Source organism: Dendrobates tinctorius, unplaced genomic scaffold (genome assembly GCF_039654945.1).
Source record: "Dendrobates tinctorius isolate UK_male_01 unplaced genomic scaffold, ASM3965494v1 ptg000120l, whole genome shotgun sequence".
Classification (NCBI taxonomy): Eukaryota; Metazoa; Chordata; class Amphibia; order Anura; family Dendrobatidae; genus Dendrobates; species Dendrobates tinctorius.
This window is the reverse complement of record NW_027361788.1, coordinates 35546703-35690881: the sequence shown is the minus strand read 5'-3', so window position 1 is coordinate 35690881 and position 144179 is coordinate 35546703. Positions and strand designations below refer to the sequence as shown.

Genomic DNA, 144179 nt, shown 5'->3' with positions numbered 1-144179 from the left:
TCTCCATTTTTGCAGCGTGCTATGGGTGAAAACACAGAAATGCAGTGTGTGAACATAGCCTTAGAGTAGGGGTCCTCAAACGTTTTAAACAGGGGGCCGGATCACCGTCCCTCAGACCATTGGAGGGCCGGAATATAGTTAAAAACAAAACTATGAACAAATTCCTATGCACATGGGTCGCCCTCCCAGGGCTGTGGGATACTCGGTACCGGGCCGGTGTCAGGGGAATGTGTCACAGCAGCGATGACCCGATCCGTTGCCCTGGGCGCCCAAGTAATGGGGGAATGTAGTTAATGGAATGGAATAGTTCGTGACGGCACCTGTGGTGCTCGGCAAGGAAGGTGTTAAGCCGATGCTGCATGCAGATCCGCTGGGACTGATGGTAGGGTGCAGCAAGGATGTAAAAGCTCCCCACAGGTGAAGCTATAGTCCCAGGGCAATGTAGAGGTGGTTGGCACGGGGATGTAGCAGGGCCGTAGGGGTAGGAAGCAGACTAGACACAGCGGGGTGCAATTTCTGTACCTTTACTTGATAACTGCAGTCCAGGGTCCTGATTACAGATGGTAACAGAGCAGGCTAGCCTGGAAGCAACTCAGGGATTCTCTCTCAGCAGACGGGCTGTGCAGTCTCCTTCCAAGCGCTTGTTTAAATGAAGTACTCCTAGTACCAAGTTACACTGAAGTTCCTCCTGTCAGATGTTCTCAAGAACCTCACTTGCACGGCAGACAGCTGTAGCCTCTCTCGGGGACTCCTCTCTCTTGAGTCCTGGCTCACTATTCAAGCTGCTGTTGTGCCCTCAAGTCTTAGATGGGAGCAGGGCATTTACAGCCTCCTACTCCTCTGGTATCTGTTGCAGGACCGTTAGTATCCATACAACCGTGGAGACCAGGCTCCAGATCATGCGCTCTCACAGCGAGGGAGCTCTCCTTTTCCAGCTCAACCTCCAGCTTCTCTCTCCACGTCTGCACACTTCACCCTCTGCAGACTAACTGACCACTCCTTCCTCTTGGCCCTCAGGGAGCACTCCTCCCCTTAATCCCGGTTCAGAGTTCCCCCTGCTGGCCTGGAGTGGAACTGTGTTGCATGTATGGATTGACTGCGAGAGAGACCCATCATTGCCTCCAAGTCTGGCATTACCCTCCCCTGGAGGAAGGCAAAGCCACTGTGGCGACCATACCCCTGGGGGCGCCACATTCCCCACTAGTGCAAGTCAGCACTCCTGGGCTGAACAAAAACATGAACATAAAAACAATAGACAATAACAATTGTACAAGATTTAAAAATGAAAAATTTACAAAAACCAAGTGCTTCAAAAATGGTCCTATGATGGCAAGTCCAAGCATCAATGTCCATGGTCCATTTCTGGGCAAATGGTGAAATATCTACAAAGAAAGTTTTTGACCACACACACAAGTCCTGTGGTTCAGTGTCCATAAAACAACCAGGAAAAATCAAAGGAAACTCTTACAGGTTACCTGTAGGCACAAAGCTTAAGAACTGTTACATATTTACACATACACAATTTCAACATTTACATTTATTTTGCAATATACGATATCTAAGGGGTGGTATACCTTGTGTGGTGCGGGTAGACCTGCGTAAAACTGGTGTAGTGGGTAATGTACTGGATACACTACTGGGGGTTCTATGTAACACAGGGATACTGGATTGACTGTGAACTCCTAGACTCACCAGGGGCATAGCAGGTTCACCACTGGCAGGGCGAGGGTTCTCTGGCTCCACTGCTGGTGTGGCTTCTGCTGCCTGATTTTCTTGATCCTCAGGATTTCCTTGAGTCACATCTTCCTGTGCTACCAATTGGGGAAACAGCAACACTGGCACCACTATAGCATCGTTCTCCTAAGTCCAATTCACAGGGAATTCTCCAAGCACGGTGCTGACCTTCTCCTCTTCCACTATGGGCTGGATGTAATCTGGTTCTTCTTTTCTTTCTTTTAACTGGTCAGGGCATAACTTCAAATGATCTCTCGATACCGCTGCTGAGGTCTCTCCTCCATCTTTACTAACAAGGCATACCTTAGTATTATCAAAGTTCGAGGGCAGAATGGTATAAGGTTCAGCTTCCCATTCATCATCCAATTTGTGCAATCTTCTCTTCCTTTTCAAGACTTGCTCTCCCGGCGACAAAGGAACGGCAGGTGCATTTTGATTGTAAAGCTTCTCCTGCTTTTGCCTTGCCTGAGCCAGACTCCTTTCCACGTATTCTTGAACTTTCCGGCACTGTTGCTGCCTCTCCGTGTCCCAATCAGCCTCTGGTGACGCTACTTCAGGTGTCAGGACTCCCATGTCTAAGTCGATAGGCAGCTTACCAGGTTTGGTTCTCATTAAATAGGCTGGGGTACAGTTGGTGGAGTTCACTGAGATATGGTTGTAGAGGTCCACCAGATCGGGCAACTTCTCTGGCCACAGATTCCTCTCCTCCAAGGGCAAAGTCTTCAGGAGGTCCATCACTACCTGGTTCATCTTCTCGCACATGCCATTGGTCTGTGGGTGGTACGGTGTTGTCCGGATCTTCTTACAACCATATAGGTTACAGAATTCGTGGAACACTTTGGCCTCGAAAGCTGGACCTTGATCCGTAAGCACTCTTTCAGGATATCCATGTGGTCTACAGAAGTGCTGTTGGAATGCTCTGGCTGCTGTCCTGGCCGTCTGATCTTTGACAGGCACAACTACCAGTAATCTTGAGTAGTGGTCCACAATGGTAAGGGCATAGATGTAGCCTGACCGGCTTGGAACCAGCTTCACATTGTCCAGTGCTACCAACTCAAGGGGCTGTTTGGTGATAATTGGCTGTAGGGGAGCTCTCTGGCTGTCCTGATTCTTTCTGCGCAGGTTACATTGTCCACACTCCCGACACCACCTCTCAATGGCTTTCCTCATACCAGCCAAGTAGAACCTCTCTCGGAGCAATACTTCCAACTTCTTCCATCCGAAGTATCCAGCTCCATTGTGGTATGCTTCCAGGACCATTGATGCCTCTCTCTTTGGGACTATCACCTGCCAAACCAGCTCATGAGTGCGGGCATTGACACTCCTCCGACACAGCTTCGCTTCATAAATGTACAGCCGGCCTCTCTCCTTCCACAACTGCTGAGTTTCTTCAGGAGCATTCGACTCTGGACATGAGTCAGCTCGTGTCAGCAGCTCCTTCACCAGGTGGACTGCAGGGTCACTATCTTGCGTTTCTGCCCAATCATGATGGTGCAATGTGTTCAGAGTGACCTCCTTCAAGCCAGACCGTCTGTTTCTCACTCCTTGAGCATGTTTGGCCGCAAGTGGCCGGTGTTAGGGGGGTAGCTCTATCTCTTCAAGAGCATCAGGGTCTTCTCTGGCATCTGGTAGATTAGGCATTCTGTACAGCGCATCAGCATTGGCATTCTTGTGCCCTGCCCGGTACTTGATGGTAAACTCATAGTTCGATAGCCGAGCCATCCATCGCTGTTCCAGTGCACCTAGTTTTGCAGTGTCCAAATCCATCAACGGGTTGTTGTCCGTGAAGATAGTGAACTTGGCAGAGGCTAAGTAATGTTTGAACCTTTCGGTGACAGCCCAGACTATGGCAAGGAACTCCAGCTTGAAAGAACTGTAATTATCAGGGTTTCTTTCAGTGGGGCGCAGCTTCCTGCTGGCATAGGAGATCACTCTTTCTTTCCCATTCTGTACCTGCGACAGTACTGCTCCTAGTCCCACGTTGCTGGCATCTGTGTACAGCACAAAGGGTTTGTCATAATCTGGGTAGGCCAGAACTTCATCTCGTGTGAGAGCCATCTTCAACCTGGTGAAGAACCTTTCCAACTCTTCAGTCCATTCAAAGGTGGAATTTTTCTGTTTGGTCTTCTTGGACTGCCCCACCAGGAGATTTTGCAGAGGGGTGGCTATTCCAGTAAAGCCCTTGATGAATCTTCGGTAGTAGCCTACCAGTCCAAGGAATTGGCATACTTCATGAAGGTTGCTGGGCTTCGGCCAGTCCCGGATGACTGTGACCTAATCAGGATCTGGTGCCACACCTTCTGCACTGACCACATGACCGAGGTACTGCACCTTGGGCTTCAGGAGGTGACACTTGGAGGGCTTCACCTTCAGGCCAAAATTGGACAAAGCTTCAAACACTTCAGCCAGGTGCTCCAGATGATCTTCATAGGTTTTGGAGAAAACAATGACATCATCCAGGTACAACAGGACCTTCTCAAAGTTCATGTGTCCCAGGCAGCACTCCATCAGCCGTTGAAATGTTCCTGGAGCAGTGCAGAGCCCAAATGGCATATAATTGAACTCACAGAGACCCATTGGAGTGGTAAATGCTGTTTTCTCCTTGTCTGCCTCTACCACGGGAACCTGCCAATACCCACTAGTGAGATCTAAGGTGGAAAAGTAATTAGCAGTTTTAAGTGCAGCCGATGATTCCTCAATTCTAGGTAATGGGTAGGCATCTTTATGTGTAATGCTGTTAATTTTCCTGTAATCAACACACATTCTCATGGTACCATCCTTTTTCTTTACAAACACTATTGGAGCTGCCCAGGGGCTACAACTATCTCTGATGACCCCTGCCTCCTTCATCTCTCTCAACATACTCTTAGCACATTGGTATTGTGTTGGGGGTATAGGTCTGTACCTCTCTTTTATGGGTGGATTGTCTCCAGTGGGGATATGATGTTGAACTCCTTTTGCCTGCCCAAAATCTAGTAGGTGTTTGCTGAATACCCGCTCATACTCTTGTGTCACTCTGTAAACCCCATTTTTCAGGTAGGAGGGCGTAGAGTCAATTCCCACCTGCAGTTGCTGGCACCATTTCTCTGGCTGCTTCACAGAGCCATTGTCCTCCACCTGATTGGATGAGTCCAAGGGCTCTGCTGCCTGCAAAGAGTTGTTATTGACAGTGAGCAGCTTAGTAACTGTGGCGTACCAAGGTATCGTGGCCTCCACTTCCCCACAATTCAAAAGGCGTACAGGTACTCTCCCCTTTCGTACGTCAACCACCCCAATGGCTGTCAGGACAGTGGGCCTGCTCTCGGAGTATACTGGTTCTAAAAACGCCTGGTAATCTCTCCCTCTAAGACCTATAGCTGCCCGACACGAAACCAACATTTCACATCTGGGGGGTATTGCAATGGGGAAGGGGTCACTCACTCTGACACTGACAATTTCTCCGCCAGAGAGTTCTACCTGTTGTCTTTGCATCAGGGCTCTGATCTCCTTCTGCAGGACTCATTGTTCACTGGAACCAGCAGTCTCAGCCACCAGTTGCAACAAGACAATAACCTCGGACAGACAGTTTTCAATTGCATTTGTACCAAGAGTCATCATGGGATTACATTCACTTCGATCAATATCAACAACTATCAGACTTGAGACTTTTGCTCTACCCGCCCCACCTTGACAGTAATTTCTTTACATCCTATCTGTGGTAAAGACTGACCATTACTAGCAACTACTGTCAGTTCATCAGTTGGGCCACGGGTAAGTTCTGAATCAGCCCAATACCTCTTGTACAAAATGAATGGCATCGTAGTCACCTGGGAGCCAGTGTCCAGCAAAGCATTCATGGGGATACCATCAATCACCACAGGAAGGATTGGTCTCCCTCCCACATACTTAGCTCTCCAGTTCTTTGGGCCTGGGGATCCGATTCCTGGGGGTTGGCCCTCTGCCACAGGGGTTGCTCGTTTAAAGGTCAATATCTTGCAAGATGACCGGCCTTGTAGCAGCGACGACAGAAGGGACGTCCGTCCTGGTCATAGTGATCGTTGTTCCTCCCTCGAAGAGGCGGGGCCCTCCTCCTCCTCCTCCGGAGCCACGGGACATCCTCTGGACTGGAAGCAAGCTGGATCTTTTCCTTGGAGGAAACCTGCAGGGAATGCACGGTTTTGGTAAGTGCAGCCATCCCTTTGGTCAACTCCTGGACCTGAAGACGCAGATCTTTATCCAGAGTCTGTGCATCAGCCTCTACAGGGATGGAAGTAAAAGATGTTGCTTCCTGATGGTAGGTGATCGCTGGGCGCCTAGGGGGCACTGGACGGCTGTCAGTTGATTCCTGCAGTACCTGAATAGCCCTTAAAATCAGCAAAGTCCAGATCAGGGTTTTGCAGGGTTATAATACGCAACTGTCCTCTGTGGGTACTGGATAGGAGTTCTTCAATGAACTGCTCCTTTAACAGCTTATCCTTGTCCTTCACACTATCAGGATCAACTTGCTTATTTGCTCGCAGCGCCTCCTGCAGGTTGAGAGCATAGTCCCTTATACTGTCCTGTGCCCTCTGTTTACAGCCAAAGAACCTCATATTGATTTCAGCTGCAGTGCGAGTGTCAAAGGTGCTTCTCAGCTTGGCCAGGATAGCTGTCCAATCAGGATATTCACTTTATGGTTCTCAGACCGAGGGTAGACTTTAAACAAACTGCACAGTCTCTCTTTAAATTCACTCAGGGTATGTGACTCACCCGAGTACTGCGGTAGCCAGGCCTCTCCCGGTATGTAGGGCATGTACAGCGGCATTATGGGGACCACTGCGGCGGGCGCTCCTCCTTGCGGCGCGGCCGGGTTGGTGGCAGCATCCGCCGCTGCATCGCCTTGTGGCGCGGACATTCTCTTCCCCCCTAGTTAACGTTAGCCAGGGCCGGGGGTTGTGTGAGCTCAGGCCTGATGCTCCGGGCTGTAGGCCTGAGCTCCTCCTCTTCTCGCGCGCTGTCCTCTCTTCCCGCGCGGCACTTCACTTCTTCGCGCTCTGTGGCAGGCTCCGCCCACGAAGGCCTGAACCTTCTTCCCACGCGCGCCAAGCAGCGCGGCAATTGGCGCCAATTTTCACACACAGTCTATGGCACACAGGACCCGGGGGTACCGGGTTCCGTAATCCTGCTCGTGACGCCAAATTGGGTCGCCCTCCCAGGGCTGTGGGATACTCGGTACCGGGCCGGTGTCAGGGGAATGTGTCACAGCAGCGATGACCCGGTCCGTGGCCCTGGGCGCCCAAGTAATGGGGAAATGTAGTTAATGGAATGGAATAGTTCGTGACGCCACCTGTGGTGCTCGGCAAGGAAGGTGTTAAGCCGATGCTGCATGCAGATCCGCTGGGACTGATGGTAGGGTGCAGCAAGGATGTAAAAGCTCCCCACAGGTGAAGCTATAGTCCCAGGGCAGTGTAGAGGTGGTTGGCACGGGGATGTAGCAGTGCCGTAGGGGTAGGAAGCAGACAAGACACAGCAGGGTGCAATTTCTGTACCTTTACTTGATAACTGCAGTCCAGGGTCCTGATTACAGATGGTAACGGAGCAGGCTAGCCTGGAAGCAACTCAGGGATTCTCTCTCAGCAGACGGGCTGTGCAGTATCCTTCCTAGCGCTTGTTTGAATGAAGTACTCCTAGTACCGAGTTACACTGAAGTTCCTCCTGTCAGATGTTCTCAAGAACCTTACTTGCACGGCAGACAGCTGTAGCCTCTCTCGGGGACTCCTCTCTCTTGAGTCCTGGCTCACTATCCAAGCTGCTGTTGTGCCCTCAAGTCTTAGATGGGAGCAGGGCATTTACAGCCTCCTACTCCTCTGGTATCTGTTGCAGGACCGTTAGTATCCGTACAGCCGTGGAGACCAGGCTCCAGATCATGCGCTCTCACAGCGAGGGAGCTCTCCTTTTCCAGCTCAATCTCCAGCTTCTTTCTCCACGCAGTCCATATCATTTCAGCCTCACCAGTGCCCATATTGGTGGAACTCTGCTTTTACCTCAGGCTCAGACTGGTATGGTGCGAGAGTCCCCAATAGACAGGTAAATGTCCCCAATAGGCAGCATAGTCCCCAATAGACACGTAAATGTCCCCAATGGGTAGGTAAATGTCCCCAATAGGCAGCATAGGTCCCCAATAGGAAGGTGAATGTCCACAATAGACAGGTAAATGTCCCCAATAGGCAGGTAAATGTCCCCAACAGGCAGCATAGGTCCCTAATAGGCAGTGTGGCACCCCCAGGAGTATGGCCGCCACAGTGACTTTGCCTTCCTCCAGGGAGGTTGATGTCCTGATTGGAAGCAGTGAAGGGTCTCTCTCGCAGTTAACCTATACATGCAACACAGTTCCACTCCGGGCCAGCAGAGGGGACTCTGAACCGGAATTGAGGGGAGGAGTGCCCTCTGAGGGCCAAGGGGAAGGAGTGGTCAGTTAGTGTGAGGAGGTCCACATGTGCAGAGAAGCTGGAGGTTGAGCTGAGGAAAGAGAGCTCCCTCCCAGTGAGAGCACATGAACTGGAGCATGGTCTCCATGGGTGTATGGATACTGACGGTCCTGCACCAGAAACCAGAGGAGTAGCAGGCTGTAAATGCCCTACCCCCTTCTAAGACTCGGAGGCACAACAGCACGGAGAGAGCCAAGAGAGGAATAGCGGCTACAGCTGTCTGCCATACGAGGAGTGCTAGTAGAAGAGAATTAGGAGGAACTTCAGTGTAACTCAGTACTAGGAGTACTTCATTCAAATAAGTGCTAGGAAGGAGACTGCACAGCCATTCTGCTGAGAGAGAATCCTGAGCTGCTTCCAGGCTAGCCTGCTCCGATACTGTCATGGTCACGTGTGTCAGGACGCAGATGTTTACGCAAGGCGAACCCATGTGACACACGTGACCCTGGATACACCGCCACCAGTGGGGCGCATTTAAATAATAAAACGTGCAGGTGGATACGCCGCCTCCACCTGGCGAATTTGGGTATTACACGTTATATACATAAAAATCAAATAATAAAGGGGGAACCTGGGAAACTATAACAATGGTGGGCCCTGCGATAGGGAGTGGGGAAATGGAGACCTCCTAAGCTCCCCTGAGCCAGTGTCCCTGCACTCCTTACATTCCCTAAACAGGCTCCGCACCTGTCGCCGCATGCGTACCTTAACGCCCTTGCTCACCCTGACCCTAAACCCTCACTAGGGAATGGGTCGGTGCGGAGACTAATCCCACCACTGCACTAATAACACACATGAGGAAAGAGACAATACAGGGGAAACACCACTTAGCTTTGCTCTGATGCGTGCGCTCCCAGCAACAGAGCCCACCACCTGCGAGCGTCTTCTCCTCCACCCGGATCCATCACCATAACAGGATCCTTCACCTTAGTGCAGCCTTGGAGCAGAGTCCAACACCAGTTGCAGCTGCTTAGTACCAGAGTCCCAAGGATGAGTTCAGCTGCTGACACGAAGTCGAGCATGCTTGAGTCCAGCTCAGCGGCCAAGTCCCACATGGTGAGTGCCACTCTCCATAGTCGCCACTCCACCAGCCCATGCAGACACTTCCCGCTGACACCATCACTGCGACTCCACCACGCCATGCCAGCCCTTCGTCCAGACACAATAGCTGAAACACATCCCCCCTGGCTAAGCTGCGCAGGACTCCTCACCAGCTCCATCCTTCATCCATGCTCTCCAAAAACAGAGTGAACACAAACTCACAATATCACAGGCAGTGATTGCACACCTCTAGCACACCTTTATAGGGTGTCACACCTAATACCTAATTAAGTGCACAAAAACCCAAAGTGCAATACCACAACCACCACCGGGGACAGTCAAAACACCTTTGAACTTAACCAAAGTAAAAAAAGTTCACTTTGTGCTTTTAATACCGCCAGATCAACACTGGATCATGACAGATACCATCTGTAATCAGGACCCTGGACTGCATTTATCAAGTAAAGGTACAGAAACTGCACCCTGCTGTGTCCTTGTCTGCTTCCTACCCTTCCGGCACTGTTACATCCCCGTGCCAACCACAGCTGCACTGCCCTGGGACTACAGCTTCACCTGTGGGGAGCTTCTACATCTTTGCTGCACCATACCATCAGTCCCAGTGGATCTGCATGCAACGTCGGCTTAACATCTCACTTGCCGAACAGCACAGGTGTCGTCACAAACTATTCCATTCACTACATTCTACCATTCAATTTCCCCCATTAATTGGGCGCCCAGGGCCATGGACAGGGTCACTGCTGCTGTGACACATCCCGCCGACACCGGCCCGGTACCAAGTACCCCACAGCCCTGGGAGGGCGACCCAGCAGCATAGTCCCCAATATGCAGCATAGTCCCCAATAGGCAGGTAAATGTCCCCAATAGGAAGCATAGGCCCCAGTAGGCACGTAAATGTTCCCAATAGGCAGTATAGGTCCCAAATAGGCAGCATAGTCCCCAATAGGCAGGTATATGTCCCGAATAGGCAGGTAAATGTCCCCAATAGGCAGCATAGGTCCCCAATAGGCAGGTAAATGTTCCCAATAGGCAGGTAAATGTCCCCAATAGGCAGGTAAATGTTCCCAATAGGCAGCATAGGTCTCCAATAGGCAGCATAGTCCCCAAAAGGCAGTATAGGTCCCCAATAGGCAGCATAGTCCCCAATAGGCAGCATAGGTCTCCAATAGGCATGATAGGTCCCCAATAGGCAGGTAAATGCCCCCAATAGGCAGGTAAATGTCCCCAATAGGCAGCATAGGCTTCCAATAGGCGGTATAGGTCCCCAATAAGCAGGTAAATGTCCCCAATAGGCAGGTAAATGTCCCTAATAGGCAGCATAGTCCCCAATAGGCAGTATAGGTCCCCAATAGGCAGCATAGGCCTCCAATAGGCAGGTAAATGTCCCCAATAGGCAGCATAGGCCTCCAATAGGCAGTATAGGTCCCCAACAGGCAGGTAAATGTCCCCAATAAGTAGCACAGGTCCCCAATAGAAATACATGCAGCTGAATGCTCCGATCCAAGTGCCGGCGGCAGTGCTGGGTAGTGACGTGCGAGACTCGTCCGAGTTTCTCGTATTACCCCAGCCTAATAGTTTAGTCAAGCAAAAAAAGAGACTTTGGCTACCCACACAGAACTGACAGGATTCTCAGTCAGAGAGGAACCTGAACCCAGACTCATCACTACATCTATATACACTGATAACCGTGGTCACCACTGCCCGGACTGTTGGGTCCATTGCTAGAATGACCAGAACAATATGTGACTGCAGAGCTCTGGAATCATGTTACACAGAGCAGCCATTATAGCTGAGGTGTGATATTGTGAGGCTCAGAGGGGCGAGAGCTGCAGAACATCCAGGTGTTGGGTGCTTGGTACCAGAGATATGGCCGCTCTGCGCAGATAGCATCACATACACCAGCACCGCACTGCCTGCACCCCAGCACATTACTGGAACGGACTCTGGATACTCCGGGGGGTTCAAAGGTTACACTGTACTGGATATATGCAAGGGATTTGTCATGCCCGCTATGTTTGTTATGCCGCATGACCCCTGGAGCAGTGTGCACATGCACCAAACTATCATACCCGCCATGTCTGGTATGCCGCATGACTCCTTGACGTTGGTATTGTCAAGTATTTACCTCGTAAGGGGATAACAAGCGTCTTGACTTACCCCCAAAAACCCCACCGTGACCATAAAATAACCACCCCCACCTCGGCGCCAACTAATACACAGACACCATTTGCTCCCAGCCGTTACCCCACAGGCTCGGGAGCACCAGCACCAATAGATGTCCACAAACTCCTTGGAGATCCGCCCTCTTCTGACGGAAAACTCCCCATCCACCTTTCACCAGATCACGACCAGCATACCTTTAAACCAATTTCCACCGACTTCAAGGACTCCCCCCTCCCCCAAAACTGCCATGACCCAAAATAGAATCACGTACTACTAACCCAAAAGAAAAAGGGAGGGAGGGTGGGACTGTTCTGGAGCTGGGAAAACAGGAACAGAGGGCAGGCACCCCCCAGACCCTGTCTTAAATACCCCTTAGCTCCCCCTCCCCTTTAACCCTTCCCCTTCCCTCACTAACTTCCAACCCCCCGTCATGATGGCCTCCGCCCACGCCTCCTCCAGGGGGTTGGGAGGCTCACTCCGGCCATTTCTTGACGTTGGTATTGTCAAGTATTTACCTCGTAAGGGGATAACAAGCGTCTTGACTTACCCCCAAAAACCCCACCGTGACCATAAAATAACCACCCCCACCTTGGCGCCAACTAATACACAGACACCGGTATTTCTTTTGGAATTTTATGGCCACAGCAGCCTTTTATTATAACAATAAACAAACAATAAACACTGTATCATAAATAACATGAGTACAATGAATTTAACCCTGGAAGGAGAAGTCCTTGAAGCCACAAGATCATGGTGAAAAAGTCCAAATATTGTGAACAACGCCCGACCATTTGCTCCCAGCCGTTACCCCACAGGCTCGGGAGCACCAGCACCAATAGATGTTGTCCACAAACTCCTTGGAGATCCGCCCTCTTCCGACGGAAAACTCCCCATCCACCTTTCACCAGATCGCGACCAGCATACCTTTAAACGAAGGAGACCCTACCCACAGAGTCTCCAAAACCAATTTCCACCGACTTCAAGGACTCCCCCCTCCCCCAAAACCGCCACAACGAGGGGCCTTTGAACGCGTCAATGACCCGAGACCCCCACAACCCGCCAAGCGACAGCCTTCTCTATACCCTCCTGAAGGGCAAGAGCCCAAATATCGGAACCCACTGCATTCAAGTGAATCCCGTCCGCCAACCAGTAATCGCCCTCACCCTTCTCCAAATTAAAATGTCGCACGGCAACTCCCCCGTTTTTAAGTATAAAAGCGGACACCGCTCTGTTGACCTTGATCCTGGCCCGGTTGACCTTTTCCAACGATCTCATGGACCGCCAACGCCTGCGTGGCACGATCTCCGACCACACAATCGTGACTTCCCGATAAGTCACCCACAACCGCAAACAATCTTACTTAATGTCCTTGATCAATTCCCTGAAGGGACGGACAGCCAGATCATTACCCCCAGCATGAATAACGAGAACATCTGGTGCCCGGTCCAACCGAACACACTCGTGAATTTCCGGCAACACCCGACGCCACACCAGGCCCCTAAAACCGATCCACTGCCGCCGTTCTGGAAATTCCCAACTGTCTGCCGTCGTTCCTGACATCGGCTCTCATCGCTCCCCAGTAAACAAAGGAGTGACCAAATATCCAGACCAGCAGTAGTTCCGTACCTGAAACACAAAACGACACTCACAGAAACATATCGCAAAAGATAACGCTCCAACCCTTGTAACATTTAATCTACCCCATGGACCACACCAACCGGGTTCACCTCCTGCACACTTGAAGGCCGAAAATAACTACGATAACGATTAGACCTCCACCCGCCAATGCGCTGTATGAAAGAGGGACCCAAACCACGCTCAGCTGCCTCAGTCGCCACACCAATCCGAAAAGAATGAGAGGCAAACCTAGAATCATCCAACCCCAAACACCGAATTGACTTCTTAAACACTGCGCCAAACTGATATCGAGACAGACTTCCGCCGTCTGCGTGATACAACAAAGATCCGCCCAGACTGGGACGAAGGTCCCAAAATCTACGCAAACACTGCACCGGGCACATTCCGGAACCAGACACAACACCCAACACAACTCGACGGCCTTTTCCAGACTGGTCCGTTTTTGACCTTCGTAGCCAAAACTCGACACCCTGAGAAGTCAAAGCCACATCCCTGGCTAACAACCCACCCACAGACTCTTTATTGTGAGACACGAGTTCCCCAATCCGCAGTGCCCCAAAAAATGCAAAGGAAAAGGCCAGACAAAACAACGCAACCTCATAACCATCTGCGCATACCGATCCCAGAACCAGTCCCAATTGCTCAAGCATATTAAACGACACGGGCCGCCTTAAATCACCCCCTCCCCCCGAAAACGCTGAAAACCTTTAACCGCCTGTCTAACCAAAAACGTTTTCGTCAAATCCCTGTACCCGCGCAACCGAAAACCGAAAGACAATCCAGCCAACAAACGTGTCACCTTTGCCCGAGACCAACCTTCGTTCACGCCCTGCCCCAACCATGACAACAACAGACCCTCTTGCTCAAGCCTGACCCCACTGGTGGGGCCAGCCGTAAGGATTCTTCCCACATACACCACACATTCCGGTAGGCCTCCCAGGTTTTTGGTGCCAAAGACGATACGATCAGTGACTCCGCGGCTCGTAAGCCACCCTCCACAATTCCTCCGGACAAATCAGACCCTCGAACTCTGCCTCCGGGGCCAAGGAACGACAACGATCCCACTGCAAGCGAGAAAGAGAGTCAGCTATCTCGTTCTTCACTCCAAGCACATGCGTCGCCGTCACATGCGCATTCAAAGACAAACATGATAGCACCAACTTCTGCAAAACTCTGACCACTGGAGGGGACGATGCAGTAAGACCATTAATCGCGCTCACAACCCCCATGTTGTCGCAATTGAAACAAACGCGCCGATTCCGAAAATCCTGACCCCACAAATGTACAGCCACCAGAATCGGAAAAATCTCCAACAACGTGATGTTACGCACCAACCCCGCCGAAACCCAAGCAGCGGGCCATTGAGCAGCGCACCATTGCCCTCCAAAATAGGCACCAAAACCGAATCCACCTGCCGCATCCGTAAACAAATCCAAAGCATCGTTACAAACCACATCAGCCATTACCAACGAACGACCGTTGTACTCCTCCAAAAAGGACTCCCAGACCACCAAATCGGCCCTGAGCTCCGCCGACAATCTCACAAAATGATGAGGAGCCCGAACCCCCGAAGTAGCGCTAGCCAGTCTACGTGAAAAAACTCGACCCATCGGCATCACCCGACAAGCGAAGTTAAGCTTTCCCAACAGCGACTGAAGGTCCCGCAACGATATTTTACGCAACCGACGTGCACGAACCACCTCAGACCTCAAGTCTTCTAGCTTGTCCTCCGGCAACCGAAATTCCCATTCAACAGTATCGATGACGATCCCCAGAAAACGCAAACACGTACTGGGGCCCTCAGTTTTTTCAGGCGCCAGCGGAACCCCGAACCGATCCGCCACCCACTCAATCGCTTTCAAAATCCTGAGACAACGTGAAGAATCCGCCGGGCCAATGCACAAGAAATCGTCCAAATAATGAACTACCGAATCACAACCAGAGACGTCGCACACGACCCACTCAAGAAAAGAACTAAAAGCCTCGAAATACGCACAAGACAATGAACAACCCATAGGTAAACACCTATCTACAAAAAACCTGCCTTCCCAAAAACAGCCCAACAACCTCACACTTTCTGGGTGGACCGGAAGCAAACGAAAAGCGGATTCAACATCAGTCTTAGCCATAAGGGCCCCGCGACCACATTTTCGGACCCAACTTGCCGCTTCGTCAAATGAAGAGTATACCACTGAACAAATCTCCGGATCAATACCGTCGTTAACCGACCTCCCAAGTGGGTAAGACAAATGCTGAATGAGCCGAAACTTATTGGGCTCCTTCTTCAGAACCACCCCCAACAGGGAAACGACCAAATTCGGAAAAGGCGGGGACGCGAAAGGGCCCGCCATGCGCCCCAACGAAACTTCTTTCCGGATCTTCTCCGAAACAACTGACGGATGCTCCAAAGCAGAGCGCAAATTTTTTAAAACAAACGGGATTTCAAACGGAGGACCCGGAATGCGAAAACCCTCCTGAAAACCTGAATACAACAGCCCCGCTCTTACCCTATCAGGGTATCTATTTAGATAGGGGACCATCCTTTCCAGATTCACTGGAGTCTCCAACTTGCGAATTACCCCCACCCGATTTGGACTTCCCTTTCTTGAAACACTTTGCTGCCCCGTGTGAAGTACCATTGCAGTTTGAGCAGAGGTGTTTAAATTTACAGTTGGCCCCAAACTTGCACTGGCCGTCATTAAACTGCCAGCACACCCCCGCCTTGTGCGTTCCCGACTGCCCTTGACCCCCGCCACTCATAGAGCCGGAAGTGCCGCTATTCTGGCTGGTGCTTCCAGCCCCCCCAAGAAAGGAACTCCCAGACTTATTTTGCGCTATCACACGCATCCACAAACCAATGTCTTTTTGGTCCCAGCGGATAGCCGGACGCACAGCTTTCCTCTGACGAAACTGCTCATCATACCGCAGCCACGCCATATACTCGATAAGCCTCCCCGATAGCATCCAAATAACAAAATAACATGGAGCAATTGTCAGGGGCCTGTTCCCCGATAACACTCGCCAAAATGGCAAACGCCTGCTGCCAATTTACAAATGTCTGAGGAATCAAGCGCCACCTCCGCTTTTCCTCCTCTTCCTTTTTGCTATCCTCTTTCTTATTTTTATCCAAATTAAACTTCTCAAGAGGCAATAGTGAAAATATTTCCTCATATTCATCCTTCCAAATCCGCTCTTTCACCTCCTTTTTCAGATGGGCCCCCAACGAACCTTCAAAACACACATACACCTCGCCATGCGCCCGATCATCCAGATGCACACGACACTCCTTTTCCCTCTCGGTTTGCACCGACACTGACACCGGCGCGCCAACACAAGGGCCCGACGCAGCCGCGCAATGACTCGCCAACCCGCCACCCTGTGGCCCAACCCACGCTGCTACCGGTGACGACCCCACAAAGCCCTGCTCCAAACGTAAAAGCAAGCTACGCACATCCGCCAACATATCACATACTCCCCCGGCCGACCCTGAACTGCTCAACCCAGCCTCAACCCCACCGCCCCTGGACTCTGCTAAGGGGCCCCCTACCACCACTGACGAAGACAAAAGCGGGTGACAAACAGGGGACATAGACGCATACTCACCGGGCTGCGAGGGGGCTGTGTGCCCTCCAGCCGGAAATCCTGGATCCCCTGACGCCTCATGGACCTCGCGCCTCCCGGCGGCGAACTCAGCGCCTCGTTGTTGCGGCCCGAACACCCCTGCTGCCTGAGCCGGGGTAAGAGGCCTGAACCCCCCGACGGAACTGGGCCGCGGCACCCCCACATATGAAGGTTCCTCCCCCCCGCCGAGAGTCATTTCAGCCAAGCCATCGCGAGGCACCCGGTCGCTCAGGGCCCCCCACGGCAACTGGGAGCCCGACAGTGTCCTCCGCTCCAATCTTCTGGCAGCCGGCCCCGACTCCGCCGGGCTGCCCTCCGGTCCCGCTGCAGCCATAGGGCTGTGGCACATCCTCGGGGGGTCAGAAGCAAGCGCCGCTGCAGGGGCACCGCAGCAGCGCCCCCCCGCTCCAACTAGTTCCCCCCCACCGCTGGGGGACGCGACCTGGCCCTGCCGCCTGGCAAGCCGCCACTCTGCCGGCGGCCGAAGCGCTCGCTGAGGCAGGCCGCGCGGCACGTCCACCACCGCCGCGGCCCCCCCGAAGGACCTGGTGCTGCCGGTTGTCGGGCGCATGCCGGCCCCGCCCCCTTCCTGCCCCGGGGCGAAGGTCCGGATGCCGCTGCAGGGCCTCGCCGCGTGTGAGGATTCCTCCCAGGCCGCGCACCCCCAGATGGGGAAGGCAGCATCGCGCGGCCTGGAGGGTCCCGGGAGGGGCTCCGATGGCGACGCGAGGCCCGGGGAGCGGTGTCGGGGGATAGCCGCTCTGGAGGCTGCGCCCGCCTGGACCTCCGTTCCCTCACCTCGGCCTGCCCCGGCGCTCGTTGAAGCAGGCCAGCCACTTGCGCCTCCAGCCAGCCAGGAGGCTGCCCTGCCGCTGCCGCCCGCAGACTGTCCAGGGCCTGATCCACTCCCGACATCCCGGTGAGTTGTGGGACTGTTCTGGAGCTGGGAAAACAGGAACAGAGGGCGGGCACCCCCCCAGACTCTGTCTTAAATACCCCTTAGCTCCCCCTCCCCTTTAACCCTTCCCCTTCCCTCACTAACTTACAACCCCCCGTCATGATGGCCTCCGCCCACGCCTCCTCCAGGGGGTTGGGAGGCTCACTCCGGCCATTTCTGGAGCAGTGTGCACGTGCACCGAACTATCATGCCCGTTATGTCTTATGCTGCAAGATCCCTGGAGCAGTGTGCACACGCACCTCGTGACTGTTGTGCTGCAAGATGCCTGGAGCAGTGTGCACGCGCGCCTCATCTCATGGCTGCCCGTCATTGCCAGTGTGCATGGGTGCTTTACCTCATGGCTGCACGCTGTTGCTGGGTGAACTCTCGTCTCTGCTCTACCTGCTGTGATCGATACTATGGTCCAGCAGAATCTGATCCAGCAATCCTCCCTATGGTACTGGAGTCCCTGATCATGTGACCCTCTCTATGTCCAGCAGTATCTGATCCGGCAATCCTCCCTATGCTCCTGGAGTCCCTGATCATGTGACCCTCTTTATGCAGTATATGATCAGCAATCCTCTCTATGGTCCTGGAGGCCCTGATCATGTGACCCTCCCTATGGTCCAGCAGAATCTGATCTAACTAGCCTCTCTATGATCCTGGAGGACTGAACCGGAAGTCCTCTCCTGGTCCTGACCCGGAAGTGCAGGTGCTAATGCCCTATATCAGACCGCCCCTTCCTATGGTCGGGGTCTGAGTATCGTGTTGCTTCGCTGCATGGCTGCTTGGTCGCTCTCTGTATTCTGTGCCCCTGCACTCTGCTCTGTTGTGCCTCTCTGCACACGCTCTGTGCTTGTATTTTGCCTCTTGTCTCGTGCCTTGTCTTGTCTTTTGTGCCATGTGTTGTCTTGCTATTCTTTGACTTGCAGTACTTCCTATGTTCTCTGCCTTTGCCTGTTTTCACCATGTCGTTGTGACGAGCGTCAGCTTACGTTGAGTCGTTTTTCTTTGAATGAGTGGACCCTCTGGGCCATGGCGCCCACCCACCTAGGGCGAGCTGACCTAGTGAGGAACCACCCCCTATACAGGGAGTGTCAGAGGCAAGACCAAAGGGGTGAGCCACCACAGCAGCTGGACCAGATGGCCGGCTCAGGAAGCAAGACGAGACAAGGCATTAATTCAAGTAAACTTCATTCAGGAACAATTCAGGGTACAACAGGTGCGAAGGTGAGCACACAAAGAACACAAAGCAAGATGCATGCAAGGGCACGCCGAGGTCCAAAGCATGAGGAACTCTTCAAGGTAAAACAGGTGCAAAACGTGAACACACAGAATCCATATAACAAGGTGCGTGCCAGGGCATGCCAAAGTCCAAGGCAGGGTGCGAGGAATCGGACTCCAGAAGGCTGGCAAGGGCTGACAGGGTCCAGGCATCAGAGTGTAGACATCTGGCTCCAGACCTCCGGCAGTAGTCAGCTGGCTTCAGGAATCCAGCAGACAAACTAGGAGACAAAACAGGGTGCGTGCCAGGAGACACGCCAGGATTAGATTCACAGAACGGAGACCTGCACATGCCAAGGGGCATGCCAGGGACGGGTACAAGGACGGAGGCCTGCGCGTGCGAGGGCACGCCAGGGAGGAGCACAAGCACGGTGGCCTGCGCGTGCGAGGGCACGCCAGGGACGGGTTCAATGGCATCGGAATCCGGGGTGCTGGCATCGACCGACAGGGTCCAGGAATCAGGCTACGGACATCAGCTCCGGACATCAGGCTGCAGTCATCTAGGTCCGGACCTCTGGCAGCGGTCGGCAGGTTAAGGAATCCGGCAGGCAAACTAGGGTTCAGAGCAGAGCAAAAGAGGCAAAAGGCTTTGTGCAAGAGTAGCACGAAAAGGCACAGTGCAAGAACCAGCGTGCGTACAAGGGAGCACGGAGAACACAGCTGGGGGCACCGGCAGGTGGTACCGATGAGGGCATAAGCAGGCGGGCACAACTAGAGGCGGCACCGCTGCGGCCACGCAGCCGGAAACCACTATAGCACTGGATGGGGGCACGGCTGAGGCACACAGGCGAGCACAGCTAGAGGCGGCATGGCTGAGGCACACCAGGCACAGGCGACCAGGCACATGCACGGAGGCACGGAGCCACAAGGCAGGGCTAGGCAAAGATAAAGGACCGAGACGCGTGCAGACAGCACAGCAAAGCCTAGTACGAAAAGTGCAAGAACGCACGAAGTATCAGAGACAAAGCATAGAGTAGTAGACAGGACCCTGTGCATGCAAAGGACATGCCAGGGGCAAAGTACAAGGTGAGGCCTGCGCGTACCGAGGGGCACACCAGGGACAGAGCGCAGAACGGAGGCCTGCACGTGTAGACAGACACGTCAGGGACAGGGACAGAGTCTAGCAGCGGAGCGTAGGCTGAAGCCCAGAGCCGGGCCAAGGGAGAACCTTGGGACTAGACAGGGTACAGAGTGGAGGGCTGCACGTGTAAGAAGACACGCCAGGGACAAGGTACAGAACCGACATAACAAGAACACGTAGCGAGGACAAACAGAGCACGGAGGACAACACGAAACAAAGCACAAGACAAGAGACGGAATACGAGCACGGAGTGTGTGCAGAGACGCACGACAGAGCAGAGTGCAAGGGCACAGAATAGAGGGAGCAACCCCACAGACCAAGCAGCCATGCAGAGAAGCAACACAATACTCAGGCCCTGAGCATAGGAAGGGGCGGTCTGATATAGGGCATAGCACCACCACTTCCGGGTCAGGACCAGGAAAGAGCTTCCAGTTCAGATCCTTTAGGATCACAGAGTGCAGTCACATGATCAGGATTCCAGACATGCAGGGATGATTGCAGAACCTGACAGTACAGGATCCTAGGAAAGGTCACATGATCAGGGTTTCAGACATGCAGAAACGATTGCAGAACCGGACAGTGCAGGATCCTAGGAAAGGTCACATGTTCAGGGTTTCAGGCATGCAGAGACGAATGCAGAACCAGCCTATGCTAGAACATAGGAAGGACACATGATCAGGGATTCTAGACATGACGAGATGATCACAGAAGGCAGAGCAGAAAAGCAGGCATCTTGCAGCTCAACAGACATGAGGTGAGTGTGCACACTGCTCTAGGGAACATGCAGGATGGCAGACACGAGATGCGTGTGCACACTGCTCCAGGGGTTCTTGAGGCAAAACAGACAAGGCAGACATGGCGGACATGACAGTCATGTTCTTGCTATGCTCTGCTTTGTAGCACTTCCTATGTTCTCTGCCTTGCCTGTTTCGCCATGTTTGGCCTTTGCTATTCTGAGCCTTGTAGTACTTCCACGTTCTCTGTCTCTGCCTGGTTTTCCTTACTCTGCCCTATGGTGCTCTCTTGCATATTCCATGTCTAGTCTCAAGGTTCTGCCTTGACCCGGCTCTGGGCGTCGGCCTACGTTCCGTTGCTAGACTCTGTCTTCTGCTGCTCGCTAGCACATTCCATGTCTAGTCTCATTTTTTTAGGGACCACATCACATTTGAAGTCACTTTGAGGGGTCTATATGATAGAAAATACCCAGAAGTGAGACTATTCTAAAAACTGCATTCCACAAGGTGCTTAAAACCACATTCAAGAAGTTTATTAACCCTTCAAGTGCTTCACGGAATGTTTTAAAAAATGAACATTTAACTTTTTTTCCCCAAAAAATTACGTTAGGTCCAATTTTTTTTATTTTACCAAGGGTAACAGGAGAAATTGGACTGCAAAAGTTATTGTGCAATTTGTCCTGAGTATGCTGATACCCCATATGTGGGGGTAAACCACTATTTGTGGGCATGGAAGCTCGGAAGGGAAGCAGCGCCATTTGACTTTCTTGGCTGGAATTGAGATCGGATGCCATGTCGGGTTTGGAGAGCCCCTGATGTGCCTAAACAGTGAAAACCCCTACAAATGACACCATTTTGTAAACTAGACCCCCCATGGAACTTATCTAGATGTGTGGTGAGTACTTTGAACCCTCATGGGCTTCATATAAGTTTATAACGTACAGCTGTAAAATTTAAAAAATCATATTTTTTTACACAAAAATAATCTTTTCACCCCCAATTTTTATTTCCCCAAGGGAAACAGGACCCCAAAAGTTATTGTGCAATTTGTCCTGAGTATGGTGATACCCCATATGTGGGGGTAAACCACTGTTTGGGCGTATTGCAGAGCTCAGAAGGGAAGGAGCGCCGTTTGACGCAAAATTGGCTGGAATTAAGATCGTACACCATGTCACGTTTGGAGAGCCCCTGATGTGCCTAAACAGTGGAAACCCCCACAAGTGACCCCATTTTGGAAACTAGACCCCCCCAAGGAACTTATTTAAATGTGTGGTGAGCACTTTGAACCCCCAAGTGCTTCACAGAAGTTTATAACACCTGGGCGTGAAAATAAAAAAATCATACTTTTTCTACAAACATTATCTTTTAGTCCCCAATTATTTTATTTTCCCAAGGGTAACATGAGAAATTGGGCCCCAAATGTTGTTGTCCAATTTGTCCTGAGTACGCTGATACTCCATATGTGGGAGAAAACTACTGTATGAGCACACGTTGGGGCTCGGAAGGGAAGTAGTGACATTTTGGAATGCAGACTTTGATGGAATGATCTGCAGGTGACATGTCACGTTTGGAGAGCCCCTGATGTGCCTAAACAGTGGAAACCCCCAAAAGTGACCCCGTTTTGGAAATTAGACCCCCCAAGGAACTTAACTAGATGTGTGGTGAGCACTTTGAACCCCCAAGTGCTTTGCAGAAGTTTATAACATAGAGCCATAAAAATAAAAAAATCATATTTTTTTCCACAAAAATGATATTTTTGCCCCCAATTTTTTATTTTCCCAAGGGAAAAGCAGGCGCTGCAGAGGCTTTCTCAGTGCCTGCTCTAGTGCAAGCACATTGTGCTGCTCCGAGGGTTTAGGGAAGCACACAGGGAGTGCCCCTCCCTGCTCGATTCTTCCCTATGCCCCCGATACACTGCGATCATGTTTGATCACAGTGTGCCTGGGGTCAATATGCCGGGGGCGGTCCGTGACCGCCCCTGACACATAGTGCCAGGTGTCAGCTGTGATAATCAGCTGACACCCAGCCGCGAACAGTGGCGTTCCCCCCGTGAGTGCCGCTGATCACGTGTGACATACTATTCCATCCATGGGACTTAAGTCCCAAGTCACATGAACGGAATAGTACGTCCAATGTAAGGAAGAGGTTAAATTATGACAACCCAAAACATCCAAATGACCCTGATCAAAAGTTCACATACCCCATTTCTTAATACTGCATATTGCCCCATCTAACATCAATGACAGCTTGAAGTCTTTTGTGGTAGTTGTGGATGAGGTTCTTTATTTTCTCAGATGGTAAAGCTGCCTACTCTTCTTGACAAAAAGCCTCCAGTTCCTGTAAATTCCTGAGCTGTCTAGCATGAACTGCGCGCTTGAGATCTCCCCAAAGTGGCTCAATGATGTTGAGGTCAGGAGACTGAGATGGCGACTCCAGAACCTTCACTTTGTTCTGCTGTAGCCAATGACAGGTCGACTTAGCCTTGTGTTTTGAATCGTTGTCATGCTGAAATGACCAAGTACGTCCCATATGCATCTTCCATGCCGATGATGGCAAATTTGTCCTCAGTGTTTTCTGGTAATGTGCTGCATTTATAGTTCAAGTTTCCTGTGCCTTTGTAGCTCACATATCCCAAAACATCAGCGATCCACCTCCGTGCATTACAGTAGGAATGGTGTTCCTTTCATCATAGGCCTTGTTGACCACTCTCCAAATGTAACTTTTATGGTTGTGGCCAAAAAGTTCAATTTTGGTATCATCACTCCAAATTATCTTGTTCCAGAAGTTTTGAGGCTTGTCTCTGTGCTATTTTGCATATTTTAGGCAAGATATTTCATGGCATTTGCGCAGTAATGGCTTCCTTCTGGCGACTCGACCATGCGGCTCATTTTACTTCAAGTGCCTCCTTATTGTGCATTTTGAAACAGCCATACCGCAAGTTTTCAGAGTCCAGTATTTCACCTGATGTTATTTGTGGGTTTTTCTTTGCATCCTGAACAATTTTCCTGGCAGTTGTGGACAAAATTTTTGTTGGTCTACCTGACCGTGGATTTGTTTTCACAGAGCCCCTGATTTTCCATTTATTAATCACAGTTTAAATGCTGCTGACTGACATTGTCAATTGCTTGGATATCTTTTTGTATCCCTTTCCTGTTTTATACAGTTCAATTACCTTTTCCAGTAGATCCGTTGACAATTCTTTTGCTTTCTCCATGACTCACAATACAGAAATGTCAGTGGCTAGACGAAAGATGCAAGAGTCTGTCTGGATCACAGAAGCTCACTCAGCTTTTATGCACACACACTGATTACAAGCAAACAGATCACAGGTGAGGATGTTACCTTTAGGAGCCATTCAAACCCATTTGTGTCAACTTCTGTGCATGTTATCAGGCCAAAATGACTATCACTAGGGTATGTGAACTTTTGATCAGGGTCATTTGGATGTTTTGGGTTGTGATTATGATTTAAAAAGAGAAAGCACAGTAGTTTGACAATAAATGGTTTCACCCAACCAATAACCATGAGTGCAGAAAATGTTTTGGTGTTATCTTTCATATTTTCTGAAAAAAGGCCAAGAAATAAAAAATTCTGCCAGGGTATGTAAACTTTTGATCACAACTGTAAGAGTATGATCCTATTATTTGGACACTGTATGGTGCTGGTATATAAGAATATGAACCTATTATTTGGGGACTGTATAATGCTGATATTTAGGCACTATAACATAGCAGTTGTATATTATAGTTTTGACAACGACAGTGATATGTAACCGATTCACATCTTTTATGATACATTATTTTTACTATATTTTTCGGTGTGTACAGTATACGTTAATGATCATTTTTACATTTAATTTTCTATTCTTACTGTAAAAAAGTGAAGGGCTCGTCAGACTATGTTTTTTCCCTGGGGTTCTTCACAGGCCAAATGTGTCATGCATAAGCATCCTGAAATCTTTCTGTTTGGTTATTGCCATATTACTCTTCAATGTGTTTTCCTCCATTAGAAAATTCCATACATAGATCTCAGTGACTAACAAGCCACAAGGCGAGGTATTTACAAAGCACCCAGTATTGAAATTCTGTGAGTGGAAAATGTAAAAAAAATGGACAGAAAAATGCTAAAATTGAGTAAAGTGGGACACAAATGTGGAGTCATCGATTACACATCACACAGACATAAATGATCCCAATCTAAAAGTCTCCGTTCTGGCTCAGTGAGCATTCAGCATGAGAAGAATACACCTCCGCAGGGTGACACGTCCTTCCTATGAGTCAGGTACTCTCATGTATATGGCTGACATGTGGTAAGATTCTTTGCTAATCTTCATAAACCCTATGTAATTGAATCCGAAGCTCCACATGGTTGTCACTGATGTAGCAGAGCTGAGTCTGTCATTCAACTGTGGGCATCGTGATAACTCTGAGCAATTATGCCTTCATGGTGTGACCATGAAATGTGTCTAACGACAAACTCTAGGGTTATGAAAGCTAATTTCTCCCTCTGGTAATGCCAAATATTTACTTTGAGGTTGGTACTGAATTCCCTCATGTCACAAGTAATACAACTACTATGCCAAGATTGTAGGCAGAGAGCAGCTGTACCAACTTCTGTGGCTAGGTCAACCTGATGGGAGGGTGACACGTATGTGCTTAATGCCCATGCCATGGAGAAAGTGATTTATTTCCTTATAAAGCTTCTCATAGGGCACATGATGGAACAAAACTTCTCCCCCAGAAATATTATCTCACAAAAGGCTGATGCCCCATATTAGCCACCTTCTATTGTATGGCATGCATCCTCTCCAACTTCCACAGATGGTGGAGGATAGGTGTAGGTGACCTGTGTCACTTTTTTAATGCATTGCAAACCACAATGCCCTATAACAATTAAAAACACATGTGACATGCACACATATGAACAAGTCGGTAGGACACTGTTCATACCACCCACTGACTCAAACACAAACAGAGAGCACAGAATGACAATCGTGCAGAAATATCCTGCAGTAAAACATATACCAGTAGTCAGCAAGTGCTGATAAAAAGATGATAACAAATACAGGGTATTTAGTCGATACGTTTTTTTGCAAAATAATGTATACCAAGCTGCTCCACCGCGTCAAAGTAACCCCTATTGAAGCAGTCCCTATCTAATGTATTTAAAACCTGAACATGTGAACAGTGTCTAAATGAACTGGATGAAGGCAGGCGCTTCCTGGTATTGGCACGTGGTGTAAGCCAGCTCTTTATGTGCATGTCACACAAGAGAGGGGTGGGGTCTCTCAAATCATGCGTAGGCACGGAAAAAACTGGACTAAAAGCACATGTCACATGCACACATATGAACAAGTCGGTAGGACACTGTTCATACCACCCACTGACTCAAACACAAACAGAGAGCACAGAATGACAATTGTGCAGAAATATCCTACAGTAAAACATATACCAGTAGTCAGCAAGTGCAATAAAGTATACCAAGCTGCTCCACCGCGTCAAGGTAACCACTATCTGCTTCAATAGGGGTTACCTTGACGCGGTGGAGCAGCTTGGTATACATTTTTTTTGCAAAAAAAGTATTGACTAAATACCCTGTATTTGTTATCATCTTTTTATCAGCACTTGCTGACTACTTGTATATGTTTTACTGCAGGATATTTCTGCACAATTGTCATTCTGTGCTCTCTGTTTGTGTTTGAGTCAGTGGGTGGTATGAACAGTGTCCTACCAACTTGTTCATATGTGTGCATGTCACATGTGTTTTTAATCCAGTTTTTTTCGTGCCTATGCATGATTTGAGAGACCCCACCCCTCTCTTGTGTGACATACACATAAAGAGCTGGCTTACACCACGTGCCCATACCAGGAAGCGCCTGTCTTCATCCTGTTCATTTAGACACTGTTCACATGTTCAGGTTTTAAATACATTAGATAGAGACTGCTTCAATAGGGGTTACCTTGACGCGGTGGAGCAGTTTGGTATACATTTTTTTGCAAAAAATCGTATAGACTAAATACCCTGTATTTGTTATCATCTTTTTATCAGCACTTGCTGACTACTGGTATATGTTTTACTGCAGGATATTTCTGCACAATTGTCATTCTGTGCTCTCTGTTTGTGTTTAATGCCTTATAACAATGTAGGCCACGCTGGTGCCAGAGGGCCAATGTTGAAAGCCTGCGCCCAGCCAACTTTCCTTGGTCCCAGACGTGAAGTTGTTTATGAAAGCTCCAGTGAGTGGCACAGAAGAAAGGCCTCACCTTGGCATACCCATCTAAATGTCTGCCATATGATATTACACTTTACCTAGAGCCAATGGCCCCCCAAAAAATTACTCCACTCACGTTCTCACCAATTTTGGTGTCAATAATAGCCCTCATTATGAATGCCTATTGTAATCAACGACAAACATACTGTGTTCATTGAGTAACCCTGCAGTCCTGCAATGGGTGGACTCTCTTCTTCATTTATCTAGTACACAGTGGGTATGGAAAGTATTCACACCTCTTTAAATTTTTCACTCTTTGTTTCATTTCAACCATTTGGTAAATTCAAAAAAGTTCATTTTTTTTCTCATTAATGTACACTCTGCACCCCATCTTGACTGAAAAAAAAACAGAAATGTAAAATTTTTTTTGCACATTTTTTTTAAAAAAACCCTGAAATTTCACATGGTCATAAGTATTCAGACCCTTTGCTGAGACACTCATATTTAAGTCACATGCTGTCCATTTCCTTGTGATCCTCCTTGAGATGGTTCTACTCCTTCATTGGAGTCCAGCTATGTTTAATTAAACTGATAGGAAAGGCACACACCTGTCTATATAAGACCTTACAGCTCACAGTGCATGTCAGACCAAATGAGAATCATGGGGTCAAAGGAACTGGCCAAGGAGCTCAGAGACAGAATTGTGGGAAGGCACACATCTGGCCAAGGTTGCAAAAGAATTTCTGCAGTTCTCAGGGTTCCTAAGAGCACAGTGGCCTCCATAATCCTTAAATTGAAGAAGTTTGGGACAACCAGAAGTTTTCCTAGACCTGGCCGTCCAGTCAAACTGAGCAATCGTGGGAGAAGAGCCTTGTTGAGAGAGGTAAAGAAGAACCCCAAGATCACTGTGGCTGAGCTCCACAGATGCAGTAGGGCAATGGGAGAAAGTTCCACTAAGTCAGCTTTACTGCAGCCCTCCACCAGTCAGGCCTTTATGGCAGAGTGGCCGGCCGGACGCCTCTCCTCAGTGCAAGACATATGAAAGCCTGCATAAAGTTTGCTAAAAAACACATGACGGACTCCCAGACTATGAGAAATGAGATTCTTTGGTCTGATGATACAAAGAGAACTTTATGGTGATAATTCTAAGCAATATGTGTGGAGAAAACCAAGCACTGCTCATCACCTGCCTAATACAATCCCAACAGTGAAACATGGTGGTGGCAGTGTAGGTACATGTGCCGACAGGGGGGTGGTCCCTTTTTTGCCGCCGCGAACAGACTTGAGACAGAGACTGATGTGCGTTCAACAGGTCCTCTTTACTGGCCGTCCTCTCGACGACTGCAGCATCACACAGCAGCTGCACGACAACTTCCACGCATGGGCCCGGGTACCTTTCACCTCCGTCTCTTTCCTCTTTCAGTGACGTCTTTCGCGGTTCTTTCACTGCGGCTGCCATTAGGCCCACGGCCACAGCGCTTCCCCTGTACGAGTCCGTCCGTCTGGTACCCCTGGACTTTCTCTGTCCTGTGGCTCTCCTGTCAGGGCCACCCCCCTGACCGTCTTTCTCCTCAATCCCTTCCGGAGCTTCCTCTTCTGTCCGTCTCTCCCTTCTGTCTCCTCTTCTCCTGAGCTCGTCCTCCTGGACTGGCTTCCTTCTGGAACTCTCCCTAGCTATTTATTCCTCTACCTGGGAATTACCCTCTAGAGCTCTTGTAACTCCGCCCCCCATGACTCTGCGGTTTAGTAGCCTTAAGCTGTTGTTAAGCCCTTTCCTCACTGCTCCCATCTTGTGGCCAAACTTCATTACTGCACTGTCGCCCAGTATTTTACCATCTTCTACTGTCTCTAGCTGTCTCCCCACACACATATACAGCAGTCCAAGTCAAGCACATTTACAGCACATTTTACATTAACCTTCCTGCTGCAGACAAGTCCATAGGTCAGTCCATCCACTTCCCTATAGCAGCATCATGCTATGGGTTGTTTTTCAGCTGTAGGGGGACAGGACGACTGGTTGCAATTGAAAGAAACATGAATGCGGCCAAGTACAGAGATATCCTGGATGAAAACCTCTTCCACAGTGCTCTGGACCTCAGACGTGGCCGGAGGTTCAACTTCCAACAAGACAATGACCCTAAGGCTAAGTTCACACGTAGCGGAACTCAGCGCGGGAATTACCGCGAGAGTTCTGGAATTCCATTCCGCGGGAAAATCGCATTTTAAATTCCCGCGATTTTCCCACGGAAAAACTAGCATTTTCCAAGTGTAATTAGCTTGCAAAATGCTAGCGTATTCCCAGCGATCTGTAGCATCGCTTGGAGAACTGATTGACAGGTTGGTCACACTCGTCAAACATAGTGTTTGACGAGTGTGACCAACTTTTTACTACTGAGGCTGCCTATGCAGCTTCAGTAGTAAAAGATAGGATGTAAAAAAATAATAAAAAAATAAAAAATATTGTTATTCTTACCTTCCGACGTCCCGTGCAGCCTTCCCGCCTCTCTCCACGCTCTCGTTCCCAGTAAGCCTTTGCAAAAATGCCCGTGATGACGTCCGTTCTCGCGGGATCGCGACGTCTCGCGGTTATTCGCGATGACGTCGCGCGAATGACCGCGAGACTTCGCGATCCCGCGAGAACGGACGTCATCGCGAGCATTTTCGCAAAGGCTTACTGGGAATGAGAGAGTGGAGAGAGGCGGGAAGGCTGCGTGGGACGTCGGAAGGTGAGAATAACACCATTTTTTATTTTAAATTCTATTTTTTTATAGGGATATGGTACCAAAAGCCCGGAGGACAGTCTTCTCTCCTCCGAAACATGGGTACCATCCGCAAATGTTCTGCTTACTTTTCGCATGGTGTGCACAGCCACATGCGGGAAGTAAGCGGAACAATGCATTCCTATGGGTGCGGGATCGCCGCGATTCTGCAAAATTAATGAGTATGCTGCGTTTTTTACCACAAAGCGATTCCGCCTCGGTAAAAACCGCAGCATTAGCACAGCATTGCGGAATCCCATAGGAATGCATGGCATGCTTATTTTTCGCGTTTTCGCTGCAAAATCGCGCGGTTAAAACCGCCGCGGAAACGCGAAAAAAAGCCACATGTGAACTCAGCCTAAGCACACAGCTAAAATAACAAAGGAGTGGTTTCAGAACAACTTTGAGACCATGTTTACTGGTCCAGCCAGAGCCCTGACCTAAACCCAATTGAGCATCTCTGGAGAAACTTGAAAATGGCTGTCTACTAACGTTCACCATCCAACCTGATGGAACAGGAGAGGATCTGCAAATAAGAATGGCAGAGGATCCCCAAATCCTGGTGTTAAAAACTTTTTGCATCATTCCTAAGAAGACTCATGGCTGTACTAGCTCAAAAGGGCGCTTCTACTCAATTCTGAGCAAAGGGTCTGAATACTTATGACCATGTGATATTTCAGTTTTTCTTTTTTAATAAATTTGCAAAAATGTATACATTTCTGTTTTTTTTCAGTCAAGATGGGGTGCAGAGTGTACATTAATGAGAAAAAAATGAACTTTTTTTGAATTTACCAAATGGCTGCAATGAAACAAAGAGTGAAAAATTTAAAGGGGTCTGAATACTTTCCATACCCGCTGTACAAGGGTCTAGCAATCTATGTCCCCTTCCTTAGAATAGAAGTCCCCATTAAAACCAATAGAGGTCATGGACCAATGCCTCATTACTAATCATCGGGACAAGTTACAGCTCTGGCAAAAATTAAGAGACCACTGCAAAATTTTCAGTTTGTCTGATTTTTCTCTTTACAGGTATATTTTTTAGAAAAGCTGATTTTTGTAAAACTGTGCAGTGGTCTCTTAATTTTTTCCAGAGCTATATAAAGCCTAGTGTGGCAAATGAAATACACACAACCCCAAAATGTATCTATAATAATAATCCAATCATCTAGATATCTGTTGTCATAATTGTTGGAATGGTTAACACTCCCCTTGTGTGAAAGGGGCTTCTAAATAGCACAGATCAGCTGTCATGGCACACAGCACACTCCATGGCACCTGTTCCTGCCGCATGTGCTGGCCATTTAACTTTTTAAATCGCCTCATAATCAGCTGTGCCTCAGTCGTATCCCACAGTCCTCAAAGCAGTGGTCATCTGGAAACCCACCAGCAGTCTTCTAGTAACCTTCTAAGAGACTCCCAGGAGTCCACCAGAAGTCCTCCTGCAGTCTATTAGCAGTCCAACAGAAATCCAGCAGTTCTCCTACAATCCACGGACAATCTTCTAGCAGTCATCCAGAAGTCCTTCAAAGGTCCTCCAGCAATCTTTTAGCAGTCTAACAGAAGTTCTACTGCAGTCCATCGTGCAATGGGCTCCATAGTGGCAAAACTCTTGTTACCCACTGTTAGCAGCCTTGCATTCGTACCAACCATCAGCATAGCAGCCAAAAGGAAGTTCCACATGGAAGCCATGGTTTACTTCTTCACTATGTTTTTCATTGCGGTAAGTCAGGTTTTTTGTACCTTTTTTAGCTTTGTACATATCATCCAATCAGTTTTTCATCGTTTTTAGGGTTGAAGGTAGATATAAATCCTTGTTCAACCTATAACCTAACATGTCTCATATATTCTTAAAGGGTATGTCAGTGTACATTAGACTAAAGTTTGATAGACCCACCAATATCGGGTATGGGAGACTCCTGTTTGTCCCACAATGTGTAAGGAGAGAAGGATCCTGCTTGTTAGGTTTCCAGTAGCCAATTGTTTTGTTCTCTGGGAGATTAGCCAGAGAAGACTGAAGCAGGAGGACAGAGAAGCAAGCAGGAGGAGGACAGAGAAGTGTGGAGGAGGACAGAGTAAATTGGAGTAGGACAGAGGAGTCTGGTGGAGGACAGAGGGTCTGGTAGTGGCTCTCCTATAGAGCACACAGGAGCGATTGCTGAAGGTGAGCATTCCTGTGTATGGGTGAGTCAGTGAAGATAGCTGTAGACCAAATGATCTTCAGAGATCCTGTAACTTTACAGCCTATCAACATATGGATGTGTCCTTCATGCCAACTGACACACTTAGGGCGATTTTTTTCCTTGAAACATCTCACGTGGCCAAAGATCATTCAATGTCATGATTACATCGCAACACAGTGCAAATGATTGGGCTCATACTGTGACCTGCAAGGAAGAACGATAGGCAACTTGCTCCTCGTGGTCATAGTAACTTGTGTGTATCCATTCACTAATGTAACAGTGGTATACACAACTATCTTACAGCCACAGGATCTGTTTCGTGGCCAAAGTCCATGTGTAGCCCAAGACTTTTTGTGATATCATAGTGTATATGTATCCCCCCATATAAATGCTAGAATACTTGTGTTATGTTCACCTATTTTGCAGTGGTCTACCCTCTGCAGGTTATTTTTTTAAACAGTAAGATGCCCTAAATGTGATGCCGGTTTTGCCATCGAAGTCTATAGGGAAAAATCTAAAAATGTTTTGTGCAGTTCCACTAGTGATAATTGCAAATGAAAGCTCTGCTAACCTTGTGTGAGGGATTATAGGGCACCGCAGAACAGTTGTCACAGGTCCCATAGTAAAAAATCTATCAGTCCCTTTAAACATGTGCTGTTCTTGTCAGCTGTGCTCCATGTAGCATGCCTCCTGTCTTTTTAAGCAAACACCAGCTGTTACCATTGTACCCTTTCATTGCCAAAATAGTTCCTAAAATCTGCTCCCTGACCGCCTGTGCCTCTTGTCATTGCAGATGTTTCATGCCTGTGAAGGTCCCGGCCTGTCCTTTATATGTTTCATGGGATATGATCTCCTGGAATACTTCAGTATCTATGGGACAGCAGTGTCTATGTGGGTGTCACTGATAGGTAAACTCACCTATTATAATTTTGGGGTTCCTTTGATCTTGCCAATGCTTGCGAAATGAAATTCTAAAAAGTTGTTTGATGCCTTGCACCTTGTAAAGATTTTCCTATATGTCCTGGCTATTTATACAGAACACACCCTAACCTACAGCACCCCAAAATAGCATGAACCCCAGATCTTCTAAACAAAAACAAACTCCAGACCAGATCCTTTAAATATAGACCCCAAAACCCAAATATAGACCACCAAAATAAATACAGATACCAAAAAACTCCCTAAAAAATACAAGACTGAAACCTCCTCATAAGCGAGCCAAGACCACCTAATGAAATACAGATGTCAAACCAGACCCTTACATTAAGACCGCAGGCAAGACCCCCAATAAAAAAGAGACCCCCCCAAAAAGTTCAGACCCTTGAATCTTATAAACTAATACATATCTCAGACCATACATACTAAATTAATACAGACCCTATATACAGACCCAAGACCTTATAAATAAAACATATTCCAGACCAAACCCCCTAAATACAGACTCTAAGACATCCAAAGAAATACACCAAACCCCTAACAAAGATTAGACTCCAAACCCTCAAGCTAAACACAGTCAAGACCCCCTATAGGAAAACAGACTGACCCTCAGACACACTTTATACAGACCCCACACAAAAATCTGATATTATATAAACACAGACCTTAGCCCCTCTAAAGAAATACACATCCATTACCAAACCCCCCTAAGGAAAATACAGCCCCCAAACCACACCCGCTAAATACAGAAACCCCAAGACCAATCTTAATACAGACCCCATAGGCATGGAGAAATCATACAGTATAGGATCTATACGGCCAAAATAAAGGTGATTGGTCCGCCCACTTTCCAAAACTTCAACAGTCTGCTATTCCTACAGTTCTAGATCCACCTAGGTGGTTCTCCTGAGGAAGAAGTCAGATAGACTTTGAAATGTATTGAGAATAAACTACATGTTCTTCAAACTTCACGGATTTTAGAACTCCCTTCTTACCAGTAGCTCAGCATTGCCCATTCTTACACTGTAAATTCTGAAAGATGTATTATAGCATATTGTCTGAAGGTGATTGTACACAATGGTAGCCCTCCAAGCTTCCTGTCCGTAGTAAGTGAAATATTTGGTCCTTGTCTCCTTAGAAAAACCTTTATCTCCTCCCTGATTTCTTAACATAACCTTGTCTATTATTTCTCCAGCACTGGGTGACTTTGATGAACCCAAGAGGTCTACGGTTGTGATGTTTGGTGTCCTCACCATTGCAGTGCGGATATATCAGGATCGCTTGGGATATGGTGTCTACTCTGGGCCTATTGGAACAGCGGTGTTGATGATTTCTGTTAAATGGGTAAGTCAATGTTGGTTCTTATAGCTGCTGAGTCCTTTATTGTTTATTTTTGAGTTTACTTACAATTTTTTATTGTCTTCTAGTTGACGAAAATGAAGGAGACGAAAGGGCTGTATCCAGATAAAAGCATCTACACGCAGCAGATAGGACCAGGTTTCTGCTTCGGAGCATTGGCTTTGATGCTACGATTCTTCTTCGAGGTATGTTCCTCAACATATGCTTTGAGTTATGATTTACAGCATATAAATCTTAGGTTCTCAGCCTGTGGTATGGGTATTCTTCATTGAACAGTATGTTCAAGATTTGGACCAATGGTCCTTTATGTAATAGTCTTCCTTTTACAGAAGAACGCCAAATTTGCCATTGCTCAAGAGCTCCAAGTATCATGGTGATATGTCTCTGGATCCCGTTCAGTTCTTTGCATTATTGTCCACTTGTTAGAAGTGGATTTGTTCTGGAACCTAAGTAATCATCATGCAATTCCTCTGGGTTTTTTTTTTCTGAAATCATATTTTCAGTATTTCATTGGTGTGACCTACAAAAAGCACAAACCCAAAATGTTTACATTTACAAAACAGATTTTCACTACATTTTTTGTACAATGTAGTCTTATTCTTACATTATCTCACCTCTCCAGGAATGGGACTACACCTATGTTCACAGCTTTTACCACTGCTCTTTGGCCATGTCCTTCGTCCTGTTGCTTCCTAAAGTAAACAAAAAAGCTGGAAATGGGGGAGATCCAGCCAAAATGAACTGGTCCACATTTTGCTGCTGTTCGTGTTAGAACCTTCAACATTTCCTAACTGCTGTTCGTCCACTACACCAGTGGATAGAACCAAAGGAATCTCAAGGCTTTAGGTGTATCCAGTTCAAAGAAGACATCAAAGTGTGTTGAAAATTTAGACAAAAATTTGGACATTTTGCTAAAAAGGAAACATGGTTTAGTAATTTTATCTATTTTGTAAGATTTTTTGTACATTTTAATTTTATATATATATAATGTTATGATGTGAAGAATATAGAGATGAGTGATAATTTATGGAATGTTTTTTGTTATTAAAAATAATTGTATCTTATTCCATTTTTCATTATGTTCAATCATGACGAGTCTTGTTTAAAAATCAGATTCACTTTGGACCTCATGTCAACTGCTGCCTGCTGACAAGAGGAGAGGAGAATGAGTAAGTCCATTGCCAAGGCTTTGGTGATGGAAGAAGCTCTATACACTGCAGAAAAGCTCATCTTCACTTTCAAGAGTGCCATACATGGAGACTCCAACTTCAACATAATTGAATGGTTAGGGTAGGCCTACAATGAATTGCAGCTTGATTGTCAATTGTCCACCTTGGTGTATCTGTCATCACTGATGATGTAAACAAAACTTTGCATAGGTTTTTGGTAACTATGTGAAATCCAAGGTCCAAGTAGATTAAGGTATTTACAGTCAATTATGTATGTTGTGTTGGAAGGCAATTGTCACCGTTTGAAGTAGTGGAACCACATTTTCCAAGTTCTTTCCTAAAGTCATTATGTATTCTACCAAGAATCCAACATGGTTCTGATATTTTATACACTCCATGTGCCATGTTGGAACAATTCTTCCTTTAGTCCAACTATGACAAGTTTTGTTTAGTTTAGTGAAAGTTTCCACTTTGAGTTTATGGCTGCTGACAGTAGTAAGAAGTAAGTTCTGCCTTCTGTTGTCAACAGTTATTGCCAAGGCCAGGGCCAGTGTCATTACCCAGTGTACTTGTGCAAGTGCTGATGCCCTGAACAGATAGGGGGCCCATTCGCCATTGCAACAGGGCCTAGCGGGTAAGGGGCCTATCAGACACTCCATACGGAGCTCGGACACTGGCCCTGCCACAGCCCAGAAGTGCAAATAGAAAGAAAAGGAGTCCAGCTCAATGAACAGGTTCTTATTTATTCTAATAACATTCATACATAGGACTTCTGGTTTACCCCCAGTCCTTTGCATGTATTTTATCTGAATAAAGAAGAACCTGTTCGTTGAACTGGACTCCTTTCTTTTCTATTATGTCACAAACCCCACCAAGCCAACATTACGTTTCTGACATCTTACAGATCCAATGTTCTTCATTGTCTTGAGTGCTCCTCAGACCTCTCCTCTTCTTCATGGTCCCATGGATTGCTTAGTAAACAGCAACACTGACTCATTACTTATCTCCGATCTGGTTCTTAACAATATGACAGGGCATTCCACTGAAGGTATCTGCTCACATTTTGTTAACCCTTTCACTCTGGATTCTCAATGCAAAGGGAGAATGTATTGAATATCCTAGATTACAAGAATATGCCACCACTGCATAATCGGTGGTGGTCCATCCTTTAGGAGAGGTCACATTTCTTTGCACAGGAGCGGTATGAAGCTTTCTCTTGTGCTAGTCGCCACCCCCTAGTGAATACAGCCTTATCTTCATATAGAAGGAAGTTCTCTTAGCTATCCCCCTGCCTTACACTGATGTACCATGCATCACATAGTCACCCTTTATTTCAGTGGCGGTGACAGCTTAACACTAGAAGTCTATGAGAAAACTGCTGCCAATAATGTTTTCTACAGTAAAACAGTCAATTTCCAGTGTATACTCATTTAGAAAAGGGGCAGTCGGAATAGGATTATTTAGAATAAGAGAAAATGGGATTTTTTTTTACATAAAAGGCGCCACCCTTGATAATAGGCTGTGTCTGGTATTGCAGCATACGTGAAAAGGGTGAAAAGTAAAATATGTATCTAGAGTTACTTTCTCTTGTAATATCATCAGGACAGGCTTTATGTCACTTATGATTTTGATCACCGATCAATATCACTGATGTGAGCGCTGTTTCCATTCACTGACAACCAGCATTAATCACAATGTACCGGTATAGCGTAACATTCCACACTAATTTGGACTGTCTAACTATTGTGTTCTATACAGAAGACGTAAATGATGATGTTCAAGAGTAGGGTTCTCGTAATAATAGAATATTGGCAAGATCCGGGATATTTCCTGACAAGACTGAGACCCTGAGTACTACAATGATGCCAAACAAGAGCTAGGATAATTCTCTGGCGAGCCAGTCCACAGATGACAATTATTTGTCTGTGTGTACCATCATCTTCCAATCATCCCTCCCTTATTTTATCCGTTTGCTCGTTTGGGTTGCCAAAAAGCTTGCAACTTGAGAACAGAACCTGTTATTGTGGGCCGAAGCCAAGCCACAGGGTCATCCGTTGTATGTTCAATGTAACGTGCAGTGCTGAGAGATGTAATTAATGGCTTCTTTCTAAGCATCGGATTAAAAAATATATAATAGCACATGGGAATATATGAAACGTAATATGTCTTATTAGTGAAAAGTGGCATATTCCTCACCATCCAGCTCCCATTCCTGTGCCCGAGGCATCTCAATACATGTTTAAGAAGCTCTTCAGTTACTTAGAAATGCATCTAGTGTAAAACAGTGATTACTAGACATGAGCTGGAGGGGAGAGGAGCGAGATGCAGGTGCAGTATCCCTCCCACCTAGTATGTCCTTCAATGCTGTTAAAGGGTATCTGTCAGTAGGATGAACTCTCTGGAGCCATCTACAGGGGCATGTTTGTCATTGAGAGTTAAATAAAATGACATATCTTCATATCTGCTATCCGATGTCTTATCCCAGAGAAATCCACATTTTAGTTAACATGTAAATGAGCTGTTAAGATCTATGGGACGGACATAAGTCTCCCAGAGAATCTACCTCCAGAGCTTATTTTAAAACAAATGGGGAGATACCAGTGTGAAACATGTACTGACTGATAGTGTGCTCTCCTGATCTACATGTCTCACACTGGTATCTCCACCTTTCTTTTCACATTTTGAACCGAAATGTCACCATCACTATGGGCTACTAAGTCACCTTATTTGTTTGGAAGAACGTGGTGTGCTGCCTCAATTTCTTCACTTTATATTGAGGTTTGGTAATTACCTGGAAGCTTGGCACCATGATAAAAATAATTTGACATCTAATTTGATTTCTTTTTAATAAGACATCAGATTGCACATATCACGGTGTTATTTTATTTAACTTTCTATTGCCATGTAGACTGCTTCAGAGGGTTCATCCTACTGACAGATGCCCTTTAAATATTATGAAATACATGAAAAATATTTTTTTATATTTTTTTTCTGTTGGTTGGAAAATTAAATTAAACAGCTCCAGATTCTCAGCATTTGAGACTTTGTGAGCATAGCTTTTAGGGAAAAGGGATAGTCGGATAGGTTCCGGGTGTTGAATCCCCTCTGTGATAGCAATATCCCTACTAGGCCATGTTAGAGCACCTTGATATTAAATATTGGAGGTGCAGATAGAAATACAGCATCTACATGGGGCATATGGTGATGATGGTTACAACAATCTCCAGTCATTGTTTAGAATAGCATGGTCTTCTTCTTGTCGGATGCTATTTTGTGAGTTCTGTATGGGCCCTAATTGTGATGGTGTGCCTATACTGTGACTAGTCCACTAAGGGAATCAAAGTCCATTGTTGCCAACTGTCCCGGACTTTTCCAGACACCTTGGTTGAGAGCAAGCTAAGTTAATAGACCCTGTCCATAAGTTTTCGTTCCCTGGTGGCCCAAGGACGTTCTTGGTGGGGGAGGGGGTGGTATATCCAGAAGGGGCAGGGATATGTTTGTTTGAGGGGAATTAAACAACCCTAGAGATTTGAGAAATTATAAAAGTGGCATACTGTAATGAAAGTGGAACTGTCATGGGAGTACTGTGGCTAGCTCCAAAAGGGGATCATGTTGGGTGACATTGCTATGAGGTGCTATGGATGGCACTGTTGTGGGACACAATTGCTGGCACTCTTATAAAAGCACTGTGGCTAGTCCAATAAACGGATAACACTTTTATGAAGTAGTATGGATGACACTATACTGGGGCAGGTTGGCTGGTTTTATTAGGATCCTTGCATGTGGCCAGGGTCATAACTTTAGTGAGTGCAGAGGTTGCAGTTGCATTAGATCATTGAGCCTAATGGAGGCCAAAAGGTCCTTTGGCCCATATGAAAAGTCAAATAATATTTAAGGTAGTAATAGTTGGGAACCCTGTTGGAGATTTTACATTGCGGGCCACAAGCTTTAAGTTACGCCACTGCTTATGGAATAAGCTGGTGCAGGGTACTATAGATTTCATTATTATAGTAACACTTCTTTTCAAGGGAGTCATTATATCCTGCACTGTTAAAAGAGGAAAGAAGCACAAGAGCTAGCACGTTTATTTGGTCATTGTGGCTTGTTACATAAGGATATTTCTAAAGGAAGGAGGGATTTAATAGCAGCTTACTATCCTCTTGAAATATATCAGCACTTGCTGATTACTGTCTTATTTTTTACTGCAGAGTATTTTTGCAAATTTGTCATTTTGTGTCTTCTTGTTGTGTCTCTGAAATATATGTAGCAGAAACAGGAGACCTGGCTCTGCAGGTGGACCCAGCTTCCTCAGCTTTAGAGAAGAAATTCACACCGCCACCAGCTAGAAGTCTCCAAACTCCTACAGGAAGACCCCCTGTGGATACCATGGCAAATATAGACTTTTTGTGCGTCCTAGACAAACACTGGTTAAATTTTGTTATTTCTCTGGAACGGACCGTACGCCTTCCAGGGTCTCAATTCGTTCTACCACCCCAGAGTGGGAAGATACGTAGAAGAGCTAGTAGGAGCCAGGTAGGAACACCATGGTCTCCCAAGCATAACGGGGGCCCAGCCGAACATGATGGCACCAGAACCGCCACCCTACAACCTTCAGTTGGGAAGTTATGATCTTTCATAGGTTTTGGGAGATGTATTTACAAACCTCCAGGGGAGGGGGATAAGGACCCTGCTGGGGGTGGAAAAGGATTTGACCAACCAAGGGGATAAAGGTTTATACAAGGTCATGTGGTTTCTTTCTGTTATGCTTGCTGTTCACTTTGAATGTTGGGGCCAAGTCGAATGACATGCTATGAATCAATAGGAACGAGCTGACAGCCCTTGCCCCCTGCAGCCAGGAGTGCACATGGTTGAACTTCAAACTGGTAATTGACATCATCCATCTGCTTATATCGTTTGTACTTCACCCGTATTTGCATATCTGACCATTATATATGTACTAGCTGAAGAGCCCGGCGCTGCCCGTGCATAGTAACTAAATACGCTTAGTTATAACAAATTATAATGATTATATATACTGTATATATATATATATATATATATATATATATATATATAAAGCTGAGTGTATAGCCTCGCCCTCTCCGCATAGCCACATTCACTATAATATCCCACATCATCCCGTCAGTCAGAGCTACCGGACTACTACCCCTAATATCCTACATCACACCGTCAGCCAGAGCCACCGGACAACTACCACTAATATCCCACATCATCCCGTCACAGCCGCCGGGATACTACCCCTAATATCCCACATCATCCCGTCAGCCAGAGCCACCGGACTACTCCCCCTAATATCCCACATCATCCTGTCAGCCAGAGCCACTGGACTATTACCCCTAATATCCCACATCATCCCATCAGCCTGGTGTCAGAACCAGAGCGCTGAATGGAACGGTTCTAACTTCCATACCGGGGATCCCTTTAAGAGAGGCCTGGGGTCAGTACCAAAGCACAGAGTGGATTTTCCCTCACTTCCATACCAATGATCCCTTTAAGAGGGGCCTTGGGTCAGAACCAGAGCGCTGAGTGGATTTGCCCTTACTTGCATACCAATGATCCCTTTAATAGAACCCTGGGGTCAGAATCAAAGCGCTGAGAGATTTGCCCTAACTTCCATGCAGGAGATCCCTTTAAGAGAGCCTGGGGTCAGTACCAAAGTGCAGAGTGGATATGCCCTAACTTCCATACCAATAATCTATCTCTTCAAGAGACCCTGGGGTCATTACCAAGGCGCTGGATGGATTTGCTCTGACTTCCATACCTATGATCCCTTTAAGTGGGAAGATGTGCCTATAGGATGGAGGAAGTGTGATGTGTATATGGGCATGGGAGGGGGGATTCATTTCTGTCATGTGCTCTCTGCTCCTTTTTGGGGGGCAGACAATGGCTGGGAGCTTATGTTCCCAGGGATGCTACATTTCGCCCACCATGTCAGTGTCTGCTGAGGTGTTGTCAAGTGGGAAAACTTGCTCATAGCAACCAATCACAGCTCAGCTTCTTTTAACCAGCTCTGGTGAAATGAGAGATGCTCAGTGATTAGTTGCAAGGAAAACTGTTGCTCATAGCAACCAATCACAGCTCAGCTTCTTTTGAACAGCTCTGGTGAAATGAAAGATGCTTTGTGTTAGGAACGGCGGAACGCACTAAATAAAAATAATAATTAAGTGCGTTCGCCGCTGGGGGTCCACCATGCAGTAGGTGTTACAAACGCTGCTGAGTAATGGCAGATGATCAATATGGCGATATAATGCGCATGGGTTCAACTTCACCCGAAGTGCGCAGAGCGGGCTCTGTTCACACACAGAGGCGTCGCAACAAAAACATACAAAAAGGCTGAGCCTGTTAGAGTCACAGGCCTCAGGTAAATGCACACACGGTATAAGGTCACAGGAGCAGGAACTAAGACACAGGGGCTGCGTCCGTCTAGACCTACCGTGTGTGCGGCGTCGCTACTGCGAATGCCAAGAAGGGCTGCAACTGCAGCGCGGCGCAGGACACTGCCGCTGGACGACACAGCTACAAAGCAGGCGCTATGTCGGATGCTAGCAAAGAGGTACGGTGTGCACAGTGGCCTAAGGCTTGCCGCAGACTGGCGCAGACTACTGATCTAATTCCCTAACCACATGCGTAATATCAGAGGGAAGGGGTTTCATAATAAGTCAGTCACCAGAATCATACATCCATCACCATTCACACATAGCAGTATAGTCTATACTAGCGCATGGCGGAACGGCCATGTGCGCTTTTTATAGCAGCCGGGACCTTCCGGAAGCTTCCAGATCTCCGAGATGGACCAATGAGATCTGGAGCAGGACCTGAGCACATGACTCCCGATCTCCAATGGGAAACCGTCTCATGAGCATGCTCAGTAGGAGGACAGAGGGACTTAGCCTCTGGAGAGATTTGCTGCAAGGCAATCTCCTCTGCGGTAGATAAACAGCAAGAGACAGCAGAATGTAAGGGTCTGGATTCCTGCAGAGCAGACGCAGGAACCTGACTCCTAACACTTTGTGATTGGTTGGTGATACACACATACATACATTCAGTTTTTTATATATAGATATCATTGTGTATATAGTGTATTGTCTAGTGTGCCCTTAAGGCGATTAAATATATAATTTAACCTACGTGCTATCTCGATTCACGAATCCACAGGTATGTATTTTCGGTTTAACTTTCCACAATAACAGGGCTGATTTCTGGCTCAATATAATCCCATTAACAGATTGGGCTTATATCCAGTGGTTAGCACTGCAGCCTTGTAGCGCTGGGGTCCTGGGTTCAAATCCCACCAAGGACAACATCTGCAAGGAGTTTGTTTTTGTTCTCCCCATCTTTGCGTAGGATTCCTCCGGGTTCTCCGGTCTCCTCCCACACTCAAAAGACATACTGATAGGGAAGCTAGATTGTGAGCCCCAATGGGGACAGTTACGATAATGTCTGTAAAGCACTGTGGAATTAATGGCGCTATATAAATGAGTAAAATAAAGAAAATAAAAAATAAAAATTCAACGAGGAACTGGTAGCAGTTCTACCAGGCTGGCAGTGCTCTGTTTCACTGGTGCTAGTCAAAGGGGTCTCTCATTCAGAGTTGTGAGTGTGGTGCCACGTTAGCGCCTGCGTGGGCCGCATGCTCTCACTCTCCGTCCTCCTTGGTCCTGTGTGGACAGGTGGTGACTGTACAAAGCTGACCTTACGTGTCCCCAGGGCATGCAGAACGTCACATTGATAGAAATGGGGAGACCGCACTACGTGATCCTTCTGATGTAATTAGTAACATCAGGCGGAGGGGCGAGGTGCAGGTTCATCACCACATTCTTTGGCCTGCACTGTTATGAGGCATTCTTGTGGATAGCACTTTTATGGATACACTATATCTGCAGGCTGGTACCTATCTAATATTCAATGTTCATTATGTATATGGTCATCGTCAGGTCCGTCTCTGTGAGCAAGAATTCACCAGAGCGGCATCTGAGTTGAGGTTTCATAAGAAATAGGTGAAAGAATCTATGAAATGCTCCAAAATAACTTAAATCTACTTGTCAGAGGCCTCCAGGAAGCAGCGGGCGGGTTGTGTGAGGCAAAACATGCACCTGACGTCTCTTCATGGTGTTACTGAACAAATTTATTGGTCTATTGAATACTAATAAAAGAGAAATTACTGGCAGTCCTGTCTGAGGCCACGTATGCTGCATAATCACCGCCTATAACTCACTGCAGTCAATACCAGATGGGCTGAAATCATTACACAGGGCCAGGTAGAGGAGGAAGCCTGCAATGAGGCCAGGAGGCGCCTGCAAAGCCCAAGACTATCAAGAAAATATCTGTAACTGATGCAAAAGAACTTAAGAAGAAAATGGAATAGAAGGATATGTGTAACTGACGTGCAGAGACGTGATAGTCTTACGCCTCACTTTGGTGACCACCACATGACAGCAGAGCTCCACACTTAAGACAGGCTTCTCCATATCCAGGAGTGTATAGTTTGGTATCACATACACATACGATATTACATATATACTCTCGTCACTTCAACACTATATGACACATACAGTGGGGAAAATAAGTATTTGATACACGGCCGATTTTGCAAGTTTTCCCACCTACAAAGAATGGAGAGGTCTGTAAATTGCATTGTACGTACACTTCACCTATGAAAGACAGAATCTGAAAAAAATCCAGAAACTCACATTGATTGCATGAAATAAGTATTTTATCACCTACCAAGCAGCAAGAATTCTGGCTCTCACAGGTGCGTCCTAGCAGACCATAAACGCCATTCATCTATGGCTACAGGTACTTATCTAATATGATTCATTTACATATGTTTCCATGTGCCTTGATTCATGACTCTATGTATCCTAGTATCTCACTATGATACAGTGACCTAATTCGAAAAAAAAACCTAAAAGAAGAATAGGACGAAGGAGCAGTAGATAAAATATTAGAATTTTATTGTTGCAAAAGTAATTATAATTTTTTTTTATATATAATGTAGCAATGTAAGAACAAGGGAATCAGCGACACCTAGATGTCTCACTCAAACCAGGTCGATACAAATATTAGCAAAGTCTGTATGCGTAAAATATAACCCTAGCAGTAATACAAAAATTCACAGTCAGCTATATGTATGGTGAACCACCAGTATGAAAGTACAAATAGGGAATAGCTGTCAGATATAAAGTGCAGATATATATATATATATATAGTAGCTGAAGAGCCCGGCGCTGCCTGGGCATAGTAACTAACTACGGTTAGTTATAACAAATTATAATGATTATATCTATATATAAAGCTGACTGTATAGCCCCGCCAATCCGCATAGCCCCATTCACTATAATATCCCACATCATCCCGTCAGCCATAGCTACCGGACTACTACCCCTAATATCCCACATCGTCCCGTCAGCCAGAGCCACCGGACTACTACCCCTAATATCCCACATCATCCTGTCACAGCCCCTGGACTACTACCCCTAATATCCCACATCATCCCTTCAGCCAGAGCCACCGGACAACTACCACTAATATCCCACATCCCAGTCACAGCCACCAGACTACTACCCCTAATATCCCACATCGTCTCATCAGCCAGAGCCACCAGACAACTACCACTAATATCCCACATAATCCCGTCAGCCAGAGCCGCCAGACTACCACCCCAAATATCCCACATCATCCCATCAGCCAGAGCCACCAGACTACTACCCCAAATATCCCACATCGTCTCATCAGCCTGGGGTCAGAACCAGAACGCTGAGTGGAACGGTCGTAACTCCCATATTGGGGATCCCTTTAAGAGAGGCCTGGCGTCAGAACCAGAGTGCTGAGTGGATTTGCCCTGACTTCCAATCCAGAGATCCCTTTAATAGAAGCTTGGGGTGAGAATCAGAGTGCTGAGGGATTTACCCTAACTTCCATACCGGAGATTCCTTTAAGAGAGGCCTGTGGTCAGTACCAAAGCACAGAGTGGATTTGCCCTCACTTCCATACCGGGGATCCCTTTAAGAGGGGCCTGGGGTTAGAACCAGAGCGCTGTGTGGATTTGCCCTATCTTCCATACCGGGGATCCCTTTAACAGAGCCTGGGATCAGAACCAGAGTGGCTGAGTGGATTTGCCCTGACTTGCATACCAATGATCCCTTTAATAGAACTGTTATTATGGAGTCACCGAGGAGGAAAAAACAAAACACAAGCTCAGCCCAGAAAATCAGAGAGGTTGGAAAGTAGCGGATTGCAGACCCCTAATCCTATCACACAACTAGCAGTAGCCGTGGAGTGTTCCTACGGTGATCCTAGACACCTTGTCACAGCCGGAGATCTAAATAAGCCTTAAGAGAGAAAAGGGAAAAACTGACTGCCCCAGAGCAGACCCCAAAGCAATAGGCAGCCCCCAACATATAATGACAGTGAAATGAGATGAAAACACTAACACAGATAGAAAGATAGGTTGAGCAAACGATGGGGCCCAAGCTAACTAAAAAGGACAGGACAGAAAAGCTCCTGTCTGCAAACCGAGAAAACCCTGCTAAAAATATTACCAGCACAACTGATAAGCAAAAAGGACCCTGAAGTCACTAGACTTCAAACCCTATATCAGCACTCAGAATATTCAGAAAGCAGAGCAAAATAGAACACTGATCAAGGAATAAGAATCCAGCACATCCCTGGCCGGGGATGGCTGAACTCAAAAAACAAGGTAAACAAAACCAAAACTAATAAGTTCAATAGCAGAGCAAAAACTTATCTTTGGGAAGCAGGAATCAGACTGGTCTCCAAGAATCCAGCAGAGAAATCACCAGCCACTCAGAAGGGCGTCGGCTGCCTTATATCCAATCTGAAGTTCCTGTTACCCAGTCACAATCCACCTGATCAGGTGTTTGATTTCTTTCATCCAAATCAGCCTCAGTACCTTCCTTCACCAGAGGAGGGAGATCCTCGGACACAAAAGGTGAATGTACAGATGAGCTCACAACATAGAACCCTGGGATCAGAATCAGAGCGCTGAGGGATTTACCCTAACTTCCATACAGGAGATCCCTTTAAGAGAGCCTGGGGTCAGTACCAGAGCATTTGAAGGCAATTGCCCTGACTTCCATACCGGGGATTCATTTCTGTCATGTGTTCTGGCTGGGAGATTATGTTCCCAGGGAAGCTAGATTTCTCCCACCATGTCAGTGTCTGCTGAGGTGTTGTCAAGTGGGAAAACTTGCTCATAGCAACCAATCACAGTTCAGCTTCTTTAAACCAGCTCTGGTGAAATGAGAGATGCTTAGTGATTGGTTGCAAGGAAAACTGTTGCTCATAGCAACCAATCACAGCTCAGCTTCTTTTGAACAGCTCTGGTGAAATGAAAGATGCTTCGTGATTGGTTGGTGATACACACACACACATTCAGTTTTATATATATATATATATATATATATATATATATATATACACAGTGCCTTGCGAAAGTATTCGGCCCCCTGGAAATTTTCAACCTTTTCACACATATCATGCTTCAAACATCATGATACCAAAATGTTAATTTTTGGTGAACAATCAACAGGTGGGACACAATGGTGAAGTTGAACGAAATTTATTGGTTATTTTAAATTTTTGTGGAAATTCAAAAACTGAAAAGTGGGGCGTGCAATATTATTCGGCCCCTTTAACTTAATACTTTGTTGCGCCACCTTTTGCTGCGATTACAGCTGCAAGTTGCTTGAGGTATGTCTATCAGTTTTGTACATCGAGAGACTGAAATTCTTGCCCATTCTTCCTTGACAAACAGCTCGAGCTCAGTGAGGTTTGATGGAGGTTTTTTGTGAACAGCAGTTTTCAGCTCTTTCCACAGATTCTCGACTGGATTCAGGTCTGGACTTTGATTTGGCCATTCTAACACCTGGATATGTTTATTTGTGAACCATTCCATTGTAGATTTTGCTTTATGTTTGGGATCATTGTCTTGTTGGAAGACAAATCTCCGTCACAGTCTCAGGTTTTTGCAGACTCCAACAGGTTTTCTTCAAGAATGGTCCTGTATTTGGCTCCATCCATCTTCCCATCAATTTTAACCATCTTCCCCTGTCCCTGCTGAAGAAAAGCAGGCCCAAACCATGATGGTGCCACCAACACGTTTGACAGTGGGGATGGTGTGTTCAGGGTGATGAGCTGTGTTGCCTTTACGCCAAACATATCATCTGGCATTGTTGCCAAAAAGTTCGATTTTGTTTCATCTGACCAGAGCACCTTCTTCCACATGTTTGGTGTGTTTCCCAAGTGGCTTGTTGCAAACTTTAAACAACGCGTTTTATGGATATCTTTGAGAAATGACTTTCTTATTGACACTCTTCCATACAGGCCAGATTTGTGCAGTGTACGACTGATTGTTGTCCTATGGACAGACTGTCTCACCTCAGCTGTAGATCTCTGCAGTTCACCCAGAGTGATCATGGACCTCTTGGCTGCATCTCTGATCAGTCTTCTCCTTGTTTGAGATGAAAGTTTAGAGGGACGGCCGAGTCTTGGTAGATTTGCAGTGGTGTGATACTCCTTCCATTTCAATATGATTGCTTGCACAGTGCTCCTTGGGATGTTTAAAGTTTTGGAACTCATTTTGTATCCAAATATGGCTTTAAACTTCTCCACAACAGTATCACGGACCTGCCTCTTGTGTTCCTTGGTCTTCACGATGCTCTCTGTGCTTCAAACAGAACCCTGAGACTATCACAGAGCAGGTGCATTTATACAGAGACTTGATTACACACAGGTGGATTATATTTATCATCATTAGTCATTTAGGACAACATTGGATCATTCAGAGATCCACAATGAACTTCTGGAGTGAGTTTGCTGCACTGAACGTAAAGGGGCCGAATAATATTGCACGCCCCACTTTTTAGTTTTTGAATTTCCACAAAAATTTAAAATAACCAATACATTTCTTTCAACTTTACATATGTGTTCCACTTGTTGTTGATTCTTCACCAGAAATTTACATTTGGTATCTTTATGTTTGAAGCATGATATGTGGGAAAAGGTTGAAAAGTTCCAGGGGGCCGAATACTTTCACAAGGCACTGTATGTATATATATATATATATATATATATATATATATATATATATATATATATATATATTATGTGTATGGTCACTAAAAGACCTTCATGAAGTAAATATATATACACAGGTAAAACGACAAATATCTCTCAACAAGTAAATAATATACAATATAAAGTGCAATAGTGCAGTATATGTGGACCAAACAACGGCCCTACAAAGAATGTATAGAGATATGTATGGAATGGCAGCTATATTTTTGCCCATAAGATTCAGTGGCTCTAAACTTCAATGTAAACATATAGGGCAATACAGACATATAGTATCAAGGACCAACCTGACTGGAGTGTGAATAGGGAGACCCCAACGCGCGTTTCGCTTAGTTGCTTTTTTGGGAGACTTCAACTAAGCGAAACACCAGAGAATTGGGACTGTTCACAGGCTAGATAATTAGGGCTGTTCAAAGCCAAGATAATTATTACTGTTCATGGCCCAGAAAAGTACGGTAATACTGTTCACGGCCCGGAAAAATAATACTGTTCATGGGCCAGATAAACAGCACTGTAGAAAGCCCAGGTAGTAAATTTCTTGGCCAGGAAAAATATTACTATTCCCAGGGAATATAAATACTGTAGTACTTTTCACTGCAGAGATAAATAGCACTATTCACAGCCCAGATAGTTAGAACTGTTCACGGGCCAGGTAAATAGTACTGTTCATAGCCCAGATAAATAGTATTGTTCTCAGCCCAGATAGTCAGGACTATTCACGGTACAGATTAATAGTAATGTTCACGGCCCAGATAAATGGTACTGCTTACAACCCAGATAAAAGTATTGTTCACAGTCCAGATAAATAGCACTGTTCACAGCCCAGATAAGTAGTATTGTTCACAGCCCAGATAGTTAGTATTCATGGCCCAGATAAATAGCACTGTTCACAGCCCAGATAAGTAGTATTGTTCACAGCCCAGATAGTTAGTATTCATGGCCCAGATAAATAGCACTGTTCACAGCCCAGATAATTAGGATTATTCTCAGTCCAGATAGGACTGTTCACAGCACAGATAAATGGTACTGCTCACAACCCAGATAAAAGTATTGTTCACAGCCCAGATAAATAGCACTGTTCACAGCCCAGTTAGTAGTTTTAATAGCTCAAATAATAGTACTGTTTATGTGTAAGATTAATTGTACTGTTCAGGGCTAAGATAAACAATACTATTCATTGTCCAGGCAAATAGCACTCTACCGTTTTTAGTCCAGATAATTAGTGCACACATTGTTTTAATGGAGCCATACAGTGTCTGTAATGACAGTGCCATACAAGACTCATTTAATGTCCAGTTACTGCCAAAGTTTGAGCCCATATAGTGCCATTTATTACTCACATACATTGAGCAGATAATCAAACATATTTCTGGATCTGTGAACGCCTATATTATCTGGAAATGGGCTACAGTATATGTTTATAGAACATACCGTATATGTATACTATCGTATAGTCTAGATTACATCTCTGGGATGGGGGGTGCACTATAAACATATAGATTTGCTTCATTTACTAAGGCGCAACTATCAGAACTTTAAAGGGGCGGTGTGAACCTGCGCACCATTGTGTATCTGATGAAGTATAGCGCTGAGCTGCCCGGTTGTCGGAATTCTAACCGCTTTCGGTGTAGCAAAGTAGACAATATAGTCTGCTATAAGTTTAACACCCCCAACTCTCCTTTAATGCTGACGAGTGCTGCGCCTGGAGGGACAGCAAAATCCGTGCCAGAAATCTTGATGTTTTCAATAAAGTAGGTGTTTTTGTCTCAGTTAAAGTCTGGAGTGCTGACCTTTGTCAAGTCTGCTACCGAAATTTCCTGCTTCTGTTATTCTCCTCTTCTGTAAGATGATATGAAATCCTATACCTTTATTGCCCCTGTTAAATGGTCTGCACAGTTCTCCGCCTGCTTCCTAGTGTGTCTTATTTGCTCCCTGCTACATCGCTTAACGGATTCCCGATTTAACCTCTTACAGTCTGACGCAAATCCCGCCGACTTTCGCGACCCTCGGTGCTTTGTCATCCCCCACGAGCCCACCTGATTGATTTTTCACATGTTCCCTTACAGTCCGTCTGTGGTTTGCGGTCATTTTTTTTAAAAATTTCATATGTACTCACTGAGGTACTGTAAAATTTCAGCGTATCGTATGTTCGCTTTGTCGGAGTGACTGCCATCGCTGCTATAGACGGAAAATGTTTAATATATACTGAGCTACCGGGGAACAGGGAGGGTTTTGACAATTGAGTTTCTGTAAAAGTTGCCAGTAGACAATTTTGATCAATGCCCTGTTATGTTTTTTTTTTTAATTACTGTTTTATAGTTTATTGGTCAATTGCTATATACAAAGATGATACGACTATAAAAAAATAAATGAAAAATGAAATAAAAAAACCCCAAAAGGATAGATGTCTATCTGCTCAAAAAAGATAAATGAAAAAAATACAATAAAAAGGAGAGCTATCTGTTGGTTAAAAAAGAGTACGTTAAAAAATATATAGGATAGATATTTAACTTCTAAAAAAAACCCCTATAAAATAAAAAAACAATAAATATCTACTGACTTAAAAAAAAGAACAAATGGAAAAAAAGGATATCTACTTTCTTAAAAAAATCAATATATTAAAAATATATATAAAAAAGGATAGCTTTCTACCAGATATATAAAAAATACTACATTAAAAAATACAAAAAGGATAGGTATGTACTGGCTCAAAAATGGTAATCATTTTCTATCACAGTGGCAAGATGGAACATTTGCTAAGTTATGGATGTCAGTATGGGCACTGCTGTACTCAACAGCCTTCACCATAACATGAAAAAGTAATATATTATACACTGCATAGGTAACAGTGCCAAACAGTGCGTTAAGTAAGTCCTATCCACATGTCTTATTAGGGTTTATGGATTTCACAGAAAGGGGTCCCAGTTGGGACCCCCTTTAAGAGCAAGAACAGAAATCTACTCTAGAAGAACAACTTCCATCTATGAGAAGTTATATGGATGGCCATTTATTCCTACTGGCTGGGGCAGCACACTATTCCGTAATCAACCATGTCTCCTAATAGAAAGAGTTTGTCTTATTCAAAGTATTATTTTAACATATACCTCTGCAAACTCCAAGATAGCTTTACCTTTGGTTAATACAATTGCAGTTTTTGTCTGCAATCTTCATTCCTTAATTCACGTTCAGAACCCCTCATATACAATTTGCAACATGAGCCAAGTTTCTCATTTTTCTTTTGTGGGAGTGTCTCTCTCAGTAATATAGGCTGGATGTGAGTCTGAGTGTCTCCAGGGTGGTGCTTTCTTCACTTGTTTTCATGTATCAGCACAGCTTCTATCCTGCAGTTATTTCCTCTTCATGTGCTTTCCTATTTGTCTACAGCCTGCTTTCTCTGCCCTCCCTGAGACTATTGATGTTTTCCCCTCTCTCCACTCTTCAGATCTGTCTGTGCACAGTTCCCTTCTTGCTGCTATGTCTAACACTGAGAGAAGGTAGGTGGAACAGCTGCATCTTCTATCAGAAAGAGGCTAATAGAACCATTAAAAGTATCATTGTAGTATTTACCTGTGTGGATTACTTTGACTTTTCCAAAGAAAGGCAGCCATCATCCAGTGACATTATAGTAACATAGTAACATAGTTATTAAGGTTGAAGGGAGACTTTAAGTCCATCTAGTTCAACCCATATCCTATCCTAACCTGCCCTAACATGTTGATCCAGAGGAAGGCAAAAAAAACCCATGTGGCAAACAGTAAGCTTCACATTGGGGAAAAAAATTCCTTCCCGACTCCACATACGGCAATCAGACTAGCTCCCTGGATCAACGCAATATTAAGGAAGCTAGTGTATATATCCTGTAATATTATACTTTTCAAGAAAGGCATCCAGACCCCTCTTAAATTTTAGTAGGGAATCACTCATTACAACATCATATGGCAGAGAGTTCCATAGTCTCACTGCTCTTACAGTAAAGAATCCGCGTCTGTGGGTATGCTTAAACCTTCTTTCCTCCAGACGTAGAGGATGCCCCCTTGTCCCTGTCACAGGTCTAAGAGTAAAAAGATCATTAGAAAGGTCTTTGTATTGTCCCTGCATATATTTATACAATGTAATAAGATCACACCTAAGCCTTCGATTCTCCAAACTAAATAACCCCAAGTGTAATAACCTGTCTTGGTATTGCAGACCCCCTAGTTCCCTAATAACCTTGGTCGCTCTTCTCTGCACCCGCTCCAGTTCAGCTATGTCTTTCTTATACACCGGAGACCAGAACTGTACACAGTATTCTAAGTGTGGTCGCACTAGTGACTTATATAGAGGTAAAATAATGTTCTCCTCATGAGCATCTATGCCTCTTTTAATGCATCCCATTCTTTTATTTGCCTTTGCAGCAGCTGCCTGACACTGGCCACTAAATGTGAGTTTGTCGTCCACCCATACACCCAGATCTTTTTCAGTGACAGTTTTGCCCAGTGTTTTACAATTAAGCACATAATTATACATCTTGTTTGTTCTACCCAAGTGCATGACCTTACATTTATCCCCATTATAGCTTATTTGCCATTTATCAGCCCAAGCTTCTAGTTTACATAAATCCTCCTGTAATATAAAATTGTCCTCCTCTGTATTGATTACCCTGCAGAGTTTAGTGTCATCTGCAAATATTGAAATTCTACTCTCTATGCCCCCTACAAGGTCATTAATAAATATGTTAAAAAGAAGCGTGCCCAAAACTGACCCCTGTGGTACCCCTCTGCTAACCGTGACCCAGTCCGAGTGTGCGCCATTAATAACCACCCTTTGTTTCCTATCCCTGAGCCAGCTCTTAACCCACCTACACATATTTTCCCCTATCCCCATTGTTCTCATTTTATGCATCAACCTTTTGTGTGGCACCGTATCAAAAGCTTTTAGTCTGAGTTAACCCTTCCTGATATCTGTTGCATAGATATACATGGCACTGTTGCGAAGAGAGTCCTTTCTCTGTCACCCCACTGTCATCCCAGAAATGCGATGTGGAGGAGGTGCCAGTAGGTTGTCCTGGAGTTGTATCATATGAGTACGATAATTTGGCTCATATATGGTCAAGTCCATGATCAGAAAAAATTTAAAAAGGGAACAAAAATTATTGTGTGTATAGGATTTTATTGTTTTTTCAATCTTCTTTTTTTTGCCTTTGTAAGATAAAATAAGTATAAAAAAAACTTTCAATAAATATGATCTCACTTGGTATTGCCATGTAAACTACATTGTAAAAACAACTAAAGCATAAATAAAAAACCCTAGCTTTTTGCACGTAACGGACCTAAGAATAAAGGAAATGTATTACTTATGAAATAAATTGAGCAGCATAACATTTCAATTGCAAGAAAACAATGGAACAACAAAATTGAAGTTTTTTTTTATTCCCCCATCCCTCAAAAAGTTAATAAAAGTTCATCAATAAGTTATATGTACCCTAAAGGGGTATCATGAAAAAATTGCAATTCTTCCCCCATATCCCAAAAGAAAACCAAGTTCTCATACAACTATGTCAGCAAAAGCTGCCAGTACTGGAAGTTTTTGTTGCACGCAGCAGTTAATCATCAACGTTAATCTGCCGCGGTTTCCCGGAGTCCAATTTGTTTCGCTTACGCTGGTACGCTTCCTCACAGCGCCGTCCTCCGCCAAGAGTTCCTTTTTAATTTAGAGTGCAAATGTGTATTACAGACGGCTGCTGGGTGTTAGGAATGCGACCAAAAGTGTATATGACACAGGAGCCCGGGCATCGCGCTAGGCACACGTGCTCCTGCTGCCCTGCTCTGCTTAACCCTGTGTTAACCACTATTTAAAAAGGACCTGACACCAGGTCGAAATTGCCCAGTTTTTGCTCTTATGTTATTCCCGCTGCTCCTCTAAGTGTTCTTTTTTTTTTCTTTCTGAAATCCGCCATACGGTTCCAGAGATATTGGGATTTTTCTTTAATGCTAACCTGTGGGGGCGTGGCTCACAGCGATAATATGCAGAGCAGCATGAAGACACGCCCAAGAAAATCCCGTAAGCCACGCCTTTTTGGTAAAGGCACTAAATAAAAAGGCCCATATCTCTGGAACCGTGTGGAGGATTTCAGAAAAGCAAAAAGCGGAAATCTCAGGGGAACTGCAGGAATAAAATAGAAGCAAAAACTGAACACTTTTGAACCAGTCTTTAAATTACCATTAATATAAAACCTGTCAAATTTACTTCAGATGGCTTATCTGTTTCTGGGAAATCCTAGAGACAACCAGTATGGCTGCCATTACTACCTCCAATGGTGTGGTCAAGAAGCTTTTACAGTCTCCTAAATAGCACATCTGCCTGTTGAGGTAGGAATATAGAGCAGAAAAGTTATTTTAGGTTGGAATCTTGGAATAGTGGGTTACAGCAATATGTCAGACATTATAACCAGAGTTGGCTCCAGGTTTATGTGGGGTCCTTGAGTGAAAGATTCCCAGTAGCCCCCTCTTTGCTTTCAATGTTTTTCCTCCTCACCTTCTAAGAACTATAATGTTTTTAATCTTTTGGTTGATGCAAGCTGTATTTTTTATCACTGCTATTTTGGGTTCCAAACGATTTTCTGATCTCTTTCTTCTCCATTTTTTAAAGTTGCAATGTGACAAAACACTCATCGTATGGGATAAACTTTAATAGTTCATCCAGTTTCATACAAGGCAATGAAGAATATATAATTTTTACTTTTTTAGATTTAATTTACATTCTGAAAAATAGAGGTGATAGGATTTTTTTATGTTTTATTAAATATTTTTCATAGTTGTTTTTACATTTTTTTACTCTCTCTAGGAGACTGGAACCTGTCATCACTTGATCGCTTGCATTACACTGTGATACTGTACACTGCAACCTCATATGAACCCCAGCAACAGGGTGTACAAACATGGCAGACACGGGGGTCTTTAGAAGGACAATTCCTGACATGACAATGCTATTAGCACCAGATTTCCACCCTCTTAAATGCCACTGTCACAACTGACAGCGGCATCTAAGGGGTTAAGCTGCTGTGACACCACCAGCACTTGCACCAGAGGGCCGGGGTCACACGGCCATCGATTCATCTGAGAGAATTGGGCCAATTATGCTAATGACATTCGGATCTGACTCTGTCAGAGTTTGAGCCGAGTAAAGTTGAAAGATGCCCAGGGTGGTACCTATGGGCGGACTGCTGCTTCTCTACACCCTGTCACCCCACAAATAAACAGTGTCCCAGTCTATCAATATTGTGCTGTGTACAATGCATTGTACTCACTTTCAGACCTGTGGCCTCCACATCCTTTGGTCCAGGATTAACCGCACACAACTCAGGGGACACCCGGTTCATTACAACAAATTCATCTTTACTGGAGAGTTCAGATACAACAGTCTTTAACACGCAGTTTCTGGCACAGCACCCTCCAGTTCCAATTTCATCAATATAGTACCTTTAAAGCCTCTGCGTACGTTCAGCTGGGACAATCTGGCACCACAGCCCTCCCTAAATCCGCTACGTTTCCTTCTTGTGGATACCTGTCTGGATTCCTCTGTATGGAAGTGAATCGCACACACTCCTTATTGCCTAGTTCGGGCCGTAGGTCCTTAATGTCACAGAAAATTTGGCATGACTTCATGCTTCCAGAACGATACAGTGGGGGAAATAAGTATTTGAAATCCATGCAAAGAGAAGAGGTCGCACTCATCAAGATTGAAGTTTCACTGATTTATTGACATATCATGAACATGTCAAGTCGGGGGAGTGACATAAGGAGTGCAAGATAGGCTGACAACGGCCGTCTTGCGCTGCTCGAGCGCTTCAACGGGTCCTCGAGCTCGAGCAGCGCAAAACGGCCGTTGTCAGCCTATCTTGCACTCCTTATGTCACTCCCCCGACTTGACATGTTCATGATATGTCAATAAATCAGTGAAACTTCAATCTCGATGAGTGCGACCTCTTCTCTTTGCATGGATTCCCAGGATTGACTGTTTCCAGGTCTGGCACCCGAGATTCCCAGCTGCTGGGCTTCTGCATGCCGCACATCATTTGAAGTTACACGGTAACAGCGGTGCCGTCCGCTTTTTATCTTGAGTTTTGTGAAATAAGTATTTGATCCCTTGCTGATTTTGTAAGTTTGCCCACTGACAAAAACATGAATAGTCTATAATTTTAAGGGTAGGTTAATTGTAGCATTAAGAGATAGAATATCAAAAATAAAATCCAGAAAATCACATTTTATAAATTATATAAATTTATTTGCATTTTGCTGTGAGAAATTAGTATTTGATCCCCCTGGTAAACAAGACTTAATGCTTGGTAGCAAAACTCTTGTTGGCAGCAGAGGTGACAGCCCCAACAGTTCCAGACCCGGCACAGAACAGGTACCCGCGGTCTGGTCTTTCTTCTAACAGGGCTATGATGAATTGGCTGCAGTCCTGTCTCTCGTCGTTGGGTGTTTTGCAGAATGTCCAGCTGTGTCACTCTCTCCCAGTCTCCGAATTTCTTTATACAGAGGCATGTGACCTATTTTTAGATTTACCCAGTGTCCTTCAGTCCACCTTCACAAAGAGAAGAATAATGACAACCAAGTTGCCTTGTTTAGTTATGTAATCTATTGGCATAGATTTTCCTCCTCTGTTTTACAAATCAACAAACTATCTGGGCTAGACAATGTATAATTAACATATCAGTAGCCCTCACTATTCATCAAGGATAAGAGCACACTATGCTATATCAAATATCAGCTAGCAAGTCAACATTCCAGGCCTACACAAACAAAAGTATGTATTCTTGACCAACCAGAAATCAACATTGAAATCCAAACGCCAACATAGAGATAAAAAGTCAATTCTTCTTGGTTTGCTAAAAATAATCTGGGTAATTAAGAGATAACCTGGTTTCTTCACATAGAGGTTTGCACACATGTCTGTAGGAATTTTGGTCCACTCCTCTTTGCAGATCATCTCTAAATCACTTCATGACGTTAATGTGCTTCTTTTTGAGCCACTCCTTTGTTGCCTTGGCTGTATGTTTTAGGTCATTGTCTTGTTGGAAGACCCAGCCACGACCCATTTTTAATGTCTTGGCAGAGGGAAGGAGGTTGTCGTTCAGGATTTTAGGATACATGGCTCCATCCATTCTCCCACTGATGTGGTGAAGGAGTCATGTACCATTAGCAGAGAAACACCCCCAAATCATAATGTTTCCACCTCCATGCATGACAGCATTTCTCTTCCTCCAAACACGGTGAGTTGAGTTAATGCCAAATAACTCAAATTTTGACTCATCTGACCACAGCACCTTCTCCCAATCACTCATAGAATCATCCAGATGTTCATTGGTGAACTTCAGATGGGCCTTCTTGAGTAGGGGGACCTTGCGGACACTGCAGGATTTTGAACCTTTACGGCATAATGTGTTACAAATGGTTTTCTTGGTGACTGTGGTCCCAGCTGCCTTGAGATCATTAACAAGTTCCCCCATGTAGTTTAAGGCTGAACTCTTAACTTCCTCATGATCAAGGATACCCCATGAGGTGAGATTTTGCATGGTGTCCCAGATCGATGTCAGTTGACAGTCCTTTTGTATTTCTTCCATTTTCTTACTATTGCACAGTTGTCTCCTCACCCAGTGTCTTACTTATGGTTTTGTAGCCCATTCTAGCTTTGTGCAGGTCTATGATCTTGGGTCTGACAGCCTTATAAAACTCTTTAGTCTTGCCTATGTTGTAGAGGTTAGAGTCTGACTGATTAATTGAGTCTCTGGACAGGAGTCTTTTATAAAGGTGACTATGTAAGGCGGCTGTTTTTATTGCAGGTAACGAGTTCATTAGGAGCATCTAACTAGTCTATAGGAGACAGAACTCTTAATGGTTGGTGCGGGATCAAATACTTATTTCTCACTGCAAAATGCAAATAAATTTATATAATTTATACAATGTGATTTTCTGGATTTTATCTTTGATATTCTATCTCTCAATGTTAAAATTAACTGACTGTTCATGTCTTTCTTTGTCAGTGGGCAAACTTACAAAATCAGCAAAGGATCAAATACCATATATACTCATGTATAAGCCGCATTCTTCAGCACATTTTTTTGTGCTGAAAACTCCCCCCTCAGCTTATACACGAGTCAATTGCCCCAGAGGGCCGGCGGGGAGGGGGAGTGGCACAGCAGCGGGTCACAGAGGCAGAAGCTAGCAGGGGAGGGGGAGCGGCGGAGCTGCGGGTCACAGAGGCAGGAGCCAGCGGCTGCGGCTGTAACTGTGCCCGCTGCTAAAGAGAAATTAATATTCAATTCTCTTATAGCGTGCACAGTGTCACCCACAGCTGCCAGCTTCCAAAAGACATCCTACTTAGCTTCCTGTGCGCCCTCGCTGCATCTCGTTGGTTCCGGCGCCAGCAGCATTTCTGGCCAAGCGATCATGTGGCCCTGCTCATTAAGGTAATGAATATGCACGCCTCTTCACTCCCATAGGCGCGGAGTGAATATTCATTACCTTAATGAGCGGGGCCATGTGATTGTTCTGCAGGAAGAGCTGCCGGCGCCGGAACGAGATACATCAGGTCGTGCAGGAAGGTGAATAGGATGTTTTTGCCTTTTTTTAATAGGAAACATGCATACAAGGATAGAGGATAAGGAGCCATGCATGCAAGGACAGGGACCGGGGAGTCATGCATACAAGGATAGGGGATAAGGAGCCATGAATACAAGGATGGGATGGAGATAAGGAGCCATGCAGACAAGGACAGGGATAAGGAGCTATGCAGACAAGGATGGGATGGAGATAAGGAGCCATGCAGACAAGGATAGGGGATAAGGAGCCATGCATACAGGGACGGGGGAGCCATGCATACCAGGACAGGGATGCATATATAATCAAGTCAATATGCTTACCCAGTTTTTGGTGGCAAAATTAGGTGCCTCGGCTTATACTCGGGTCGGCTTAAACTCGAGTAAATACAGGTACTTATTTCCCCCACTGTATATACTCTATATGCCTCCAGAACACTGCCACTTCAACCTGAATTTGACACAACCCTCTCACTAACTCAGACTGACTAAACCAGGAAGTTATTCCCCTTCTTGCTAGACTTAACACCCTCCCATGCTGGGCTGATCCCAAACATTTAACTTTATCTGTTCCTGCAGTCTGTTGCTGGGACAATGTAACTTTTCATCTACTTTCCAGCACACAGCTGCTTGACTTTGCTACATACACTAACTCTATACCAACAATACTTATACTAACACACTAATAGTCCCACCACTGCCTATCTTACTCTGTCTGTAACTACTCTGGGTCCTAAAGTTCCTATCCATCACTACCTAAATACTAACTTATATCATATTATTTCCCTAAACCTGACCTGAATGTACACAGTTACCTTAGGTATTACCAATACAGTACTCACACAGCAGCATCAGTACTTAGAACATTCTCTGTGTCGGCGGATGTCGGACTGCACTGGGATGACATCTGAGTGCAGTCCACTGTTTCACATGTACCTATAGACTTGTATAGGTGCACGTTATCCGATCATCGGATGCACCCGCACATGCTGCCATTGTTCTCTCATGCTGAATCGGTATGAGAAAAAAAATCACAGATCCCCTCGGCCCCATAGTATAACACTGGGCAGAGTGCAGTCTGATAAAACATTAGAGAGCACTCGGCCATGTTATACGCTTGTAAGCAGGTACGCGGGATGCAGTGACAGACAGGAGGCAGACCAAGGGTTAACAAGTTTAATAACAGGGGAGATAAAGGGTTAAACAGTGTAAATGGAGGTTGGGTGGTGAAGGGTTAAACAGGGGATTCAACAGTTTAGATGGCAAAGGATATTGTAAGTAGAAGAACCATGGTTCAGATAATGGCAGTTCTTGTGAAGCACTTGTGTCAGGAGTCCCGCCAACTGTAACACCTGCTGAGAACTCAATGGCGCCGGCAACAGCTCGCGCGGTGTCTATTCCAGAAAGGTCCTGTGGGTCTTAATGTCCTGTCTTCTGGCGGCAGCGGTCGGTCTCCGGTACCTTCCACTGAGCATAGTCCATATGTTGAAGTGTCTGACAAGGGTGAGGGCCACAGTCCTGTACGAGCCCCTGCTGCTGTGCGCGCTTTTCTCCTCTCACTCCCCTCCCTCCTGGGACAGCAGGAAGGTCCGACTCACTAGCGCTTCACCCAGGCAATCGGGGAAGGTCCGGCTAACTCAGGCTTCCCCCCGGGAACAGGCGATGCAGCCTCAACAGTTCTGGACCCGGCATGCAGGTACCCACTGGTTGGTCGTCCCCCTTACACACCCATGTGAGTGAGCCTTAATGAGCAGGCACAGCTCTTGAGCCGCTCCCTACATGTAGTGTGCACAGGACCAAGCAGGAAGCATTGGACCCCGACACACCTTATGCTAGGGCCAGCCCTATTTATAACCCACTAGCTGAAGAGCCCGGTGCTGCCCGGGCATAGTAACTAACTACGGTTAGTTGTAACAAATTATGATTATATCTATATATATAAAGCTGAGTGTAGAGCCCCGCCCACTCCACATAGCCACACTCACTATAATATCCCACATCATCCCGTCAGCCAGAGCTACCGGACTACTACCACTAATATCTCACATCATCCCATCAGCCAGAGCCACCGGACTACTACTCCTAATATCCCACACCGTCCCGTCAGCCAGAACCACCGGACTACTACCCCTAATATCCCACATCATCCCGTCAGAGCCACTGGACTACTACCCCTAATATTCCACAACATCCCGTCAGAGCCACCGAACTACTACCCCTAATATCCCACATCATCCCATCAGCTAGAGTCTCACCAGACAACTACCACTAATATCCCACATAATCCCGTCACAGACGCCAGACTACTACCCCTAATATCACACATCATCCCGTCAGCCAGAGCCACCGGACTACTACCCCTAATATCCCACATCGTCCCTTCAGCCAGAGCCACCGGACTACTACCACTAATATCCCACATCATCCCATCAGCTAGAGCCACCGGACTACTACCACTAATATCCCACATCATCCCATCAGCCAGAGCCACCAGACTACTACCCCTAATATCCCACATCATCCCGTCAGCCAGAGCCACCGGACTACTACCCCTAATATCCCACATCATCCTGTCAGACAGAGCTACCGGACTACTACCCCTAATATCCCACATCATCCTGTCAGACAGAGCTACCGGACTACTACCCCTAATATCCCACATCATCCTGTCAGACAGAGCTACCGGACTACTACCCCTAATATCCCACATCATCCCGTCAGCCAGAGCCACCGGACTACTACCCCTAATATCCCACATCATCCTGTCAGACAGAGCCACCGGACTACTACCACTAATATCCCACATCATCCCATCAGCTAGAGCCACCGGACTACTACCACTAATATCCCACATCATCCCGTCAGCCAGAGCCACCAGACTACTACCCCTAATATCCCACATCATCCCGTCAGCCAGAGCCACCGGACTACTACCCCTAATATCCCACATCATCCTGTCAGACAGAGCCACCGGACTACTACCCCTAATATCCCACATCATCCCATCAGCCAGAGCCACCGGACTACTACCCCTAATATCCCACATCATCCCATCAGCCAGAGCCACAGGACTACTACCACTAATATCCCACATCATCCCGTCAGCCAGAGCCACCGGACTACTACTCCTAATATCCCACATCATCCCGTCAGCCAGAGCCACTGGACTACTACCCCTAATATTCCACATCATCCCGTCAGTCAGAACCACCGGACTACTACCCCTAATATCCCACATCATCCCGTCAGCCAGAGCCACCGGACTACTACCACTAATATCCCACATCATCCCGTCAGCCAGAGCCACCGGACTACTACCACTAATATCCCACATCATCCCGTCAGCCAAAGCTACCAGACTACAACCACTAATATCCCACATCATCCCGTCAGCCAAAGCTACCAGACTACTACCACTAATATCCCACATCATCCCGTCAACCTGGGGTCAGAACCAGAGCGCTGAGTGGATTTGCCCTGACTTTCATACCAATGATCAGAGCGCTGAGGGATTTACCCTTACTTCCATACCGGAGATCCCTTTAAGAGAGGCCTGCGGTCAGTACCAAAGCGCAGAGTGGATTTGCCCTCACTTCCATACCGGGGATGGGATCAGAACCAGAGCGCTGAGTGGATTTGCCCTGACTTGCATACCAATGATCCCTTTAATAGAACCCTGGGGTCAGAATCAGAGCGTTGAGGGATTTGCCCTAACTTCCATATAGGAGATCCCTTTAAGAGAGCTTGGGGTCAGAACCACAGAGCTGAGTTGAACGGTCCTAACTTCCATACCAGGGATCCCTTTAAGAGAGGTCTGGGGTCAAAACCAAAGCACTGGATGGATTTGCTCTGACTTCCATACCAATGACCACTTTAAGAGGGAAGATGTGCCTACGAGATGGAGGATGTGTGATGTGTATATGGGCACAGGAGGGGGGGATTCATTTCTGTCATGTGCTCTCTGCTCCTTTCAGGGGGGCAGACAATGGCTGGGAGCTTATGTTCCCGAAGATGCTAGATTTCTCCCACCATGTCAGTGTCTTCTGAGGTGTTGTCAAGTGGGAAAACTTGCTCATAGCAACCAATCACAGCTCAGCTACTTTTAACCAACTCTGGTGAAATGAGAGATGCTTAGTGATTGGTTGCAAGGAAAACTGTTGGTCATAACAACCAATCACAGCTCAGCTTCTTTTGAACAGCTCTGGTAAAATGAAAGATGCTTCGTGATTGGTTGGTGATACACATGTGGCGCCCCTGAGGGTTCAGTTGCCACAGAGGTACTGCACCTCCTCCTGAGGTGTGGTGCCCCACCATCCAGGTAAGGTGGGAACTCCTGACCACGCTCCAACACTCGCATCCCACACAACACAGTAGTTCAGCAAAGCCACATTGCGGCTCCCTGCTTGGAGTGTAGCAGAGCACCTTTGGTGGCTCCCTGCTTGGAACACTAAACGTGCTGGGAGGCGGGTGGAGTTTAGAATACATAAAAGAGGCGGAAGGTTTAGAATTTCAGTTAGTTCGGAGTCAGTCGGAGTGGGTCGCCCTCCCAGGGCTGTGGGGTACTCGGTACCGGGCCTGTGTCAGGGGGATGTGTCACAGCAGCGGTGATCCGGTCAGTGGCCCTGGGCGCCCAAGCAATGGGGAGATGTAGTTAATGGTAGAATAGTTCGTGAAGCCACCCGTGGTGTTTGGCAAATATGGTGTTAGGCCAACGCTGCATACATATCCCCTGGGACTGATGGCATGTGCAGCTTAGATGGTAAAGCTCCCCACAGGTGGAGCTGTAGTCCCAGGGCAGTGTAGATGTAGTTGGCACGGGGATGTAGCAGTGCCGAAAGCGTAGGGAACAGACAAGACACAGCGGTTGTAGTTTCTGTACCCTTACTGAGTATATGCAGTCCAGAGTCCTGATTACAGATGGTATTGGAGCAGGTTAGCCTGGAAGCAGATCAGGATTCTCTCTCAGCAGAAGGGCTGTGCAGTCTCCTTCCTAGTGCTTTGTAGTGTGAAGCACTCCCGTACTTAGTTACTCTGAAATGCCTCTCTTCAGATGTTCCTAGAACTTTACTTGTAGGACAGACAGCTGTAGTCTCTCTCGGGGACTCCTCTCCTGAGTCCTGGCTCTCTATTCAATTGCTGTTGTGTCCCAAGTCTTTGGTGAGAGCAGGGCATTTACACCCTCCTACTCCTCTGGTATCTGTGGCAGGACCGTCAGTATCCGTACCACCGTGGAGACCAGGCACCAGTTCTGTGCGCTCTCAAGCTGAGGGAGCTCACCTTCTGCAGCTCGACCTCCAGCTTCGCACCTCCCGTCTGCACACTTCACCCTCCGCAGACTATCTGACCCTTCTTCCTCCTGGCCCTCAGAGGACACTCCTCTCCAGAATCCTGGTTCAGAGTTCCCCCTGCTGGCCCGGAGTGGAACTGTGTTGCATGCATTGGGTTAACTGCTGGAGAGACCCAGCACTGCTTCCAAGCCTGGCATTACCCTCCCCTGGAGGAAGGCAAAGCCAGTGTGGCAACCATACTCCTGGGGGCACCACAGGAGAGTCACTCAGAGAGGAGTGAGGAAGGAAGATCCCTGAGAGAGGGATGGAGGAAGGAGTGCTGCAGCTGCCTCAGTGATCTGAGCCAGCTGGCACAGGAAAGGAAAGAAGGAGAAAGACGTTGAACAGAAACCTGATCTTCCATTAGAAGGAAAGACAAGTACGGAACGTAGGAGTAAAAGGGAACAGAGGATGTGGGTTAGAGGAAGAACCCTGCTTAGAAGTTCTAAGCGCAAGGCTGGGGCCCGGTCCCCGAGGTTGTATGGACACTAATGGTTCTGCAGCAGACACCGGTGGAGTAGTTGGCTGTAAATGTGGGTCGCCCTCCAGTCCCAGGGCAGTGGGGTACTTGGTACTGGGCCGGTGTCAGGGGGAAAGTATCACGGCAGCTGTGACCCGGTCCGTGGCCCTGGGTGCCCAATGTCAATGGTGGTGTGTGGTTAATGGAATTGATCGTGACGCTACCTGTGGTGTTCGGCAAGGGAGATGTTAAGCCGATGCTGCAGACAGCTCCGCTGGGACAGATGGTGTGGTGCAGAAGTGATGGTATATCCCTCCACAGGCAGGGCTAATGTCCCAGGGCAGTGTAGATGTGGGGACACCTTGATGGTGTAGTGTCCGGCGCAGGGAATGTAGCAGTGCTGGCGGACGCAAGAAGGAATGGAGGACACCAGGGCTTGCAGTTTCAACGCTTTACTCACAGTTCTTTGTAACCACTGGTACCTGCTTCCAAGCCGTGTCCTCCGGGGCAGAGACTCAATCAACCCCCCCCGGGCAAGTTAGGCTTCTCCTCTCCAACACTCCGCCAACATGTACCTTTCCTGAACGACTCCTCTATTGCGCCTTTAGTGTGAAGAGCTCCAGTACCGTGGTACTCTGAAGTTCCTCCTGTCAGATGTTCCTAACAACTCTACTTGTATGACAGACAGCTGTAGCCTCTATCGGGGACTCCTCTCTGAGTCCTGGCTCTCTATTCGGTTGCTGTTGTGTCCCAAGTCTTAGATGGGAGTAGTGCATTTACAGCCAACTACTCCACCGGTGTCTGCTGCAGAACCATAAGTGTCCATACAACCTCGGGGACCGGGCCCCGGCCTTGCGCTGAGAACCTATAGGCAGGGTTCCTCTTACAACCCACAACTCCTCTCTGTTCTCCTACTCCTTCGTTCCGCGCTGTTCCTTCTCTGTCTTATGGAAGCTTAGGTTGCAGTTCTACGTCTTTCTCCTTCTGTTCATTTCCCGTGCCAGCTGGCTCAGGTCACTGAGGCAGCTGCAGCACTCCTTCCTCCATCCTTCCTTCTAGAGGTCCGTCCTCAGTCTCTCCTGACTGATTGACCCCCTAGCCTCCTCTCTCGACTGACCTCCCGTCAGACTGACCTCCCGTCAGACTGACCTGTAATTCTAAACTTTCCCACTCTTTTATATCTAACTCCACCCACCTCCCAGCACATCTCGTGTTACGAAGCAAGGACCCACGAAAGGTGCTCTGCTATCCTCTAAGCATGGAGCCGCAATCTGGTCCATTGCTGAACTATCCTGTGTGTGGGTGCAGGTGTTGGAGTGTGGAAAGGAGTTCACCTAGTTGGTGGGGCACTACACCTTAGGAGAAGGTGCAGTACCTCTGTGGCGGCTGAGCCTCAGGGGCACCATAAATGCACTACTCCCATCTAAGACTTGGGGGCACAACAGCAACACTGAAAGTGAGCCGGGATTCAGGAGTAAGGAGTCCCCGAAGCAGGCTACAGCTGTCTGCCGTACAAGTATAGTTCTTGGGAACATCTGTCAGGAGGAACTTCAGTGTAACTCAGTACTAGGAGATCTTCACACTTAAAGGTGCTATAAGAGGAGACGTTCAGAAAGGTACATGTTGGCAGAGTGTTGGAAGGGAGCATTCCATCTGACCCGGAGGTTGATTGAGCCTCTGACCCGGAGGACACGGCATGGAGGCAGGCACCTGTGTGTACTACAGACTGTGAGTAAAGCTTTGGAACTACAGGCCCTGGTGTCCTCCATTCATTCCTGCACCAACACACCTGGTACCGCTACATCTGGGTACCAGCTTCTACACTGCCCTGGGACTACAGCTCCACCTGTGGGGAGCTTCACCATCTTGGCTGCAACACACCACCAGCCCCAGAGGATCTGCATGCAGCGTCGGCTTAACATCTCACTTTCCGAGCACCACAGGTGGCATCACGAACTATTCATCAATTCTATTTCATTGTTCTTTTCACCCCTTTTGCCATGGAGCCCCAGGGCCACGGACCGGGCCACAGCTTCCGTGACAACTCCCATTGAGATCAACGGGCCCGGCGCCGAGTACCCCGATAGCCCTGGCTGGGGCGCTCCATTCACATACATACATTCAGTTTTATATATAAAGATAGAGATTGTTATTTGGCTTTTCTGGATGCTACATGGCAAAAGGGTAAGGCTGTGCATGGCTGACAGATTTGTGACATATTTTCCTCATTAACTTTATTATTAGTAAAAATCCACAATTAACCCACAATAGATTCTGCCATTGTCACTGTATGGACCCATTATGGAGCCTCATATTGAGGACTGTTTCCAACTCCTGGCCCCAGCAACCAATCACAGTTCAAATAACCTTTCTTAAAGCGCTCTGGTAAAATGAAAGTTGCGCTCTGATTGGTTGCTATAGGCAACAGAATCAACTCTTCTTTTAGACAGTTTAAAAATGAAGGCCCAAAAATGGCTTTTTATTTTTTTACAGAATTTGTGGGAAAATCCAAAACAAAATCCAGAGGAGTAGGTGCGGATTTACTGCTGTGGACTGGCAAAATTTTGCAAATTTGCTGCAGAAATTTTCCACATTCAAGAAAGCCTTGTGACAACCATTACATTAGATTACAGCAGTTGTCACTGAGGTATAGAGGGATACAGCCTGAGAGGATAAGCCGATTTGTCACTCAGGAGTCTAGAAAAGCTAGGTGCTCCATGTGAGAGTCGTATTGGTGGCCATATATGTTGCCACCCAACTTTTCAGGAGCCAGACAGCTATAGCCAAGGCCATGAAACACAAAACATATTTGTATCGTAGTCTCATAAAAGGGACAATTAGCTCAGTTCAGGAGACCAGGCGGTCGGCCAGGTATCAAAAATCCAAGCAAAGTCCATGTTTAATGGTTTCTGTGGTTGTCCAAAATGTCTGCCTTCCCCATCAATACTATGTATGAAATAATAATTGGGGGCTTCCGTCAGAAATGTAACATCGGGGCGCAGACGCTTCACTATTACAGCAGATTTGCCCTTCAGGATTCTGGCAAAGTTGAGTAGCAATTCTTGTGGCAGCTGCCATATTGATTGTTGCAGTCAAGCAGCATTGCTAGGCCTCTATCTAAATACCCTACAACATGATTCCCAGAATACTGAGCACTTCAGGGTATTTTAGGGGAGACGGCACAGTATATAACGTATACGAGAAAACAGCAGCAGATGCCAAGTCCCAGCAAAATCCGCTTCACTCTCCATTTAAGGTGAAATGATCCCTATTTAGGAATAGTCTATATTTTCCCATAAAAGGCAGTGCTGGACTGTCAATTATTGGGGCTGTTGTACGTCAGTCGTCCTCCGGGATGGCTGACAGTCCACTGTGTGTCCTATGGTCTCTGCAGAATTTCATCTGTGAGGCTCTGCTGCGGGTTGTACAGCCGCTTCTGTACTTTGTAATATCTAGGAGGACATGGAAATTTAAAAAGGGTCCTTTTCTTTTTGTCTGAGTGCGAGAAAAAAACTCCTATGTAGCAGAGCTGAAATTGTTATGAATGGATATTTAGCTATTCTGATGTAGTAAGTAAATCTACATTTAGCATCATCCATTAGACTCCCTCTGACTAACCACATGGTTGCTGTTCGCAATATCATCTAGAGGGTTAAACCGCTGTGATCAGAGTTAGCTCTAATCACCACAGTTACTGACGGGTGTCTGCTGTGTAAGTAGCTGGCACCTGGCAGGTATGGAGTATGAGACCTTGCTCTATAAACGCCTCCCAACTTTTGACATACATATGCGCCAGATATTGAAAGAAGTGAGCAGATGTCAGGCAGGAGGCAGAGCTGTTCAGAACCAGAAACCCCTACCAACTTGTAAGGGGTGTGCCAGGTTCACGTGGTGCTCCCCTCCGTCTTTTTCATGTTGGGATTGCATTGTTCGTGTATTGTATGCTGCTATGTGTATATGTATACATATGTGTATGTTGTGTAGAAAAGGAAATGCAGTTATAGGATTAGCCACTAGAGGGGGGCATAGTAGGAAGAAAAATCTAGTAAAATAAATGGTTAACTTAGGAGGAGCCTTCTGTGGGTAAGCCAGGAGTATTTCCTGATTGTAGTTAATAGGCCAACGGAGCCCAGACAGTCCTGTAGGGCTTTAGAGCCCGGGGCAACACAGTGGACCTTGCATCGTTTGCAAGATAGGAGCCCAGTTGTCCAGGGCTTGGGAACTGGAGAATACAGCAGCAGTGGAATACCAGGCAGCACCAAGATGTGGCAACGTACTACATTGGCAGATGCCCTTATGCCTGGGGTGAAACGGACAGGGGAATTCCTAAAGGTAGTGAAGCTGGGCAGTCGAAGGAACACTGTGGTATCGGACAAAATGGTAAGACCCAGGAGCATTCTAGAAGAAGTAGGGAAAAGCACAGGAATAGACAAGGATGTGTACTGTGATGTTCCCTGTGAAGTTGCTGTAACTGATCTGGACGTACTGCGAAAGAATACAGGCAAAGTTGCTGTTACAAGTTGAAACTGGACTCTGTCTCTCTTTGTGTGAAACCAACAGGAGTAAACCCACAGCAGACCAGATGGGACCCTGATGGTACAGAAGGCGTTACAAAAGATACGCTGCAAAGGGGACATTGTATGTATGTGTCGGGAGACCAGGGCGTGATTGAGCAATCTGTGTCAGCCACTACTATGGCCCTGGCTCCCCTCACAAACTCATCGTGTGTTCAGGGCCGGTGTTAGGGGCTGGCAGCCCAGGCAGCTGCCTAGGGCCCCCGCTCCCCCAGGGGCCCCCAGCTAGCGGCACATCAAGTAGCCGCTGTGGGGCCCGTAAGGCAGGGGGTACAGTTCAAAGCAATGATGGAGGAGAGTCAGCTGATGCTCTGTCTCCCATCATTCCGCACTCTGCCTCTGACACTGTGGGAGCGCGATGACATCATCGCACACTCACTGTGTGCCAGGCAGAGCAGCCGCTGAGGCAGGAGCCAGGAGCAGCGCGGGCATACCATGTGGTGCTGTGCTATATGCCATGTGGTGCTGTGCTATATACCATGTGGTGCTGTGCTGTATACCATGTGAAGCTGTGTTGTATACCATGTGGGGCTGTGCTATATACCATGGTGCTGTGCAGTATACCATGTGGGGCTGTGCTGTATACCATGTGGGGCTGTACTATATACCATGTGGTGCTGTGCTATATACCATGTGGTGCTGTGATAGACACCATGTGGTGCTGTGCTATATACCATGTGGTGCTCTATTGTATACCATGTGGGGCTGTGCTATATACCATGGTGCTGTGCTGTATGCCATATGGGGCTGTGCTGTATACCATGTGGGGCTGTGCTATATACCATGTGGTACTGTGCTGTATACCATGTGGGGCTCTGATATACACCATGTGGTGCTGTGCTATATACTATGTGGTGCTGTGCTGTATACCATGTGGTGCTGTGCTATATTCCATATGGGCTGTGCTGTGTACCATGTGGGGCTGTGCTATATACCATGTGGGGCTGTGGTGTATACCATGTGGGCTGTGCTATATACCATGTGGTGCTGTGCTATATACCATGTGGTGCTGTGCTATATACCATGGTGCTCTGCTATATACCATGTGGTTCTGTGCTATATACTATGTGGGGCTGTGCTATATACCATGTGGTGCTGTGCTATATACCATGTGGTGCTGTGCTATATACTATGTGGGGCTTTGCTATATATCATGTTGTGCTGTGCTATATACCATGTGGTGCTGTGTTATATACCATGGTGCTCTGCTATATACCATGTGGTGCTGTGCTATATACCATGTGGGCTGTGCTATATACCATGTGGTGCTGTGCTATATACCATGTGGGCTGTGCTATATACCATGTGGGGCTGTGTGATATACTATGTGGGGCTGTGTTATATACTATATGGGCTGTGTTATAAAGTATGCAGCTGTGCTATATACTATGTGGGCTGTGTTATATACTATGTAGGCTGTGTTATATACTTTGTGGCTGTGCTATATACTATGTGGCTGTGTTATATACCATTGGGGGTACATTATACATTATATTCTATGGGGGAGGCTGTGTTATATAATATGGCGGGCTACATTATATTCTATGGGGAGGTGGGCTGTATTATAATCTATTCGGGGCTACATTATATTCTATGGGGGGGCTGTATTATATTCTATGGGGGGTGATTGCATCATACTCTATGAGGGGGCTACATTATGCTATATGAGGAGGTTACATTGTATTCTATCGGGGGCTGCATTATATTCTATGCGGGGTAGATTAAATTGTATGGGGGCTTCATTATACTTTCTGAGGGGGCTACATTATATTCTATTGGGGCTACATTATACTATATAAGGGGCTGCATTATATTCTATGGGGGGCTGTATTATAATCAATGAGGGGGCTGTCATATAGTCTATGGAGGGGCTGCATTATATTCTATTGGGGGTTACATTATATTCTGTGGGGTGGCTGCATTATGCTCTAAGGGGTGGCTTCGTTATACTATAAGAGGGGGGCTGCATTATATTCTATGGGAGGGTATATTATATTGTATGGTGGGGCTGCATTATACTGTATCGAGGACTATGGGGGAATACATTCTACTATGTGAAGAACTATGGGGTGCATTATTCTATGGGAAGTGAATTGTACTACATGGATGACTGGTGGTGTATTTTACTATATGGAGCACTATGAGGAGTGTATTATACTATACAGAGGACTGAGCAGTGTATTTTAATATATGGAGGACTATGAGGAGTGTATTATATTATATGGAGGACTGAGTGTATTTTAATATATGGAAGGCTATGAGGAGTGTATTATACTATATGGAGGACTATGAGGAGTGTATTACACTATATGGAGGACTATGGGGCACATTATATTATATGGAGGACTATAGGAAGTGTATTATACTTTATGGAGGACTATAGAGCACATTATATTATATGGAGGTGTGGCGCCCCTGAGGCTTCAGTCGCCACAGAGGTACTGCACCTCCTCCTAAGGTGTGGTGCCCCACTATCCAGGTAGGGTGTGAACTCCATTCCACATTCCAACACCTGCACCCCACACACAGGATAGTTCAGCAGGGACCCATCCATGCTTTATGCTGGAAAGGTCATAGGGTGCCTTTTGTCCCTGGCTTCGTAACACGAGAGGTGCTGGGTGGAGTTAGATATAAAAGAGAGGGAAGGTGTAGGATTTGAGGTCAGTCCGCAGAAGAGGGCAGGCGGAGTAGAAGAGGACAGCCACTCGGTGAGGAGTGGGGATCCCTGGAAGAAGGGATGGAGGAAGGAGTGCTGCAGCTACCCCAGTGAACAGGGCCAACTGGCACGGGAAGGAAGAGAAGGAGAAAGAGACGCAGACCGGAGACTACAGATTCCATAAGAGAGACAGAGCAGATCGGAATGAAGGAGAATAGAAGGACGGTGGGAAGCAGGTTGAGAAAGAGAGATAACCCTTCCAGTCCAGAGCGAAAAAGGCCGGGGCCCGGTCCCCGAGGTTGATTGGATCTTTATGTCCGGCAACAGACACCGGAGGAGTAGTGAGCCACTAACGCCTTACTCCCATCATAGATTTGGGACACAACAGCACTTGGATAGTGAGTCGGGACGCAGAGAGGAGTCCCCGAAACAGGCTACAGCTGTCTGTCATACAAGTAGAGACTAGGAACACCTAGAGAGAGGCATTCCAGGGTAACTAAGTACTGGAGTGCTTCGCACCTAAAGGCGCATTGGAGGAGTCGTTCAGTAAGGTACATATTGGCGGAGTGTGAAGGGGAGAATCCTATCCTGCCTGGAGGTTGGCTGCGGCCCTGACCTGAAGAACACAGTGCGGAGGCAGGCAGTGGTGTGAACTGCAAACAGTGAGTAAAGCTTTGGAACGGCGTTCTCTGGTGTCCTCCAGTTATTCCAGCACCGCTACACCTGGGTACCAGCATCTATACCATTCTGCGCCTCTCCTCATCCATTGCACCTACACTGCCCTGGGACTACAGCTCCACCTGTGGGGAGCTACACCATCTTTGCTGCACCACACCATCAGTCCCAGTGGATCTGCACGCAGTGTTGGCTTAACATCTTGCTTGCCAAACACCACAGGTGGTGTCACGAACTATCTAAATAAACTATTACACTATTAACATCACCGCCATTGATATTGGGCGCCCAGGACCACGGACCGGGTCACTGCTGCTGTGACACATCCCTCTGACACCGGCCTGGTACCGGGTACCCCCGCTGCCTTGGGTGTGAGGGCGACCCAGAGGTCTGTGGGGTGTAAACTGTAGATGTGCTGCTGATAACATGATACTGTATGGTGATCTGTTAGTGATCCATTAGTGATCGTTCTGTTCCCATCATTCTTTCTCAGACGGTGGAAAGAGGTCAGGAAACAAGTGTTGAACAACTTCAATATTGTCGATCACACTCATTTAGCGGCCTGAACTCAGCGCATGTAACTACAATCGAAATGCTTCTGTGTGATGTGCAATATGTTAGCATTTGGGACCCCATTTTAAACTTCGCCTAGGGCCCCCACTTTGCCTAGAACAGGCCCTGCATGTGATCTGCAACCATCGGAAGTACCCCAGTGGCTTCTCAGTAAACCTTTAAGGGGTTTTACCACATACAAAGTATATTGTAATTAATAGATCTACAAATAAAAATAAGTTCCACAACTGGATGTGTTACAAAAAATGTCCCTGTGCTGAGATAATAAATGTGCTCCTGCTGTGTACTGTGTAATGGCTGTGTCTGACCGTGCAGGAAAATGGTCTGATCATACCACATCTCCTGGGCAATGGAAGACACAAAAGAGTATACAGACATTACAGCAAGGGGATCACAGCTGATTCTTTTTGTGAGGCAAAACCTTTCACTTGTCTGTTTTTAAGCAATGTTTTCACTCAAACGCCAGGGTCACACTTGCGAGTGTAATGCGAGAAACTCACGCGAGTCCCTCGCCTCAATACCCGGCACTGCCGCCGGCATTTGGGACTGGAGTGTGCAGCTGCATGTATTTCTATGCAGCTGAACGAGTGCAGGCAGCAGTGATGGGTATTGAGGCGAGGGACTCGCGCAAGTTTCTCACATTACACTCGCAAGTGTGACTCCGTCAAAGGAAGAATCATCTGCAATCCCATGCTGTCCTGTCTGTATCCTCTCTTTTGCTTCTTCTACTGCTCAGGAGCTGTGATATGATAAAACCATGTCTATGCACGGTCAGATGTGGTCATTACACAAGACATAGTAAGGGTACATTTATACAATTATCTGGCTGCTGGCCAGGATTGCTGAAGGGCACTGTTACCTCCTAATCCTGGTCAGCTTCATAGAATGACTTACAAGCTAGACATCGGCGGTGGTCGGTCTCCTACGCAACAAGCTGTAAACAAAAAAAAGTGTTAATATCTCAAGAACGGCTGCAAATTTTAATAAGCAGTAAATTTGAAAAGTGCTTGTTTTTACAAGCACTATCCAGCAAAACCCATATGTATAGATAGAAATAATCATTTAATCCCTATGTAAGGCTGGTTTCACACTTGCGTTTTTTTGCTCTGCGTTTTTGAGCATACATGCGCATGCGTTTTCCCCCTATATTTAACATGGGTGCGCATTGTCATGCGTTTGTATGCGCATGCATTTTTTTGTAGTGTGCGCCCGGGCGCACAAAATGCAACTTGTTGCATTTTTTGTGCATCTGACCTGTCTCAAAAAAACGCATGCGCACGCAATGCGCACGGAATTCACCCAAAAACACATTAAAGTCTATGGGAGTGCTGACGTGCGCATAGTCATGCGCATGTCAGCGTTTAAAAACGCATGCGCTTTTTTTTGTAAAAACCATGCACAAAAAACAAGAAAACGCATTAAAAACGCATAATGCGTTTTTTATGTGCATTTGCACTGCGCACGCAGCGCAAAAACGCAAGTGTGAAAGTAGCCTAAGTCCAATTTTGGTACATTAAATGCTCTATATGATACTCATAGCTGCCTTCATCCATGTAATTTTAAGAGAAATGCGAGGATGGGTCTAGATAGCAATGGGGGGTTTTGGATGTACCTTGCACAAACCCTATGAAGATTCTAGTACATCCATATCCTTGGCAAAGTTTTAGGTGGGTTGTGTTGATTTTTTCAACAGGGTACTGAAATTACTGTGCACAGTCTAATGTTTTCATAATGCTAAATTACAGCAGTTAAGGCTCTGAAGTCATAACAGACATGGGATTATGAAGTAAATTAATTACTGTATATACTCTGTTAAGCGACATTTCTGGAAAGTATTCATACGCAGGGTAAGTATGGGTTATTCTCTCCTAGGTGAGTGCGGAGCTTCTGTGTTAATTGTCATAGATCAAAGCTTTCAATTTGCTGCCAAAAATTCCTATCCAGAACTCTACAGGATTCTGTGTGCAGTTACGGGGGCCACAAACTTAGCCGGGACTCTCTATGATGTGTGTTATTCGGGGACAAACTGAAAATATAAAAGGCAATTCCACATTGAAAATACAGTATTTACATGAATCCAAAAAGGACAAATTCAAAAGGTTTTCAGAATTATTTTTCCAAATTTCCAGCCAAGACTTGATACTCCAAACAAGTTTGTCCACCAGAGGATAATAACACCAGGCATACAGTATATGAAGCAGTCAAGTTCGGATCAGGAGACATGTGGACAGTCCATGCATCATGGTCCATGGTCATGCATTATTGTGGCCACATACATGATCTCCTGGCCTTCATGAATTATATAGTTCAAATAGTGGCAATCAGAGCTCCACATGTCCATCTCCATGTACATCACTGGACTTCAAGCCCTTTTATAAAGTTCTATATGCCCTGGATCAGGGATATAGATGATCTTTAAGTTTTTAGACCTTATGGCCCTTCAGAGTGGCATAATCCAAAAATGTAGTCTAAAACACTAAACAATCTAACTCTCAAAGGGAGAAGATTCCTGAAGACGTATGAAGCACAGAAGATGATTTTAGAATTTTTTTAGGACAAATTTCCTTCGTCTTTGGTTAAAGCTGACAACAGAAATGACACCATTGTAACATAAATGAAGCCGGCGGTTGGCGGTTCTCATTTATCTCCCTTCGGTAATTAATGGCAGCTCGTTGCCCTGACAGTTTGCATATTGCTCAGTTCTCCAGGAAATGTGAAGAAATAAAGCTCGAGTAATCGTCGCTGATTAGACTCGTTTATCACAAGTTTTGAGGTCCACTCATAAATATTAATTGACAGAAGCCTGACAGAGTCTGGGCGCCTGGGATCTTCTGATCTGTGACAGCAGCTGGCCCATGTGGTTCCCTCAGACCTACAGTATAATCAAGTGGAATGGCAGCAATTACTCAATGGTTTTAATTACAGATTACACGTGGCGGGATTATTTTTGTCAAAGGTCAAAGCATCTCGCTGTTAATGCTACAGTAATTACTAGTACTATAGGTGAAGGTGACACATGTAATATTTATCATACACACGGCGTCATTGAATTCTTCTCCGAATGTCCATCATGGTCCAAATCTCATTTCTAGTGGAATGCTCATATAACCACCATTGACAAAAAGCTCTTCAGGATGCAAAGCTCCAACCTATTGCTTATTCCCTCTGCAACTGCCCCTGAGTGTCAGGAATCAGCCTGTGTTGTGAAACAACAATTGCAATATTCATTACTGTGAAGATGCTTCAATATGGCAACTTAAAGGGTAAGTCCTTTGCAAGAGGGTTAAGCATCAATCTTAGGAAGTGGGGGGCACCAAAACCCTAGGTGTGATGAAGAAAGCAGGATTTAGTGCTCCAATATTGAATAGCAAGGCCTTTTAGTATGATAATGAGAGAAGGCCAAAACAGAACTTCAAAGCTTGAGTAGGAGCCATGCCAGGATGGGGCAGGAAGGTGCCTGGGGGGCAACAATTAGAATATACCTGTCAGCTAGACACAGAAATACACATCCATTGTCTCTCCCAGCCACTCCGGCTCCATCCTAGGATCATGGATTATGAGCGCACCTTTTGAGTTATAGACTCATAAAAAATATCCGCCTGACCCTGAGGAAATCGCGCATCTGGCAGTGCGATTCCTGAGTCTGTGAGGGCTCTGGGACCTGAGATATAGAGATTGGCCCTCCACAGCGACCCAATGGGGCCATGTTTGCTCTACACACGACAGGCAAAACAAACCGCATTCACTGGTACCTCTCGTGTCCTGATCCGATCATGCTGTAGAAAGTTACCCCCTTTCTTAGATATTGGGAATAAGTTCCGCAGGGAGCTAAAGAGTGGAGATTATTAGCCCACCCTCTGACACAGGGGGAGGAACCCAGCATGCTTAAGAACTAGCAGCACATGGCAGAGAGTCTAACTCTCACAGAAGAACCAGACGATGATGATCTAAGAAGGAACCGGGGACAGATCTGCCAAGGGGAGCAGTAGCCTGCGCTTTGGGGTCTGTCTGGCAACTAAGATTCTTGTACCTGTGGACTGCAGAGCTCCCGGCATCCACATGCAACCTACAACCTGGTAAATTGACCTCCAGCTTAATATCTCTAAGTCTTGTACCCTTATTGTTATATTTTACTCTGACTGCAAATCCACTGTAATTCCATTGTATAGCTTACTGTATATTTCTGTAATTATCTAGTGCGCCCTTAAGGCAATTAAACCATAAAATTAATCTTGGGCTGATGCTTTTACTCTGATTATGAATCTTAGAATACCCAGCGGGTAACAGGACATCCTCCCCGGCGGCCATTTGCTCTAGGTGCAGTTCCCTTACTGACCTGAGAGACAAAGGGGGCACCGGAGAGCTCTCCCTGTGTAGTTACATCACATTGGTGACGTGGGAGGAACTGGTCTTTCCTTCACACTAGGTAAGAGGGTTAACATTCAGGTCTGTTTTAAACCCGCTTGCATGACATTATATCTCGGCCCCTTTCTTGCCAATACACAAGAAACATGTATTTTGGGTGGTTTTATTGGTGCCCAAGAGATTTGCTGACTCTTGAATCCGTTTTCCCTGCACCTTCTGGACATTCCAGGTGAGATGACAATAAGCAGATATCTTAAACACTATAAAAACTTTAAGCACATTCTATATTAAAAAGTTTCCTTGGGTGACAGCTGAGCACAAAAGGATCAGGTGTATGCTTGATCTTTCTCTCCCCTGACATCTGTGGTTGGGGAAGAATGAAGACATCTCTCACCTCTACACATTAGATCATAAATGTCGAACTCTGGCCCGAGGGCCAAATCTGGCCTGGAAGGTGAGTATATTTGACACACAATACCGGGTGGGTCCCCCAAGTATATTTGGTCCACAATGCCGAGTGGGTCAAAAGACTATATTTGTTTCTCAATGCCTGGCGGGTCCACCTCCCATCATTCACCCTCTGCGTCTGACGTCTCATCGCAGCGGGCGTTATGACGCCATTACAATATGCCCGCTGCGCTGAGGTGTGCAGAGTATCTGAAGAAGCGAAGCATGAAGAGACGTGGTCTCTCAGTGGGTCCCTCCTGCTTCCTGGTCTGTGTGCCATTGTTCCTGGCGGTGCACCTAGTTCACGCATGCGAGCGCTCACCTGTTCTAAAGCATGTAATAAATGCTGTCAGCTTGCTGCTGAGAGTCCTTTAGTATGATGCAAACATAGCTGGGTGGCATCTTGTATAAAAGACTCCCTCTTACCTATGGAGTTGCGATTTAACAAGTACAATCATTAGTCAGTAAGGTGTTCTACTAGTGAGTTGTTGGTGCAAGAAGGTGAGACAAGATGGAGTCAGCGGTGTGCGGTGCTCTTTAAGGCCGGAACTATCCGGGCTGTCCCAACTGCTAGCGGGGGAGATTTCCTCTGAGAGGGAGAGACCATCCGGTCAGACAGCATGGGGTGCGGGGACTTAAGGGGGTCTGAGCGTGGGAACGGGTCAGACTTGGTGGGAAGGCAACAGGAGACGGTTGACTCCCTCTCCGCAGCTCCTACTGACGACTCCTCTGTTCCCAGACCTCCGCGTGCTGACTTTGAAATTACTCTTGACGTTATTGACTTACCGTCTGTATCCGTACTGCTAAATACCACTGTTTCACCCGAGATCCCGGAACAACAACTTAAGGACTACTCGGAAAGACCGCAAATTGTTGCGGCTAGTGCACGAGCTCGCGACCCGTGCTCGGTGCCATTTTTGGGACATTCATTCAAAGGACTGTTTCCACGTTCCAGTGTACCAAAGACAAACAGGACTGAATCCTTCGGCACTGTCGGGTGGCAGTGTTACTCATTTCTTCATAGCAGAGCCAGAGACTTTGTGCACCGTTTGAGACGCCGCCAGGAGATATTCCAGTCTTCCCCCTGTCAGAACTTCAACTGATAAGTGTTCCATTTATCTTGTATATGCTTTTGCCATTGCCTTTACCTCACTGTGAGGAGTATTACTGTTATCGATTGTTTAGTAAATACTCGTTAACTCCTTCTCTGTCTCCGGTTACTCACTGCATCAAACAAACTGTTTCTCCCTTTACATTTAGTCCCCTGGTGCCGATGTGGCCAGTCCTGTATCCGTAGTCCCATGGTCCTGGAGCGGCAAGAGCCTGAACCTCATCGCGCAGTCCCGGAGCAGCCAGTGCCTAAACCTCGTCCCTTGGTCTCGGAGCGGCCAGTACTTGAACCTTGTACTCTTGTCGTGGAGTGGACGGTGCCTGATCCTTGTCCTCTGGTCCTGAAGTGGTCAATGCCGGAACCTTGTCCCCTGGTCCCGGAGCAGCCAGCGCGTGAACATTGTCCCTTGATCCTGTTGTGGCCAGTCCTGTACCCAAAGTCCCCTGGTCCCAGTGCGACCAGTCCTGTTTCCGAAGTCCCCCGGTCCTAGTGCATGAACATTGTCCCTAGGTCCACGAGTGCTCAAACCCGTATACTAGATCAGCGTGTCTGAACTCAGCCCTAAATCAGTATTAGCATAACAGGGTTCTGACTAGTAGTGGTACCTCGCGGCTACCTGCCGAACAAGCCTGACCTCACCACTAGAAACTCCAATGAACATTAGGTAGTCACTTAGCTATGCCCCTTTCAGGGTAGGCCCGGCCCTGTGGCACAATCATCCAGAAATCCACATGCGCCACCGTTGTGTGTAAGTATGGAGCACTATATAGGGCCACTATACTGTTTGGAGCACTATATGGGGTCCATTATACTGTGTAGAGCACTATGTGGAACCATTATACTGTATGGAGCACTATGTGAAGCCATTATACTGTAGGGAGTATTATCTGGGTCCCATTATACGGTATGGAGCACTATGGGGAGCCATTACACTCTATGGAGGACTATGTTGGGCCATTATACTGTTTGGAGCACTATGTGGGGCCATTATAATATGTGCAGCACTATGTAGGGCTATTATACTGTATGGAAGGCAATGTAGGGCCCCGTTATACTGTATGAAGGACTATATGGGGCCCACTATACTGTATAGAGCACATTTGGGGCCATAATATTATATGGAGGGCTGTGTGGGGATTACAGTTGGAGAATCATACTATAATGAGGTCTCAATTATTTGTCAGGGGGATTGAGAGGGGGGCACAGAAGTGTCATGATACCATGCATGTGGAATGTACTGTGGAGGAATTAACTGTGGGGAATGATACTGTGTATGAGTGTACTTTTGTTTGCATCATACTTTATTATCTGCTGTCACGCCCGCACATGGCGCATGTGGTTTGTGGACCCCTTGTGACACAGGGCTGAACCTACAGTAAGTGGCTACCTGGTCTTCACTGGAGCTTCTGATGGTGGAGTTGCTGCAGCCGGGGTGGCGAGTAAGCTGGCGTCTCTGCATGGGAGGAGGCGCCGTCAGACGTTAGAGGACTCCTTGCAGAGAAAAAGGAGGCAGATTCTTCCTCCTGAACTCCTACGACTCCTCATCAGAACCACGTTCTCTCCGAGCAACTGAAAAAAAGGTTACATCTTCTTCTTGGCCAAGATGCCTCAAACTGGCTGGACTAGGAGCAGAATGGAGTGGATTTTGAAGCAGGGACCTTAATTTGCTGAGTTTCTTTTAGTCTAGCAGGAAGAGCTGTCCCCTTGGAAGAAACGAAGATGGATTGGGACTTCTCCTCGTTGGTGGACAGCAGAGACTTGGAAGATGCATCCACCTCAGAAGATACCTTCTCAGGGTTAATGTCCACATTGGTCTCCCCCAGGACATGTCACTCAGGAGAAAGACCTTCGGGAAACAGGCCATTGGAACCATTGCCTGTTGAGATGATGGCAATACCGGTGACTCAACAGGAAGCACAGGAACTGGACACCCCTTGTGACCCCACTCTCTCCATCGAAGCACCTCACTGGACATCCAGTCTAACACAGTTTCATGAGTTCTCATCCATGGGAGACCTAAGAGAAGGGGGTGAAAAATGTCAGCCAGCACATAGAAAGCAATTTTCTCCCAATGGAGTGCTCCTATCTGAAGCTCAACAGGTTCAGTGATGACTTGGACGACTTCATATAGGGCTTACCCTTCTACGGATGACACTCTCAGCGGATTCCGCAGGCATCTAACAGAATTTGATACCGATCAACCAGGGTCTGTTGTACAAAATTTCCCTCTGAACTGGAGTCAAGTAAGGTTGACTCATCCACAAGGTACAGAAATGTTCAAAGTCAGTGTTGAAGAGTCTCCTCTCTCACCTAGGGATGCTTTACCCACAGATCCTAAGCGGGTTTAGGAGTTTAGACCTCTTAGGACAGTCACGAATAAAGTGCTTCCTGCAACTGAAGCCAAAGCACACTCCCTTGACACAACCACTTTCCTGTTGCTGATCTACCAAACACGATCGACCTGCATGGGTTCCTCAAGGACGGCTGTTTCTGGAGGTTGAGCAAGGAGAGGTTTTGGAAAGACGCAGCAAGGCGTCATTGTTTCATTTCAAGCGTCATCTCTTTGGTCCGTTCTTGAAACTAGGATATCATGTCCAGCCAACTCGTCCTTGATCCTTTTGGATAGTCCTTCCCAGATGGCAGCTACCAAAGCTTCATCGTTCCAGCCAAGTTTGGAGGACAAGGTGCGGTACCAGCGGTGCCGAACAATTTTTCCTGACGCAGTCTGAGCAGGGAAAATGCAGTGGAGGAAACACAACTAGGTTTGTCAATGCCTTTCGGAAGGCCACCAAAATGGCCTGCAAGTCCATTGTCACCAGATCCCCTCTCTCACACAAGGGGATAATCCATGCTAGGGCTTTACCTGCAAGGTGGGATATTAGGAATCCCACTTTAACCTGATCAGTTGGAAACTTGGGTCGCCCCCACACCCAGGGCAGCGGAGTACCCGGTACCAGGCCGGTGTCAGGGGGAAGGTGTCACAGCAGCAGTGACCCGGTCCGTGACCCTGGGCGCCCAATATCAATGGCGGTGATGTTAATGATGTTAAAGTTTATTTGAATTGTTCGTGACGTCACCCGTGGTATTTGGCAAGTAAGATGTTGAGCCAACGCTGCGTGCAGATCTGCTGGGACTGATGATGCGGTGCAGCAAAGATGGTGTAGCTCCCCACAGGTGGAGCTGTAGTCCCAGGGAAGTGTAGGTGCAGTGGACGAGGAGAGGCGCAGAATGGTATAGATGCTGGTACCCAGATGTAGCGGTGCTGGAGGTGTTAGCGACGAATGAATGGAGGACACCAGGGCTTGTAGTTTCAAAGCTTTACTCACAGTTCGTGGTACCCACTGGTGCCTGCCTCCGTGCCGTGTCCTCCAGGGTAGAGACTCAATCAATCTCCCGGGCAAGTCAGGGTTCTCCTCTCCAACACTCCGCCAACATGTGCCTTTCCTGAACGACTCCTCTATTGCGCCTTTTAATGTGAAGAGCTCCAGTACCGTAGTTCTCTGGAATTCCTCCTGTCAGATATTCCTAGAACCTTACTTGTATGACAGACAGCTGTAGCCTCTATCGGGGACTCCTCTCAGAGTCCTGGCTCTCTAATCAGTTGCTGTTGTGTCCCAAGTCTTGGATGGGAGTAGTGCATTTACAGCCAACTACTCCACCGGTGTCTGTTGCAGAACCATAAGTGTCCATACAACCTCGGGGACCGGGCCCCGGCCTTGCGTTGAGAACCTATAGGCAGGGTTCCTCTTCCAACCCACAACTCCTCTCTGTTCTCCTACTCCTTCGTTCCGCGCTGTTCCTTCTCTCTCTTATGGAAGCTTAGGTTGCAGGTCTACATCTTTCTCCTTCTTTTCTCTTTCCCGTGCCAGCTGGCTCAGATCACTGAGGTAGCTGCAGCAGTCTTTCCTCTCTTCCTCTCCTAGGGAGCTCGTTCCACTAAGACCAGTCCTCAGCCTCTCCTGACCGACTGCCTTCCTCCGCCTTGAGCTCCTCTCAGACTGACCTTCTGTCAGCCTGCTCTCTCTCTCAGACCCTCATCTGACTCACCTACTATCCTCAACTTTCTTTCTCTTTTATACTAACTCCACCCACCTCCCAGCACATCTCTTGTTACAAAGCAGGGTTCCACGAAGGGTGCTCTGCTACCCCCAGCCTGAAGCTGCTAGGCGGACCTACTGAACTATCCTCTGTGTGGGATGCTGATGTTGGAGTGTGGAAAGGAGTTCTCAACCTACCTAGTTGGTGGGGCACTACACCTTAGGAGAAGGTGCAGTACCTCTGTGGCGACTGAGCCTCAGGGGCGCCACATACCCCCCGTTAAACACAGCACATCCGCGGGCTGCAAGATAACAAAGTAGACAGCAAAGAAACATGCAAAAATTTTATAATGCATAACAACTTTTCTTATACTAATCTTCCTAGTATAGGAGGTACTCATCTTGAACGTTACAAACAATTCTATCTTAGATTCTATCTAAAACTTTTAATTCTAAGTGCAATTCTCAATTCAAAGTGCTATTCTTTGTAACACATTTTCTCTCATTTTCTTCTCTAGTGCACATTTATTTTTCTACTTTCACTGTCTCTTCTAGATGCAAGACACTGACCGCAAGTACCTGGTCTGTCACCTGTCTACTTTCAATTCTTTATTCATATCACTCATCTCTATATCAGACATTCCTAATTCTTCTATAAAAGCCATTTCTCAGTTACTAATACTCATAAAACACATTATCAAATACTTCACAGTAAAACATTCAACAATTATTCTTGTAAGGTGCTGGACACCGCTCCCAGCCGGGATCTCTTGCAGTGTACTTTGAGGTAGACATCATCTTCGAAAAGTGTCAATGCAAAAATATTATCTTCGCAAAGAGTCTCTAAATGTAAAACCAAGAGAGGGCACCTAAAGAGGTGCAACTATTTACAATAAAAGTTTTTGGATCACTCCAAGTTCATGATCGCTAGTTCAAATTGGGAAAACACTGCCATTGCAAAAACTAGGCAACAAAAGTGCTACCAGAAAAACAAAACATGATAGCAAAAACAACAAAGCACAACTGGTGCAAACAAAACCCTCCTGGGTACGAGAGTTACTGTAAATTTTCGAGTGCTGGTCCCCTCCTGGGGTTGGTATCCCGGTCCCAGACCAGATCCAGGATGACTTGGCCAGCCGCTGCAACTGCGGTACACCCCAGGGCCTTCCCAGGTGGAGGAACATCCGACATACCTGGGGCCTCCTGGCGGTGCGGCCTCTGCTCCGGTGCAGTTGGTGATAGAGCGGATGGTGGCTCTGGATCCGCAGGGGTCTCTGCGGGGACCTGCGCAGCCGCGTCAGGTCCGGGCGGGAGCTCCGCTTCCACTCCCGGGTCCTCCGGTAACTCCTTCGGGCAGGCGGCACCCAGCCGCACAGTCAGGGTAGACATGTAGATCAGCGCTGCCCGGGGACAGTCCGGTGTGGTAGCGGCAGGTACCGATGGTGGGGGTACCGTTGGTGTAGGCCCCGCCGGGGCGCGCTGCCGTCTCAGCTTCTCCAAGGCTTCCTTCCTCAGCTGCAGACTGGCTGTCAATTCAGCTATTTCAGCTTCTAGTTGCTGGCGGTTCATTCCGGAGTTCGGGTTGGAGCCTTCAGCCATGGCACCAGGGAGATTCGTTTCCCCGCGCTCCGCAGGCCTCCTTCCCTCACTCTCCAAAATGGCGTTCTCGCGTTCTTCTTCCTGCCTTGGCCCCTTTCCCACCACTGGCTTCTTCTGCCTCTCCTTCCGGGGGCGGCATCTTCTTCCAGCGCCTCCATACCAAGCCAGTATATGAACCCCTCGGGGGGTGGGCCATGACGCTGTCACATAGTAATTCAGGCAGGGAAGGCCCAATACTCTTCGCGGTCTTTTCCTAGGACCTCCCATCTCTTCACGCCCTTCTTCTCCCCGCCAGCGGACATTTCTAATGTCAATTTTACAGTCTATTAAATCAGGTCTTCTGCACATTTTCAAAAGTATAAAGTCTCACAATTCTCAGGCGCACAGAACCCGATGGCATCGGGTCTCGTCATCCTGTTCGTGACGCCAAAATTGGGTCGCCCCCACACCCAGGGCAGTACCCGGTACCGGGCCGGTGTCATGGGGAAGGTGTCACAGCAGCAGTGACCCGGTCCGTGGCCCTGGGCGCCCAATATCAATGGCAGTGATGTTAATGGTGTTAAAGTTTATTTGACTAGTTCGTGACGCCACCCGTGGTATTTGGCAAGTAAGATGTTGAGCCAATGCTGCGTGCAGATCTGCTGGGACAGATGATGTGGTGCAGCAAAGATGGTGTAGCTCCCCACAGGTGGAGCTGTAGTCCCAAGGAAGTGTAGGTGCAATGGACGAGGAGAGGCGCAGAATGGTATAGATGCTGGTACCCAGATGTAGCGGTGCTGGAGGTGTTAGCGACGAATGAATGGAGGACACCAAGGCTTGTAGTTTCAAAGATTTACTCACAGTTCGAGGTACCCACTGGTGACTGCCTCCGTGCCGTGTCCTCCGGGGTAGAGACTCAATCAACCTCCTGGTCAAGTCAGGGTTCTCCTCTCCAACACTCCGCCAACATGTGCCTTTCCTGAACGACTCCTCTATTGCGCCTTTTAATGTGAAGAGCTCCAGTACCGTAGTTCTCTGGAATTCCTCCTGTCAGATGTTCCTAGTACCTTACTTGTATGACTGACAGCTGTAGCCTCTATCGGGGACTCCTCTCAGAGCCCTGGCTCTCTAATCGGTTGCTGTTGTGTCCCAAGTCTTGGATGGGAGTAGTGCATTTACAGCCAACTACTCCACCGGTGTCTGCTGCAGAACCATAAGTGTCCATACAACCTCGGGGATCGGGCCCTGGCTTGGCGGCCTTGCGCTGAGAACCTATAGGCAGGGTTCCTCTTCCAACCCACAACTCCTCTCTGTTCTCCTACTCCTTCGTTCCGCGCTGTTCCTTCTCTCTCTTATGGAAGTTTAGGTTGCAGGTCTACGTCTTTCTCCTTCTCTTCTCTTTCCCGTGCCAGCTGGCTCAGATCACTGAGGCAGCTGCAGCACTCTTTCCTCTCTTCCTCTCCTAGGGAGCTCGTTCCGCTAAGACCAGTCCTCAGCCTCTCCTGACCGACTGCCTTCCTCCGCCTTGAGCTCCTCTCAGGCTGACCTGCTGTCAGCCTGCTCTCTCTCTCAGGCCCTCGTCTGACTGACCTACTATCCTCAACTTTCTTTCTCTTTTATACTAACTCCACCCACCTCCCAGCACATCTCGTGTTACGAAGCAGGGTTCCTCGAAGGGTGCTCTGCTACCCTCAGCCTGAAGCTGCTAGGCGGACCTACTGAACTATCCTGTGTGTGGGATGCAGATGTTGGAGTGTGGAAAGGAGTTCCCAACCTACCTAGTTGGTGGGGCACTACACCTTAGGAGAAGGTGCAGTACCTCTGTGGTGACTGAGCCTCAGGGGCGCCACAAACTGAAGGGCCAAAAATTCATAGTGCAGTGCGCATTGGTTCAACAATATACAGCACTGCTTAGGGACTCCACTGAATCGTGGAGGAGCTGATAAGCAGAGATTACCTCCTGGGGTATAGGTCGCAGGAAGATTAGACTCGCCTGTACGCTGTGGCAACTTGAGTTGAAGCAGAAGAAGAGGCCGTGGTCAGAGCATCTAAGTGGCTTTTTACAATCCTTAAATACGACATTTTTTCTTGCTGATCACGCTGACGGGACATTTCTTGGTACAGTTCCGAGGCCTGGGGGATTTTGGAATCAGCGAAATCCATGACCTGAGCAAACTGTCACTCCCGCATGTGGCACACGTGGTTCATGGACCTACTGTGTCACAGGGCCATACCTACCTAGGAAGGGGCATAGCTAAGGGGCTACCTTGTGTTCGCTGGAGCTCCTGATGGTGGAGACATACTGGGCTACAGGAAGCCATCAGGTGCTACTCCTAGACAGGCACCGGTACTGCAGCTGCCAATCCCAGGAGTTGAGTTCACTGACACAGGGAGGTGTGACTGAGGTCACTGTCAAGCAGGTAGCAGAGACTGACAGACTGTATGGTCAACTTGGATGTAGTGTAGAAGATAAGTTCTTGTTCACACACGTAGATATCAAGAAACAGTTCTGGAGCTGGAGGCACTAGGATCAAGAACAATGGACACAGGACTGGCCGCATCGGGACTAGGAGACCAGGTATAGGTACCGCAGATAGCGCTGGGTTCCTGGGTTCGAATCCCACCAAGGACAACATCTGCAAGGAGTTTGTATGTTCTCCCCGTGTTTGCGTGGGTTTCCACCGGGTACTCCGGTTTCTTCCCACATTCTAAAAACATACTGATAGGGAATTTAGATTGTGAGCCCCATCGGGGACAGTGATGATAAAGTGTGCAAACTGTAAAGCGCTGCGGAATATGTTAGCGCTATATACTGTAAAAATAAAGATTATTATTATTTTAGAATTAGGATAGTGCCGAAGCTGTCAAAGGAAGCACAGACAAACTATACTAGGCTAACAGAAACATAGGATATGGGAATAACTTTAACAAAAAAAGGACAGTCGCACACACCAACACCACTAAGACTAAACTATAGTGGTTGCTCAGGCACCTCCCTACTGGGGAGGGTGCCTTGTATACAAGATGCAGGCACTGCCCCCTTAAGAGCAGGGAAGCTCATGCATGCACACACTAGGCATGCACAGGGGAGGAGGAGGTACAGTAGCTCAAGAGGAATCTGCTGCAGCTGGGATGGTGAGTAAGCCGGTGTCCCCACATGGTAGGAGGATGGGAACCATGCGGAGGCACTGGCAGACAATACACCTGTCTTATGCAAAGTTTTTTATCCTTTGTTATTACATATTTAAATTAGGCCATTAAGCCGTACGCTTTTTCCTGCTTTTACATAGCATATTCTATAATTACTATATTTTAGTCTAAGATCTATTAATTAAATGTGCTTTGTTCGCGGGACAAACACTTTAAGTTTGCTTCCATATGAAAAGTTAATAAGGAAAAACTTCCTCAATTCTAGAATTTTTTTTAATAAATATCAAGGTCGGCCCATGACTTTGTCCAAGCTTTTTATTCTGTCCCTCTGTGTATTTGCGTTTGACTTCCCTACATGAGATGGTCTGACTGTCCCACTGAATTTGCTCAATTTACTCAGCAAAAAACAGAATTTACAGTCCTACAAAGCCCCCTCCAAGTTATGAAAGGGTCAAATCAACATAATTAAAGGGAAAGAATGATCTGGCAGGATTTACACGTGATTGATTATCCTATCAGAACTTGGCATTTCCATCCTGACATTTTTTCTATGTATTTTTCTGTATGTAATATCTTCCAAGCTGAGCACACAGACCTTGTCTGAGTACATCCGCGCTGAAATAAACCACGCTCTGGGTGTCTTTCAGACACTAATTGGATTTGGACATGTGTAACGCCAAGTCCAAGTCTTCTCCTCGGAATGAGTGCTTGATTGTTACCGTCAACCATCGGGACAATCACTAACCCAGGACTGGGAGCTGGGCGCACATCCACAGCTATGGTTTTATGTGCTGGCCTTGTTTCAGTGGATACACCTCTTCTGCAACGCGAGCAACACCAAAAGAAAGCGTGCCAGGGGCAAAGTGTAAATAACACAGAGCTTGTAGAATGGCATATACGTGAGAGCTGCGTACGATGGAGAGGAATGTTTCTACTCAGATGAAGGTGAGACGTGTGTCTCGTCGGTTTTGTAGCCAGGCATTTTACCAATTACTTTGTGAGATTGGAGTAATCATGTATGAAATTGGATCAAGCCCCAAATGTCTAATAGCAAGCAGATTTCTGAAACAAAGCTCCAAATTCCCTGCATAGGCAGAGGTAAAAATTTTGACTACCAGCAGTCACCACTAGAGGGAGCCTAGAAGTTTTGTCAATGTGTTGACATCCTGAAGGGCTGTCAATCACTCTGCTTTAACCCACCTGGCTGCTTGATAGTGTATATATAGGAGGATGGACCGGGCTAGGGCTACTTCACGTGTCTCTGTGCTGGAACTGTTGGGTCTGTCACCATCGTTGCTGGGGGGAAACTTTTCTGACCTAGACAGACCTGAGCATCTGAAATTAAGGGGCGGGTCAGTTATAAAAGAAAGGGAACGTGCGCTTTCGGGGCTTTTGGTGGGAGAATTGCTGACCGTAAGGGAGAAGGTTGACTCCGTCTCCACACTGACTAACACAACTTACAGCCAGGTCGACCACCTTCCCTCCGGCACGCACGCTGATTGTGCGTTACATGACCGCCCATTACCTGAGACTGAGGTCCATAGCTGCCCTCGCAGACCAGTGTCCCCGACTAGGTCCGACACGCACACCACTGCTGAGCCTCGTCACCACCCTGTACGCGAGGACGCGTCGGCGGCCTGTGCACGGGGATCTCACACTACGCACTCAGTGCAAGAGTGCTTCACTCATTCTCCATTGTGTACCAGGACTGAGAGTCTTTGCTGGGAAAAGCCAAGGAGCACCATTTCAGGACAGAGACTGTGCAGTAACTTCTTCCGGGACCATTTCAACGCTATCTCGAGACACCTTCGCCACCATCGAGGACTCTTCCAACCTCCCTCCATCTAGGAGCTACATACTGATAAGTTTACACGTTTTGTTGACTCTTCTCTCAGCACATTGTCTGTGTACTGTGTACTGTTTTACCGTTGTTAACCCCCGTGCTCCCTTCGAGGAGCGTAAACTGCTACTCTTATTCTTGCATAAAACACCTGTTAACTCTTGGTTTGACTCCTGCTCGTCACTGCATCCCGTGTTCCTGCTAGCTCGTAACATATACATTCTGGGAATGTTATGGCTCACCCAGTGAGGTAAATTTACTGTACTAATCGATAGGTCATTGTGAGCATATGGACCAGAGGCGTTAGTGCAGCGGAGTTGGATACACCAAATAGCACATAGAATAGTAAAGATCAGCAGAGCAAAGAATGCGGACAGGCACCTTGGAATAGTAGAGCTGAGTATGCAGATGGCACCTTAGAGTGACAGGGCAATGTACATAGTCAAGCGCCTTGATACATTAATTAGTATGTGGCAGCACCTTAGCACAGCACAGCCGAGTGGCAGACAGATATCTTAATGTAGCAAAGCCAAATGTGCAGACAGCCCCTTGATACAATAAGCTGAGCTGGCAAACAGGCACCTTTGATATAGCAGAGCTAAGTGTGCGAACAGCAAGATACCCAAACGAGGTAGTTGAGGACGAGCTTCAGTCTCCACTCGCTTTGGCATCCTACAGACAATCCGTGACCTAGTCCTGGTGTGCTGCTATGGGTGAGGTGCATCGCACTTACTTCAGGACCACAGGCCTCTTCTGACTCCAAGAATCACTCTTCTAGAACCAGCGCAGCAGTCCAGGGAGACATAAGGTCATAAAAACAACCAAACTTTTACTTAGTGACTGGTAGTATTTACAGGCAGGTATAGAGGACAAGACCCAATGGGTTGTCATCTTTCTCACAGGTACTGGACACAATTTCAGCCCTGGTTCTCGGTATAGGTAGAAAATCGCTTTTACTATCTTTTCTAGTTCTAGGGGATCTTCTCCTTTTCCAGCAGTATATCTGGATTCCATCTCACTCTGCATCTAGAGATTCGAGTCCAGTTTCTCCTGCAGCTTTGCAGAAGGAGTGTGCCCTCGGGCCCCAACATCTATCTCTAGGTTCCCAGGCTAGCAAACGGGACTCGTGCGGAGAGGATCTCTGGCAATCCACTGCCCCAAGATTCTGTGCTCACGCTGTCCCTTGCAGCGCCATCGTGAGCCTGTCACTAGTCACTGCTCAGCACTCACTGACCCTATCACTTCCTGTCCTTGACACTCTCTGTTCCCTCTCCCAAACTGGGCCGTCCATTATAGTTAACCCTGTCTAAGCTAACTGCAGCCCAAGTGAGTGTTATTCTTTTCCAACATACATGAACATCAAACACTTTGAACCCTATGAGAGTATCAGGTAGCAAATAAACAGTCTCACCACTAATCCTGGTAGAGCAGAGTTGATTTTGCAGAGAGGGATCTGAATACTCAGGTGGCATGTAGCTGCCTGAACTGGTCTTTTAAAGGCCAAGGCTGATAACATTGGAGGTATGTGCCATGTTATCACAGTAACCCGACAAGTGGGTCGGAGCTAGAGTCAGCACAAGTTAGTGACATGGCACGGCAGAGGATATTAAGGAATTTTTTAAAAAAAAAGTTAAATTCAGATGCACTTGTCCCTTTATTATAGGACATTAGACAAACAGAAGGAGTTTCATTTGGAAGTAATTACTGTGACTGGAGTGCCGCGTGTCTTAACACCTCCTCCTGAGAATGTGAAGAGAGGAGGTGACTGCCAGGCAGCCATTCACGTGTTAACAATAAAAGGTCAGAAGAGCTATTAACATCTTATAAACTCCACTGGGAATTATTCCTCAGTCTGTCTACAGCAACTGCTGCTCCTCAGAATGCTTTAACACTTCATGCTATGGCTCCGGTTAGTGCCATTCCTCCACTAGATGGGTAAAATACTGCAAAAAAGATATGTGCTGTAAATCAGTAAATCAGCCATAATTAGAGAACACTAGCACCTGAATCAGGAACCTCATTTATTATCCAGTTTGGTTGCAAAAAAAAAAAAATTAGCTCTGGAGGAGCCAGCATGTAGAAAGAGAAGAAAAGTTCCAACTTCTAGGAAAAATTTCAAAAAATGATCTTTATTCCATTAAAATACTTTTAATCAATTTTGATGGAATAAAGATCATTTTTTTAAATTTTACCAGAAGATGGAACTTTTCTTCTCTTTCTGCATCTGCCAACATGAGTGGTCGGCTCGCCGTTCCGTGCACGCTGGACTTCATCGCACTTTCACGGTGAGCTGGCATCATCCTCTTTTCTGTTTCAGGAGCCTGCATGTACGTGCTATGTACAGATATTGACGTCAATAAGAATTGTGTAAAACTTGAGTTGCTATATATATTATTTTCATTTTTTACAACTCTTCAACGTGTCTGATGCATTGTTAATATTTTTCTTTAACACTTTTAAAGGATTTTCCCTTTCTGGACATCCTTCTCTTCAGGGCCCACTAACTATGAGTAAACCATAGAAAGGCAGCTGGCCAAGAAGAGTTTTACTATCAATATATATTAAGAGAAGCCTTTATTGACCTTTTTAAAAAACGCTTTGAAACTTTTAAGTGTTTTGTTTTATAATTGTTAAACATGTTTGATTCATTGTTAACATGTCACACTTGCGAGAAACTCGGACGAGTCTCGCACATCAATACCCAGCACTGCCGCCGGCACTCAGGGCCAGAGCATAGAAATACATGCACTCTCACACTCCGGGCCCGAGTGCCAGCAGCAGTGCCGGGTATTGAGATGCGAGACTCGTGCGAGTTTCTCGCAAGTGTAACCCCGGCCTTCTCTTCAGTGCAAGGATCCCCTGACTACGATAATTATAGAAAAACATATACACTGAGACAAGCCCTGCTTCTTACTCTTTAAGGCAGTGTACACACGTGGCACAGATGCTGCATTTTTTCTACTGCTTTTTAATGCAGTTTTTTTTCTAAGTACAGAAAAGCTTTTATCATGAACAGAATAACTGCATTTTTTGACATTGTGCAGTAAAAAACGAGCAATTCGAGAGCATCCTTGACCATGCTGTGGGCTGACGTTTCATGAAATCGACTTTTACAGTTGAATGCAGCAGATTTTCTGTACAAAAAACTGTACAAGGGAACAAGAGTTTTGAAAACTTTTGAAAACTTTCTAAAATTTTCTAAAACTTTTCAAAACTTTCTAAAACTTTCTAAAACTTTTCAAAACTTTGATATATATCTGCTTTGTAATGTTTAAACATGTTAGATATATTGTCATTAGTGTTTGCCAGCATTAATGGATTTCTTTTCTTATGCCACCCTACTGGGTCCCCTAACTATGAGCTAATTATAGAAAGACCCCCCCACTTGCCAGATCAAATGTAATGGTGGAGAGAAGCTGGAATCAGGTGAATCAGGTAATGATTTCCGTTGTTTATGGAACCCTATAAAGTCAGAAAGGTCCTGCATGGATGTGATGTACCCATCCGATACAGGGGTGCCCCGAATGTGGGTACGGTGGCATCACATGCCATCCTTAGGGTTTTCTAACCATGTGTATATTGTATCTCTGGATACAGTGACCTGAGGAAGACTGTAAGGAGCACGCTGACTCTCTAAGCATAGGAAGGAGACGTTCCATAAAAAGACACACGGTTTAGGATTTCCTTATATGGGGAACCAGTAACTTTCTCGCCCCCTGGGTTTGATCATCAGACGCACACGAACGTCTGGCCCGCACCTCTCTGAGGGAATGTATGGATCTAACCTGTGAACTGCCAGCAGTGGAATATACATTACAGGGGGCGGGGGGGGGGCTCTTGTCAGAGCAGTTATTTAATATCACTTATAATACCAATGAAAGACCAGTAGAAAAGCTGGGTGATAAATAATCTAACTGCCTTGACAGTTACCACAAAGTGCATCACTCTTCTTTCTTAGGCTCCTGCATGGCATATCTGCCAGTCATGCATTGATTCTCAGAAGCATGGAGTCAGCAATGTGGTGAAGTGTTTAAATCTGGGCCACCATTACTTTTTGCAGCAGGATGAGATCAAATGAGGGTAGGCATCTGGAAAAGCTGGGTGGCAACCTATATAGCTGCTCTAGTAAGTCCTGATTAATGGTGGCAAATCTGTCTTTAGCTAAACTACACAACCCCTGCTATCATCTCAGTTAATAGCAAGACCATTAACATGCCTTTAAGAAGTCTGGGAAAGTTGGGTACTAACCAATATAGCTGCTATGTTATAGTCCCAATTCATCATGGCAAAACTGCCTAGCTGGGTAGCAATGCTCTATAGCCTCTACTTCCATTTGAAAAGATAAATAGGAAGAGATGCCATTCAGAAGTTTGGAAAAGTTCGGTGTTAATCATCTTTATTGATATATCACAGTTCTGATTAATCAAAGCAAATCTACATAGCTACTGTAGGTAGCAATAATATATATAATCTGCTTCCATCTCAGTGAATAACTATGCTGATATGCCATTCCGGAGTCTGGGAAAGATGGGTACTAACTAATCTGTGTCACAGCCCTGATTCACAGTAAATCTGACTGGTAAGGAAATTCACCCCAATGTAGAACTTGTGGGAAAGCTTGGAGACAAACCCTTCATAAGTTGTCACAACAGCTGTATTAGTTGGCACCCATCTTTCCCTCACCCAAAAAAAGATTTGACAGGGCAAATTGACTTCATCAGAGGCAGCACAAGATCACACAAAATCTGCATCCACTATATGGCCATATACGTATGGAATAATACGCGCCATATATAGGCACAGGCAATGACGGGGTTAAACCACCGCTATCATCAAATATCCTGGAAGCTGGATTATTTGTGAGACGCCCCCCCCACCCCCTTCATTTCCCCCTTTCCCCATATTCTGTAATGTGGCGGAAGACCTTGTCCACCCCGATCCTGTATTACCCCATTTTGGAGTCAGAAGTAATCCAGGCTGACATGGAGAGACAGGGAGACAAAATAAACCTGGGGTGTGTGGTGCAGACAGGAGGAGGGGGACCACGACTGGAATTGTAATGAGGGGAGTTTAAGGTCCTTGGCCTCATTGCTGAGCTCCAATGGCAGGAAGACTGCAAACCCTACTGGCATCTAAGGAGTTACTGTTAACCCCTGAGTTCCTGGACAAAATTTTTGTCACCGTTATAGTCATATATAAGAAGATAATCTGTGATGTATAAGGAACACGTGAACCATTGATAGGTCAGTGCGCCAAAGGGTATACAATGGTAATGCTGCCATAATATCACCCCAGTAATACTGCCACATTGTGCTTAAATAATACCACCACGCAGTGTCAAATAATACCATACAGTGCGCCTAATATCGCCTTACAGAGACCACATAGTGCTTCAGTATGGTGCTCAAATATTACTGTTATACAGGTTCTACATAATACAGCTCTGCAGTGCCTATATAATACCGAAATACAGCTTCTACATAACGGTGTTATACAAAGCTTGAATAATACTACCATACAATGTCCACCTAGTACTACTGTAATACTGTTATGTGAAACATAATACTGTACTACAGCATCCCCATAATACTGTCACACAGTGCCCACATAACAGTACGTAGCTCACATAATACTCCCATACAGCGACCACACGGTATTACTGTACAATGCTCGCAAAACACAATTTTACAATGCCAACATAATAGTGTTCTAACGTGCCTAGTGTGTCATACAGCACTCACATAACACTGATATACAGAGCCCTTATAATACTGCCATTTAGTGACCATTTAGTATAACACTATAGTACTCACTTAACAGTATTGTACAATGCCAACATAATACTGTTTGCAGTGCAAACATAAAACTGTCAAATAGTGCTCTCATATCACTGTAACATAAAGATGCATAATACTGCTATACATTAACCACACTACTAGAGTGTAGTACTCACATAGCAAAATTATACAGTGCCATTATGCAAAGCCCACATAATGCCACCATATATTGCCCACATAGTGCTGCTGTACTGTACTAGCACAAGACTACTATATGATGCCAAAATAATACTGTACTGCACTGCCTATATAACACTGTCATAAAGTGCTCACATAACACTGTTATACAAAGCTCAGGTAATACTACCACACAGTGACCACATGTTGCTACTATATAGTACTCACATAATACTGATATATTGTCAGCATAATACAGTTCTGCAGTGCCTACATAATACTGCCATACAGTACCCATGTAGTAGTGCCACACAGCTCATATAGCACTGTTAGGGTGAGTTCGAGGTAACTTTTATGTAACCTAAAATTAGTCACATACATCTGAACCGCGTTGTTTCTCCAGATTGTGCATGTATTTCTTCAATAACCAAATAAATAAATGGGACAGGTGCAGATATTTCTGTAACAAGTCTACCACATGTAAACTATCCTAGCACAGTGACAACATAATACTGCCATATAGTGTTCACATTGTACTGTTGAATAGTGTGCACATAACACTGTGATTCAGTGACCACATGATACTGCAATATACACACATGGTCAAAATTGTTGGTATCCCTCGTTTAATGACAGAAAAACCCACAATGGTGACAGAAATAACTTGAATCTGACAAAAGTAATAATAAATCAAAAATCTATGAAAATGAGCAAATGAAAGTCAGACATTGCTTTTCAACCATGCTTCCACAGAATGTAAAAAAAAAAATAAAACTCATGAAATAGGTCTGGACAGAAATGATGGTACTCTTAACTTAATATTTTGTTGCACAACCTTTTGAGGCAATCAATGCAAACGATTCCTGTAACAGTCAATGAGACTTCTGCTTCTCTTGACAGGTATTTTGGCCCACTCCTCAAGAGCAAACTGCTCCATTTGCATCGTGTTTGAAGGTTGCCTTTTCCAGACGGCATGTTTCAGCTCTTTCCAAAGATGCTCAATAGGATTTAGGTCAGGGCTCATAGAAGGCCACTTCAGAATAGTCCAGTGCTTTCCTCTTAGTCATTCTTGGGTGTGTTTAGCTGTGTGTTTTGGGTCATTTTCCTGTTGCAAGACCCATGACCTGCGACTGAGACCAAACTTTCTGACACTGGGCAGCACCGTGGCTCAGTTTTTAGCGCTGGGGTCCTGGGTTCATATCCCGCCAAGGACAACATCTGCAAAGAGTTTATTTTGCTCACTTATATAGCACCATTAATTCAACAGCACCTTACAGACATTATCATCACTGTCCCCATTGGGGCTCACAATCTAAATTCCCTATCAGTATGTCTTGTTAGTATGTTCTCCCCATGTTTGCGTGGCTTTCCTCCAGGTTCTCCGGTTTCCTCCCACACGCCAATGAAATACTGATAGGGAATCTAGATTGTGAGCCCCAATGGGGACAGTGACGATAATGTCTGTAAAGCGCTGTGGAATTAATGGAGCTATATAAATGAGTAAAATAAATAAGTATTTGGTCTCACTTTGTATTACAAATGGTAGCTGATTGGACGAGGGCACACATGGGGTATGGGGGGAGGTCTGGTGATGTCATACATAAGCATTAAATAAATATTCATCACTTAGACAAATAAAGACGGAGATCCAATTCAGTGCAAAAATATACATCCTGTCACAGTGATCTTGTGATCCTTTGTCAAAAGAAAGGACTCTCGTGGAGGAAGAAAGGTCTTCTCAGGCAGGTGGATGTTGTCTCGTTGACATTTCGAATACTTTCCTGATGGTCAAATATTTTGGTAGCTTTAGTTTTTTGTGACAAGAGGAGGAGAAACAGAGAAGTATAGCACTGCCCCACGGGGCTCTTAATAGGGCCCTTGACTATAAGGTCATAGTTGCCTTAGGCAGGGCAGGTGGCACCTAGTTGTGGTGACTTGCTTGATTAAGGAGACATCATATAGAAGCCTTTGTTGTAAAGCCAGTGCCCTCTGGACAGTGCCACCATTTAAGATCCTATTCATCCACTCTGTGAGATGTCAACTTCATATCCTAGTACCACTGCCAATTTTCATTTATTGTACCCTACAGAACTCTAATACAACAACAGCGGCGTTGGAAGAAAACAAATTCGCAAGACGACTTCACTGCATTCAAACAGGCAACACTCGCTTTCAAATCTGACTCACCTCTGCTAAACAGGCCTACTTCACAACCCTCATATCTTCCCTATCCTACAACACAAAACAGTTATTCAAAACTTTTATCTCCCTCCTCCACCCAACACTGCCCCCTCCTACCTCCCTCATCTCTGCTGAGGACTTTGCCACACACTTCAAAAATAAGATCAACCAAACAAGGCAAGTCTTCATTGTTCAACCACCACAACTCCTTTGTATACCAGACCAATGCCCAAACCCCATAACCTCCCTATCTAACATCACTGAAGGGGAGCTTAATTGTCTCCTCTCCAAATCACACCTTACCACCTGTTCACTCGACCCCATTCCATCCCACCTCCTCCCCAACCTCAACACCACTCTTATCCCATCCCTAACCCACCTCTTCAACCTATCACTAACGTCCGGTACCTTCCTTTCTGCTTTTAAACATGCTACAATCATGCCTATCCTTAAAAAGCAAACCCTCGACCCAACCTCTATGTCCAGCTGTCGCCCAATATCGCTGCTCCCATTCGCTTCCAAACTCCTGGAGCAGCATGTCCACGCTGAACTTTCCTCCCACCTCTAATCTAACTTGCTCTTTGACAATCTACAATCTGGTTTCCGCCCCCATCACTCCACTGAGATGGCCCTGACTAAAATTACTACCGACCTACTTACAGCCAATGCTAACGGACAATGCTCTATACTCCTCCTTCTAGACCTGTCCTCTGCCTTCGACACAGTTGACCACAGCCTCCTACTTCAGATCCTCTCTTTTGGCATCAAAGACCTCGCCCTATCCTGGATCTTCTCATACCTCTCCAACCGTGCTTTCAGCGCCTCCCACTCCCACACTACCTCCTCATCCCACCCTCTCTCTGTTGGAGTCCCCCATGGCTCTTTTCTAAGACCCCTACTCTTCTCAATCTATACACTTGGCCTGGTACAACTCATAAAGTCTCAAGGATTCCAGTACCAGTTTTATGCTGATGACACTCAGATCTACCTCTTTGGCCCAGATGTCACCTGTCTGCTCTCCAGAATCCCGGAGTGTCTATCAGCAATATCCTTCTTCTTCTCCTCTTGCTTCCTCAAACTCAATGTGAACAAATCTTCTTTCCTTCATATCACAGATCTTCCTTACCTGACCAATAGTGTAGCTACTGGGGGGGCAAAGGGGGCCGTCGCCCTGGGCCCCGTCACACGAAGGGGCCCACCGGGAGCCGGAGCCACTGCTGTGATGAGGCAGAACACTGCACAGTAGGGAAGAAGCAAAATGCTTGCTCCCCAGCCTGACGGAGACTCTGCACACTGGCAGCACAGTAGCCAGTTGCAAAGTCTCCCTCCTGCAGTGTAAATTGTAGGCTTCACTGACCCAAGGAGTGTCTGCTCTGCTCTGCCTGTCAGGTTGCAGTTTTGTGCACAGGACCTTAGATTGTCTCAGGCACGCTGGGTCCTAGTGCCGACCCTGCTTTTCACTCAGAAACTTCCTGGTCCTGCCTCACTGCCAGTGCCTGCAAACTTCATCTGTAAGTGGGGATGAAATGTAATAGATTGATTAAACGAAGGCATGTTATGGTCACTGGGGGGTGAATGGAATGTGAGAAGATGGGGGCATTGTGGGGGAGGGAGACAGGGTACTGGGGATGAATGTGAGAGGATGGGGGTATTGTGAGGACTGAGGTGGGTGAGGGGCGACAGAGCACTGGGGGTGAATGTGAGAGTTTAAGGGTATTGTGAGGGCTGAGGTGGGTGAGGGGCAACAGGACACTGGGGGGTGAATGTGAGAATGGGGTATTGTGAGGGCTGAGGTGGGTGAGGGGCGACAGGGCACTCGGGGCTGATTATTATACTGTTTTGTTATGATATTATATAATAATAATAATCTTTATATAGCGCCAACATATTCCGCAGCGCTTTACAGTTTAACAGTTCCAAACATAAGTCATAAGTAACAACGTTAACAATACAATAATTAAAGCAAAATAAGACGAAATAAGACGACCCTGCTCGTGAGAGCTTGCAATCTACAATGAGGTGAGGGAGATACAAAGTACAGGTGTGTATTTACAATGGTGTATTTACAATGAAGGTCCAGCCATCTTGAGGGAGTGAAGGATGGATGGAGATAGTGAATGGGCTACACACACACACTTACACATAGAATGACTTTGATTAGTGAACGTGATAGGCCGCTCTGAACAAATGTGTTTTGAGGGAGCGCCTAAAACTATGCAAATTGTGGTTAGTCCTAATTTCTTGGGGTAGAGCATTCCAGAGGATAGGAGCAGCACGGGAGAAGTCTTGGAGTTGGGAGTGGGAGGTACGGATTAGTGCAGAGGTTAGTCGAAAGTCGTTTGCAGAGCGCAGCGAAATGAGAGAGGAGATGTAGGGGGGTGCTGCACTGTGGAGAGCTTTGTGGGTGAGAACAAGTACTTTGAATTGGATCCTATAATGAATGGGCAGCCAGTGTAATGACTGACGAAGAGCAGACACGTCCGAGTACCGATTAGCCAGATGGACGACCCTGGCCGCTGCATTAAGTATGGACTGGAGAGGGGATAGTCGAGTGTGTCGGGATCCCTCAGATTACTCTTTCATCTGAAGGACCGATGTTCTTAGGTGTGAAGCATCATATGTCTCTAATTAAATCAGCTCCGTCGAGAAGAACTACACAGACACCAGCTGTATAATACCACTCGGGATGCCTCTCAAGACGCCTCTGGCTTATCAGTTAGGCTTCCGTCTTTTATAGTAAAGAATTTAAACATTTTACAGACATGCGCAGTACAAATGATTTTACAACTTGTTTTCGACAAAGAAAGTCATTTAGGCGAAAAAGCAGAGGTATTTGACCTTGGTTCACAAGGGAGATGTCTGAGACATCTCCTCGAAGAACAGATAAGGTTTTAAACAAGAGAATGCAACATAGACAGAACTCAATTTAACTCCTTCAGTTCCTATCATTCCCCCCTTTGACATCTTCATTTTCCACAATCTGGAACACTGGATCCTGCAACAACAGCGGATAGTGGCTCGTTCACCAGGTACTATCCCAGGCCGACGGGTTGCCCAAGGGAGACAGGTCTTCTACCTTCTCCATCCCCCAGATACTGAAGCCACGTCCATCATTGCAAGAGTACGCTCCTTCATGCCAGAAATGAGATGTCAATCTAGGACTCAAAGGAATAATAGTTAAATTCTTGTTGTTTACAGTCAAACTTCCTTATCTATTTCTACATCTTTTCTTGTATACAGAGATACACCAAAAAACAAGTTTCAATAGCACATATATTACGAAGATACAAACAACAATACGTAATAGACTTAGTATAATCCCAGTTATCCAGCCTCCAATACCCTTAAACCAATTAGCTGGATTAAGAAAGGAGAATGTATCTGACCACCAACTATCCTTAGTACGATCATTGTCTTTATTGTACTGATCTCTAAGTTTTTGAACATCCTCTATTTTTGATCTTAACTTTAAACTACTGTTGGGATCTATATAATGACAGCAAGCTGGTCCGATGACTTGACACATACCTCCTTGCGCTGCAGTTAAATAATCTAATACTATGGTATGCTGATTAGTGGCTATGATGAGCTGATTTTGGACAGCAACGGTGGTGTTCAATATATCCAATATATCCCATATTTGGTCATCTAAGTAATCTGTAGCCCTGACTAATTTATCCCACATTTGAGTAATCATAGGATAAATAAAAATAGAACTGACAATTTTATTAGCCACACTCATCTGCACTATATGTGGTCTCCCAGAGGGACGAGGTGTATTGTCAGCAGCTCTTTTGTACAACGTGTGTTTAGGTATGCTCTGAGTATTCAACTGGTCATTCGGAATAACAAAGGTAGCTGGAGTCAAACGACCCAGAGTACAAGCACCTTTTACCCCTACTGGCAACCATTTATATGCATTGTCTCCACATATCCAGTACATGTCACTAGGTAGGTCCCATAGGGCTGAATGTTGTAATACCAGTCTAAGAACCAAATCTATGAACGCAGATACATTCTGAAGCATACACCAATTTGGAAGTTGTCCTAAAGGGCTACAATACCCTACATCTGGATTTCCACAGGTGGGAGTTCCTTTCTCATATCCAGATGACTCGTTGCAAGGTATATTACCTGAAATATTAAAACAAGTTTCATTATTGCCCTGGGGAAATAAATTGGAATACTCCCAGGACGTGTTATGCAACCTTCTTTCTAGCAGTATTGGTTTGAAGGCATCAGTAGAGTGGGAAGTTACATTAAAACTAACTTGTAGGCCATACATTGGAATTTGCCCCAGGTAGGTTAATCGAGTTCTATTCCTGGGTACCCAAGCCCCCCCTTTATATGCCAGATATTGAAGGTATGTGTTACTTCCTGAAAGATTACCCTGCCACCAAGGGTATCCTACCCATCCCACAATAGGTATACCAACAGTTGTGTTCCATAACTTCACATTATTTGTGGCATTATTAGCGAGTGTATCAGAACAACTGGTCCAGGCAAATAATTCCTCGGGTGGCACAGGAATAACAAGGAACGGAATACTAGTGGCCGATATTGGTGAATGTGTGCAGATCCAGCAATCTGCTGGAGACTGAGTGTCTTTTGACCAATCATTTAGTATTTTTTCATGATGTTGTATAAACTTATTATTCAAGGACATTGGAGAATTTAGATTGTCCCACGCAGCTACCATTATTACAGATAATGCAACAAAACCAAACCAAAACATTATGCACTCTTATGCTTTGTTAATTCCTGTGGCTAGTTTGCAATGCGATGCGTGGATCCAGGTTGGTCGTCCTTCCAACTTAACAGAAGTAGGCGTTGTTAGGAGTACTTGGTAAGGTCCTTGATATCGGGGTTCAAGGGTCTTTCTGGAGTGTTTCTTGACATATACGTAATCACCAGGTTGTAGACAATGAGTTCCTTCCACACTATCTGGATCTGGAATGGAAGAGAAAACTAGAGAATGCATTTGAGTTAAATGCTTTTGCAACTGGATTACATAACTTGTCAAATTATCCACATTGAGTGTTAAGACCTGTGGGTAGTACAACCCTGTGTTCGGTGGTCTTCCAAACAGTATCTCGAAGGGTGACAGTTTAGTTTTCCCCGTGGGTGTGTACCTTACTGAGAATAATGCTAATGGGAGACACTCTGGCCATGGTTTATGGGTTTGTTCCATGGTTTTCTGTATTTTCAATTTTAGTGTCCCGTTCATTCTTTCTACCTTCCCTGAACTCTGTGGGTGGTAGGGTGTATGAAATGCCTGTTCTACACCTATCATTTGCATTACATTTTGCATTACCTCAGCAGTAAAGTGTGTACCTCTGTCTGATTCAATTGTTTCAGGGACACCGAATCGTGGTACTAGTTCCATCACCAGTTTCTTTGCAGTGGCTCGAGCTGTAGCTGTTTTCACCGGGTAGGCCTCTGGCCATCCAGAGAAGAGATCTACACATACTAGGATATTTGCATACACTCCTACCTTGGTAGCTGTATGTCGTCAATCTGCCGTCTCTGAAACGGGTAGAGAGGCCTAGGTGTCGCTTTCTTAGGGACTTTTACTGTTTTACCTGGGTTGTGCTGTGCACAGATGAGGCATGATTGTACAAGTTTCGCGGCTGCGCAACTGAAACCAGGAGCGATCCAGAAGGCATCTACCATGGCACACATGTGACTTTTTGAGGTGTGATTGGGGCCATGTGCTGCTTGCGCCATGATTGGGAACAGGGACTTTGGTGGGCACATTTTATCCTTATTCTCCCATACTCCATTTGAGTTCAGCTCAGCTCCCAGTCTCCCTCGGTGTACCTTCTCTGTTTGGGCAGCCTTTTGCTGGAGGGATTTCAGGACATCTAGACCCAATGTGGCTGGAATACGCTGACTCCCCGCCACCGTCCACTGCTCTCTCTAGGCCGCCTTGTGCTATTTTAGCAGCCTCGTTCGCCCTTCTATTGCCCTCTACCTCCACGGAGTCACCTTTGTGTGTGCTTTTACCTTGACAATGCCAACCTGGACTGGTAACATCAATGCCTCCATCAATTGTTTCACCAGCTCTGCATTTTTAATGGGCTTCGAATCTGTGAAAATATTAGCGACTTTACCTGCAGCGGCTCTACACGCCTCAGTGAGTGCCTTCAACTCTGCCTCCTGCGCCGACATGTGAGGAGAGAGTGGTTCCGCTCGGATTACCTCATGTGAGGATACTACTGCATATCCAGTGTAGAATCGTCCATCCTGGTGGTATCTGGGGCCATCTACAAAAAAGAAACTCAAAGTCTGCATTAGGAACAGGTTTTTCATGAATGTGTGCAAACCCAACTGTCTCCTGACTCATCAGTTCTATGCAGACATGTTCATGCGTCATGTCAAAGTATCCTTCCTCACTTGCCAATACGGTCACCAATTCCCCCTTTTCTGAATCCATAGGCAGGAGGGTGGCTGGATTCAGAACGTTACATCTTTTGAGGAGTGACATACTCAGGAATTAGTAGAGCACACTCAAGTCGGAGCTGTCTGGCCATAGACAGATGTTTTGGTTGAACTTGTAGGAGTATGGCATGGATCGTCAGTGTCATCTCACATGCCTTTCCTATTACGTCTCCACTTTTTTCCTTGTGCTCCAGCATACATGACAGGTTGTCTTATTGTCCTTGTTTGCTCAATTTCTTTAGCTACCTTAAGGAGGTCTTTCAGATCTACATGTCTCCATTCAGGTCTGGCTGTCTGTACTGCGTCTCGTAAGTCTTTGTTCATACCGTCAATGAATGCATTCACCAGTATTCTAACATCAAGTGGGTTTATGCAAATGTACCACATGTCTGCCCATTTCAGCTGTAACCGTCCAAGGTATATCTCTACTCTCTCTCCTCTTTGCTGTGTCACATTAGTCAGGAGTACAGACTGCTCTGATTGTTCCACTGCAGCCCATTGTCTTAGTGACTCACAGTACGTCTCCCCAGATCGTGCAGATTTATCATCCATGCCCCAAGCCTGATTCTTTGTCACATCTGTGTGTGTCTTAATTATATGATCTAGTGCGTCACCTGCCTTTAAACTCATCAACCTCTCTAGGTCTGCCCAGGTACACTTATATGTCTGCTGTACTTCCTTTATGTGTCTGTAAAACGGGAATGGTTGGTCTTCAGGGGCAGGCAGCTGCTTCAGCAAAGCTAGCTGGTCAGAGGGGCTCCAGGGATAATACACCTGTATCTTTCTTATTCTAGTCACACTTCTAGGTCCTGCTGGGGTTGGCCGTCTGATGTCTACTGTCAGCTTACTCCTCAAGGGCCAATGTCCCCACTACCCACTATCCACACTATTATTATGTCAGCTTCTTATGATCTTGTCTGGATAGGATTTAGTGCAATTCTCTTAGGTCAGTAGCACAGGTCACACAAGTAGCTATTCAGTCTGGGTTTGTCTGAGTCTGACCACAGTGTTTACAAGTCCATCTGTTTTGTCTGGGTCTCTGGTTACACTTTGTCAATCAAACATTCATAATACACCTTCCATACTGCTGCACATTCTCAAGCATCATTTATTCACTTGCTATTTTCTTCCCTTGTCTGTGCCTTTTTGTACATCCAAACATTCACACTCTGGTATTTTTGCCTTTTTCAATGTTTGTCCCACTTGTTTTACTGCTTCCTTCCTTCTCTGTCTCTTGTAATTTGACACAATTTGCTATACAAATCAATCACACAACTAGAAGCAGGTTCAAACACATTAATGACCAAGCAATCACTTACAATTCCCTTCTAAATTAGGCACCATATCTTACTTTTAACTTCCAATCTTCAATTAAGTACTGTTGCTTTAAAATGCACAAATCTTTCAGCGCGTACCTTACGGATAGAATTACAGAGAATTTTGAGCACAGCTCACACTCAGCAGAGATAAGAGCGAAGGGAGAAGAAAAACTACGCAGCTCCATCCTTCACCCCTCCCGTCAGAATGCAGCGTCGTCCTTCACAGAATTCTGTAGTTCTTTAGACTTATCAAAATCAATTTCTACAAAGAAACTCAAAATCACGGGATTTCACTGTAAGGGCAGATAACTGTATAATGAGATTAACCATGCCTTGCCCTTTTTCTGGCCAAATGCATTCAGGAAACTTTACAATGTAATGCCACATATAACACGAACTATATCATTACTCAATTCATTCAGTCTCAGATGTAGATTTGAAATATCTATAACGCATCTGTCCGGGATTCCACCACAACTAGAAAGGTCACAAATCTCTTGACACAAAAATGATGTGTGATGATTCATTCATACGTGCTCATTCACTGATTTTTTTTTTTTTTTTTTTTACTCAATTACTCATCTCTCATCTTATTCAGAGGTTCTCATAGACATATATACAAGGATTCACACAGCCTGCCTATCTTGCACTTTGGATTTGATTAATACTTTTTCCAGGTTCTTTGCTGCACTACTTCCATATCTATCCTCAATTATATCACATAACCGATTTCCTTCTTCAGGTGTCTTTCCCTGACTGTTCCCCATCTTATCTTTTATTCTTATCCTGTCTCTCTTGTTGTCTTCCTGTTAGTCCCCTGCCTTAGGTGGTGTATTGGGTAAGCTCAAGACTAGGCTCTACTATACCTCGTTACCTTCTTCCTAAGGTGCTAACAGGCTAAATGGAGTGTCTGTTCCTCGGTGTACTACGTGTTTCGTGTACTTATATGCTATGTAGCATCCGAACAGAAATACTCCCACAACACACAGGATTGTAAATAAAGTGTCCATCTACTGGGGTTCTTCAGTCATATCCTGTCACAGGCTCATTTCACGGTCCTGTGCTCATTCGGTCACACTCTTATCTGTCACAAGGTTTATTCGTAAAGGGTGTTGATTTAAGCTTAGGCGGTGACCTCCCCGAAAGGACGCTGTCACATGACCCAGTTAGGCAATATCACCACTCTTTGAACGAATACCTACTGTGCAGCTTATTTGTCTACTTTCCACAACCTTTCAAATCAAAGTAGCCATTCAACAACCTCCTCTATTCCTAGTGCGGAACCGTCTATTGTGAAAAACTTGTCCGTCCGGGCTGCGCAGTATGAACTGTTCACCCAGCCTTATATTCCGTAATGTCAGACCTCTCCCATTTTGATTTGCATCAGCTCTTTTTCTAAAAATAGCTGTGCACAGACAGAACCTACAGTAACCTCTCATTCGAGCAGAAATTACATATGCGTGTCACACCCGATTTCCTCAGAGTTCTTATATGGACCTGATTTTATGGCCCCCTCCTCTACTAGATTCCCCTTTATACGGACCTTAGTTATAATGATAGATTATGAAGAGCAGAGAAGAGAAAAATTGATCTCTTACCTGGCCAGGTGTTTAGGTCTGCTGTTCACAATTTCATCAGTAACTGGAGTGGTCTGTAGATCGGGTAGTCTTGGAGAGGTGCCTATATCAGGTCCCTGTTTCGGGCGCCAGGAAACTGTCGGGATCCCTCAGATTACTCTTTCATCTGAAGGACCGATGTTCTTAGGTGTGAAGCATCATATGTCTCTAATTAAATCAGCTCCGTCGAGAAGAACTACACAGACACCAGCTGTATAATACCACTCGGGATGCCTCTCAAGACGCCTCTGGCTTATCAGTTAGGCTTCCGTCTTTTATAGTAAAGAATTTAAACATTTTACAGACATGCGCAGTACAAATGATTTTACAACTTGTTTTCGACAAAGAAAGTCATTTAGGCGAAAAAGCAGAGGTATTTGACCTTGGTTCACAAGGGAGATGTCTGAGACATCTCCTCGAAGAACAGATAAGGTTTTAAACAAGAGAATGCAACATAGACAGAACTCAATTTAACTCCTTCAGTTCCTATCAAGTGACAGGGAGGCCAATTAATAGAGCGTTGCAGTAATCCAGGCGGGAGTGGATCAATGCTACAGTGAGGGTTTTTGTTGTTCCCATGATGAGAAAAGGGCGGATTCTAGAGATGTTCTTTAGGTGTAAGCGGCAAGAGCGGGCAAGAGATTGTATATGGGATGTGGAGGAGAGATTGGTGTCAAACATAACACCCAGACAGCGCGCCTGCTGCCGGGGTGGTATTGTGGTACCACCCACGTAGAGGGAAATGTCAGATTTAGGGAGGTTAGTAGATGGCGGGAGCAGAAGAAGTTCAGTTTTGGAGAGGTTGAGTGGACATGATATTGGAGACTGCGGACAGACAGTCACTGGTGTTCTGTAGTACAGCGGGGGTAAGGTTGGGGGAAGACGTATATAGTTGTGTGTCATCAGCATAAAGATGGTACTGAAAGCCAAATCTGCTGATGGTCTGCCCAATTGGGGCCGTGTAGAGAGAGAAAAGAAGGGGGCCAAGGACTTCGATTACATGTAATAGTTGCTATCTGGGGGGCTGAAGATGGGGAGGTTGGGGGCTTTTGATACTTATCTTAGCTTGGTCTTTTACAAGTGTTAGTATATCAAGTAACCATGAACTTCTTCACATTGAAAGGGAATCTGTCCCCCCTGGGACGTATATGATATATTAATATGGGCATACAGGTAATAGAAATGTTACACTAGTCCTAACCGTCTGCCTCATATTAATGGTCTTGTTGAGAAATGTTATATTCTGTCTTTATGCTCATGATTTCCTCCAGGCTCCTGTGCGTGCGGTTGTAGGGAGGAGGACCCCCGCAGAGTGTCTGGGCCGGAGCCAAGGGGACCACCATCTGAGTTCCTAAGGAAACAGTACCCGGGGACCAGAGGAGGAGAGTGGACTGCTGAGAGTGAAAGTATAGCAAGGGGAGGGGCGAGTATAAAAGGGACAGGGAGCACGCAGGGGAGTCAGTTGGTGATACATCAGACACGGAGCAGGAGAGGGAGGGGGCATGAGAGAACGAGAAGGCCACAGACAGTTCAGAGAGGAGACCAGCAGCAGAGGGGAGATACGCAGTGGCCCTCAGGAAGGAGGCGCCGAGTTTACCGACAGGGGACTGTCTCTTTACCCCAATCCTGGGTCACGATCTGCCCGGTCATCCTCGGCCGTTACCGCTGAGCCTGAGCCCACCGCAGCCTGTCTGCTGCCTCTCCCGGCCGCTGCAGTCTCACTTCAGCCCGCGGTTGCGGCCTGCCCGCTGCCACTTGCGGACACTGCCGTTTCACTTCAGCCTGTGGTTGCGGCCTGTCCATCACCGCTCACAGCCGCCTTCACCCCGCTGCAGTCGGCAGTTGGGGCCTGTTCCTCGTCAGCAGAGACACCCTTCACACAGGCCTAGGCTGTGCGCGTGGCCAGTAAACTGCCACTCTTGTGAATTGCGACACAACCCTGCTTGTGGACTCCATCAGGGCCTGTTGTGCCCCAACTCCTCCTGGGCGCTGGGGCGCCCGAAGACTACGCCAGATCTTCAGCAGCTGGGCCCAGCGGCTGCGACGCCAAGGCAGCCTCATCAAAGACGCCGAAGCAGCTTTATCAAAGATGGCAAAGCTGCTTCATCAGAGACGCCAAAACAGCTTCATCAGCAACGTAGCTGCAACAGAGATGCCGAGGGACGTCAGGACGGATAAGTGACCTTATAAAGAGCATAAGGACCCGTAGACGGCCATACCGCGGCCCCATAGTAACCGGCCTCAGCCGGGTTAGTCGTGTTCTTTTTAAATAGTGTTTGGTTGTACAGAAACCACTGGAGCCATAGGCGGAGGAGGACATGACTTGGGGATGGGTGGACCTTTACTCCTGCAGCTTTTAGGTATAGTGGTATAGATTTTAAGCAAGAGTGATGTTGCTTTCAGAGTAAGAAGCACAGTATGTCTGTGCCTGGGGGGTTACTGTGAGGAGGGTGAGGCTTATATAGAACAGGAAATCTGTCTCTCTCCCTCTTTCATGCACAGGATGAACAGGAGGAAGCATGTCTGCAGTTTCAGGGAGTATAATACTGGGGATATCACCTCACATGACAGATGATAGGAGCACATTCACCTCAGACATCATGTACCAGTGTAGTATCAGCTCCTACGTTATGTATGGGATCAATATTACCTCAGCAATTCATGTAGCTGCCATGTCCCTCATGGGCATGCTACATTTTCCTCACAGTCTGCGAGACAACTTCTGTGTGACCTCCCTGCAGACATGTTTCTTATACTACTCTGCATTCACCTCAGACATTGTGTAGTGTGTACTAGGGTAGTATCAGCTCCTACATCATATCTGGGATCACGATTACCTCAGAAATTCATGTAGCTGCCATGTTCCCTCACTTATTGCAGAGGCAGCTTTTGTGTGACCTCCCTGCAGACATTTCTGATATACCACATTAATGCTGTATTGTACAGAGTCTTCATGAGTTCTGGGTTTATGTATGATAGGACAGGGCAGGGACACATACAGTGTCTGCCATTACTATGGTGGAGCTGGGCAGTCACATGTATTAGAGACACTGGTGAGAGGAGCAGTCGGGGGATGGTATATGTATGATGATGAGAGGCTGCACTTCATGTTAGTGCACTGTATACTGACCCTGCTGTGTGCTGATTACCCCCCTTCCCAGTTATGGAGTCTGATGATCTGTATGTGACCTCATCTCTGTTACATACTGTGAGGCTGGGTGTGCAGATCCAGTGTAACCAGGTTACTCACTATATGTGGTATATGTGTAAAGGCTCTATTCCTGTGCTGTATACTTAACCTGTACTACAGGTCTGTATACATGATATCACTCCTCACTCTGCTATATACGGATCATGCTGGGTATAGACATCCTGTGTCTCCAGGTCATTTTCCTGGCTGTACATATAATCTGGACATGACTTCCAGCTTAGTGCTTAATTTCTGTAGCTATTGCTGCCTTTAGTCCTCTTGTGTTACCTGCTGTCCTGCCGGATATATCCATCCTGTTTCTGTATATTGTCTCCCTCATATGTTGCATGATCAGGGTATACCCACCAAGAGCTTATTTTATATTACCTAAGATGGTGGATAGCACAGGCCAGAATGGATTATGTTTTATCATGTGTAAAATAAATAATCGGGGAGTAACTCGGCACATTTGAGTGGGCACTAATAACTCAGCACATGGCGGGCAGTGAGTGGGCACTAATAACTCAGCACATGGCGGGCAGTGAGTGGGCACTAATAACTCAGCACATGGCAGGCGGTGAGTGGGCACTCCTAGTGTGATGCTGCGCATTGCTCTGGAAACCACCTCATGGGCCCAGTTTTCAGCCCTGTCTCTCGTCTATTGTATGTAGTAGAGTGACTGACTGGGATACAGAACTTGCAGTTTTCTGCTCACACACATATGGCTGCAGGCAGCTTATATTAGACCTACATATTATATTTCTTACCATTTATGCGCAGCTGGTGATTAGAGTCTGTCTGTAAATGCTGTAGAGGAGCAGGCGGCTTCTGATTTATTGTTACAGCATATAACACAGCATTGCCCATCTCTGTCTATTTCTGGATCTTGCGATGGGATATTTTCCATTATTAACCTGTTGTATACCTTGGTTGTAAACCTGCATGGTTTTCACCCTCACTTATCCCACATCTTGTGCAGTTGGAGGGGTCCTTGAAGTTGGTTAAATATGGTTAAATTTCGCCTAATTTCTGATTTTTTCACAAATAAACGCAAAAATTATCAACCTAAATTTACCACTAACATAAAGCCCAATATGTCACGAAAAAACAAACTCAGAATCACTGGGATGCGTTAAAGCGTTCCAGAGTTATTACCTTATAAAGGGACACTGGTCAGAATTGCAAAAAATGGCTAGGTCATTAAGGTCAAAATAGGCTGGGTCATGAAGGGGTTAATATGGTTCTGGATCTGGTGAAAGGTGGAGGGGAGTTTCGGCAGGGGTTTGTCGGATCCCCAGAAAATTCAAGTGAATATTGGAACCCTTGTGGTTATGGTGCTCCAGAGCTAGTGGGGTAACGGCTGGGAGTAATTGTTGGTACATTTTATGTTCACTTTATGTTTGGTAATCACCAGATTTTGGGAGCTTCAAGGACTCCTACCAGCGTGTGAATATTATTTATGCTTTGATGTTTTATTGTATGTTTGTTTTAATAAAGGCGTGAATAATAATTAAACAAAAAAGGGATCGGTGTATACCCACCAAGTGCTTATTTTATGTTACTTAAGATGGCGGATAGCACAGGCCTGAGTGGATTACCTGGAGCCTGGTGGTTGGGGGGGGTCCTTGAAGTTGGATAGAAATTGGTCTGGGGGATCCATTGGGATATGGATTCCTCTTTTTGGAAGTTAATATGGTTCTGGACCTGGTGAAAGGTGGAGGGGAGTTTCGGCAAGAGTTTGTCGGATCCCCAGGAAATTCAAGTGAACATTGGAACCCTTGTGGCTATGGTGCTCCCGAGCTAGTGGGGTAACGGCTGGGAGTAATTGTTGGTACATTTTATGTTCACTTTATGTTTGGTAATCACCAGATTTTGGGAGCTTCAAGGACTCCTACCAGCATGTTAATGTTATTTATGCTTTGATGTTTATTTTATGCTTATTTTAATAAGAACATGAATTAAAAATGTATAAAACAAAAAAAAACAACAGTTATTTGTTTTCCTTTTAGTGGGTCCTTGAAGTGTGGAGGGGGTAACCATCTCGGGTATGGCCCCCTGGTATGGAGGGGTGACCATCACGGTATGGCCCCCTGGTCTCCAGAAGCATTTATATTTTATAGGACCCTGTTAGGGTAAAATCCCTGGGGTCATGGCAATCATATTTTGCATGCCTACAGAATAAATTGGCTCCTCTGAGCCAGAAACAGCGGCTGGAGGGGAGAAGAGAACAAGGTAGGCATGCTTTTCAATACAATCTATAGCTTCAAGGACCCTCTCTCTTTTTTCATGTGACTTGAGAATGCCGAGGCACGGTTTTTGACTGTTTATATTGACCAAACCATGTTTCTTTTCATGTTTCTTTCAAGGTTGTCATCTGGACAATGCAGTTATCTAGTGCATGAAACTGAAGAGCAATGTACCTAATCTGTGTGCCCTTGAGTCAGTGGGAGTGACTAAGGGTAAAGTAATCAAGTGAATTAACATGAAGGGCAATATGCCTATTCCCGATGCCCTTGAGCTGGTGGGAGCGGCTAAGGGTATAATCTAGTGCATTAACACAAAGGGCAGTATGCCTATTCCTGATGCCCTTGAGCCAATGGGAGCGGCTAAGGGTATAATCTAGTGCATTAACACAAAGGGCAGTATGCCTACTCCCGGTGCCCTTGAGCCAGTGGGAGCGGCTAAGGGTAAAGTAATCAAGTGCATTAACACGAAGGGCAATATGCCTATTCCCAATGCCTTTAGGTACTGTCACACTTAGCGATGCACCAGTGATCCCGACCAGCGATATGACGCGGTCAGGATCGCTGGTACATCGCTAAGTGGTCGCTAGTGAGCTGCCACACAGGCAGATCTCACCAGCGACATCGCAGGGGTCGGGGTCGCTACTTACCAGTGAGACGAGGCGATCCTGACGTCCTCCCGCCCGCGTCCACGCGTCGCTTGTCGTCACAGCAGGAAGCCCAGCAAGAAGCTGACGACGAGAAACAGTACAGGACGTTCTCGCACGATCAGCGATACCCAGCGGGGGAGCAGTCGGAGGTAAGTATCAGACATAGCGATATCGCTAGCGATATCGCTATAACGTCACAAAAACCAGTGATGTTATAGCGATATTGCTAGCGATATCGCTTAGTGTGACAGGCCTTTTTGACCCAGTTGGATAGGTCAACAGTAAATGTTATCAAGTGCATGAAAAACAATTAACGATGGCGTTGCAGTTTTATTAATAATGCCTTTGTAGACTTTTTCTGCTTTAGTTTTATTTAAATTACTACTTCCAGATATTCTGAACGTTATTTTATGGTCGGTTATAATGTTGATGTTATATTGTGTATAGTTTTTAATTACTCCCTATTTATAATTTCTTTCTATTCATATGTTCATCACTTTTCGGGTAGTGATGGTAAGTGGGTTTAAGAAATTTTACTGCACAGCTACTGTAAATAATGGTGGTTTCTAGAACTAAAAGCTGTGAATTGGTGAATTATTAGAGCTGGCTACAATGCATGCGGTATAATAGTTTTTTGAGGCATGACAGATGTCATTATACAGGTATTCAGATTGTAGCTACGACCTTAATTATGCTTTACTTTCCACATTCCCCATTATGGGATCCTCATTGCAGGATGTTTAGCAACTGTTATTTTGCTGTAGTTACCGTATTATCGATCATAACTTGGTAGCATGGCATTGATAAAATTAATCTGTCGGAGCTCTGGAATTTTATTTTTTATTACTTGTGTGCACAGTCTTTCCATAGCATGTAGAAATGGTTCATGGCTTTATTAGGCATGGTTGATGGGGGTCAAGTCCATTTAAGGTGTCAAATGGCCTCTCTGGTGGCGGTTTAGGAGTCAGGTGGAAGTTGCAGACAAGTTAAGGTGGACTCATTTTAACTAATAGAGGATGTAAAACCTCATGGTGGTGAACAGTCTCGGCTTTGGTGGCCAGCCTCAAGGACATTGTAATGGTAAAGTCAATCAGGGGCGGGCACAGTGGTTAAGCGCAGGAGTGAGGATAATAGGGTCATTGGTGCCCTGAAAGTTTACTGGCTCTGCTTGAATGGCAAGCCAGTGCGTGCCGCCCATTTATGGCTGTCTGTCCTGGGGCTGTATGTCAGACAGCTGGGGATATCACAGTACTTGTGAATCCCAATGTACTAGCACTTCACCTGACTCCTACTGTGATTGTTTTAATCCTGTGATTTAAATAAAGCTGTGGCCATTTTGACAACCAAAATAATGTGTTGTGTATTCTAGTACCTAGGTTTACTGTAGTTATGGTGGTTTTAAGATGGAGTAGGGTTCCATCCCGTATCCATAAGTCATGAGACCCTGCGAGGACAACTGTTGTTATCCCTTTTTGGTTGCTTAGTATAGCCCTAGCGGCTTTAATTTATAAAGGTTTGTTTTCCAAAGTTCAACCAGTCTCGCGTCTCGTCACTGCATCCTGTATACCTGCTGTTACCTACACGGTGCCTGGAAGAAATCCCTGCCTCCTGTCTTCATCGTAATACTTACTCCCTCCCATCAGTGCCAGTTATGTCCCCGGAATCCTCCGCTCCCTGCACTCCCTCAGAAATATGGACCACCCCCAGGGCAAGTGGGGGTTCACTCACTTACTAGGTACCATGCCTGTCTCTTAAAGGGGATGTGTTGCAGTGGCGGTGACCCGGTCCATGGCCCTGGGCGTCCATGTAAAATAAGTGGAATCAATAAAGTTTATGTGCAGAATAGTTTGTGACGCCACCTGTGGTATCTGGTCAGAAGGGGACCAGCACTGCAATGCAGGTCCTCTGGGACTGATGGTGGGATGCAGCAGAGGTGTAATAGCTCTCCACAGGCAGAGCTGTAGTCCCAGGGCAGCAGTAGTAGATGTTGAGGTAGATGGTGTAGTGTTAGGCACAGAGATGTAGCAGTGCTGAAAGGGTTGGCGCAGGAAGAAGGCAATGACACAGCTGAATGCAGTTCCAATGCTTTACTCACATTTCTGGCATAGACAGGTGCCCGCTTCTGTGCTGTGTCCTCCAGGTCAGGCGCTCAGCCAACTCCCAGGCAGATGAAACACACCCTTCTAGCACTTCCTTCCAAATGTGCCTTTTCTGAACGTCTCCTTACTAGTGCTAATCTGAAGTACTTGTGGTTATGAATTACACTCAAGTTCCTCTTTCTTGCTGTTACTCAGAACTCCACTCGCATGACAGCCAGCTGTAGCCTACTTCGGGGACTCCATACCATCATGTCCTGGCGCACACATGTTGCTGCTGTGTCGTCGAGTCTTAGGTGGGAATAAAGTGGTCACAACTTCTAGTCCTCCGGTTTCTGCTGTAGGATCATTAGTATCACACACAGCCTCAGATACCGGCGCCCGGCCTTTGATGCATTAAACTTAGGAAAGGGCTCTGCTCTAGCTCCAACCCCAGTTCTCTCCTCCACACGTTCCGTTCTATTCTATCTTCCTTCTGAAGAACCGATCTTTCTCTTTCTCTCTTTCCTTGCAAGCAGCTCCAGCTCACAGGAGGCTGCTGCATCTATGTCCTTTCTCTGCTTCCCCCTCTGGGGAACTGAGTTAACTTCCTGTCAGCTTTCCCCTCTTAGTGCAATCTAAGCTCCACCCACCTCTCAGCACCCTTCATTAACCAAAGCAGCTGCCATAAAGGATGCTCTGCTGTTCTAAGGTGTCTGCTGGGTGTAGGTGCTGGAGTCTGGTCAGGTGTTCCCATCTTACCTGAGGAGTGGGATACTACACCTCAGGAGGAGTTGCAGTACCTCTGTGGCGACTGAACCCTCAGGGGTGCCACATACCCCACCCGTTAACCACAGCACGTCCGCGGGCTGTAAACAAATGAGAAGACAAAGGTATTAATGGAACATACAAATTTTTCTTTTTGAACTAACAGTAGTTAGCAATTATTATAAAACATCTTCTGCTATGGAGAGGTACTTTTACTTGAGCGTTACTGAACATAACTTTATTTTAACTAATATGTTAGCTAATAACTATGCACTCACTATCCTATTAAGTGCTTTTAGGTAGCAACCGTTGCTAAGATTCACTACCAGGTCAAAGTGCTATTCTCCTTCATATTTTATCTATTTTCACTGTATCAAAACTCTTTAGTGACAACCGCCAATCTAAGGTTCGCCACTTGCTATAAATATTCTTGGTCCCTAATTAACCATTTCCATTTATATCTGTCAAAAGTGCTTTAAGATTCACTATCATGCTGCATTGCGCATCAACTGGTACCTGTTATCAAAAATGTATCAATATTCAATCTACTATAAAACATCCTATACTTAGCATTACAATCATTGCAGCTTCTATTGGGGTTGTTGCTGTTGCCCCCTGGTGGTCACATGAGATTTCTTGCTTTGGTGCTGATATTGGTTCTTGCGCCCCCTGCTGGGCAATTAATTCAACGGGAATCCTGCGGACATGCAGGGCATACCATCCCCTGTCTCCAAGATGGCGAGTAAAGGAGACATACTCCCCTTGAATAGGTCATGCTCGGGGTGCCCGTGGATTTGGTGTGCTTCGACAATCCGCAGATTTCAAAAACTGACCGTCACATCCAAGCATCAGCATAGTGTGAACAGGTGCTTAACCTAGAGTCACCAACTCATATACATTCAAACAAAAAAGGAAGCACACTGTAGCGCCATAACATGCAAACATGAAATATGAAAAATGAATTGCATTGCTGCATTAGAAGTATGAAAAATTGAGAAAGTTTGGCACATAAAATGGCCAATTTATTGTGTACCTGGAAGCCACGGTAAGGCATTTCTCGTTTTCCAGGGGTAGTGGCCCTGCTTTAATTAAAAACGCCTGTGGCTAACAGGTTAGGCAACTGTTCACACTATGCTTATGCTTGGATGTGACGGTCAGTTTTTGAAATCGGTATTCATTAATCTTCTGACTGAGCACTCCACCTGTTAGCCGCAGGCATTTTTAACTAAAGCAGGGCCACTACCCCTCCACAGAGATATAGACTTCAGTCTAAACAGAGGATTTGTATAGGTTCCCATTCAGATGAGGACTTCAGTCTAAGCGAGGATTGGCATAGATAGGGTCCTGGAAAACGAGAAACGCCTTACCGTGGCTTCCAGGTACATATAAAATTGGCAATTTTATGCGCTAAACTTTTTTCATACTTCTAATGCAGTAATGCAATTCATTTTTCATATTTCATGTTTGCATGTTATGGCGCTACAGTGTCCTTCCTTTTTTGTTTGACTGTATATGAATGTTGGTGACTCTAGGTTAAGCACTATGCTTATGCTTGGATGTGACGGTCACTTTTTGAAATCTGCATTCATCCTATAGTCTTTAGTAAGTGTCCATATCCTCACATGTTTAATTGTAGAAAAATCTGATTAATAATGCAGTCCGAGTAGTGTAAAGCTGATTACCTGAGTCATGTGAACCACGTGTGAGAGAGATCGATTGTAGAAAAATCTGATTAATAATGCTAAAGTGATGTAGCATGGTTCTGAGTCATGTGACCCATCACATTTAAAGTAGATTTGCTGTAGGAAAATCTGATTAATAATGAGAAGTGATGTAGCGTGGAACTGAGTCATGTGAACTACCAGACATAAAAGAGACAGAATGCTGAAAACGGCTTAAAAGCTATAATCTTTTGTGTATGGACGTGAGGCCTTGTGCTCAATGCGCATGTAAAGCTGGCTATGTACATTAGATAAAGCCAGCTGAACTGCATTGGATGGCGGATCTTTATAATGCCCTATCGTTTATTCCCAACAGAGATATTCACTTTGCTGTATTATTCAGATTTTTGTTCAAAACTACATAAAACAGATTCCAGATATCATGTAACTGCGTCACTAGGAATGTTGTGTACGAGGTGCTGGATTTAGGAATATGTACACTATGACATTAGATACGCTGGTAGATCCCATCCAGAACCCGACACAGCGTTAAGCTCATCTTCTGCACTCTTACATTTCTTCATCCTTCCGAGTTTCTCAATAGGTCATAATGTTTCAGGAGACCCCGGTGTGAGGACAAGTGAGATAATTACTTTCTCTCATTGTTATTCATCTTCATTTCAACATCTGTCATCAATGAAAAGAAGAGATTTTATTCAGAACTGGTAGAAATATCATTCCCCATGGTAATGTGCTGCTTGTACTGTAAATAAGCCTTTCCAGAGCTGGAGATTAAATAATCTTAATAAAACACGTTTTACATAATACAAGAGAGTAGAGCAATAGCCGTGCAGTCAGCAAATGTAATGTCAAACATCTGTAATGCATAGTTATTAATTGTTTTCTAGATGAAGACCATCAACAAGAAGGTTAGTGTCTGTTTGTGAATCTTGTAGCATTGCTCAGATGCCCAGGATAAATCCGTTGATTAGAAAATGACGAATGTGCAGAAATTCGGGGAATTAAAAAATAAACATTTTTTTTTAAACAGCGCCACACCTTTACATAGGTTGTGTCTGGTATTACAGCTCAGCTCTATTAAAGTGAATAAGACTGATCTGTAATACCACAAATAACCTCAAAGTCTTTGGTCTGGATGAGCAGATGATGTGCAGAACAGACAAATGGGAAGGTCTGGTTGGAATAACAGAGGATGAAGAGACTAGCTGGACAACTGGAGGAGGTGAGTCCACTAAGAAGATGACTCATGAGGCAGAGTTAAGGAAGCAGCATTGTAAGGGCGATGGACTGTAAGGGATGTCTAAAGCCATGATATACGTGCCTTTTATTTATGTTATGTATATTTACTGTTGATTAATGTCCACCTTATAATTCCCTGTATGCTTTGCTGTTATCGTATTTATGTAGGGCAAGCATAGTTCCCTAGTAGGCCCGCTAAATGGGGATATAGTTATGCTCAGAATGTAAATAGTTAATGTAGGAGGGGCTAACTAGTTAAGCCAGGGAGCATATGGCATTTTAGTCAGTTGGGCTTCGTAGCCCTGACAGGTAGCCCCGTAACGTTTAAGGACACGAGTCTAGCGGTTCAGGCCCTGAGGGCCACAGATGACAGCAGTGCAGAACATTGCAGTACCGAGCCCCACACTGCAGATGGTAGTGAGACAGTTGACAGCAGTACGGCAGCACAGATCGCTCATTATGAGGCAGCTTGCTACATGGGCAAATGCCCTTTTGTCTGGGGCAAAACAGACAGGGGAACTCCCAAAGATGGTGAAGCTGGACAGGAAGGATGCTGTGATGCTGACCGGGACGGGATGACTGTTACGATTGTGTCACCGAGGAGGAGAGCAAACCCAAGCTAAGCCACAGAAAACCAGAGAGGTTGGTAACTAAGCGGATTGCAGACCCCTGATCCTATCCACACAACTAGCAGTAGCCGTGGAGCGTACCTACGATGATCCTAGACGCCTCGGCACAGCCACAGAGCTAACTAAGTCTAAAGCAAGAAAGGGGAAATCTATACTGCCCCAGAGCAGACCCCAAAGGAATAGATAGCCTCCAAACATATATTGTTGGTGAGACAAGATGAAAACACAAATGCAGGTAGGAAAACAGACTGAGCAAATGATGGGGCCCACACTGACTAGACAGGACAGGAAAGGAAAGACACTGACTGCAATCACGCAAAAAACCCTGCAAAAAGGTCCAAAACGTCTGATGCAAAAATACTGAAGTTGCACGACTTCGTCCACTATATCAGCACTCTGGTATATTCTGAAAGCAGAGCAAAAAGAGGCCAATCTAATAAGGGACAAAACCACACTGGCACAATCAGTAACATATGGATGGTGATTCAGCACAGCCCCAGCCAGAGCTGGCTGACCCACACAAAACTGAAATAGATAAAACCAGATCAAATGTGAACAGATAGCAAAAGAACACTTAGCAGAGCATGCAGGGACTGAGCTGGAAACTAAGACCTCAGGAGGCAGGAAAAAATCACCAGCAGGGATAGAGGGAGTCGGCTGTCTTAAATCCAGTCTGAAACCCCAGATCTCCACTCGTCATCCTCATTATCAGGTGGCAAGCCTCTGTTAATCAGATCAGCTCCATTACCTCCAGTAACCACCAGAGGGAGCCCAGAAAGAGAACTCACAACCCCTCCGTCAACCTGACCAGCTCCACCACCTTCAGCAGTAACCAGAGGTAGACCAGAAAGCGAATTCACAACAGTACCGCCCCTTGAGAAGGGGTCACCGAACCCTCATCCACGCCACCAGGCTGATCAGGATGGGCCCGGTGAAAAGCACGAACCAATCTATCGGCATGAATGTCAGAAGCAGAGACCCAAGAATTATCCTCCTGGCCATAACCCTTCCATTTGACCAAGTACTGGAGTCTCCGTCTAGCCAAACGAGAATCCAATATTTTCTCTACCTCATATTCCACATTGCCGTTAACCAATACAGGGTCAGGAGGTGCCGCCATAGGAACTACCGGCTCCACAAACCTCTTCAACAGAGACTTATGAAACACGTTATGGATCTTAAACGAAGCTGGAAGAGCCAATCGAAAAGAAACAGGATTAAGAATCTCCAAAATCTTATAAGGTCCAATGAATCTTGGCTTGAACTTTGGAGACGCAACCTTCATAGGAATATTCTTTGATGACAACCAAACCATATCACACACTTTAAACCGGGGACCAATGGTCCTATGCCGGTTGGAAAACCATTGGGCTTTTTCCTGAGAGAGGGACAACTTATCCACCACTTGGTCCCAAATCTGCTGCATTCTCTCTACCACAGTGTCCACACTTGGGCAGGTCGAAGATTCCACTTGCCCTGAAGAAAATCGAGGAGGAAACCCAAAGTTACAGAAAAAGGGCGACATCAAAGTGGCAGAACTAGCTCTATTGTTTAGCGCGAATTCGGCCAAGGGCAAAAATGATACCCAGTCATCCTGATCAGCAGATATAAATCATCTCAAATAGGACTCCAAAGTCTGGCTTGTTCTCTCAGTCTGCCCATTGGTCTGAGGATGAAATGCAGAGGAGAAAGATAACTGAATTCCCAGTTTGGAACAAAAAGCTCTCCAAAATCTGGAAACAAACTGGACTCCTCTGTCCGACACAATGTTCTAAGGAATCCCGTACAACCGAACCAGCTAAACAAGGGCACCAACTCAGAAGAAGATGGCAACATTGGGAGTGGTACAATATGGATCATCTTAGAAAATCTATCACAAATTACCCAGATAACAGTCATTCTCTGAGAGACAGGAAGATCGGAAATAAAATCCATTGAGATATGGTTCCATGGCCTCTTGGGCACCGGCAGGGGCATCAACAACCCACAAGAACGAGAACAGGGTTTGGACCGAGATCAAGTGCCACAGGACTGCACAAAATTCCTGACATCACGAGATAAGGCAGGCCACCAAAAAGACCGACTCACCAAATCTCTGGTACCAAAAATACCTGGATGACCAGACAACGCGGAGCAATTAATTTCAGACATTACTCTCTTCCTCCACTGGTCCCCGGACATACAATTTTCCCATAGGGCAACGTTCAGGTTTGTCCTCCTGAAATTCCTCCAGGGCACGTCTCAAATCGGGTGAGATGGTGGAAAGAACTACACCCTCATTTAGATTGGTAGTAGGCTCAGTCACAATAAGAGAATCCGCAAAGAAACTCCTAGAAAGGGCTTCCGCCTTAACATTCTTAGTGCCCGGAAGAAAAGAGACCACAAAATTAAAACGCGCGAAAAACAAGGCCCACCTAGCCTGTCTAGGATTCAAGCGTTTGGCTGATTCAAGATAAATCAAATTCTTGTGGTCAGTGAGGACCACAACTTGATGTCTAGCTCCCTCCAACCAATGTCTCCACTCTTCAAATGCCCATTTCATGGCCAACAATTCCCGATTCCCCACATCATAGTTACGTTCAGATGGGGAGAATTTTCAAGAAAAGAAGGCACAGGGATTCATTTTAGAAGTCACCGGATCTTTTTGGGATAAAACGGCTCCTGCACAAATCTCAGAAGCATCTACCTCCACCTGAAATGGGAGTGAGACATCAGGTTGCCGTAGAACCGGAGCAGAAGTGAATCTCCGCTTAAGCTCCTGAAATGCCGAGACTGTCTCTGGAGACCAATTCACCACATCAGCGCCCTTTTTGGTCAGATCAGTCAGTGGTTTGACAATACCAGAAAAATTACTTATAAATTTACAGTAGAAATTAGCAAAACCCAAAAACTTCTGGAGAGCCTTCAAAGAAGCGGTCTGAACCCAATCAGAAATGGCCTGTACCTTGGCCGGGTCCATTTCAATAGCCGACGGGTACAAAATGAATCCCAAAAATGAAATCCTCTGTACACCAAAGAGACACTTCGATCCCTTAACATACAGGGAATTTTCCCTCAAAATCCGGAACACAGTCTGGACATGTTCCACATGAGAATCCCAATCACTGGAAAAGACCAAAATATCATCCAGATAAATGATCAAAAACTTATCCACAAAGTCCCGGAAAATATAGTTCATAAAAGATTGGAAGACAGAAGGGGCATTAGTGAGTCCAAAAGACATCACCAGGTACTCAAAATGTCCCTCCGGAGTATTAAATGCCGTCTTCCATTCCTCCCCGTGCTTGATGCGAATAAGATTATACGCCCCCTGAGGTCAAGCTTGGTAAACCAACAGGCACTTTTAACTCTGGAAAATAAATCAGAAATCAGGGGTAACGGGTACTGATATTTAACAGTGATTTTGTTAAGGGAACAATACTCAATACAAGGCCTTAATGAGCCATCTTTCTTGGCCACAAAAAAAACCCCCAACACCTAAAGGTGAAGAGGATGGTCTAATATGACCCTTCTCCAACGACTCCTTGATATAAGATCACATAGCATCATGTTTGGGTACCGATAAGTTGAAAAGCCGACCCTTGGGAAATTTTCACCCGGGTATTAACTCAATTGCACAGTCATAACTCCTATGAGGAGGCAAAGATGCAGACTTACTCTCACTAAATACATCAGAAAAATCATCCAAATAATCAGGAATATCATGAGACTGAGGAGAGGTGGAGAAAACAGGAGTGTCACTAAGAACACATTGACAACCCCAACTCACCACAGACACAGAATTCCAATGCAAAACAGGATTATGAGTTTGCAACCAGGGAAAACCCAGAATAATAGCATCATGCAAATTGTGCAACACCAAAAATTTACAATTTTCTTGGTGGTCTGGGGTGACCCGCATTATCACCTGGGTCCAAACCTCTGGTTTATTCTCTGCCAAAGGAGTAGCATCAATACCCCTCAAAGGGATAGGAGTCCGCAGGGGTATCATGGGAAAACCACAACGTTTAGCAAAGTCTAAATCCATCAGATTCAAAGCTGCTCCTGAATCTACAAAAGCCTTAGCAGAAAATGTAGACAAGGAGCAGATCAGAGTAATTGCCAAAAGGAACTTAGGCTGTACACTGCCTACAGCAAATGTGTGAGCAAAACGTTTTTCTCGTTTAGGGCAGACAGAAATAGTATGAGAGGCGTCTCCACAGAAAAAACACAGCTTATTACACCTTCTAAACTCCTGATGTTGCGCCCTAGACAAAACCTTATCACATTGCATGGATTCAGACGTTCGTTCAAAAGGCGGCAACGCCTTGTGTAGTTTTACGTTCACGTAAACGCCGATCAACTTGAATGGCCAATGACATAGAATCTTCAATACCAGAGGGAACAGGAAATCCCACCATAACAGCTTTTACGGTTTCTGCCAAACCCTTCTGAAAGAGATCTGCTAGGGCACCGTCATTCCATTTAGTAAGGACCGCCCACTTTCGGAATTTTTGACAATATAACTCTGCAGAATCCTGACCCTGGTTCAATGCCAATAAGGTTTTCTCAGCTTGATCAACAGCATTAGGCTCATCATACAACAACTCCAAGGCCTGAAAAAATGCATCCACATTAGTCAGAATAGGATTTTCAGGTGTCAGAGAAAAAGCCCAATCCTGGGGATCTCCGCGCAGCAAGGAGATGACAATTTTAACCTGCTGCACAGATCTCCCTGATGAGTTAGGCTTCAAGGCAAGAAATAGTTTACAATTATTCTTAAAATTCAAAAATTTAGACTGATCCCCAGAAAACACATTAGGTGTAGAGATTTTTGGTTCAACAGCAGATGATTGAGGGAGATAGGCAGAAATTCCCCGCACTTCAGCAGCAAGCCGCTCAACACGATCAGACAATTGATTAATCTCCATTAAAGGCCCCAGAGAAAAAGAGGAAAAAATATATAAAAAAATTCTGACACTTTTTTTTTTTTCTTCTTTTGAGTAACCTAGAGTCTGCGGTTGGGCTGGTGATTCTTTTATAATTGGGTCACCGAGGAGGAGCGCAAGACCAAGCTAAGCCACAGAAAACCAGAGAGGTTGGTAATTAAGGCCTGTTTCACACATCAGTTTTTTTGGTCAGTCAAAATCCGCTAAAATGGCGGATAATGGATCCGTTCCTGTACTGACCACAATGTTTGGCACCGGACCGTTATTTTAATGGATCCGTCAAAGGAAGAATTTTAAAGGAACCGCTGCCTGGAGAAGGGGAGAGAGAGAATTTTTCAGCCGCCAGAACAGAGTTTAGGGTTAAATTCGCGGCTGAGTGAAGTCTTTCGGGCATGCGCAGTGAGAAATGCGGATCCGGCTGCCCGAAAAAACGTTGCATGGTCCGTTCGGGCATGTCGGCGGACGTCTAAATTTTGGGGGATCCGCAAAAAAACGGATCCAACGGATGGCTATCCATCAAGATCCGCTGGTAATGCAACTCAATGGGAAAAAAAACGGATCCACCAAGAAAAATGGCGGATCCGTTTTTTTTTTGCAAAACGGCGGATTTTGACTGATGAACACAAATGGATGTGTGAAACAGGCCTTAGCAGATTGCAGACCCCTGATCCTATCCACACAACTATCAGTAGCCGTGGAGCGTGCCTACGGTGGTCCTAGACACCTCGGCACAGCCGGAGAGCTAACAGCCTAAAGCAAGAAAGGGGAAATCTAAACTGCCTCAGAGCAGACCCTAAAGGAATAGATAGCCCCCAAACATATATTGTCAGTGAGACAAGATGAAAACACAAATACAGGTAGGAAAATAGACTGAGCAAACGATGGGGCCCACACTGATTAGACAGGACAGGAAAGGAAAGACACTGTCTGCAATCACGCAAAAAATCCTGCAAAAAGGTCCAGCACATCTCATACAAAAATACTGAAGTCGCACGACTTCGCCCACTATATCAGCACTCTGGTATATTCTGAAAGCAGAGCAAAAAGAGGCCAATCTAATAAGGGACAAAAACAAACTGGCACAATCAGTAACATATGGATGGTGATTCAGCACAGCCCCAGCCAGAGCTGGCTGACCCACACAAAACTGAAATAGATAAAACCAGATCAAATGTGAACAGATAGCAAAAGAACACTTAGCAGAGCATGCAGGGACTGAGCTGGAAACTAAGACCTCAGGAGGCAGGAAAAAATCACCAGCAGGGATAGAGGGAGTCGGCTGTCTTAAATCCAGTCTGAAACCCCAGATCTCCAATCGTTGTCCTCATTATCAGGTGGCAAGCCTCTGTTAATCAGATCAGCTCCATTACCTCCAGTAACCACCAGAGAGAGCCCAGAAAGAGAACTCGCAACCCCTCCGTCAACCTGACCAGCTCCACCACCTTCAGCAGTAACCAGAGGTAGGCCAGAAAGCGAATTCACAACAGACGACCCAGGAATATTCTGGGAGGTGACAGTGAGAGACTAGGGAAAGTAAAGAAGGCAAATTGTGTGTCCTGATGTCAAGGCTGTAATTGAAGAGAAAGGACTGAGAATTCAAAATTGTAAAGTTTCCTGTTTAAAGTTGGAATAGGACTGTGTCTTCGTTTTTGCCAAAAGAGTTGGAAAAAATGCGCAGCCACCTGGGGAAGGCCCTGAAGGTGAGAAGAATGGAGCAACAGGTATTCTGACAGAGCTGTCATGTCTATGTGAGGGAAGACCAGGGCATGCCTGAGCCGTTTACCTCAGCCACAACTACCGCCCTGGCAGACCCTTACACTGGCGTAGTCGGCAGAATGCCGAAGTTGTGCAACGTGGGAATGCTGTAAAAGATGACACTGATGTGACCGGAAAAGATGACACTGATGTGACAAGAAAAGATGAAACTGATGTGACAAGAAAAGATCAGACTGAAGATTTGAGAAAAGTGACAAGTGTCTCAGATGCTATTGAAACTCTGGAAAATTTGATGTGTTTTGACACGCTGCAATGAGGAGATATCGTGAAGAGAGTAGAGACTGAAATGCTGAATGTGCATTTTATTTAATGTGACTAAAACTTTGTGTGGGAGTGAAAATGCTTTGGTGACTAAGATGGCGGTTATAAAGATGGCGGTGAGTGGGCCAAAGAAGAAAATGACTACTGTGACTCCGCCTCTCATGGGCGTGGTTTCCTAGAAAGAGCGCGAAAATCTACCTGTCAACAAGCTTCGCCCATGGTGGGTGTGGCTAAAAGAACGAGGATCCCACACTCCACTATGGAACCTGCAAAGTGGGTGGAGTGACGTGGCAGCAACAGGAGGAGAGGACCCGTGCCGAGCGGCCAGCAGACGCTGCAAACGAATACTGGACTCACCAATTTCTTGTGACATGGGTGGAGCGGAGTCTGCAGCTGCAGGAGAGGTCCGTGGAGGAGAGCGGTCAGGAGTGCTGGAGCCGGGACGTCCGCAGCTGCAGGGGCCGGAACTACTTTGGCGGGAGCCGGAATCATGTCGCACAGACTTGGAGGCCAGAGAGCCGGAAGTAGCGGTTGCCCCAGAGGAACTTGAGACAGGGATGAGAGCAGAGCTAGACCTTTACCAGGCAACATCGGAGTACACCGCCACAGCCGCAGAAGAATACAGCAAGCCCGGGATGAGCGCAATCAGTGACAGCCAGCAGGAGAGGGTGAGTGCACCATGACCCCTGACCCTGGATGGATAGATCCTGCTTCGGTCCGCCACAGCAGAGGCTGCTGCCCCTTATTCCGTCTCTAATGAGTGGCCTACGCCTCATCCTAATACCCCAGACCCTGGGCCCAACGTCAGCAAGGCCATGTCCCTGGGGGCCTCTCGTTTTTGTAAGGGTGTTGTGCCCTTTCTGCTATCCAGAACCTCTCCTGAATGGACATAATGGGTCCCTGGACTAATGGACCGGGTGCGGCTGCAGCAACAGACTGTGTTCTAGAACCATGCAGCACACATGGGGCACAAAGGGAGGGGGACGCCAGGTACCCCTTAAGAAAAAAAGGACTCTTGTGCTGTTCTCCCTGCGTGAAGTATTGTATGTACTTAATAAAGTCTTTGGGTAAATAGTCTGGGATGACCATTGTTAAAGGGAGGTGGAATGTAAGGGATGTCTAAAGCCATGATTTACGTGCTTATTATTTATGTTACGTATATTTCATGGTGATTAATGTCCACATATGCGGTGGATACGATTCTCTGTATGCTTTGCTGTTATCCTATTTATGTAGGGCAAGCGTAGTTCCCTAGTAGGCCCACTAGATGGGGATATAGTTATGCTCAGAGTGTAAATAGTTAATGTAGGAGGGGCTAACTGTGGCTAAGCCATGGAGCATCTGGCATTTTAGTCAGTTGGGCTTCGTAGCCCTGACAGGGCAGGTAGCCCCGTAACATTTAAGGACATGAGCCCAGCCATTCAGGGCCTGAGGGCCACAGATGATAGCAGTGCAGAACATTGCAGTACCGAGCACTACACTGAAGATGGTAGTGAGACAATTGGCAGCAGTATGGCAACACAGATTGCTCATTAAGAGGCAGTTTGCTATGTGGGCCAATTCCCCTTTTGTCTGGAGCAAAACAGACAGGAACTCCCAAAGATGGTGAAGCTGGACAGGGAGGATGCTTTGATGTTGACCAGGTTGAGACGACCCAGGAATTTTCTGGAAGGTGACAGTGAGAAACTAGGGAAATTGAAGAAGGCAAATTGTGTGTTACCTGATGTCAATGCTGTAACTGAAGAGAATGGATTGAGAATACAAAAGAGTAAAGTTTCTTGTTTAAAGTTGTAATTGGACTGTGCCTTTGTTTTTGCCAAAAGAGTTGGAAAAGATGCGCAGCCACCTGGGGAAGGTCCTGAAGGTGAGAAGAATGGAGCAACAGGTATTCTGACAGAGAACTGTCATGTCTATATGAGGGAAGACCAGGGCGTGCCTGAGCCGTTTACCTCAGCCATGACTACCGCCGTGGCCGACCCTTACAGGACTGTGCTGCAGCGTTCCTACCCATGAAGACAGCAATCACATCAATGTGAATAATGTCCTGCGTCATTGTAAATATTGTGATGTGGTTATGTACAGTGTGTAGTAGTATTATAAGTAATGTAAATTGTCGGATGTGATAATATAAGGTATTATAGTGTAAGGCATAGTGTATAAGATTGGTAGTATAGGGATATATGTAATAGATTGTAGATTAGGTAGTGATGTTAGGGTAAGATAAAAGTTTGGGACTAGCCCATAGTGGGAGGGGATTAGTGTTAGGGCAAGTGATTGCTTCCTGTTATTAGGGAGTTCAAGTTTGGAGTGCTAAGTGAGTAGTGCTGCAAAAGGGGTGATCCATAGAAAGAGGAGATTTAAGTCCAGGCATAGCGAGATCCTGAGGAAAAGTGACTGACTAGTCATAGTAGCCTTCCGGAGAAGGGTCAGTGTAGAGGACACAGACTTACGAACCCCAGAGCTTGTAACGCAAATGGTAATGGCCCTATACAGGGCTGAGTTTGTGGGACTAGTGGGGATCGCGGGCAGTAGATCCAGGGTGTCAGAAGTGGAAGAAATAGGACATGGAACCGCTGAGCAAGTAGAGAGACTTGCTGATCCAGACTGTTCAGGCTGGGACATTGCGACTTAGGACAAAACAGTGTGTCTGAAAAGTTCGGGAATGGACTACAGAGGAAGGATACGGTGTGAGAGAAATTGCTGCAGAGGAAATGACCATAAGACTTTGTGCCCACTACCCCTTCCTTGGATATAGCCTTAGCCAAGTTATCCTTCAGTAAAGACTTATGTTTGAATGACGGTCTCCTTTATTGAACTGTGGAAACTATGGTCCTGGCTGGCCCACACCACAGGCTACAAGCACCCTGCATGGGCGCAAGGCCATCACAGCACAAGTCCACACACCCAGCCAGGACCCACACTTTCATGTAGTGAAGGAGCAGTGGGCAGAAGACCAGCAGAAGAGTGCAATGTGGCACAGCGGAATAACACAGCTAGCGTCACGGGGTTACCGCGACACAGAGGAACCAAAAGACCACATCGTCTGATTGCTAATACTCCTGCACTGAAAAGAAGCACTTCACCTTTTTAAATGGTTTTAATTTCTTTTGGCAGAACAGGTGTTAATTGGCCATGTTGGGAGCTCTGGGAGTCTGGGCTCTCAGCTGAGCACGGTTAAGCCCCTGTCACAAGTTTTGTGACGCAACAGCGATCTCACCAGCGAGATCGCTGTGTGTGACACTTATCAGTGACCAGCCCCCCCGCCGGGTATCGCTGATCATGCTGGAATGGCATGGACTTTTTTTGATCGTTGGTCTCCCGCTGGCCAGCACACATCGCGTGGCAAGCGGGAGATCAGCGAGCTGGAGCTGGTAACCAAGGTAAACATCGGGTTTCTAAGCGCCGCGCGGCACTTAGAAACCCGATGTGTACGTTAGATACCAGCGCGCTGGTGCAGGGAGCTGGTAACCAAGGCAAACATCGGGTTTCTAAGTGCCGCGCGGTGCTTAGAAACCCGATGTTTACCTTGGTTACCAGCTCCCTGCACCAGCGCACTGGTAACTTAACGTACACTGCGGGTAGTGGGTAACTAAGCGACGTGCGTCGCTTGTTACCCGCGTGTTGCTGTCCTGATCGCTGGTGAAGCTGCCTGTTTGTCAGCTCACCAGCGATCATGTAGCGACACACCAGCGATCCTGACAAGTTCATATAGTTGTCGGGATCGCTGGTGAGTCGCTATGTGTGATGGGGCCCTTAACCAATTATATCCCGTATTTAATCTTGGTCCTGACTGAAACACATTGTCAGAGCTAGCTTTTGCTGCATGTCTGGGAGGATAGTTGTTTGTTATATGAGAAGGGGGTTGATGGGTTTATCTGTGACTGTTGCTTGGATTAGTAAGTGTGATAATTCCTTTTCTTCTCATATGTTGGTTTTTCCCCATCCATTCCCCGATGTGTAAAGGGGGGATAAGTAAAAAGGTTAATTGTTGTATTTATTACTCTTTGCTAACTGGTACTGCTACATGTTTCCATGTGTTACTGCACATATGAAATGGTACTGCTACCCATTCTGGGTATTAGCATTGTTTTGTCTTTACATTTTATTGTATTATTGCTTTTATCTGCACATAGTTGTGATAATGTTTACTGCATTTTATGGTTTGTCATTTACAGTATAGGGAAAGCATAGTGCTCTTTTTGGACACTAGAGCGGGGCACTCTAGTGTATAGAACTCATAGTAGGAAAGAGTTAAGTGTAAGAGGGGCTGCCGGGAGTTAAAGTTAGAGTAGAAGGGAAGTTAGTTCAGATACGGCCAAGGTGCCCGAAGTGTCCACATGGGCTATAGGCCCAGGATGGCTCGGCAGCCACGCAACGTTAAACAGCGACAGCCCACGTTATCCACGGCCACTTGACATCAATACAGTGGGCCAGTACAGTAGAGAGAAGATATGGCGACTCATAGCCTGGGCGTACGCCTTTAGGGCAGGAGTCGGTTAGAGTGAGGAACAGAAGAATGCTGAAGCTTCGCAGGGAGCGGTACAGATGGGTCGGATGGTTTTTCAAAGGCAACCAAACTGGGTGGCAGCTGATTTCAAGTCTGGGGCGAAACAGGCAGAAGGAATTGTCATCATGGCGAGGTTAGGCAAGGAAGAAGCTGGGAAGCAGTCTAAGTCTACTTTCACACTTGCGTTTTTTTGTGGTGTGTTTTTTGCGCATGCAAACGCATACAAACGCTGTGTTTTTTTCAAGCAATTTTATGCGCATGCAGGAAAAAACGCAACGTTTGTATGCGTTTTTAGTGCGTTTGCGTTTTTTTGCACATTGTTTGTCCTCACCCCCAAAAAATCTAGATAGCAATCTTTCACTTCAACTTGGATTTGGACATCGCGTTGGCTAGGGCATATGCAGTTGTTTGCCATGAACAAAGGAAGAGAGAGAGACAGCGAAGACGGCAGCGGCGGCGTATGTGGATACATCAGATTGTTGAACTCCGAGAGAGTCGTGGGGCGTACCACACCCTCTACAGTGAGCTACAGGCAAACCCGGAGAAATTTACAGATTATATCCGGATGTCCCAAGAAAGCTTCAAGGATTTGCTTGGTCGTGTTCAAGAACCCATCCGGAGACAGGACACAGCTTCGTCGTGCGATTACTCCTGAGGAACGGCTCCTGGTGACATTAAAGTACGTAATATTTAAAAACCAAGGGGTGGGGTCTGATGTTTTTTTTTTTTTTACATGTACTATTCAAAACCTGGGCTAATTATTTTTCATGAATGTACTAATTTTTTATTTTATAGTTTTAAAAAACCATATACAGAAATATTAATTTTACTTCTTTCTCTGTTTCGCAGATTCCTGGCGACTGGAGAGACCCTCTCTTCACTACACTTCCAGTACCGTATTGGAATCTCTACCTTGTCTGGAATTGTTGCGGACACCAGCCGGGCTCTCTGGAACGTTCTTTGTCCAGAATTTATGCCCCTGCCCACCGCTGAAAAGTGGATGGAAATTGCTGACAAATTCTGGACAGTCTGCAATTTCCCCAACTGTTTGGGAGCTGTTGATGGTAAACATATACAGATCATCAAACCCAAAAGAACAGGATCTGACTACTATAATTACAAAAAGTACTTTTCAATAGTACTCATGGCCATTGCGGATGCCAGATGTATGTTTGTAGCAGTGGACATTGGCGCATTTGGCCGTGGTAATGACTCCCTGGCTTTTAAAAACTCAGACATGGGCTGGAGGTTGTATGGCAACCAATTTAATTTCCCTATGCCACGGCCTCTTCCCCACACCGAAGCTCCGCCACTGCCCTTTGTAATGGTTGGGGATGAGGCATTTCAAATGTGCGCAAACCTACTGAAACCCTACTCCAGCCGTGACTTGGACCACACCAAAAAAATATTTAATTACAGGCTGGCCAGGGCCAGAAGAACTGTAGAGTGTGCTTTTGGGATTCTTGTCTCTAGATGGCGAATTCTCGGCACAGCCATTAATCTTAAACTTGAAACAGTGGATGAGGTGGTGAAGACGTGTGTGGTTCTACATAATTTTGTGATGGCTAAAGAGCACCCGACCTTTGAACTCGATGATGCTGCTCCTAACCCATTGCCTGAATTCACACAGCACCCTCTCAGGTCATCCGTCGAAGTTGGCCAAATGAGGGACCAATTTGCGGCCTACTTTATCTCTGATGTAGGATGGGTGCACTGGCAAGATGAAATGGTGTAAAAATGTTTTTGTGTGTGTATGTTAATAAAAAACCTGTTTTGATACCAGTACCGAGTGCACTATGTTTTTTACACTCCAGTAAAATAAAAAACTTCCCATGTATACATGTGAATTCATGATGTTCTCACACCTGGGCAGGTAAATATACATACAGTTGTGGCCAAAAGTATTGACACCCCTGCAATTCTGTCAGATAATACTCAGTTTCTTCCTGAAAATGATTGCAAAAACAAGTTCTTTGGTATTATTATCTTCATTTAATTTGTCTTAAATGAAAAAACACAAAAGAGAATGAAGCAAAAAGCAAAACATTGATCATTTCACACAAAACTCCAAAAATGGGCCAGACAAAAGTATTGGCACCCTCAGCCTAATACTTGGTTGCACAACCTTTAGCCAAAATAATTGCGACCAACCGCTTCCGGTAACCATCAATGAGTTTCTTACAATGCTCTGCTGGAATTTTAGACCATTCTTCTTTGACAAACTGCTCCAGGTCCCTGATATTTGAAAGGTGCCTTCTCCAAACTGCCATTTTTAGATCTCTCCACAGGTGTTCTATGGGATTCAGGTCTGAACTCATTGCTGGCCACCTTAGAAGTCTCCAGTGCTTTCTCTCAAACCATTTTCTAGTGCTTTTTGAAGTGTGTTTTGGGTCATTGTCCTGCTGGGAGACCCAGCTTTCTCACACTGGGCCCTACATTATGCTGCAAAATTTGTTGATAGTCTTCAGACTTCATAATGCCATGCACACGGTCAAGCATTCCAGTGCCAGAAGCAGCAAAGCAACCCCAAAACATCAGGGAACCTCCGCCATGTTTGACTGTAGGGACCGTGTTCTTTATTTTGAATGCCTCTTTTTTTCTCCTGTAAACTCTATGTTGATGCCTTTGCCCAAAAAGCTCTACTTTTGTCTCATCTGACCAGATAACATTCTTCCAAAACGTTTTAGGCTTTTTCAGGTAAGTTTTGGCAAACTCCAGCCTGGCTTTTTTATGTCTCGGGGTAAGAAGTGGGGTCTTCCTGGGTCTCCTACCATACAATCCCTTTTCATTCAGACGCCGACGTGTTATGAGTTCATTTTCCCCTTCACCATTGAGGTCTGATGAACTCCCTCTTCTGGTGAAGGAAGGTAGTGAGGCTGATTACCAAGCACCTGAGCTGGGAGAGGATGACTTGGCGACGGGGATCTCTGACTGGATATAAGGCAGCCGACGCCCTTCCTCCTCGCTGGTGATTTCTCTGTGGAATTCTAGGAGACCAGTCTGATTCCTGCTCCTCAAAAGCTAAGTTTTCTGCTTTGCCTTTTTTCATTTGTGTTTTGGTTTTAGTTTGCCTTGCTTTTCTGGATTCTGCCATTCCCTGCTGGGGTGAGCTGAATTCCTTTTTTGTCGGTTGCTCTGTCTTCAGAAAATACCTGAGTACTGACATAGTCTTTTTGAAGCCTAGCGTCTTCAGGGCCTTTTTCCCTGTCAGTCTGTTGGCTCTTATTTTCATAGGGTTTTTCGCGGATTGCAGACAGCAGATTTCCTATCCTGTCCTATCTAGTTAGCTTGGGCCCCATCATTTGCTCAGTCTATCTTTCTATCTGTGTTAGTGTTTTTTCTTCTTGCTTCACCGTCATTATATGTTGGGGGCTGCCTATTTCTTTGGGGTCTGCTCTGGGGCAGTTTAGATTTCCCTTTCTGTCTTTAGGTTATTTAGTTCTCCGGCTGTGATCGAGGGGTCTAGGGCACCGTAGGAACCCCCCACGGCTACTGCTAGTTGTTGATAGGTTCAGGGGTCTGCAATCCGATAGCTGCCAACTTCTCTGGTTTTCTGGACTTAGCTAGCATTTCTGTTTTTGCCTCCTACGGTGACTCATTCATAACACCGATGGATAGTACGGATTGACACTTGTACCCTCGGACTGCAGGGCAGCTTGAACTTGTTTGGATGCTAGTCGAGGTTCTTTATCCAACATCCGCACAATCTTGCGTTGAAATCTCTTGTTAATTTTTCTTTTCCATCCACATCTAGGGAGGTTAGCCACAGTGCCATGGGATTTAAACTTCTTGATGACACTGCGCACGGTAGACACAGGAACATTCAGGTCTTTGGAGATGGACTTGTAGCCTTGAGATTGCTCATGCTTCCTCATAATTTGGTTTCTTAAGTCCTCAGACAGTTCTTTGATCTTCTTTCTTTTCTCCATGCTCAATGTGGTACACACAAGGACACAGGACAGAGGTTGAGTCAACTTTAATCCATGTCAACTGGCTGCAAGTGTGATTTAGTTATTGCCAACACCTGTTTGGTGCCACAGGTAAGTTACAGGTGCTGTTAATTACACAAATTAGAGAAGCATCACATTATTTTTCGAACAGTGCCAATACTTTTGTCCACCCTCTTTTTTATGTTTGATGTGGAATTATATCCAATTTGGCTTTAGGACAATTCTTTTTGTGTTTTTTCATTTAAGACAAATTAAATGAAGATAATAATACCAAAGAATTTGTGTTTGCAATCATTTTCAGGAAGAAACTCAGTATTAGCTGACAGAATTGCAGGGGTGTCAATACTTTTGGCCACAACTGTATGAGTTAAACTGCAGCATCGCTAGTCTGCGTGAAATATATTAGTACGTAAGCAACGCTGCAGGTTAAATATGATATGTGTCATGGTCACGTGTGTCAGGTCGCAGGAATATGGAGGAAAATATATATACTCGCTGGTCGCCTCCACACGACCAGGAGGGGCGGCATCGAAGATTTGGCATGAGCCCCGCGGACTATTCACCAATCCACTCACTACAGGGACGTACCCCTTCACCTCGGGGAATACCAGGCAGCTCCGTGGGGCACCATTCCTCCCACCTGCCTGGGTGCGTCCCCTGTAAGAGCAAGTCCCGCTCCCCAGCAGCGACTACACACCTAGTCTGCTCACCACAGGGATGTACCCCTTCACCTCGGGGAATACCAGGCAGCTCCGTGGGGCACCATTCCTCCCACCTGCCTGGGTACCTCCCCATGCGAGAGCAAGTCCCGCTCCCCAGCAGCGACTCTAGGGGCTTTTGCCAGACCGCAGCAGCCATTTTTGATTTCCTGGTTACCTGAGCAGAGGCCCCAGACCGTGATAACTGCTGCTGCAGCGGCTCTAAACACCTTGCCGCTCCCCACTCACATCAGTGAGGCCCGGCAGCAATTACTCAACGGTCTCCACATGGCCAAGGCTCACCAGAAAAAAAACTGTATGGCCTGTGATATTGTGAGATTGCTTTCACTTTGAAGTGGAGAGCCTGGAGGAAGGATGGAGCTGGTGAGGAGTCCTGCGCAGCTTAGCCAGGGGGGACGTGTTGTAGCTATGGTGTCTGGACGAAGGGCTGGCATGGCGTGGTGGAGTCGCAGTGATGGAGTCAGCGGGAAGTGTCTGCATGGTCTGGTGGAGTGGCTACTATGGAGAGTGGCACTCACCATGTGGAACTTGGCCGCTGAGCTGGACTCAAGCATGCTTGACTTCGTGGCAGAAGCTGAACACTTCCTTGGGACTCTGGTTCTAAGCAGCTGCAACTGGTGTTGGACTCTTCTGCAAGGCTGCACTAAGGTGAAGGATCCTGTTATGGTGATGGATCCAGGTGGAGGAGAAGATGCACTCAGGTGGAGGGCTCTGTTGCTGGGAGCGCACGCAACAGAGCAAAGCTAAGTGGTGTTTCCCCTGTATTGTCTCTTTCCTCATGTGTGTTATTAGTGCAGTGGTGGGATTAGTTTCCGCACCGACCTATGCCCTAGTGAGGGTTTAGGGTCAGGGCGAGCTAGGGCGTTGAGGTACGCGTGCGGCGCCCGGTGCGAAACCGGCATGGGGAACGTTAGGAGTGCAGGGACACTGGCTCGGGGGAGCTCAGGAGGTCTCCAATTCCCTTTTCCCTATTGCAGGGCCCACCATTGTTAAAGTTTCCCAGGTTCCCCCTTTATCATTTGATTATTGTATGTATAACGTGTAATACCTAAATTCGCCAGGTGGAGGCGGCGTATCCACCTGCACGTTTTTATTTAAATGCGCCCCACTGGAGGCGGTGTATCCAGGGTCACGTGTGTTATGGGTTCGCCTTGCGGCATCATCTGCGTCCTGACACACGTGATCATGACAATATGTGTATTAACCAGGCCATGATTGATAAATAGTTATGATTAGAGTTGAGCGGCTTTGGTAGGATCGGGTTTCATGAAACCAAATTCGTTTCAAATGAAACTGGTCCGACTAGTGTAAAAAAAGTCGGAGTTTCGTTCAAAACCCGACCCCAATGCAAGTCAATGGGGAATAAACGTCTGCATTGAGTGGATGAATGTAATCCGCTCAATGCCGACTTTTATTTCCCATTAACTAACATTGTGGTAGGGTTTCGAACGAAACTCTGACTTTTTTTGGCCCTAGTTTGACCAGTTTGTGTTTCATGAAACTAGATCCTAGTCGGTCAACTCTAGTTATTATACTAGGCCTTGGTATTTCACATATGACGTGTATTTTACCCATCAGTAAATTCAACACACACGTAATAAGAGTATGTTGTTAATTACAAGTTATATCAATAATCCCCCTTGCCTAGTATCACAATAAGTGAAATGAGGATGATAAAAACAGCCAATCCTCAAAACAGTTTTTATGACACCTTGCAAAGTTTAAGGCGCATTGTGTGTACGACGCAGTGTGTGTAGGCGGCGCCAAAAACATTAATCAAACTTTGTTATGGTGAACCAGAAATTTAAATTTATTTTTAACCAAAAAAATTATAAAAAACTTTATTTTTTTCTGCGTTTGGGGGCAGATGGTTGCAAGTTGGGGGTGTGCATTGAAGATGAACAGCTTATAGTCGATGAAGGTGTTCTAGGGGAAGGGGCAACAAAACTTGTGGGGGAAGGGAGTCCAGTTATGGGAATGGAACTAGACACACTAGGAGGAGAGGACAGAGGTTCAGCTACAGTGGTCCTAACTGTTTGTCTCCTTAAACTGGCCTGCCTGGACCTACTTGGACCCAATGCCCGCCTTGATTGTTGGCGCCACCTGGAACTTGGGGCAAATAAGGAATGTGGGTCCCCCGTCTGCTGCTGTGGCTGCTGCTGTGCCTGCTGCTGTGCATGCTGTTGCTGCTGTGCATGCTGCTGATGCTCTGTGGTGGCAGTGCTCGTCCTTGCAGGAGGACTGGTGGCAGCAGTGATGGTCCAGGTTTGCGGAGTGGTGGTGGCAGGGCTACTACATGTTGTAGTGTTTGCGGCAGGGCTGTTCCATGTTTGAGGAGTGGTTACTGTGGCTGTGCTCCAAACATGCATGGGGTTAGTGGTGGTGCTCCAGACAGGAGCAGCGCTTGCCATGGTGGTGTCGGTGAAGTGACCAGCAGCACTCAGACTTGTGGTGGTGTAATGGTGGGTGTCCTGGCTTTGAATAGAGGTGTCCGTGCAGTGGTATGCAGCACAAGTCGTTAGTGAGGTGAAGTGAGTAAATGGTGGCACAGTTGGAAATGACACCACTGACTGCTGTACCGATTATGCTGCATAGCCTGCAAGAAAGCGTTGTTGCAGGCCTGCAGCACAGCTGTTGCTCAGGACTAAGGTGTTCTGCCATGCCCTTTTCAATCTTACTAAAAAAAGGAGCGCTGGTCTGTTGAGGTCGGCCTCCAGACGGTCAAGGTGCTGTTCGACGAATGGAAGCTGTGTTCCATGTTGTTAAAACCATATTCCATGAGTGAAAAACCGCTTTCCACTCTGTCTGACAGTGACTTGAGGCTGGCATTAAAGGCCTCGCTCAAGTGCATAAACTCGGGCAAGACATTCCTGTCCAAGGCCCACTGCCGCTGGCGGGTAGTGCCCACATAACCAGTGGCAGAGACCTGGGACGGGAACACCTGATGGACAAGCTTCCTGGTCACCAGCTGTCTGTGTGGCTGACCTGCAAGGTGCTTCCTGGCTGTTGGATGGCTGGGATGGGTCAGAGGACGTCCGATGAAGGACCGCTCCAGGGCCAGGTTGCAGGGTGCTGCTCCAGGTGCTGTGGAAGAAAGGAAAATCATTACTATCATGCCTTTACAGGAAGCATCAGCTGTGGATTAGAAAAACACAGATTAATAAAAATAAAAACCAAAAAATTATAATACTTACGATCTGGTGGCAAGGACCGGTCTTAGGAACTGCAATGCTTGATAGTACCGGTATCTTGTTCTTGTCCTTGATGCTGAACCACTGCGAACCTGGTCCTCAGCGCGAACATCACTGTTGAAGCGGTCCTTGATCGAGCGCCAATGTGTTCGGACTTTGTCCACTGTTGGAAAAACAAACAAACATTTAACAATTGTGTTTGATGCACGACATATTCTATCACTAAACCCAACAGTGCCATCACGAACAAGAGTCAATGCGGCACAATACAGCAATACAATACCCAAAGCAGTCACTGTTGAACCAGATGACACTGTTGGGTTTCCTGCTAGAATATATCTAGCACGAAACCCAACAGTGCCATCAAGGACAAGAGTCAATGCGGCACAATACAGCAATATAATACCCAAAGCAGTCACTGTTGAGCCAGATGACACTGTTGGGTTTCCTGCTAGAATATATCTAGCAGGAAACCCAACAGTGCCATCAAGGACAATAGTCACTGTGGCACAATACAGCAATACAATACCCAAAGCAATCACTGTTGAACCAGATGACACTGTTGGGTTTCCTGCTAGAATATATCTAGCACGAAACCCAACAGTGCCATCAAGGACAAGAGTCAATGCGGCACAATACAGCAATATAATACCCAAAGCAGTCACTGTTGAGCCAGATGACACTGTTGGGTTTCCTGCTAGAATATATCTAGCAGGAAACCCAACAGTGCCATCAAGGACAATAGTCACTGTGGCACAATATAGCAATACAATACCCAAAGCAATCACTGTTGAGCCAGATGACACTGTTGGGTTTCCTGCTAGAATATATCTAGCAGGAAACCCAACAGTGCCATTAAGGACAAGAGTCAATGCGGCACAATACAGCAATACAATACCCAAAGCAGACACTGTTGAGCCAGATGACACTGTTGGGTTTCCTGCTAGAATATATCTAGCACGAAACCCAACAGTGCCTTCAAGGACAATAGTCACTGCGCAATAACAGAGCAGGGAAATACTTACTAAATGCCTTTTTGGAGGATGCAGTGGCGCTGTCCCAGCCATCCATCAACGCTGCGGCCACCTCATTCCATAGCCGCGGGGTCACCACATTGTCCTTGTACAGCCAGTCACGGCTGTCCCACAACGGGGCACGCTCCTGGACCAGGTGGATAAGGTGCTCATTATCCAGGTAAACGTCTTCATCCCATTGTGGAACCTAGACAAAACACATTCATTAGAATATTCGAATTTTGTGTGAATAAAAAGTTACAAAAAAGATCCAGAAAAGAGGAAATATAGAAGATAAAAAATAAAGAACATTATAAATCATTTGATACTTACATTCCGTATCACCACCGGGACTTGGCTTGGCTGCTCATGCTGTTCGCCCTCACTAGTCGCGTCCGCAGAAGATGACGATGTCTGAAAAAAACCAACAAACGTTAGAGATTTTGAGAAGCAGCACATATACTTACCAAATGCACGAAAATAATCACCTCACGGTCTGCTTGCACCAGTTCCTGCCGGGATGGTGACGAAGACATACTGCCTGTAAAAATAATACAAAGCATTAGTACATATACAATTTAAAAGGACAGGCATACATTTTTTTAGATGTAATAATACTCACATTCTTGCCGCTAAAGCTGGAATTGAAAATGGGGTCTTCTTTTACAGTCTTTCTGCTCTCCAGGCTGTCTATATAGTAATGGTACAGTGCTGGCAGACACTTCCTTTTATATAGACCTGAAGTTTTTTTAGGTGGGGATTTTTATAACTAGTCTAACCAATGGACACTAAAAAAACGCACGCACAAAAAAACGCATACATGCGCATGCCAATACGCACCCATAGACCATAATGGTAATTTTTTGCGCAAAGTGCGCATGCGTTTTTTTAAGCGGTTGGGCAGAACAAAAAATGCAACATGTAGCATCTGGAAATTAAGGACGCACCATAAAAACGCAGCGCACGAAAAACGCATACGTGCGCATGCCAACGCGCACGTATGCACACCCATGTTAAATATAGGGGGAAAACGCATGCGCACGTATGCGCAAAAATGCAGCGCAAAAAAATGCAAATGTGAAACCAGTCTTAGAATGTCCAGTCCGGACGTGTGCCGTATAGAAGCGTCAGCAAAGTAGGGAGAGCTGAGGAAGCAAGAAAAGATGAATGTGTATGCAATGATGTGCCAACTGTGGATATATTGTGGGAAGTTAAATCACACCTCACCATCTGTGCACTCGACCCCATGACACCTCCTACCCAAACCTAAACAACACTCTTATCCCATCCCTAATCCACCTCTTCAACCTATCACTAACTTCTGGTACCTTCCCTTCTGCTTTCAAACATGCCACAATCACGCCTATCCTTAAAAAGTCAACCCTCGACCCAACCGCTATGTCCAACTATCGCCCAATATCACTGCTCCCATTCACTTCCAAACTCCTGGAGCAGCACGTCCACGCTGAACTTTCCTCCCATCTCTCATGTAACTTGCTCTTTGACAATCTGCAATCTGATTTCCGCCCCCATCACTTCACTGAGACAGGCCTGACTAAAATTACTAACGATCTACTTACAGCCAATGCTAACGGACAATACTATACTCCTCCTTCTAGACCTGTCCTTTGCTTTTGACACAGTTGACCACTGCCTCCTACTACAGATCCTCTCCTCCATTGGCATCAAAGATCTCGCCCTATCCTGGATCGTCTCATACCTTTCCAACCGCATATTAAGCATCTTCCACTCCCACACTACCTCCTCATCCCACCTTCTCTCTGTTGGAGTCCCCCAAGGCTCTGTTCTAAGACCCCTACTCTACTCTTCTCAATCTATACACTTGGCCTGGGGCAACTCATAAAGTCCCATTGATTCCAGTACCACCTTTATGCTGATGACACTCAGATCTACCTCTCTGGCCCAGACGTCACCTCTCTGCTGTCCAGAATCCCAGAGTGTCTATCAGCTAGATCCTACTTCTCTCGGTTCTTCAAACTCAATGTGGATAAATCTGAACTCATCATTTCCATCTCACAGATCTTTCTTACCTGACGTATCACAACTAACGACATCACGCTTTCCCCGTATCTGAAGTCCGCTGCCTCAGAGTAACCCTTGACTCTGCCCTGTCCTTCAAACCACTCATCCAAGCTCTTTCCACCTCCTGTTACCTCTATCTCAAAAATATTTCCAGAATCCGCCCTTTCCTCAACCCTCAATCTAATAAAATGCTTGTGCAGGCCCTCATCATCTCCCACCTCAACTACTGCAACATCCTTTTCTGTGGCCTCCCTGCTAACACCCTTGCACCTCTCCAGTCCATCCTTAACTCTGCTGCCTGACTAATTCATCTCTCTCTTCTTTATTCCTCAGCTTCTCCCCTCTGCAAATCTCTTCACTGGCTCCCATTCCCTCAGCGTATCCAGTTCAAATTAGTAATACTGACCTACAAGGACATCTACTGTATAACCTGTCTCCTCCATATATCTCTGAACTCATCTCCCAATATCTTCCCTCACATAATCTCCGGTCCTCCCAAGACCTCCTTCTCTCCACACTTATTCGCTCCTCACCCAACCGCCTCCAAGACTTCTCCCGAATATCCCCCATCCTCTGTAATTCTTTGCCCCAACACGTCCGACTATCAACCACCTTCGGATCCTTCAGATGAAAACTGAAAACCCACCTCTTCAAGAAAACTTACAGGCTGCAATGACCCCACTGCCTCCTCACCACTACCGGAGCTACCACCTCACCAACACCGGAGCAGCTGCAACCCCCCAACCTACTGTCTCTTTTCCCACCATCCTGTAGAATGTAAGAACACAAGGGCAGGGTCCTCTCTCCCCTCTGTATCAGTCTGTGATTGTTAGTTTGTTTACTGTGAGTGATATCTGTAATTTGTATGTAACCCCTTCTCATGTACAGCACCGTGGGATCAATGGTGCTATATAAATAATAATAATAATCGAGAGACTCACAATTTGATTACAGCAGCGCAAGCATGTAAAGTAGTGTCATGGACACCAACCACTTTAATACTTAGCCAACTGAGCAAGTCTATAAGGCCATCGAGCAATACTTCCCTAGAGGTGCAAGGTTACAGAGGACACAACCCACCGAATGTTATGGATTTGTTTTTAGAAAAAAGTAGCCATGTTTTCCTAACTCTATAAATTCCTGTAAGGTGTAGTTGCTTACTATATTCAGCTATTTATTTTAGTTGTGTGTACTTGATACCTTGCCCATGAACTGTTAATATATACAGTACAAATACATTATTGCACCTAGTTCATAGGGCTCAGTATTTAAGAGCAAAGAGAAGGATTGGGGAGGTTTGCTACCAATAAACTAAATGTCAAGCAGCTGCTGCAAAAACAAAAAATATTTTAAGATGCATGACAATAACAATCCCAAATTGTCAAGTTTATTGTCCAGATAGGAGAGAATTACCACCACTATGATACAAGCCTGGCATTTATCTGGCTCTTCCAATATCTTGTATACCTGTAAACTAAGAGGCAGTGCTCAATGCCAAACAGCTGCTGTTAAAGCATCTATAATTGTAAGGTGCATAACTGGAAAAACCTATAATTATCATGTGCATTGTCCAGATAAGTGGAATTTATCTGCCTCTTCTATTATCTTCTATACCAGTGAATTAAGAGGCAATTCTCAATACCAAGCAGCTGCTGCAAAAGCATCTGTAATTGTAAGGTGACTAACTGGAAAAAATTAAATTTATCAGGAACATTGTGTAGATAAGAAAAAATCAGACTCATTGTCTATGCTACAAGCTTGGAATGTATATGCCTCTTCCTATGCTGTGTATACCAGTAAACTAAGAGGCATTGCTCAATGCCAAGCAGCTGCTGCAAAAGCAGCTATAATTTTAAGGTGTGTAAAACTTGAAAAATTCTGAAATAACAGATGCATTGTCCAGAAATAGGAGAATGAGCCTCCTTGTCCATGCTACAAGTGAGGCATGTATCTGCCTCTTCCAATATCATCTATACCAGTAAAATAAGCAGCAACGTTCAGTGAC

At 46.1% G+C, this 144179-nt stretch overlaps 1 protein-coding gene and 1 long non-coding RNA gene across 2 annotated transcripts; both read left to right on the top strand.

Moving 5' to 3' along the window:
* The first annotated feature begins 30914 nt into the window (after positions 1 to 30914).
* Positions 30915 to 35206, top strand: MYMK (myomaker, myoblast fusion factor). Its single transcript, XM_073541409.1, has 5 exons — positions 30915 to 31387; positions 32641 to 32755; positions 33979 to 34127; positions 34211 to 34327; positions 34765 to 35206. The coding sequence occupies exons 1-5, from the start codon at positions 31253 to 31255 to the stop codon at positions 34912 to 34914; spliced, it is 666 nt and encodes a 221-aa protein (XP_073397510.1). The 5' UTR covers positions 30915 to 31252; the 3' UTR covers positions 34915 to 35206.
* A 23733-nt stretch (positions 35207 to 58939) lies between these two features.
* Positions 58940 to 143324, top strand: LOC141046779 (uncharacterized). Its single transcript, XR_012219659.1, has 2 exons — positions 58940 to 59012; positions 142508 to 143324. It is a non-coding gene; the product is annotated as an uncharacterized lncRNA (long non-coding RNA).
* The last annotated feature ends 855 nt before the right edge of the window (positions 143325 to 144179 follow it).

What these genes read in the sequence shown, in the direction of transcription:
- MYMK (XM_073541409.1), top strand. Translation starts at nt 31,253, where the DNA reads ATGGGCTCCATAGTGGCAAAACTCTTGTTACCCACTGTTAGCAGCCTT. An exon ending in TATGTGGGTGTCACTGATAG is followed by an intron (nt 32,756 to 33,978) that starts GTAAACTCACCT and finishes TTATTTCTCCAG; the next exon opens with CACTGGGTGACTTTGATGAA. An exon ending in TGCTACGATTCTTCTTCGAG is followed by an intron (nt 34,328 to 34,764) that starts GTATGTTCCTCA and finishes TCACCTCTCCAG; the next exon opens with GAATGGGACTACACCTATGT.